Source organism: Pygocentrus nattereri, chromosome 13, assembly GCF_015220715.1.
Source record: "Pygocentrus nattereri isolate fPygNat1 chromosome 13, fPygNat1.pri, whole genome shotgun sequence".
Lineage (NCBI taxonomy): Eukaryota > Metazoa > Chordata > Actinopteri > Characiformes > Serrasalmidae > Pygocentrus > Pygocentrus nattereri.
The window spans coordinates 20,523,073-20,652,330 of record NC_051223.1 but is presented as its reverse complement, the minus strand read 5'-3'; the positions used below and the strand labels follow the sequence as shown (position 1 = coordinate 20,652,330).

At 38.7% G+C, this 129,258-nt stretch overlaps 3 protein-coding genes across 4 annotated transcripts; 1 reads left to right on the top strand and 2 right to left on the bottom strand.

Annotated features, from left to right (window-relative positions):
* Nucleotides 1–3,730: 3,730 nt before the first annotated feature.
* si:ch211-214e3.5 (zinc finger protein 518A) lies at nt 3,731–14,583 on the top strand. Its single transcript, XM_017695961.2, has 2 exons — nt 3,731–4,098; nt 7,595–14,583. The coding sequence occupies exon 2, from the start codon at nt 7,613–7,615 to the stop codon at nt 12,179–12,181; it is 4,569 nt and encodes a 1,522-aa protein (XP_017551450.1). The 5' UTR covers nt 3,731–4,098; nt 7,595–7,612; the 3' UTR covers nt 12,182–14,583.
* A 4,741-nt stretch (nt 14,584–19,324) lies between these two features.
* adgra1a (adhesion G protein-coupled receptor A1a) lies at nt 19,325–45,176 on the bottom strand. Its single transcript, XM_017695959.2, has 7 exons — nt 44,854–45,176; nt 44,149–44,306; nt 32,765–32,892; nt 29,605–29,728; nt 28,191–28,342; nt 25,816–25,911; nt 19,325–24,333 (listed from the first exon to the last, which is right to left on the bottom strand). Exons 2-7 carry the CDS (start codon nt 44,149–44,151, stop codon nt 22,860–22,862), a joined length of 1,977 nt encoding a protein of 658 aa, XP_017551448.1. The 5' UTR covers nt 44,152–44,306; nt 44,854–45,176; the 3' UTR covers nt 19,325–22,859.
* A 29,595-nt stretch (nt 45,177–74,771) lies between these two features.
* gabrz (gamma-aminobutyric acid type A receptor subunit zeta) lies at nt 74,772–114,034 on the bottom strand. Of its 2 annotated transcripts, none has more exons than XM_017695957.2 (10): nt 113,637–114,034; nt 105,020–105,093; nt 89,270–89,370; nt 88,928–88,995; nt 87,730–87,947; nt 86,785–86,867; nt 82,439–82,576; nt 80,838–80,990; nt 78,822–79,015; nt 74,772–77,839 (listed from the first exon to the last, which is right to left on the bottom strand). In XM_017695957.2, exons 2-10 carry the CDS (start codon nt 105,070–105,072, stop codon nt 77,498–77,500), a joined length of 1,350 nt encoding a protein of 449 aa, XP_017551446.1. In that variant the 5' UTR covers nt 105,073–105,093; nt 113,637–114,034; the 3' UTR covers nt 74,772–77,497. The 2 variants fall into 2 exon arrangements, with proteins under 2 accessions (XP_017551446.1, XP_017551445.1); XM_017695956.2 differs by having other exon boundaries at nt 105,020–105,097; nt 113,637–114,033.
* Between the last annotated feature and the right edge of the window lie 15,224 nt (nt 114,035–129,258).

The window sequence follows — 129,258 nt, the reverse complement described above, 5'->3', positions numbered from 1 at the left end:
TTTATCTTAATGACTTAAGGACTTATTAACTAAACCAGGTACTGGATAATAACAAAAATAATACCGGGCTGCCTCAAGGAGAGGTTTGGAAATGGTTAAGCAATCACATTGATACACATGTGCAATAAGTACACTAAAGTAATTTGCATTTATTTTATTTATTTATTTTGAGCAAATAAACACATACTTTTCAAATATCTTTCTTATACAATTTTCTCAGTTTAAAACTTTTGCACAGTACTGTGTTTGGGAAAAAGTTGACTTTAAGACAGAAAAAAATAGTGTTAATGCAAACATTTTGAAATTGTGCTGTATATTAAGTCCATATTATGTATATGACCTGACTTACTATTATTCAAACAGACCACTATTTATAAATGGCAAATAAGTCAAATCATTAAACGTAGAAATAAACATTATTTCACCACAATAAATGAAATAACTTGTAATGTAATAATACAATTCAAATATATTTGCTTTGATATTCAGACATTCAGTTAAAGCAGCCATTTATGCCCAGCAACTATATTTATATGAAACAGAATGAATTCTGCTTGGTTTAAATTGAAAAATTTGTTTAGTTCTATCTTGAATTAACATCTAGCACCCATTTTTCTTTCTTACTTTTATTCACAATTACATTTATATTTTCTTTTTTTTTGGTAAAAAATTGTCAAGTTTCATCCAAAAGTAGATTTAATATGATTGCTAATACAAACACACTTTATAGTCATATGGTCTGATCAGTTCCAGCATTCTTTTCAGATTTTGCTTAGGCCAGCTAAGAGAACAGGTGGCATTTCAGATATCAACAGTAATGGGCTAATATATGTTTATTTGTATGAATGCATACTCAAACATGCTTTCTTATTTTACATTACAACATTATTTAAGTGTGTCTATTCTGTGGAATATTGTTGTTTTTGTGTTTATGGGCAAAGTATTGATTAATTTATCCACAGACTGTTGTTGGAATGATTAGCATAACAACAGCCATGATTAACCTAGTCTCTGTAGAAGGATGATTGATAGGCTGTCTTAAATCAATGCAAGGGCTGTTAATGGTCATACTTAATCAAAACATTGAACATGATAGGCCTAATAATCCTAGATCAATATCAAACACTAGTCTTATGACTCGTGTGGTCACATCTTGTTGGGCTGACCTACTGTTGTAAATTTTAGGCTTGTATTTTCATGCATTTCTGAGACATAGAGGCTTTAAAAAGTGTCAACAAGTTTTCATTTCAAGGGGAAAAAACAATGTAGAGACATTTAAACACAATTACTTTTGAATTATTGATGTTAGACATATAAACATTTCACTGATTATTCTTGAAAGTATTTATGGTCAAGATACAAATATCGTACAAATTTGGCTTGCATATATATATATATATATATATATATATATATATAAATGATACATGATAGGCACATGATATATATACACATACTGTAAAATTACTACCCTACATTACATATCTTGTTTATCTGCAACATCAGCAGAGGAAATGCAACGTCAGAGGAGGAATAAGACAGGCAAGTACTATTTATGCACTCTTGTGGTGCTCCTAAGACATACAGCTGGCCTTGGAGAGATCTCTAGGAAAGAACATCTGTTTGGTTCCCCTGATCATATCATGATCATGGATGCTCCACTTACATCAGCTGGCAGACAGTATATACTTATACTGAAAAAAGAACTCGCAAAAGGAAACTACGCAATATTGCTGGTGTTGTAATTTCTTAAACAGCTTAGCTGCTGATTACAAAACGCTAGAACAAAGAATGTGTTATTCACATAAAACACTCATTATGTAATACAGCATGCAATAATATAGCATATTTGCATTTTACATATGTGTATATTGTTGTGAGGTCTTATGGGCCCTTTATCAAATATAGAATTGGCTTGGGATATTTGATATTAGGTACATTTAGCAATTAAAATGTGTTCTTATTATTTTGTGGTAGCCCTTTATCAGTCAAAAGAAATACGTTTTGGAGATGTAGCTCCAATATTCACAAATTTGTCATAAGTGTAATGTGGTATGACTAATAAACAGCACAGTTTGAAGGACATGGCGTGAAAACAAAGTTGTCTAAAGTTGTTCCAATACACAAAAAATATTTTTTCGTCTGCACTGACAGCATAAACTGGCCAACATGTGAACATCGATGTTCTGGTAGTTTGACGCGTTATCAAAGAATGGCATCACAGTGAAATCATATTTTATTTCTTTATTCCTATTTCATGTTTAACTTAGTTCATTTAGGCACTATTTGGTCTCCACAACGCAGTGATCATGCAAGTCCAGACCTGTGTTTCCCTAAAAGAAAACAAAACTACTGTCCTGATGACAAGACAATAGCAACCCAGAAAAAGATCAGTGACTGATTAGTGGGGTGTCTCTCAGCACTTCCTATGCTAACTGTGCTGTGATTCCACAGTGCTTTAACTTGGGAAGGGATTTAACGAAACAATTCATCCTATATGGTCCCCAGCCTGGCTTATTCTTTAATAAGCATAAACACACAGCCAAAATTGTGGATTGCTGAAAAAAAAAACAGTAAAATTAAACTTAAGTACCTATACATCACCTGGCTACTATAGGTTAGGATGCCTATATACAATGACAAAGCCAGAAGAGAAAGCGCTTCCCGTAGCATGTTCCCTACTCTTACATTTATGAAAACCTGGGCAACTGAGCTTAAAATATATAAAAATACTGATGCTGATTTAAGCACCAGGACAACAACATTAGGCTGTCAGTGTATTTAAAGGACAGTTCCAACGATCTTTCTAAATTTTACCATATGTCAACTCTAAACTCGCTCAGAGTGATATGATGTGAAATACTCTGTTCTAGAGAAAGTTACCAAGTCAGAATCGGTCACAGTGGTGATAGGAACCAGATGGCAGAAAAGCTTAATGCCTCTAAATGCTAGGTCTACATCCCAAGACGTTATTAAACGAAATGTATATGATGCCTGAAGCCCAATAGTTTTCATTTTGAGATAATTCTGCAACGTTACTGTTTAAAATCCATTAATAGTGGAGAGACTAGGCAAAGCAGTCCTAAATAAAAGTTATTTGTTTCTAGATTTCCCACTATTTATCAAGGTTGCTTATAAACACCGAGGAGACACAAGTAGGTTCACTCCTGTTTTTTTTGTTTGTTAGTTTTGGTTTTTTGGATAGCAAATAAATGGCTATAGTGTTCTAGACAATCATAACCATGTTTCCCATCACCACCACTCTAAAGACATCAGTCTCCACAATTAACCACCTCCAACCATTCAGAATCTTTGGTTTTTTACCAATGCGCACATTTTGAGAAACGGAATAGCTGGAATTCTCCTTTAACCATCTGCGACCGTATCAGCTGCACTCCATGTGAAAAACATGCGCTGGTCACAAATCACTTCGTCTGTGGAAGCACGTCGATGCATGAATAAACCAAGCACTTTCTAGCCTCCTCATACAACAAGCAGCGCCTGAAAACATGCAGGGTGGTTTAAATCAACCACCGCCTCCATGATGGGTTAATGTATACAGCACAGGTCATGTACCTGGGTGCTTCTGGGGAGCCACATCTCAACTGAGGTTCATATATAACACGTGTTGCAGGCTGTGAAGGACAAATGTTGTTACATAAATGTTGTCTGGCTACAACAAAACACCGTTACACGGTCGACAGCCGTGTAAAATGGCGCGCTGTGCTCTGCGAGCAGACATGGCGTCTGTGAAGTCTAAGCGGAGCGGTTCTTCCACGTTTCCAGCTGTGGGCTGCGGCTTACAGCGGGGCTACAGACGCTGAACAAAACACACGGGCGCCTTTTAAACCAGAGTGCTCCTTACAGCGCCACTTACACCCACCAGCAGACTAAGCGGGATTCTAAGCTTGTCTCTGGGCCACGGAGGGCGAGTGAAGAGCTGTGAGGGAGACGCTGAGGAGCCTTTCAGGTGGCGCTCCATATTCATCCGCCCTGAGTTCCTGCTTCACTACTCCCGCTCAGCGAGAGTCCTGGGTTACCCGGATGGAACTGTCATGGCCGCCGTCACTGATCTGCCAGTCTAAAGAGAAAAGAAAGGTAAATGAATCCAAAAACAAGCCTTTATGGAGCATTTACGAGTAGTTACTGGGTTCACTGTTTCCCATAGTTGTATAGAACACTTGTTTAAAGTACCAACTCTTTTAACGACCTCTGTGTGGCTCTAATCGGTTGATGTCTGCGTGGGTGGGGGCGACTCGCTTTATTTTCTATAGATGAGGCTCAGTGACGGGGTTATCGGAGAATCACTTTAAGTGACCTCCGAAAATGTCCCAACTCTGTCCTGCTCCCGATACCGGCCGTGCGTGCGTGAATGCGAGGCTAAGCCGTTCGCTTTGCCCCACCGTCACGACACTTCCTCGGTCTTTCTGTGCATTGTGCAGCTCCGCGCTGCTCAAACTTACTTATAGTTATGCCAAATGAAATAGCCTAGCTAGTAGTTTATGGCTAAACCGTGAGCACTTCCAGACCGAAGGCATTCCCTCGAACACGCTGAACACGTTGCGGGTGCTGCTTTCACTTAAAGCGAGTGATGGTAACGCACATCACGCCAACTATAGACGAAGAGTCGCCCAAACTTGATATGCAGAGAAATGCATGAGCTAACATTGGGTGGTGTGTCTCACATTGGCCTACATGGGCTTGTATAAGCTATAAACACAGCCGGACCTGACACGTTTCAAGCTGGAAGCCTACAGAAAACACGCGTGTTTAAAGTTTCTCCATTAATATGCAAGGATGTGCCTCTGGAGTATTCATACTCTTTTTGGATTCGTGTCAAGTTCCATCGACTGAACTTGCATCAGCACCAAGTCCACTCTGTTTCTCTGTCTGTGTGCAGTGCCTCATAGGGAGATTTGTCGCTTAGGACCTGCTATTTATTTTGATGGCCGTTAAAATGCGTTTAGGCTCATGTTTGGCGATGTCAGATCTCAGAAACACCACTTTTGCAGGTTGTGGGACTTGTCAGTTGTTGTACTGTGGCAAATATACAGGAGCCTAATAATTAATTTCTGCTCATTCCTGTCAAGGGAGGCAGTTTGCCCCAGCCTTAGCACTATGCATGTGTGCGTCACTCAAAGGCAGCTTGTTACTTTGTTTCTGGTCACATTAAGTACAATGCATTATACCATAGTGTTTAATAAGACAGAATTCATGTTTTCTTGTAATCTTTAATCTACATTTAATTAATTTAGCCTACAAAATGTCTAATGATTTTATGATTATTATTATTATATCAGGGTACATTACAAAAATGTGTTGTTTTCAGATTCACATTGAAAATAATCATAAAACATAATCATGATTATTTTAGTATTGAAATCACGATTACCCATTGACTTTGCAAACATCATGCATTTATTAAACTGAAATGAACAGATTGAATTTCAGATCCTTAAACAATTAGTCATACTACCTTATTGCTGTATTACAGAAACCACCTGTCTAACAAATTTTGCACAGTATTTGTTGTTCTTCCTCGTCAATCTCCTTGAATCCAAAGTGTTTCCAAACAGCTAAATTAGCTTTACCTTTCTTGCTGACCAAAGGCTCTCTTTCCTAAATCTTGGCTCTCGCTGAATTAAACATGCCACAGCCTGGCTGAGAGTGAGTTTGGGCTTTTAGGGAGGGGCGAAAGTGCACCTCTGTGAAGGAAAGGGGTGCCCTGCATTTATAACGCAACAGAAAAAGAGCGCGTCATGAGAGCTCTAAAGTTATCACGAGTGTTTGTTTAAATGTGCAGTATGACCTGATGACACTGTTGATGTTATTTAGGTCTACTTCTATGTTCTGTACATGTTTTTGTTCCACATGTTTTGATGATACTGACTTAAAACCAATTGATTCTACGAAGCTTAATTACTCATGACATTCTACTGAGAATAAGTCCTAGAAAGTTGAACAAGCTTGAGCAAACTTGATTACATGTAAAATGTATATCATGGAAGTACATGCTGGATTAAGGAACATATAGTTAATATTATTGTATCAAGAAACATAAGGGCTGCAAGTAATTCTGATTAGGGCAAACTTTATCTGATATGACCCAAAGAACATGTTTCAAGCTGTTTGGAAACGTTTGTTTTGAACACGAGGGTTTCAGAATAATCTAAACATTTGAGATTGTCTCACTTGTTTCTACCATCACAAGGTATTATTATTAATATTATTATCCTGTTTGCAATTAAATTTCTCAAAGGTTTGTTTACAGTTACTTTGTTACATAAGTTTTGTTTGAACTTCATGTTAAATGAGTATGCTATATCTGGAGCTATTCAAACAGTCAGATGTCAGCTACCAACCATCTCCATGTCCCCCTTCACTACATCCATAAACCTTCTCTGAGGTCTACCTCTTCTCCTTCTGCCCGGCAGCTCCATCTCCAACATTCTTTGCCCAGTATATCCACTATTCCTCCTCAACACATGTCCAAACCATCTCAACCTGGCCTCCAAACTGCTCCACCTTCACTGTCCCTCTGATCTGCTCATTTCTAATCTTGTCCATCCTTGTCACTCCCAACGAAAATCTCAGCATCTTCATCTCCGCCACCTCCAGCTCAGCCTCCTGTCTTTTAGACAGAGCCACAGTTTCCAAACCATACATCATAGCAGGACACACTACTGTCTTGTAAACCTTCCCTTTCACTCTTGCTGCTATCCTTCTGTCACACATCAGCCCTGACACCCATGTCCACCCACTCCATCGTGCCTGCACCCTCTTCTTCACCTCTTTTTAGGAATATTTTCCTCTGTTTGATTAAAGAAACAAGCCCAGCATAGTCACTAACATTTGGAGTCACAAAAGCAAAGGTGCTCAGTTAGGCTTAAATGGCATTACGAGACATTTAGATGTTTATATGTTCTGCCTATGTTGCTCATAATCTACAAGAGTGTCTACAAATTCATCCATTGTGTTAACCCATGCTGTGCTATTCTGTATTTGTATTTGCTGTTTCATAAGCTCTGCTTTCTTGACTGAAATTTGAAAAGGATCACTTTTGAGCTAAACAGCGTTTTTAATAGCCTCAGAGCAGTTTAGCTGGTGAGAGCTTAAAATAAACACAGGGTTAAATATATTTGTATGTATTTTAAAACCCGTTCTTGGTAGAGAGGTACATGCTGGGTGTTGTTTAGATTCACTGTTTATTTGGATAGTAAATAAAATCAAACCCATCTGAATGACCTTATTTACATCACAACAATTGGATGATGCAGAAATTTTGAGATATTGATGGAATTCCCGTTTAAGACCTAATTATTACTCTTTGGTCTAAATTGGTAAATTCAGGTGTATTTGTAGTATAGTATTGTTTTGGCCTCAAAGTGTTTTAACTGTATTTGACTTTATGACCACTGTTGGTGAGTTGACAGTGATGCTATTTATAATTGAGCTTAAAATTAGCCTGAATAAGTTTTAAGAGGAGGAGACTCAGAATATCCATTAACTACAGTTTAGTTCAAATATATTTTCCTAATCCTATAAGAAGAAATAAAGAGTTCACGATCTGATTCTTTTTTTTTATCTTTTGCAGGAAGTTTTATCGTGAAACATGGAGGCCACTCCAGATGACCCACCAGAAAGCAATGACCAGAGTAGGAATGTTGATAACGATGCCTCCATCGTCCATACATGGCCTCCTTCAACAGAGCTTGCAAATCAGTCATCAGATGCAGCATATAATGACCATGGTGACCAAGAAGAAACCCAATCTGGGGAATCTGATAATTCTCAAACAGAAAGCAAGGCCGCAGAGAAATCACCATGTAAAATGCAGCAAGGTGCTATTTTCTCTGGGAAAATACTGAGTTTCTGCTGCTCTGAATGCAAAGGTGATACCACTTACAGCCCCAATGACTTGCTGAAACATTTTCAAGGAGCTCACAAGGGAACACTTCCAACATATCCTTGTGACCTTTGCACCTTTGTCACCAATGAGTTCTCTTCTCTCCAGCGGCATCGCATTGGACATCGCGACACTTTGGTTACTTGTGAGATCTGCAATGATGGAGTACAGTACTCTCTACTTTTACTCACTAGGCATTTCATTATGTGCCACAGCTGTAATGGACTGTTTCGATGTAAAAAATGTGACTTTTCCACCAGGGATGCAGGCACTTTTGTTCAGCACATTCATCACCACAACGAGGGCAGCCACAAATGTGTAAGGTGTCCACCCATGAGTCCCACACAAGGGAAAGTCCTCTCTGGGACTTTTCCTTTCACCTGTCAGTTTTGTGGCTATGGTGCTGCACGGAGGGAGTATCTAAATAAGCATCTGACTGTGGCTCATGGAGATGAAATGGATAGAACAAACAGATGGAAGGCAACAGAGGACTCTGGAGTTAATAATTCTGGACTGAAGCTGCTGCTTAAAAAGAGTCCTGCTGGAGGATCTAGGGAATCGCAGTGGATGTCAAAGCTGAATTCTCTTCCTGGCGTAGGGCTGCTTGACCACAATGGCAGGTTATTTAATCCAGAGAAGACACTGGAGGAAACACAGCAATTTCTTGAAAGAGCTGTTGGTGTGAAAAAAGAGAGTAGCAAGTGGAGTAAAAGTCCACTCAAGAGTGAACCGCAGTGTTCTTACCCAGTCACACCAACTACTCCACAGCCAAAGATACAAGAAACTGAACTCAGTTCTGGATCTGGAATTTTGAATTCAGGCAACAGTAATGGACTGACTGTTCTCATGGTCAAAAACAAAATTTCCATCCCTCCTAATTGCACCACAAAAGTAATGGGCTTTAAAATGGTAGATGGAAAAAAGCATCTGGTTTTAAAAGTCATACCAACAAAACAGGAACCCTCTATGAAAAATGAGATGTCACCTGCTGATCTTCCTGAGGATGATAAAAAGACCGTTAGCTCTCCTTGCTCCTCATTATCCCCAAGATCCAAGTCTCTTTTCAGACTAGACTCTGAGAAAAAGAAAGATTTCACTGCTTCGTTAAGAGCAGAGGCACAAGACATTGAAAAAGACACTGGGGGTCAGTCACCTTTATTAGATGAGCATGAAGCAAATGTGGATAGAACTAGTATAGCTCCAAACCAGGTTGGCTGTGAAACTTTACAAACATCTAGCCAGTTGCTAACCCCTCCATCAGACTCAACTTGTATAGACTTAGTGTCCACTGTGACCAAAGAGGCTTTATTTGGCATGAACCAAGTTAGTCATTCAGATAGGATGAAGTCATCACAACAGGATCATGAGCTTTCTGTCACTGATCTATCTGTAGAGAAATCCCAGTCAAAAACATTGACAGTTGTCTGCTCCCTTGCAGCAGAAATCACTCCCACAGATATGGTTATGGTGAAAGCCCAGTCGAACACTTCAGTAGATTCAGGTATGGATGAAATGTCACAATCAGAATCAATTGCAGATGAGCCAGCACCTCTTGAGGTAATATCTGATGCAAAAACAGACTTAATTCTGATATCGCCAAGTGGTTCCCCACCATCTGCACTGCCTTCTAATTGCGTTGCAGATGATGCCACACCCAGTGCTGACTTGGGTAAGTCCCCTGGCCAGATGGGTCATTCAGTGGATAATAAAAGTTGTGATATATCAACTGAACAGTCTTGTGCATCTGAAAGAATTATAGGCCAGAGACCACCCAGAGCTCCTGTGAAAAGGAGCCCACGTTTCATTTCAGAAGATGAAGAGAAACGATCTCCAGTTGCTGGTGAAACTGAGTCTTCATTATCAGAGAGCACTGCAACTGTCTGCTTCTCAAATTTAGCAAATGGAAAGATCTCTCGGATGGATTCGCTATCTGATTTTAGCCTAGCTACTAACTCCTCTCCAAGCAAGGAGCTAGCCTCAGATAGTACAGCTGTTGATAATCAATCCTCAAGTGTAACTCCAAACGGAACAACTGTCTCACATGGAAGCCCACAGAATAAAACAAAGGCAGGCGAGTCCCCTGATGCCAAAGACTGTAACAAAGGGGCTGAAACTCTATTGCAAAATTCCCCAAGTCAGGAGGTCTTTAGTTTTCACAATTACTCTAAAGATTCTTTTAGCAGTTCACCTGATTCACTTGAAGCTGATGAAAATTCTCCAGAGGACTTGGAAGATGGTGAGTGTGAAGAAGATTTTGATGAACTCAAGCTAGCTTCAGACTGGAGCTTAACACTACCTGCATCCCCGCCCCTTGGGACTGAATTGCCAGAAGAAGAAAATGTAGGAAGTGGAGGAGAAGGTAGTGCAGCTAATGAGCCAGTTCCTGCAAGTGAGAAGAAAGCACTAGAAAGAGTGGCTGATAGTGATATTGAGGTTGATGAGTGCATAGCTACTGTTGATGATACTGATGATGATTTACCCATTCCAGTGCTCCCAGAGGCTGAGCATGGGACAGCATCTCTATCTGAGTCAGGAAAAAAGGAAGAGGAGGGTGTTTCTCCTGCAGTTGAGAAGGGAACCACAACTTTGAGCAATGCAGCTGTTTTGGGAAAGATACTTGAAAAGCACTCGGATGCTATCATCAGTCAGCAGCTTGAGAAAGAAAGGATGGTATCTTCAGCTGCAGTGCCAGATCCTATAAGACCTACCAAAACAACGCTTAGGATCCTGCAGACGCCTGAGGGAAAACAACAGATGTTCCTTCAGACCACGGAGACTCCATATGCTGTCCAACTTAAAAGTAGTCCTGGGTTCAAGCTTATTACAAAGTCCTGTGCTTCCAAACTTAATGTGTCATATGTGAAGCCAGGAATTGAAAGGCCTAGCAAAGGTACAGGGTTGTCTCTTACACTAAATGGAGGCAGGATCGGAATGTCAGCTCAAGGTTCAAGTAGAGAGGGCGAAGGCCATGCATCTCTCTTACAAGCAGTAAGCAGCAGTGGAGGCCGCTACTTTGTCAATGCCTCTGCTCTGAAAGGGCCTCTTCTCTTATCTGGTGCTGTGAAGCCACCATCAGGAGAGCAAACAACAAACACACAACCAACGTGTTATTTAGTTCAAAGACCACTCCCTGTTGTACCAGTAAGTAATGAGTCAATTGGTTCAACTTCTAAGACTGTGCTGACTACCCGCCCACTGTTGGCCATGCCTGTGAACTCGGCTGATAAAGCGGCTCCCTTGCAAACTGGTCGGCAAGCATACTTGGTCAGATACATCTCTCCAGCTAAGTCAGGGATACTGCTAAATAGCTCAGATGGCAAAGGGGCAAGCCAGGGCAGCCATGCAAATGAAGGAGGTAAAAGCAGGGTTTTCCTGAAAATTGTCAGAAGTCCTAATGGCACTAGGTTCCTCTCTACTGCTCCGTGCACTTCAGCCAAAAAACCTATTTACGTGGCCGCAAGTTCTCTACAGTCACCTTACTTTCTTATGTCTTCACATAACTCTTTCACAAGTTTGTCAGCAGGGCTGAAAACCTCCAACACTCATGAACTCATCCCAGGAAAACTTACAAGCATTTTACCCCAGTCAAGCATTGACATTAAAAACAGGGCTGAGGATAGCATAGCAATTCAGAAGTCACCGCTAAGCCCATTGTACACCCGTTCACAAAGTCAGCGAAAGAGGAGGAGAAGGGGTCTGTTTGAGGAACCCTTTGAGTCATCTCCGAAAACAAGGAGAATCTCAAGCAAGTCATCTGAGGTTTCATCTCTCTGGGAGCCTGCAGCAAAAGATGTCGAGAGAACACTCAGGCTCTCTCCTTTCAGCCCACTTCAGGAAATCAAATGCCCCCGTCGAAACCAGCCAGTGGTGGTGCTTAACCACCCTGATGCTGACATTCCTGAAGTGGCAAACATTATGAAGTCGGTTAACAGGTACAAAAGTGAAGTCGTCAAGGTGGCATTGTCCCAGAGCACAGTCAAAGCCCTCTCTGAGTGGAGCTTCCGTGGTGCAGAGGGTGCGCTATCAAAGCCAGGTACACGAGTCCAGCCATTAGGGAGCAATGTCCGAGAGCGTTTCATCTTAAAACTGAAGCTGAAAAAGAAGAGCAGAAGCAAATATGAGGTAGTAAGACTGTCCTCCACCACAGGGTCAGAGCAAATGCCTAAGTTTAATTGTTGGTTTTGTGGTCGAGTGTTCAACAATCAGGAAGAGTGGATTGGTCACGGACAGCGGCATCTCATGGAAGCTACAAGAGACTGGAATAAGCTGTTCTAAAGAAACCACAAAACCCTTGGATTGGGTCAGAAGCCGTCCTCTGATGTAGAAATGAGACTGATACACAATTCTGATTTCTATTTCTTTTTTAAAAATCTAGAACAGTTAGATACACTTAAGCTGTCAATATTATTTTCTATAGATATCCCTCCAGACATTTTTAATGGGTATAGTGTAATAGAAAGAGTTTGGTACCTGAAACCAATTTATATGTAAATAGTTTTAACCCATGTATATTTAAATCTAAAACCTTTGCGTATGTACATAATGGAACTGTGAAAACTGGACACACTGTATGTCTATGGTGCAAGCAAAAAGATCACTGGTATAAAAAGAAGGTGCTGTCTGTGATAGACCTCTTTCAATGCAGTCAGATAACAAATTACTCAGGTAATTTCATAATCTTGAAATGAACAGTCCAGTTTATAAAGAGATCCTTTATATTAGCTCAGCTACTATGTTCAAAGATGCGTCATTTAAAGTTTAATTTGTTTAGGTTGGCTGCATACATTACCCTTATTAGAGGTCACTGAGGTTATTTTACCTTGCATTTGTTTTGATCACACCTTAAAACATGTCCCTTTTTAGTATTGAATCATGTCAATGTTCAGAATGTGTGGCAAACATTCAAACTTTGTGCAGGCATACTTTTAAGTCTTGGATATATTTCAAATCGATCTAGAAACTTTAGGTTTATGTGGAAGCTGTTGAAGCTTCAAAATGTTATCATCTGTACACTGTATTTTTTTATTTTTCTTTTCTGATCTTGAGTCCTGATTGTTGGTGCCATTGCATCTCTTTTTAACACATCAAAATTGACCCAGTGTCATTTTAGTAGCAATAATCAATGTCACCACAGTTTTAAACAGCACAGAAATTGTGCAGGCCAATTGTGCAGGCTCAATATTTTGTCTGGTTTCAGCATTTTTGTTTTTCTTCCACTGTTTTCCTCTGTCTGGATGAAGTTGGAAGCCAGTAGAGCGTGGTTACACTTCAATAAAGAAGAGGAAAATGGAACATCTTCAGATGCAAGCCACCAAACCTCAAATGGCCAACCAAACACTACCTGCATTTTGTTCTCGTTCTCTCTGATACTCGAGTGCCTCGATCTGCCTCAAAGTTTTTATGAAGTGGTTGTTCTTGTTCTCTGCTAAGCATATTGGGTTGTGGCATGTCTGTGTGCTTAGAAGGTTTAGAGGTTAAGTGGCGGTTACTTCATCCCCAAAATTTTTAATGTAGTTTTTAAGTCTTCAAAACTGAATTGTTTTATTGGCATATGAGTAGACTGTCAACAGTGCAGTGTATTGTAATAACATATTACAAGACACTATTTGGCCCAACTTGCAATTTGGTTGAACAAGGGTCTGATTTCCCAGACAGGGATTAAGCCTAGTCCTGGACTATGTTTCACTCTCAATGGAGAATCTCTCTTCAGAATGCTATGTATTAGGCTGTCCCTGTCCGCAAACCTGACTCTAAACCTAGTAGCGCCACTAGAGTGTATCTGCACCCTGCCCTGCTGATCTGTCTTTGTGGTTTAATAACTTATGCAAATCTTCCTGCCAGCCATTCACAGTAAGATGGTCAATTTCTGAAAGATAGCTTCTACGTTACCTCACTGTTGCTGCCAGCATTCACAATATCATGTGCATTAAAAGCCAGCAGTTTGAGCACTTCCACATCCACATTTGTTACTTACAACATGCTTGATAATGAGGGTAATATTTGAAGTTTATAAAAAATGTCGTATTTCATATTTTTTTTAAAAGGTCTCATAACCATTGCTATGTTTTTTATGCATAGTTTGTGCATCACTTTAACTAGGAAACATGTTAAGGCAGAGCCTGTGATTATTCAATTTAGGTGTATTTTTATTGTGACTCCTCTAACATTTTGAAATGTTCCTACTCTTCGTTTTTGAGATGACAATCACTATTATAACTGAAAACAGTTGAATGAAGTCCGTTTACCACTGCGTTAGCATCCAAATTTCTCCAATTTTAATTTAATTCTAGGTGTTTATACATAATTAAAACCTCTGCATAATGTTCTCCAATCACTGACCTCTGACCTTTACTCTGCTCAAGTTACCCTGCCTAACACTACCACTACACTATGCCATCAGCAAGCAAAAAGCATGACCCTCACTTTGTCAAATACCAACAGGACAGCAACCAAATAATTTTTATGAATTACTGAGGCAAAAAAAAACAAACAAAAAACAGCCGTTTAGTGTTTAATGCTCATGTCATACAGGTTGTTGGGGTTTATTATGATGTGAGAAACAAATTTATTTTTTTATGATAAGTGCCTAAAATGTGATGCACCAGGTTGACACTATATTGTACTGTATTTGCCTCCTTGCAGTTCCTCCTTGAATAAATGTAAATACTTTAAAAGAAGTCTGTGTTTGTGCATATTTCATGTGTTGGAGATTATGTTTGAATTGCTTTTGCTGAAATCAGTTTAAGATTTATGAAGAGGGGTTTACTGTAAAGTAGGGGGCGGGAAAGTCTCCAAACTGTGGCCCTCCAGGGACCAGAGTTCTGTACTCCTGCTTTAAAGTGTGACACATTTAAGGTTGTATGCAAAGATTTGAACACCCCAATCAAATACCATGTTTTGATTTGCTAAGCGTGAATATGTTAACACATTCTCTACAGGGAACAACCTAAAGATGCAACTTCTAGTGCACAATTTCTGAATTTGCTGAGTGAAACATACACTGTGCAATGTGCCATCACTTTTCATGTTTTATTTCTCACCATTATGCTCAGTTCAGCAAATGAACAGTAATTGTGCAGAAGTGTGTTCTGTGTAGAGGATGTCTAAAGTTATTTTCACGTATCATTTCACATATCACATAGCAAAACCATTTCAGCAGAGGTGCCCAAACTTTTGCATACAACTGTACTTAGCATTGCAGTTGTGCTGTTTGCACTGTAGGGGGCAATACACTATAAAGAACTGGTATAGCCCAAAACTCCCACTCTTTTTTTCCTTTCTGCTCCAACTGTTTTGCTCACAGGGGGCTTCATAATGAACAATAACTGCTAAAGAGAGGACATGCTGAATGTAGAGGTGAATGGGACCTCAGAGACTGTGAGTTCATTTAGACACAGAACAGCTCAGGCCTATAGTGTTAACTGTCCATTCTAGAATAAACTGAAAAACATCATCTGTCATGTATGCTCAGCTTTTGCATTGAGGACAATGTAGGATTATCCTGTGCATGTTCATATGCAGCCTCTTTGAATGATCATGTAGTTCATCATATTGTCAGTTTCCATTACAAAACAGTTTAGATGGAGAATAAAGTTTTGAAATACATGTTTATACATATTATTGCTGCCCCAAAAAAATCAACAGCGACGAACATGCATCTCCAATATGGCAACTCTACTGATCGTAACTTGTAAGTTAAGTAATTTGGACCTTTTCTGCTGATCCATTCATAATAACATTTCACATAATGTAAAGAACAGTCTGTGTTCAATACACGCAAGAAAATAAAACTTGAAAAAATGAATAAAATAGAGAGTTCTATGCAAAAGTTTGGGCCGCCATTGTCAAATGATTTTGATGGTTGATTTTCTCACCTTATGGTCTTTTGCACATTCCTACCTTGCAGAGGGAAGTTTTTTCATCCATATTAAATCTTAGATGGAGGGATAGTCGCAATCTCATAATTTTGTCATAGTAAAAAACTCCACTGTATTATTTAAAAAGACAGTTAAATTGTGTCGGTCACAAGCGATGTTACATGTACTGACTGCTTATTTGCATTAATTATTGAGACTTACGTTGCCACCATGTACCATAGACACATTTGTGTATAGTTATACCATTTAATACGTATGTTTTCTATACTTCTGGTTTCCAAAATATCAGTAATTAATATGATTAATAAGTGACAGTTGATGGATGAATTGTTTGATATGGGATATGATTGATTTTATGCACTGTCATTCAGTGATGACCCACTGAGAGCCAATGCATGCCTACCAGATAGAGGGGAAGACAGTTCTGCAGGCTTTTGCAGGATTTAAATAGGTCAGGCTTGTAGCAGAGCTGTCTGTGGACTGCTTCTGACTACATGCCACAGAAGTGGTTCAGGCCATAGAGTGGCCTGGAGGGAGGGGGGTGGTGGTGGTGGGTTATTCCATAAGAAATGAAGCGTTAACACACCGAGATGAGAAAAGGGAAGAAGAACAAGGCAGCAGAAAGACACAGAGAAAATTTCTGATTAGACCGTTCTCATAGTCACTATTGCACAGTTAATTGTAGTGATAAAAGAAATTGCTGATGGTATTCAGTGCGTTTGAAGCGTCAGAAGCCAGGCCATGATAAAGAGGTGACTTTTGGATTTGTTGATTGTGTAAAACTGTTCTTCTTTTCTTTTTTTTTCCATCCACTGTGATTGCGTGTGAAGTTCATGCCTTTTCATGCCTCACATCGTGAATGGGTGCAAAAGAAAGTAGAATTAACTGCACTGAGTTCTGCTCCCTACCCCCACATACATTATCAATATTAAAGTAAAGAGATGTTTAACTTATTAGTTGATTGTACTAATCTTTTATAATTGATTATTAATACTTATTTTAAACGATTAAACGATAATTTATGTTTAGCATTTATATTAATGCTAATTGCTATATTTATAAAATATCGTTTTATCTGAGCCTGCACTGTGTGAGTTTAGAATGAATGAATTTATAGACCAGGCCTCATCTTCCCAAAAGCGTCACAGTATTAAGATCATCGTTGCTTTTGTCATGTTAAGATCTTCTCTACTGTTAGTGTTCAGAGTCATGCTTTCTCTAGTTTGGTTTCTTTGAAGCATCAAAAATAAAAAAGCTAAAAAAAAAAATATCTTGAAATTAATCTCTACATGCCTTCCGCCCGATGACTGCTGGGATAGGCTCTGGCTCCCCCATGACCCAGAAGGACAAGTGGCTTGAAGATGCTTTTGAGAAACAGGAGAGAACGCAGCCTGTGGCTCTCTAAGCTGTTCAATTATTACTTGTGCAGGTCTTGTAGAGGTGTAGTGTCTTTTAAAGACTAGTAACTGCCACTGCGGGTGACAGAAAACTGTTTTGTTAGCTTAGCCGTTGCTCACCATCTACACCTTATTTGTTGCTTCCCTGGTGAAAAAAAACAGCACAGAATAACATCCATTCCAAGCTGGTCTATACAGGTTTATGTTGATCTGGTTTAGCTGGTAACCCATGGTCTTACCAACATCCAAAGCACAAGATATGCTGTTTTTTTCTAGCAGGGTTGTGGGGCTGGTCTTCTATTGAGATTGGCCTTGTAGGTAGAGAGCTTATGCAGATGGCTTTTAAAGGCTAGCAACTGCACAATAGGCTTATTCACTACTTCCTTGTACATGTGGTTTTACATTGAGACAGACCTTGTATGTTGAAGTTTAAGCTTTTAAGACTGAAGGCTGTACTAAACTATGCTAGCTAACTGTGCCACAATATGCCCACTTATTCCTAGTTACAGGGCTCGTAGTTAGAGGTATAGTGGATCTTAAATGCAACCACTACAATGGGCTAAACTGACCCACATTCATCTTTAATCTAGCTCACTGTGGCTTAAACTGATCATTTATTCTTGCTGCAGGTGGGTTTTTATCAATATGCCTCGTAGTGCTGATAGAGGAAGAGCAACACTTCTTTTTTCCATCTAATGGTAAAGCCACAATCTCTGAAATATAAAGTCAGTCCAAAAAAGACACACAAACACTATTCTCAGCAACCAAGCAAGCACTGCACCCTATGACATCCTCTCCCAAAATAAGCTGTTGACCTGCGGCCTGTCAGTGGCGCTCGGTCAGAGAGAGCACCAGCAGATGGCAGTGGGGAGCGGAAGCAACAGCCCTTGCAATTTTGATGCGATGCGAAGTGAAAACCCTCATCTCCATGGAACATTTTAACGACAGCACCCAACGCTAGCTCAGTGAACCCTCATTTTTTCCCTGTAAAGGCATGTGAATTAGTCGTGTAGCTTGAGTGGATTTCTGTTTCTGGTATCAGAGCCACACTTTCAAAGGAGCTGTCTGTGTATCTCTGCTTTCCCCCTTTTTCCCTTGATTTGCACCAAATATGCCCATTATGTGCTGTTCTGTCTTCAATTAAACAAAAGGGGAGTTCTTCAAAAAATTAAACAGGTTGCCTACAGTGTCAAAACACGAATATGGTTTGATTTGAGAATCTTTACTAATCTTACAATACAAAGCTGAAAAAGTACCAAGAACAGGATCTATGACTGAATATCGGAACCCTTTTTGGCATTTTTGAGTGGCTCCATGTACAAGTTCTTCATAAAAGAAACAATAATGATAACAATAAATGAAAATAACCAAATAACTGGTCAACATAACCTTGTGGAGACAAGTGTACCATAATTAGAATGACATGTAAAAAGCACTATTTTCAGAACTACAAAGAACCATTTAAGATTCAAACGGTTCTTTGAGTTGTCATGCTTCTATAAAACCAGTGCCTTTACTGAAGAACTCTTTAAGAACCTTGTCTTTTAAGACTGTAGGAACTTCTCCGTTGGCTAAAAATTCTCTCAGAGGCCAGTTCAGCAAAGAGGCAGGCCATTCTTCATCCTCTGATTCCTAGTGTGCCAGGGCTGATGGCAGAGTCCTTGACAACAGAATGCATGAGAGGGGATCAGCTGCAGCGTGGAGGGGACTGATGAATAAACAATCGTCGGAGCCCTGCAGCCCTGTAAGCTGTCAGCACGAGCCGAGACACAAACAGCCATGATGATGAGCACACGCCCAACGCCAGGCCAAGGCTGAGTCTCAGCTTCGTGTTGAACACCAGGCTGAAGTAGGCTGAACAAACTGACCTTCACATCCTGCTGTGGAAAAGCTTCAGTGAACAATTGATCTGGTTAGGAAAGGGGCTTTAAAAAAACAGAAAGGCCTTGAACTCTGGGGTCAAATTCCCTTGCTAAAAATAAACCCTAGGCAATGGTGGCTCCAGTCCATTAGTGCAGCTGTACACTTGCCAATAATTGCATTGACATAATGTATATTATTCATGTGGAAATTAGGTGCACATCTCAATCAGGTAAATTCATCACGTTTTGCATTGTAAGAGTAAAAATGACAGCAAGCCGAGAACGTGGTGATAAAATACATTTATTGGAAACAGTGGCAAATGTATAAAAGAAACAAAATGGCTGGCTTTGGGTTAGGTCACAGCACAAATCACATGTACTGTACAAAGATCAATGCAGCGCTTTCATGTCCTATCAAAAAGAGGTGGGTGTACGAATGGCACGATACATGGAACAAAATGCAGGTAGACACATTTCACTTTCTTCCCATAAATGAAAGTAAAGGGGGCACGTGAAGTTCGTCTGCAGACTTAAAGGGGCAGAGACAGAGTCAATGTGGGCAGTGTATAAAATGACTCGCTGCAGTTCTTCTTGGCTTTCCTTTTTTGTAACATAGGGGTCGACAGTTAATCGCATGCACTTACAGTATTTGCGTGGCTTTACTGGTGAAAAAATGCAACTTGATCCCTGAGCTCACAGAGAAACACAACAGAACAAAAAACGAGGAATAGACTATTTGAAATGTTTAGCATGTCTCCAACACTGACATGTTGTTTTCATGGCCATCCCCATCAGTTATATGGCGCATTCTATTTAAAACAAATGTCAAGACAGATATCTAGCTCACAGGATTAACATGTCTCTTGTGTGACAGACTGCAATTCTACACCACATACGAGCTCTGAAATGTGTAGCTACTGGCGTATTCCCTATGATCATGTGACTAATATGTGTACATTTTTTGCTGCACATTTCACAGTAAGATAAGCTTTCAGTTCAGGCAACATTTTCATTCCTGACAGCTTCGGCATTTTTCAGTCAGTTCATACAAAGAGGAGCTGACACTGGTCAGACAAATGCTACAGAAGAAAACGTGAGAAAGGACGAATTTAAGGGAAGTGGGTAGCTGGGGACTGGCATCATATTAAGAGTGGTGACTAAAAACTGAGATTAATTTAGGAGAGTATCATTTTACTATAGGGCAATGTTCGTAAGGCACACGACATCTTGACTTGACAACTGACATAAACCTACATAAACATTTATAGAGGCTTTTTGCAATAGGCATCATATGTCATCAAGGTCTGCTTTGTCAAGTTGATCCCAAGTTGATTTTTTCTGACATTGGGTTCTGTCATGATGGTTTTGGGTCAAAACAACTGACTTTGTAGCTCTGGGTGCATCAGCTTAGCATGATGCTGATGATGTGACCTAGTTTAAATCTTGTAATTGGTAAAATGAAGCTTATTTTAACAGAAATTCTTTCTTTTGTTCAAGCAGCCGGACTTGGCAAGCTCGGTCATTATTATCATTATATTGCTTAAACGTCTACGTCATCTCACCCTTGAAAGTGTCATGACACAACCTAAATGTCACCTTGCAGATATTATGACAAAAGACACCTACTGGATTATGTGTTTATACATGATTCTGTAGCAGGGATGTGCACAGGTACCTGAGTACTCTGTTAACTGTTTAAGTTACAAGTATTCAAATACTGCAATCTCTTTTTTGGGTATTCATTGCATTTCATCATGGATGGATGGAGAGATAGATTTGACAATTAGATAAACTAAGACTGCATTCACACAGAATTTGCATACATTTAAATAAGCCATAATCATTGTGGTCCTAATAAAAGTCATCAGGATACAGATTGTAACAGGTAAGAACAGTGAGTGAAAATTGCTATAAAGTAATGCCAATTTACAATATCACATGTTTAACAGCCATTCCTTCCAAATGTATTTAAAGCTCCTCTCACCTTTTTGCTGTTTAAGATTAACCGGAAGATTCTTACATCTAAAAGGTATACGATTTGTTGCACTTCCTCTAGTTCCATAATTATGTAGATCTTAAAAGGTTAAAATAGTAAAATAGGTAGTTTGGGACTAATTTATTAGGAATTTTATGAGTAAGTCCCAGCTTAATTTCAAATGAATTTTTTTAATCATGGGAAGGTGGAGAAAATACACAGAGCAACAAAGTTACACACAGATTTTCTGTTTTTACACAACTGTGTAACGTCAAAATTCACTCATATTTGTGAATAAGTACGTAATGTTCCTACTCCCAAATACGAGCACTTTGCCAAAGACAATAAACACGCTAGGCAGGTGTAAGCTTGGTCCAAAAAAAGTTGAAGTATATTTCTTTAACAAACTAACTTGTTAGCACATTGTCCAATGACCACCTGACCACCTGTAGAAGACGTGTCTCCAGTGTTGTACTGGTTAGCTGTAGTTTTAGCTAATTAGCTTGTCTGGAGTAGTCTCTGTTATGTTACACAACTGACACAGAAATCTACCAATCTTCCTTGGCTATTTTTCAATAGAAATCTGTTTGGAACATAGTCCACTTCATGATGCTAACTTTTTGTGCAACAGCAGTGCTGTCACCTAAAAAGGTACAAGTGTAGCAATGCACACCCCAATTATGTAAGTTGTTATAAAAGTGTGATGTAGCCTTATGAAAATTGCCCTACAAAAAAGAGTACCTTTAAAATGTGAGGCTTCAACTGCTGATGCTCAATGACTTTGTTTACGATGTTTAAGAACTACCCCGTCCCTCATGTATGCTGTTATGCTAAATCTGCTTGAATGATTCAGTGCAACATAAAACTCTAGATCAATGCATAACTGAGACTTAATAAGGCCATTGATTTAGATGTGCATCTTGCAAGAAAACACTATGTGCATATTATGTGCGGTCCAGAATGCTAGTTGGGTACCTCTCTTCATGATTTGTCACCATGGTAACTGACAAAAGACTGTTTGTTTAGCTGTTTTCATGGCTAAACATGAAAAAAGCAACCCTCAACACGGCTTAATGGTGAAGGACAATACTTTCAATATCTCCATAGTCAAGAATAGTCAAGGATCAGACTTCAACTGGTGCTGGGGTTCTTTACAGAAACTTTTGGCAAATATAAATCAATGAAATTCCTAGTGACTTAATTTCATTTGCATCAAATCCACATTTTCTCAGTGACGATTCATAGCTTGTTTCTTTTCGTGAAAATACATCATTTTACAGTGCTGGTGTGATCACAGTTGGCGAAAAATCTAGAACTATTATAAATCCCTCCTTGCACTAAACCCTCAACAGGTATGTAAATACATGAGCAGGAAAGCATGTTACCACATGTACATATGTAGCATATGCACACAAACACATGCACTCAGACACACATTCACTCACACTGAAGTAATTGCACATTATGTACGTTATCCAAGAACAGTTAAATGTACAAAAAAATCAACTGTCAGAATCACAAACAAAAATGTATCTGTGGACAAAACATTTTCAACAGGCTAAACTGAGGAATGGACACGAGTGAGTAGAGTATGAGAAGCAAAATATGGTGAAATCTAGGATTCGAGAGGAGGTTTTTAAAGCCACAAAGTTCTATTTAGTGGTAAAAGTGATGGTTGTGAGGTTGTGGGGAGAGTGCAGATGAGAGCCACAGCAGAAGGACTACACAGTAGTTTAGTTCAGAGGTCAGAGGGCCTTTTTTGTTGGGAACAGCCCTGGGCCGGGACTACACAGTAGTTTAACTTGGGAGAAAGAAACAGGCTGTTAACCATCAGTTACAGGGCTACACAGTGGTCTCGTTTTTCCACGGCCCTGTCCTAATGTTACCTGTGGCATCTGAACTGAAGGCGTAGTCCTCATGCAGGCTGCCATTGCGGCTCAGCGTCCCTCTACGGCCAAGGGTGCCCTTTCTGCTGAGAGTGGCCTGAGAGCAGGACAGGGCGGCCCGCGGAGGGGGGATATCCAAGTGCAGAATGACGTCCTCCTCTTTATCGGCTGTTTTAGCATTGCTGTATATCAGGGAACTCGGGTCGGTGTCCTCTGGCTGGCAAGTGCTGGCAAAGGGATCCGTTTTGGGGCAGCAGAAGTTGGAGAAAGGGTCAGCCTTTGCACAACAGGTGTGTCTGTGGCAGGTGTGGCCATCGTGTCCGTCCAGGTCCAGGTGCACGCTATGGCAGGATATGCTGTCATGCAGGCTGTGCGAGGCCAGGCCCTCCAAGTGTGGGCTAGGGCTGGGACAGCGCAACTGGTTCTCCGGATGAGGGCTGTGGCAGGACAGCTGGCTGTCCAGGTGTGAAGTATGGCAAGTGAGTGGGTTGTCTAGGCGGACACTGTGAGGACTGTCCAGGTGCGAGCTGTGCACGCTGCCGTCCATGCTGGTGGAAGCCATATGGTAGCCGTAGTCCCTAAGGCAGGGGCGTGGCCTGTTGAAGGAGCGTGACTTAGTTCTATCCTTCAGGCAACTCTGAAGGGGGAGAGTAGGCCGGGGCAGTTCATCAGGAAGCGACTGAGGGCGGGAGGAGCCGCCTAGCATGGGGGATGAGGTGTGCAGAGCAGCACAGCAGGTATTAGCATGGTTCTGAGCGGAGGGCAAGGTGCCAAGCTTGCAATGGGGTGAAGAAGTGTGGAGGTGAGGGGAGAGTAAAGGTTTAGCAGGGCAAGGCGGATCTGCTGGACAGTGGATTTGAGTCTGGCTGTGGGAAGGAGGGGTGTGGCTTTGAATCTGAGTGACAGCATTGCCTGCTGCCTCTCCATTCACCTCCACTTTCGGTTTAGAGGGACAACAGGCCCACCAGCGGTGCCACACATCATCCCGTTTGGCACAGTGCTGGATCAGCAGGAAGAGCCCCAACGTGACAGAAAATGCTCCATACAAGCAGCTGAAAATCATGTCTAGGAAGTGGCCCTGTGATACAGCCAGTGCCCCGAAGGCCCACGTGGCCAGGAAGAGAAAGAGCGTGAAGGCAGTGGCCCGCAACTGGGCCTTAAAGGAGTGCTCATTGGCCAGCATGGAAGCCGTGATGGCTGTGCAGCCTGAGTGGTCCCCATGTTCTCCGTGCTCTCCGGCGTGGCAGTGGCCCATCTCGGCAGTGGCCAGCCGCTGCTGCTCTTCGGTCATAGCCTTCAGCTCGTACTTGCGCTCAGGGTGTCGCTTCAGCTGCACAAATGTGCACAGGAAGTAGATACACATCACCAGGACCAAGAAGACAGTGGGGCCATAAAAGCCTCCTAGACTTGGTTCCCACGCCATCCAACAACTGAAACCACAAAGAGAGATTTATTTACAAATACATTGTACATAAGCTAGTTATAATGGCCAGTAATAATGAAAAATCTGATCATGCAGTCAGCAAGATTTATGGCATATCTACAGTTTACAGCAAAAAAAGGCTTAATGTAAAAACATACTTTTTTGTTGTATTATTAATTGTATTATTTCTATTGTCCTTTTTTATTTGTTTAGTGTTGATTTCTTTGGCAAAAATATTAACTCAACAGTTGAAGGGGTAGAGATTTAGAAAGCATTTCTTAAGCTTAGATATATATTTCATTGGCTTTTGTGTCTCTATGAGAAGTGGCATGTTTGTATGGTACTTCTTTGTGGACATAATAGTGTGAAATGAATACTTGCTTAAGCCAAACTCTCCAAAACTATGCTACCAGATATGTCCTATGGAAGTAGAACTGGGTGAAAGGTGGCATTGTGGAGATTTTTCGGGGATCTTCAAGGTCATTAATCCTAATGATGGACATTATCTTCGTGGACTGAACTGCAAAGACTTATAATGTTTTGGCTATGTACTGACAAATCAGCAATTTTATGCATAGTTTGTCTAACTTTACATTAATTCACTTGCATTAAGCTATAACTGCTTTGTCCAAGGTGTGTTATGTGGGAGGAGACACTTGAAGGTGCTCTCACTTCTCAACTATGTTCACCTGTCTCTCACATTTGGCTCCTGGAGTTTTAAGATCAACACAATTATTTTTGGTCCTACTTTGTTCATTTTACTTTAGCTAACTCTTTGTGTGTGAGGTTATGTGCTTGTATGATGACCTGTGTGCGTATGTGACAATTATTCTCTATTTTTATCTAAATTCTTTTTATGTTCCTGTAATTCTATTCTAAACATATTTTTATATTAAAAATCTCATTTCAATTTCAGTTTGTGGTGTTCTCTTACTTCTTGAGATACATCACAACACAAACTATGAATGCATGTTTATCATGCATCTATCTTAAGTCTAGTTGTGGTAGATCACCCAGTACTTTCATGCCAAGAGAGCACTGTTGAGCTTGAGAATAGAGAGAGAGAGAGAGAGAGAGAGAGAGAGAGAGAGATCAACAACGCAGTCAACAATGTCATTAAAGCACTCCTTCATTAAATCACATGCCACATGGAAATCTGTCTTACTAATTAAGCTATGTCTCTCAGAATTTGTGATGCTTGCGAGGATTTCTTTACTGCCTCACTATGAACTCACTGTGTAAACACATTACAACAGATAAACATGGTCCAAAGGAACAAGGGTGCTGACTTAAAATCCAACTAAGGTTTTTAGCTGTTATCTACACGCACCAGTGACCACCATTTCAGAGCCCCAGTTATAATCATCATTTTGAACAAAGTGCTTAACAACAAATGCTTTGAACAAATGTTAAATGGAGAGCAAGGGAGGCAGAAAATCAATGTGATCTCTTGTGATCTCCTGCTTGTGCTGGTGAACCATGTACTTACTAAGGGGCATCGTCTCTGCTCCCATAATTGTCCAGGCTAACAGCAGCTGTGACCCCCACAATAATTAGGGGGACCCCACCACTGACCAGATAAAATCTGAAAAGCAGACAAAAAGAAGAGAATATGAGAAGATGGGGAGAAATGAGATAACACTACAGATATTCTGGATATGGGTGGACGAATGCAAGGAGACAGCAGGAAAATGGGCTTTCTCTTATCCTCACTAAAATTGATTTGTCTCTGAAAACCGGCCTGCTATAATGAGTGACAACACACAGAACTCTGCATCACTCTGACACCTGCTGCTGTTGCCCCGGTAACTGCCTGTCACCCCTGCTTTGTCTTTCTCTGCTGCTGTCTTGTTTCTTGAATTTTTCCTCAATATTCTGTTTAAAGCTACCTTTCCCTATTATTATTCACTTATAAGGGTGTGCACTTTTAGCACAGGCTAAGCTATAATCAGTCTTGAAATTATACAGCGCAGATGAAACCTGGAAATATTTCACAGCCTTTATTAGAAATGTGGGATGACAGCCTTTCATTTAACTTGGGTGATAACATTATTACCACTGTAGAAACACTTTGTACATCCCAGTTCAAGTGCGTGAAGAAATATACACTGCTCTTGAAATCTGAAATCATCTTAACTTTAGACAATATATCTGTCTTCTTATGAAACTGCATTACAAATAGTATATTATTACCCAGCCTATTTCTAAAAAGTTGTACTTTATTAAACATGTTAAATATATAGAACTAGACTGAATAACCTTATAATAACCCTACAGTGATCTATAAGTAAACATATTAATTCGATTTCACTTGCCAAGATATCATGTTCTGTAGTGCATCAGGCTCTGTACAAAGTCTTAGTATCAGAGGATAAGGATTCAAAAGGCTTCCAAACAATATTCTTTCATTTTCAGCCTGAACACTGTGCTGGTCCTTAGCCTGCCCTTCTTGCAAGTTCAGCTGAATGAATCAGTAATAACTGTAAGTGTTCCACTTACAAATAAATGAGGTATGGAAGCTCATTCCCTTCAGGCAGAGGAGAAAACATCCGTCGATTTTTTCCCTTCTCTGCTTCTGGCAGCAGTATGTCAAAGTTCACTTAGTAATGACTTATTTTCTCAAAATAGTGACTTAGTATCTTGAAATAATTGCTTATTTTCTCACAATATTCACATAGTAACTCAAAATAAATTGTTATTTTATCAAAATATTGATGTTCTATGTTGAAATACACTGTTAGAAATAAAGGTTCTGTTTTTTGTTCATCAAGGTACAGACAATGTAACAATGGTTTTAAAGTCAATTTATGAACCTTGAATAAGTTTTTCCAGGTAAAAAGTACATATTTGTACATTTTCATGATCTAATGTTTTAAAGCAGAACAATAACATAAAAGCCTGGAGACGAGACGGGGAGTGTGGAGTCAATACAAATTAGAAAGCATAATTTCAATGGATTATGGTACAAATATATTTCCTGACTAAAGATTATTATTTTTTTTTTTTCTTAACTACCTGGTGGGAACAGGCTTCCAACTAAACTAAATAAAATAATAATAAAATAAAAGACTAAACCCTTTTCTATATCAAATAGCTGAAGTAAATCCCAGTGCTACTAATAAATAAAGTAAAAAAATAGTGCTTGATTTCTGGGCTGTGTCACTGATAGTATAAATAAACTGGACCAAGTCATGCTGTTTTTAATGGGGACCAGGTCAGCTGTGTCACTTCCTAATAGTTCTTGTGCAGTGGCTAGTAGAAAGACATGAGACACACACACCTCAATGACGCAAATCTAAAGAATGTGATGCAAATACCCATACTGTATGTTTTGTGAACATGTTAAATGGAATATAAATCATCACACTCATTCAGAACAACAGTACACTTTCACCATATAATGAAATTAAAGAGAATTTAGTTACGACTTCCTCCATCATGTTTGTGTACAATATACCCTGGAACAAAGTGTGAAAACAGTCTTAGCTAAACATGTATTATAATAATTATATTAACAAATAAATAAATGAATTAATAACAATACTAATTTTAAATAATGTAAATTATTGTAATGTATTGCAACATTACTGTAGAATTAGTAATATGTAAATCTAAGCTTTGTATTATTGAGCAGCTTCAACTTCAAATATTACTGCACAGTCTTTTGAGTTGCGGATTTATCATATTACTTTCTGTACATAAATGTTTACTTTAAAGCCATAAAGTGATTGACAGGTCTGTGGATCAAAGTACAGAAAAGGACAGGGCCAAGTATTGATCAAAATGGCTCTTGTTTGGCTTCATCTTTGGACTGAAATCACAAATGAATGCAAGATGACCTGGACCACTTCTCTGTTGGTTTACCTGAACAAGGTGGCTTTGGGGCGAGCCTGTGTGGGCGGATCCCTGCCCTGAGGTGGGGGCGGAGCCTTACAGACCTCTCTACAAATATTCCTGGCAGTGAACACCAGCCAAAGCATTGTGGAGAGAGAGGAGTAGTGCAAGATGATGCCAACCTGGGAGAAGAACACACAAAGACAGTGAACACAAGCGCAGCCAATCCGGGCACTGGGGTGAGTGTGTAATAGCAGTGCAGCTCAGTGGTGAGCGGATGGCCTCTTCTGAATGCAGGAGAGCGTGCAGAGTGCTGCTTGCTGAAGGGGAAGAGAGCACCCAGGTGCACTGTGTGGAGTGGTTGAAGTAATCCTCCTCAGACAGCTGGGCCATGCAGGTGTCCTCCTTGCCTCTGCGAACACAGCACTACAGCCGGCAAGTTCACCAATCTTACACACATACAAGAACACTGGTGGCTGCCAGTACACAATAAACACAACCATGCTAAAAAAAATGTGCTGGCTGCCAATACACAATAAACACAACCACACTCAAAAAAATGTGCACACCCAGGCACAGGCTACTGTTTGGGAATTTGGAATCACTTGTCAGGTTGTTAGTTTGTTGTTATTTTATTTACTAAAAGCGTATATAATGCAAATTGAAATACATAACCTATATACAAGAAGGTATGGTTATACTAAGAAGTAAATGCAAAATAGGATAAGAATTTCTTGTCAAGTTATCTGCCTAGAGATTTGTGCACCACTTATAAAATATGATGCATTCTGCATGTATTATAACTTCAGTCTCAATGTTATACAGCTTTCTCAATTATTTTACATTCTTCTATAGCCATTTATCTGGATACTTGCAAATTTCTCTACTAATTGTTTTAAACATATGTTAAAGAGCACTGGCATTTTTAAAGTCATTTCAAATATTTATCTGCAAAACTGGATTTACAGTAATGAAAACACTAATTCTAAACTTTTGAACAGTGTTTTTAAACACATACACACAGAACAGAACAATGTACAAAGTCACTAAGGCCTGTTTTTTTTTTTTTTTAATAAAAAGCTAAAAATAACAGGACTCAGCTGTCATTAGCTGCACAAACATGTACAATTACTGCACGACTGACACAAACATGCTATCAAATTAGTCTGATTCGGTAATGTGCACTGCCAACAGTGCGTACTGAAGAACACAGCTTGCATTATGGAAACAATCCCCCAAACCTAATACATTATCCTCTCACTGCCCAGCAGCTCAGGCAGTGGGGGGACAGAGTGGCTTGGTAAATGGTAGCAAAGCCAACCGAAAAGCCAGAGAGGCCATATGTTAGTGACTCTACACTAGAAGCTGGGGACACAGGGCACAGATAATGCAGTGGGATGACTGAGTCATGGAATTGGGGTGATTAGAGCAGGAGGAGCCTCACCACTTGGCAGACGACAGGGTACTTGATCTGGTTGATGCCTCCTGCAAACACCCCGAACGTCATGGCTGTGTGGAAGAGGAAGTTCAGGAGCATGTGCCATCCTTTCCTGCTGATTCGGATGACGCTTCACCCACAAATGGACAAGAAAGAAGTTAATCCCTTAGGGCCCCTTAAGTTGTCCTACACTTCATCTGACCTAGTTGTGCTCTGCCCACAAATGCATTCTTTCATAACAGCAAGGTTATTCAAGTTAAGTCAAGCTGTAAAGAAGACACAGGCGAAAATCCCATTCAACTAGTCATGAACTGAAATTCCAGCCACTGAAGATATTGTGTCATTTTAGGTTTTCAAAAAAAAAGCAAAAGATAAATAGGCCTACAATAAAGTGTCAAAACTACTTCATACAAACATGCTATATACAAATAATTTGAGGGGAAATGAAAATGAGAAATAGTGATTAAAAGCACTGTTTGTGTCTTTTACTCCTCTGAGCTGGTCAGCACAGACAGACATTTTTGGGCAGCAGCAGATTAATAATGCATTCTGTATGGCTTACATGCTTTATTTTAGCATTGTTTGATTTAATTAAATAATTCATTTATTATTTACTCAAATAATATTGAGTAACTCATTATCTTTTGTTAAAAACTTTTTTACCCCTCCTTTTTTAAAAAAGTTGCTACCGCAAACACATTACCTCTGGGGTCCATGGCTTTTTCCTATTAAGATGACAATCACTAAAACAATGTGTGTGTTAATCACATCCCCCTGTTTGTGAAACTTCAGTCTGTGAGACGGTTGTTTTAAGTGTTAAAAACAAGATGTTTTCCATCATTTTAGCGGTTGAGCTCTGGAATTCAGCTATCCAGCTTTTAGAGTTTCATCATTAAGCTGGAAACACAACATTATGTAGTGAGTCGAAACTCTAAACTCAATTCATTGGGATTTGAACAGATTATTCCAAACACTACACAGTGATGTAGTTATGGAAAAATTCAATCTGTACTGTCAATCCTTCTTATCACAGCCATGTGTTGAAAGAGGAACACAATACAGTTCCTGAATCACAAAGTTACATTTATAACAGACAATATGTCCTCAGATTAATAACTCCATAAGTCTAGGGTTTGTGGGCTGCTGACAAACTGTAGGCTTCTCAGCACAATGTCATGACTAAAGACTGTTTGTTGTCCTGGAGTAAAAGTGCCTTTCAGACAGGGCTGTTGGGCTCTAGCAAACCAAACTTGGCATTGCCCCTTTCAGGGTGGCAGTAGGCCCTCTCTCCTTGCAGCAAATGTTACTCACAGGGCTCAGCTGTGACAGTCAGGGCCATGAAACTATAAACATTAGTAATGTGACTCAGGGAGAATATTGCACCATGACAATCTGACCCAAAAAATCGCCCCACCGAGGCTGTCCTCTGCGAACAACTGTGTTTGAAATGCTGCAGCCATGTAGCGGCAAAGACAATCTCCAGCAATTTGGCAACAAAAATACATAATACAGCAAAGATCATTTGCAATGAAAATAACTGGGAAAACTATCGTTAACCTCTTAAAGTGAAATTCCACCAATTTTTAAAATGCATTATGAAACGGTTAAGACCTACACAATGTGAAATGCTCCATTCCAGAGAAAATTACAGATCCATAACTGTTCATATTGGTGGTGATAGGAACCAGAACATTTTTTTGAACCCATTCATGAAAGAGGGGTACTTCTATGGTGCTGCAAGGCAAAAAAAATCTCCTAAGGAATAGGTTTTTCCATGTAGACCCCTTTTTTTTACCTTTATCAACATTATATTTAAAGTACACAGAAGTAGGCTCACTGAAGGTTTGGAACAGTAAATATCACAGCTATATTTGCTTTTTGAGGCTTTTTGTTCTTCTCACAACCACTAAAATGAAATCTGTAAGTTTCTCTACAATAAACCATTTCCCATCAGGCCTATTTGAATGACTTTGTTTACATCTCAGCACCTGAATTTGCAGAAATTTGGAAAAACTGGTTGAATTTTCTTTTGGACAGCATGGGCCTTTACATTCACCAGCCACTTTATTAGGTACACCTTGCTAGTAAAAAAGTTGCACCCCCTTTTGCCTTCATAACTGCCTTAATTCTTCATGGCATACTTTGAACAAGGTGTTGGAAACATTCCTCAGAGATTTTGGTTGGTTATTTGAGTCACTGTTGCCTTTCTATCATCTCAAACCAGTCTGCCCATTCTCCTCTGACCTCTCACATCAACAAGGCATTTTCATCCACACAACTGCCGCTCACTGGATATTTTCTTTTTTTTGAGACCATTCTCTGTAAACCCTAGAGATGGTTGTGTGTGAAAATCCCAGTAGATCAGCAGTTTCTGAAATACTCAGACCAGCCCGTCTGGCACCAACAGCCATGCCACATTCAAAGTCACTTAAATCACCTTTCTTCTCCGTTCTGATGCTCGGTCTGCACTTCAGCAAGTTGTCTTGACCACCTCTACATGCCTAAATGCATTGAGTTGCTGCCATGTGATTGGCTGATTCACTATTTGTGTTAATCAGCAATTGAACAATTTATTAGGTGTACCTAATAAAGTGGCCAGTGAGTGTACATCGGCCTTCAGATCTTCAATCTTAACACTACATCTAATAATCTTTTACAAATTATTTCACAGAATAATCTATCACTTTGTTGCAGTTTATGGCACTATTAGTTGCAGTCTAACCCTTAAAAGAGAAATACCTTTCATTTTGTTATACATTTTAAATACATATTTAAATGCATAGTCAGTTACAGAATGACTTATGTTTACAATTAAAAATTTCCACAATATAAGATAACAATACTGCATGTACAGCAATAATGTTTATCCAATTCAAATCATAATGAAATATACTCTCTTCCTTTTGTGACCACAAATATGGTGTTGACAAACATGATTTAGAGAGTTTAGCATATGCAATATGACAGACTTTCTCAGCTCAATTCAGTGAGCCACAATAAATAATTAGTACCTAATTATACCACATTTTGCTAATGCTGGCAATAACTATGACTATGTCAAGACTTTAATCTTGATGAGAAAATTATGGTTTTCTAAGGGTGCTAACCTTGCAATTAGCACAGAGAGTTATGGGCTACATGTCACAAAGTATTATTAAACACATACCTGTGGTGTATAATGTACGTCATAATTGATATCAGCAGGCAGAGCAGCATAACTGCCGTGCATGCATACACAACTGGGTGCAGGTAGTCCCCTGGATACGGAGGGAAGGAGAGCACCCTCTTCAAATCCTGCAAAACAACAAAAGGAATCATAAAAAGTCATTTAAAAATAAAAAAGTACATGCATACAAAAAGGAGAAAGAGGCTGGGAGAACAACAGAACATACAGAAAGAGTGGAAGAAATTGATAGTGAGAGGAAGCTTTGTCTCTATGAGGCAAAAGACTACACCCACACACGTACATATCATTCTCCTTCAGTGTATCTATTTTATCACCCAGCCTGAAGATTCCCCTTTGTTGTCTAACTGAGAGTCTCAATCCCCTCTGGTACTCGGTCTTTCTCTCTTTCCTTTTTTTCCCCCTCTCTCCCTCCTCCTCTATCTAAATACGCCAAAGATACACTCTAAGTATTACAAAAAACAGCACTGTGAAATCCTGACAGTCTCTTCTGCAATATCTGAGTGATATATCTCCAGCCTGCTGACCACACCTCTTCCCTTTGCACTGTACATTCTGTGCGCATGGTGAGTCATCCAGGTGACCGACAGCTACAGGAAAGCAGGACTACTGGACAGGCATGGCTTATTTCAGTAAGTGCAAAAGAAATATACTTCCATTGCTGGATACCTATTATCCAGTAATTAGCAGTAGTAGTACTTGGCATAGGCAGCATAGGCAAATCACTAGGGGTGGAAACTTTCCAGGGGTAGCATCAGGAAACATGAAGTCATGCTGTATTTAAGTGCTCACCACCCCCTGCCCCATCAAACCACGCTGCTTACTGGTTGCCTGCTGTCACCTCCATTTGCAACTACTGAGATGAAAGTCACGTATTGACCATTTGCAAAATAACGACTGCCATAACTCTCAAGCAATCACTGCTCAGCAACAATCTCTAAGCTCTACTCCCTCCGTCAATCAGAGTAAAAAACGCTGCAGTAAAAATGACGTTGGTAGTAAATTAGCCAGAAGCAGTGCTGCTGAGGAATTCTGACACTTGAACATCTAGTGGATCTAGTGCTTTCGATTCATTCCTGAACATGTTTGGAAGCATAGGGCAATCAAACTCACAACTTCTATATAAGGTAAACTTAGTTTACAGTATGTACTAAGGCTTATTTTAACAATGATGTCTAACAATACATTACATTAACTCCTTGACGTTCCAGGTTTATTTCATACAAAGGCTTAGTATTCAGTAACTACAGGGACTTCAATGCAAACTAACAGAGTTATTCTTAGGTTACAGAAGTGTATAATAACACTTTGGCTTGTTAAGGAGTTAAAGAACAACACAAAGATTGTTAGCTAGCTAAATTTGCCTTTCTTAACATTATGTCAAGCCAGTTAGTCTGATAAATAAGTCAGATTAAACAGGACTGTACACTTCACACTTGTGAATACCATTTACGTTGCTATAATTGAGTTTTCCTAAAGGACGACAAGCCCTCCTTACTATGTAATACCGCACTATTCCGCTCCAGTGTTAGCTCACATCAACTTTAGTATTATCTCATCTGAAGGGGCAGCATCTGTCAAATTAAGCACAAATCATTTGTCATCATTCAAATAACACATCCTAGATCTGAATGAATGAAATATTCTCATTGAATACTTTGTTCTGTACAAAGTTGAATGCGCTGACAACAAAATCACACAAAAATCATCAATGGAAATCAAATTTATTAACCAATGGAGGCCTGGATTTGGAGTCACACATAAAATTAAAGTGGAAAAGCACACTACAGGCTGATCCAACTTTGATGTAATGTCCTTAAAACAAGTCAAAATGACGCTCAGTATTGTGTGTGGCCTCCACGTGCCTGTATGACCTCCCTATACGCCTGGGCATGCTCCTGATGAGGTGGCGGACGGTGTCCTGAGGGATCTCCTCCCAGACCTGGACTAAGCATCCGCCAACTCCTGGACAGTCTGTGCTGCAATGTGACGTTGGTGGATGGCATGATGTCCCAGATGTGCTCAATCAGATTCAGGTCTGGGGAACGGGCGGGCCAGTCCATAGCTTCAATGCCTTCATCTTGCAGGAACTGCTGACACACTCCAGCCACATTAGGTCTAGCATTGTCCTGCATTAGGAGGAACCCAGGGCCAACCGCACCAGCATATGGTCTCACAAGGGGTCTGGAGATCTCATCTCGGTACCTAATGGCAGTCAGGCTACCTCTGGTGAGCACATGGAGGGCTGTGTAGCCCTCCAAAGAAATGCCACCCCACACCATTACTGACCCACTGCCAAACCGGTCATGCTGAAGGATGTTGCAGGCAGCAGATCGCTCTCCACAGCGTCTCCAGACTCTGTCACATCTGTCACATGTGCTCAGTGTGAACCTGCTTTCATCTGTGTAGAGCACAGGGCGCCAGTGGCGAATTTGCCAATCCTGGTGTTCTCTGGCAAATGCCAAGCGTCCTGCACGGATGTAAGCAGAACCCCCATCTGTGGACGTCGGGCCCTCATACCATCCTCATGGAGTTGGTTTCTAACCATTTGTGCAGACACATGCACATTTGTGGCCTGCTGAAGGTCATTTTGCAGGGCTCTGGCAGTGCTCCTCCTGTTCCTCCTTGCACAAAGGCGGAGGTAGCGGTCCTGCTGCTGGGTTGTTGCCCTCCTACGGCCACCTCCACGTCTCTTGGTGTACTGGCCTGTCTCCTGGTAGCGCCTCCAGCCTCTGGACACTACGCTGACAGACACAGCAAACCTTCTTGCCACAGCTCGTATTGATGTGTCATCCTGGATGAGCTGCACTACCTGAGCCACTTGTGTGGGTTGTAGAGTCCGTCTCATGCTACCACGAGTGTGAAAGCACCACCAACATTCAAAAGTGACCAAAACATCAGCCAGAAAGCATAAATACTGAGAAGTGGTCTGTGGTCCCCACCTGCAGAACCACTCCTTTATTGAGTGTGTCTTGCTAATTGCCAATAATTTCCACCTGTTGTTTCACAGCATGTGAAATTGATTGTCAATCAGTGTTGCTTCCTAAGTGGATAGTTTGATTTCACAGAAGTTTGATTTACTTGGAGTTATATTGTGTTGTTTACGTGTTCCCTTTATTTTTTTGAGCAGTGTATATTGTTCATGGTAATCAACCATACAACACAGACACAGCATATAGAGCTTAGGTGGAAAAATATTGAAATATTACTGCAAGAGGTCACTTACATCAAACACTCTCTCAAAGTTATGAAAATACTGCAGTGGGGTGGGAGGGCAGTTTTTATTTAAAGTACTTGTTATGGATACTCAGTTCACCTCAGAAATGTGTAATGGTGGGCATATAAATCTTTTCAAGTATTAGAATGGATTGTGACATTCTAGTATGAACAATGTGCAAGAACTGTCAAGATAGACAAGCTAAGAACAAGAATCAAGTTAACTTCCCCCAACGCCAGGGCTGGAGCTCACAGCAGAAGCCAACACATGTTTCATACCTCAGATGAGACCTCTCACAACTACTCATTATCTCATGACATCCACCTCCCACTAAAGCTTGAATACTTGCTAACAGCCTCTCCACAATATCTGCTATTTTATCATGCTTATTTACACATTGTGAATGCTGTTTTAATCCTGATTTGTAAAACAGTGGGGAAAGTGACTATACACATAAGGCAAAGGGACAGTAAAAGAATGAAACTACTAGCCTTAGGTTACTTATTTATGCTTAATTTGTCAAGCTGAAGTTGCTGCTCTACATTAATGCAGAGACTAACAAGTACTGTACACCATGAATGATCTATGAGCTTCTTTGCCATCATAACCAAGTGAATGTGTTTGATGTGGGGCAATTTTCTGCAGAGCAGAGAGAAGGAGGCTGGGAAATGAATGCTCTGATGAATTGTAGAAAAATAAAAACCTATTTTAACTACTAATTCAATCACTGATTTGGTTTCCTAGAAGGAAGATATATTGCCATCTAAGGATTCCTAAGGATGGCCTCAGAATCCTGGATAAATCGGACAGGATTTGATAGGATTCTAGTGACACTGACGTCTAGGTTTGTTCTGTCCTTTTTCAGAGGCATCACAAATTCTATATACATCAGTGCTATAGCTCCTGACATGGCTGAGCACAAAACCCAGCCACACTAAATTCTTGCTAAATGGCTCTGGGCTCGGATATACATTTCTAGGAAAAACCTTTTATTGATGTAGAACCTTTACATTATGTGGAGGTCCTTTAAACTTTACAGGTTCTTCACATTTGATCAACATGTTTACAAAAATGAACCGTTCATTGAAAGGCTCAAAAGTGGTTCCTTTGTGGCACCTTTATTTTTAATTATTGTATGATGCCAAAAAAGTCAACCTGGACACTCACTTAGCAACAACCTAACTACACAAATCACACAACTACTGCTCTAATGATACATATAGTATTGTGCAAAAGTCAGAGACCCTTCATTTATTTAATTTAAAGAAGGAAGGGGAACGTCAAAAGTAAACAGGTGAAAAAACAGGAGTTTGAACTGGAGTTCAAAAATTATTCAGCGATATAGAGAAACTGGGACTGCTAACAACCATGCAAGACCTGGTAGACCATAGAACTGTCCTTATCAGATAACAGCACTTAAAGCTTTCATCTCAGAGAAAATCAAGCTCCATTCTTGCTTTAGATCTAAAAAATTCACAGGTGTCTGTGTCCATCCTGCCACTGTAAAAAGACAACTCAACACTATGGGTTTGAAGCTGTCAAGGAGCTGTTACTGAAAAGGAAAAGTATTATTGTGATGGTCTGCACCAAACAAGGGAATTCAACGTCAGAGCATGCTTTTCTGCTTCTGCTAACAGTCAGTGCTGTATCTGCCTGTTTTAATAGCTGACGTTTGACAAACGATCACACTGTTTTTGTAGCATGTGCTGCTGTTAATAATGACAGACAAGCAATAACACAAAAGAGAAGCAATTACTTTTAATTATGGCACATGGACCGAGAATGTATTGCATCAGCCACCTGATTAGTTACATTCTAACTGACAGACAAATCATGAAGAAGCAGATAAGTAGTAAGATTTACTATTGTTGCCTTGACTGTGATACACACAGACTTTAAGCATTTCTAGTTTCATATATAGTTGGAATTTTTCATCTCAAATTGTGGCAGCTGTGACAGTAACCCTGCAAAATTCCTGACCAATAAAAAAGCACTCATGGGTATAATCTGGTGCACTTCAGGCGTTATAGTGAAAATCCAATAAAACCTGTCACAAAAACCCAAACTCTAGTACAGACTTCAGCAAAGGAACTAGGTGTGAAAACTGCCTATCACTGAACTTAAACTGCCTAAGGCTGATATTTGAGGTGTTAAAAAGTATTCCTTCAAATTTCTTTCAAAAACTAAAAGGAAAGTAAAAAATGGAAGGTATGAAAAAATTGTTATATTTAGTTGTTGAAACTTCTGTGTAATGACAAATATATGTTTTGTGCTAAATATATGTGTTTTGCTTTTTCTCCTGACACTGAAAAACCAATAATTTATACTTAATGGCCATTTTGACTGGAAATAAATGAATGGTAGTCTCAGACTTTTGCCCAGCGCTGTATGTAAATTGGTACTGGACAGCTTTCAGTATCAGGCTTAATATAAATCACCTCTTTTGCAAATACACTGATATAATATTATAATAATATATAATCTTATGTGCTCTTGTGCCGGACAAATATTAAAGAAATGAAGTAGACCAGCATAGAAAATGCCTTCTGAAAAATCAGGTCAAAGTACTGCCTTCCTCTAGTATGAGAAGAGCCCTTGTAAGACATTCAGCACTAGGGGAGAGATGACAGGACTGGCTGTGTGGTAGGAAAGGACCTTCTCAGCATCCTCCACTAGCTGCTTAGCCTGCTCCAGCCAATCAGCATGCGGGCAGAAAAAAGGTCAGCGCACAAAGGGTGAAGGTTTAGCCGAAGCTGCGCAGAGCTCCGCCAATGGACACACACGGGGAAAGAAGGTCATCACTTACTCAGTAAGGACAGTTAGCATTCTGTTCACTGACCCTGTTTTTGCTTGAGGAGCCTACTGCTCTAGGTAATGCAGCCACCAGCCAAGGGTGCACCTTCATAAGAGGAAGGAAATAATATTAAATAAAATGTTTCAGGGTTTAGGTCAATTATAGAGGTCTAAGCTAATGTAAAAATAGAAAAATGTAGAAGATCTCCAGTGTAAATTCTGAAAATTGAAACCAATAAAATATAAAGATTACATCAAAAGGAAGATTATGCTAAATAAAAGAAGGCAGTTAAGAGCTCTATATGTCACTTTATGTACTTTATTGATCCTGCAAGGTAAATCTGTCATTTTGCTGACTGACTATGTCGAACCACAGAACAGAAAACCACTTATACTTTATACTTAAAATAGGAGCACAATGTCAAGAAAATATCAAACAGTAAAGCTCTTCAAGTCAGAAAAACAATCATCTGATGATCTGGTGATTAAACCGTCAGTCTTTAAACCAAGAGATGGGTGATATCATATGATATCATTCATTTTGTGCAGACCATCACAAAAATACATTTATTTCTCATTCATATAACTTAAGACTAACTCAAAGCCAGTTTGCTTTGTTTTCTACACAGTTACTAAATAATAAGCATGTAATAAGCATTTAAGTTTGCAACAAATAGTGTATTGAAATCTACTGAGATAGTGATGATTTTCCTTGTGTAATAAAACAGAGTTAACTCACACATTCTTGTGTGAACGTTCTTGCCCTCTCCTTCAGTGTGCCTCAGTGAGCATACTCAACTCGGAGACAAAACTTGGTCGATCATTGTGCTCCAGTGAGCAAGCCCCTCTCTCTGACAGAAGATGACTGCATGTATTTGTTTCAGGCAACACAGATGCACACTGGCACATGCATACATACAGTTTCACACTCTCCTTTTCTCTCTTACACTCTGACCTTGCAAACGGATGTACACTTTTAAACACCAATAAGGTTAACATCATTCAAGCACCAGACTCAGATTCTTACCACAAATACTGCAGCATTCTCATCTTGCAGCAAAAAATGCTAATGACTCACTGAATCCAGCCCATATGGCATACAACTGTAGATTACAGTGCGCAATCACATTTGCCAAATTACAAGCACAGAAAGGGATTTGTGATAATCTTTAATATGCTTTGTAACATGTGCATATTCTCTCAGAGCTGAAAGAGGCTGACCTGATGTCCTTTGTGATCAGAAGCTAGAGGTGGGCGATATGGCAAACATATTGTAATACTTCAAGACATTTTCATGATACACAATATGTCATGATATATCGATCAGACAAAAAAGAACCACTAATGCTATGTTTTTAAAAATACTATCAAAAACTGTGAACATTTTTGTTTTAATGTCTCACATACTGTGTTGCACCAAATCCAGTTTAAAGGGATTTAATTTTGCTCTCGTTATAATGAAACATGCAGTTGGTCAGTGTACTGTGAGTAGTACTGATATCCACTATATGTTCAGAAAAGCATATTGTATTGAATTGTGACATCTTTTATCACAATAACGATATATATGACACACTTGTATTGGTAACCTCAGAGGTGGGGCAATGTGATTAAATTTTATCGTTATCATGATCAACTTTGTTACTTATATATCATGGATATTGCCAGTATGCAAAAAACACTGACCTGACAGCAGAATTAGGCCCAATCCCATATCACCCCTTGCCCCGACCACTTAGCCCTTAGCCCTCTGTTGTGCATGTTGACACCTAGGGGTAGAGTATCCCAATTTATGTTAAGATAGTGGAGTAGGGTGAAGTGTTACGGCTACATGGCCCTTCAAACAGAGGATTTTCAGATGCATACTCCACACAGAGTTATGAAAAAAAGAAAATCCGGCAAGAAGGCTGTGCAACCCGACCAATGAAACCACAAAAGAAAATGATGATAAACATTGTATTGTCTTAGTTTAATGTAGTTTGTGTATTACGCTCCTTTTCTTCATAATAAGCATGAAAGATTGCCAGTAGTATGCTGATGTCTCAGTAGCTAACAAGCTACATTTCTTGTGCCACTTTAAACAGCAATAAATAAATGAATTAAACATTTAAGTTGGAACGGGAAAATTAAAATAAGAATAAGCTAGTGAATAGCTGATTTCTGCATCATATCACTGAAGAATTAGGTGTGGGAGATAATAAATAACTGTCTCATCCCCCCATTAAAGGCATGATGCCCTTAGACCAACTCTGCTATCACTGCAGACTGACCACAGAGCACTACTAGTAGCCAGTTAATTAAATAATACTTTCTTTATTTGAGGGTTGTTCCATGTCATGGGGAAAATTTCTACCCTACGCAACACTCAAAAACATGCTAATTTTACACCTATTAGACTTCTTAATGTTGGTGATCTAAAACATTTTTCAAACCAGGCACATCACTTTTATGATGATCACAGTTTATGATGTGTCTAATCAAAAACATGGCATGTACTTAAATTATTACATGTGCCTGTGTATTATTACTTTTTGGACTTATTCTAGTCAGTGAATAAAAAAAATAAATTAGCCACTCAGCAACCAAAATCGTAATACAAAAGATCTTTACTTAAGGATTTTTAGAGGACAGTTATTTCTTGAATAAAAGTCATTACTTGCCTTTGTTTTATTATCATTATTTATTTATTTTTTTTTAATCACAGTCCCTCCCTTCTCAACTCTGTCCTTGGTGCTTAAGTATGCATTGCCTTGCTGGCCTTCTCCGTGGTGCTGACAGGCCTCTCTTGCAATTGCTGTAATCTCAAGTCTTTTCTAATCATGAGCTGAACCTGATTGACAAACATGTGCGAGCGGCTGGACAGAATATCGACCGACCTGGGATCTGCACAAGCTGGAACTACGTCCAAGAGCAAGCAAATAGACATGATTAAGCGCTTGTGATTAATGACGCTGCTAATGTCAAGACAGGGGAGTCCTGCAAATAAAGACTTTTGAGACTGTGGAGGAGAACCTTCCTGAAAACACTAGGGGGGTGTGGTAGGGCTTCATCTGCATACTACCTCCCACCACCTACATCATGCTATTGAAATGATTCATGTTTTGTCTAGTAGACTAGACAATCAGAATAACAAGGTTAGTGAGGGTCTATGCCTTTTTTGGCTTCCTTTTAAATTCCCATGCACCTCTGCCCCCCAGCGTTAGACCCACGAGCTCGAGAAAGGAGGAGCCTGCCCGGCCACACGCGCCACAGCCCCTCTGCGACCGGGAGCTGCCAGCCACTATTGATATTCAACACACGCCTCCTCTAGCTTCCACACTCACCGGCATGGTTTGCCCTCCAAGCAAAACGCTTCTGTGTCAGGTCTACCCGCCTTCGTCAGAGTGTCCATGAAAAGCGCAAAAACACCTGCTTATTGTGGGGTGAATTACTTCAACAGTAACAGGCAAGCACCCTGCACCGCAGCATGCTAGAGCCAAAGATTCAATTAAACTATTACAGGCCAAACTACACAACAAAAGCCCCAGCACTGAATAAACACATGCATACATGTAAGACCACCTACACTAAACAACCAAACAAACGCCACCAAGTAAAAAGAAAGCAAAGTACAGGCAGATTTAAGGCTCCCAAAAGCACAAACTATATTAATGTACACTTTAAGGAACAACATGGTCTATAAGGTCCAATTTAAGGTCCAAACTATATTCTTCTTCGTAGGGGAAAGAAACATATGTACTTTTTATGATAATTATTTAAATATTTAATTATTGTTATATAAGGAAAGTAAAATACAGACCTTGGAACATGGTGTATGGGGTCAATTGGGGGTGGGCAATATGATGATATTTTATTGTTATCATGATAAATTATGTCACAATGCACTTTCTTGAGTGTATTGTGAATATAGTCTCTGCTTAAAGAACACAGACTGAATACATTTCATTACAAAGTGAACATGATTAAGCCTGTTTAGTTAGATTTAGTGCAGTTTGTAAAACATTGAAATCACTGTAGTTGTATATTTATTATTATGACTATTACAGTATTTTTCATATGTGGCATCACAGGTTCTATTGGTCTGTTCCGACTTAATTTCAGAAAAAAAAATTTGATGCATATTATGTATCGCGTTAACTCCACATTGTGTTCATTCTACTCTATTAGTTGTTAATTCTACACTTCTACTGAGTAGGTGTTAATTCTACTCTATAGGTGTTAACTCTACACTGTGTTAAGTCTGCTCTATTGGTTGTTAATTGTACACTGTTACTTCTACTCAGTAGGTGTTAATTTTACTCTATAGGCATTAACTCTACATTGTGTTAATTCTACTCTAAGTGTTAAGTCTACGATGTGCTAATGTTACACCGTGTTAATTCTACTCTAAGTGTTAAGTCTACGCTGCACTAATGTTACACCGTGTTAATTCTACTCTAAGTGTTAAGTCTACGCTGTGCTAATGTTACACCGTGTTAATTCTACTCTAAGTGTTAAGTCTACGCTGTGCTAATGTTACACCGTGTTAATTCTACTCTAAGTGTTAAGTCTACGCTGTGCTAATGTTATACCGTGTTAAGTCTACACTGAGCTGTTACACTGTGCTAATTCTACTCTAAGTGTTAAGCAGACACTGCACTAATGTTACACCGTGTTAATTCTACTCTAAGTGTTAAGTCTACGCTGCACTAATGTTACACCGTGTTAATTCTACTCTAAGTGTTAAGTCTACGCTGCACTAATGTTACACCGTGTTAATTCTACTCTAAGTGTTAAGTCTACGCTGCACTAATGTTACACCGTGTTAATTCTACTCTAAGTGTTAAGTCTACGCTGCACTAATGTTACACCGTGTTAATTCTACTCTAAGTGTTAAGTCTACGCCATGTTCGTTCTGCTCTGTAAGTGATAATTCCACAGTGTTTTTGTTAATTCTGCTCCGCAATTGTTGATTCTACACCGTATTAAACTTTGCAGGTGCTAACTCTACACTGTTACTTTGGCAGGTGTTAAATCGGCAGGTGTTAATTCTAATCGTTTGTATTGATTCTACTCTGTAGGTGTTAAGCATACACTCCTAATTCAACACTGTCGACGCACATTCATCACTGCAGGCCTTCAATCTGCACCGCGGAATCATCACTGCAGGTGTTAAATCTACACTCTGGCTGTTTATTCAACAGTTAGAGTTCATTCCACACTGTTGGTTGTTAATTCTTTACCGCAGGTGTTAAATCTGCTCCGCTGTTAACTCTGCACTCTATACACCTGTATGCGTAAACTGATCAGCCCCGAGGATTTGGCTCTGACCGCTTTCCTTCCAGCCCAGCTGACCAACAGATGTCCGTTCACTCACCATCAGCTCTGCGAAGTCGCGCTCCAGCTTCAGTGCAGTGGTGTGTGCGCTCTCTCGCAGTCCGTCAGCAGGAGGCCGCGGGGCACGTGGTCGGAGAGCGGTCCGGCTCGCGAGCGGCGACAGGAGGCAGCGCGCGCTGCACCCGCCGCCGCGTCCATCTGCGCGCGCGCGCGCGACCAAAAGGAGAGAGCAGAGAGAGTCCGTTCAGGTGAAGCGCTCGAGCCAATGGGTCATCAATGAAGGAGCACGGAGCGCGCCAACAGTATGCTCACAGGCTGCGGAGTCACGCGCTGGGCGTGACGTGCGTCTGAGATTTTGGGGAACGCCGGTGCGAATCTAAAGCGAGATCAGGTACGCGTGGAAGGAAAGATAGAAAAAAAGACAGAGGTGACGTCCTGATGACGACAAGAAGCTGAAAAAATTCAATTCGTTGGATTGAAAAATAAAGAACCGGCGTTGAAAAAAAAAAAAAAGACTAGAAACCGATTTGCAGCCTCTTCCACTGTCAGGGGTTAGTCACAGTGGCGTGTGTGAGTAATCCAAGCCAACACCCCAAAGCTCGGTCTACACAGAGCTAGGCTGCTGCTGCAAAGTGCTTCTTAATTAGCTCTCTAACGCAGAGCCTCTTCACATGGAGAATATTAACAGCGAAATGCCAGGAGAGGCTCGAAACGGAGCCTGGTTGTTCCGTCTAAACACTCTTACCTAACTGAACCAGAGCAACTGGTGAGGAAAGGCGCCTCTACGTTCCATCATCTGAGAGACTGGACGGGAATGAGGCGGAGAAAAACGCTCCATCCGTGTGGAAGACGAACACCAAGGCGCGCGTGGAAGGCTCAGTGCTGAGTGTGAGAGCCAGGCCTTTTAGTAGACAAACTAAACGAGTACCAGGTTTTTTTCAAAATCTTCCTAAAATTGAGCGCTAAATTCCTGCTGGGCTGTGCTGTCCCCCCTCAACAAGGCGATTGATAAGTTTCCACTTGAGCGTGGGCGATACCAAAAGGTGGAGGAGAAGTGGGGGTGGAGCTGAGGGGTCCCTGCTGCAGAGGTGGGAATGGTTCCTACCGCGAGCGCTGGAGGGCATATCATCGCTGCAGCACTGATTTAAAGAGACAAGCTACCAGGTTTTATCCTTCACATACGCCTCAGTCGAGGGAATCTCATCAGAACAGAGGGGCTTCTCCCCATTACTGCTGCTGTGGAAAAGCTACGGCGGAAATGTACGCCTTCATAGCCTTATACCGAGATTCACTGCTCAGTGGGCGTGTGTGGGAGAGAGAGAGAGAGAGAGAGAGAGAGAGAGAGAGAGAGAGAGAGAGAGAGGGAGAGAGAGAGAGGGAGAGAGAGGGAGAGAGAGAGAGATTCTTAAAATACTAGGTTAAATGTGCATTAACATATAAAACATCCCACATGTTTCTGTAAATCATGTGTAGGCTACCATACTAGTCACAGAGACACAATTCATGACCCACATGGTTTTACTTAAAGCCATGCTCACACTGTAGGTGATATCCTTTAATTATCCAATGTAGAGATGAAATATTTAGCTAAAAACCATTAGGCTACTCCACTTCTTCAATAAGCCATGCTGCTCTCCATAGAATGAAGGAGACTGAATCATCAGGCCTGGAAAATAGCATGCATTATTGCCCACCTCCTAATCTATTAACTAACATTATATGTCTAAAGGAGTCCAGATAATTCATGAGCAGCTACTTTAAGGTGCACCAAATGCTAACACAGTCATTCAGTTCTGTGTGTAAGCATGTATAATCTCCATAGAAAATCATTGCTAATGGAATTGGGTGATGTGATCCAGCCACACATGAGCCTAAGATCACCGGGCACAATGCCAAGCATCACCTACAGCATTATAAAGCCCCACAGATTTGGGCTGTGAAGCAGTGAGTTTCATTCTCTGAAGTGATGGAACCCCATTCAATATCTTTGAAACGAGTTGGAGTGGCTTTTTGAACCTAATCATCCAACAACAGTATCTGACCTTATTAATGCTCTTTGGCTGAGTGCAGTCAAATCCTTACAGCAATGTTCCAACATCTATCGTCAACCCTTAACTAGAAGTGTTGAAGCTGGTGCTGCAGCAAAGAAAATGACTTTCTTCATAATTAAATCATTACGATGTAGACATAATCATGTGAAATACTTTGCTTAAGAGACACAGAGTCAGAATTGTTCCCAGCTGAGGTGGTACCCTCTTAAAAAAGATGGTTCGTCAAGGGTTCATTAATAAAGGCAATGACTCCATACAGAACCATGAGCATGTGTAAAGGGTGCATGATGAAATTGTTCTTCAGGTTGATGGAGAATGCCTGAAAATGATTTTGTACAGCACCAGAAAGCATTCTTCTGTTGTTACAAGCTTGACATTGTAACAGTAGCAGAACCCTTTTTGGTGCTACCCAGAACCCATTTCAAAAAGGGTCTATATAAAACCATAAACAACACATTCTCTATCAATCTAAAGAACACTTTCATCATGGAACCAACTTTTCACCAGGAACCATTAGAACATTTAATGCCTCTAAAAGCTACCTCACAAAAGTTTTTCAATGCCTGTCATTCAGTTACGATAGTTTTGAGATCGGGTTTGCAAACTGTATGATTTTATTTAAAACTCAGCGAATGAATTATGCAGAAATTTTGGAAAATCAGTGGAATTCCCCTTTAACACCCTTGACTTTAGAAGAAACTTTATGTAAACAGGTGTCACGAAACGTTTGGACATGTAGTGTATCTAAATTATTCACGTTTAGGGATATGTAGGAGGGATTCTTTTTCAAATAGTCTCCCACCTCTTTCATGTATGCCCTTCTGCATATAAAAGTATCTACTGGGTCCTAGCCCCTCTCTCCACTGTGGGAGGTTTGAGTCCTGGAAAGTTTTGCGCTGTAGATTTTGTTGCATTATTAAAGCCCTGGCTCCTAATGACTTACCTGTCTTATCAGCTGTAGAACAGCTGCAGATTTAATTCAACACATTTGCTTTTTTTCAGAGGCCCTTCTATTGTGTTTTTTCCTTTCCTTCAGACTCATTATATTCAGTTACAGTACAGTGCCGTTCAATATGGTTATATTAGCATGCTAATTGAAATTTTAAAATGCGATTGCCCTGGAGAATGCTGAAAGGTCCCTGATCCGGCCGTCGTTGTGTTAAAAGCATAACTAGTCAAGCGTAATTAAACCCTGCAACTTGGTTTCCATGCCAACTGGCCTGCCTCCCCCCTTGACTGTTTCAGTTTGAGCTTAGATGAGAAGATTCCTCCCAGGAAAATTAAATGAACGTGGATTTCATTACATTAGATAAAGATGAAATAAACTGACCACCATGTTTCTAGGGGTACATCAGGGCAAAATGCTTACTTGTGGTAAAAAGGCATACTCTTTGAATGCATGCCAGGCAATAGTGATACAATTCAGGTGAATGTTTGAGTGAAAGTTCACGGCAAGAACACAGAGTGAAGAGTTAAGCAGTCAATACACCCTCCTAAGAAAATGAACAAAGGCATGTAATGAGATTGGTTGACAAATTTGGTTGTGCAGGTGGCTAATCGTTGGGCAGAAGTATCCAGGCAGTGCTTCTAATTAGTGAATTCAGCATTTTTAAGATGCACCCATTGCCATCAGAAGTGTTTTAAAGCACACACACAGTTTGTGTCATCTCCATGGGACAGCAAATAGAAATTGACAAATAGAAAGTAGCGTTCTGGAGTACCCACACATGCCCGATGCCAAGTGTCAGCAAGAGGGTTATAAAGCTCTCCAGCATCAGAGTGTTGAGCAGTGGAACTCTATTCTGTGGAGTGATGGAGCAGCATCACTACTTGGAATGTGTTGGAGTCGTGTTTGTAATCGCAATGCTCTATCATCAGCAGCTGACTTCACTAATGCTCCACTGTCTGAATGCAATCAATTCATCACAGCAGTGTTGTAGCATCTAATGTAAAGTCTTCCTAGAAGAGTAGAGGCTATTGCTGCAGTAAAGCTATTGCTGTAACAAGGGGGATAAACACCCCATTACCACCACTGATTTCAGAAGAAACTTTTAATGAGCAGATGTCAACAAATTGTAGTCAATGAGGGAATCTTAAGGTTATATAACACAGTAGATCAATTCACCTAGATGTTAATACCCTTGAATTGGAGTTGAAGTTCTTAAACTTCAACTCCAAATGCAGAATTTTCCTTGCAGACCAACAACAAAGGCTTATACAGTATATACCATACGCAGCAAATTCCTGGCTGGCTGTGGTGCTGTTTCAGCTTTTTCCAGATAGGGCTTTAAATAGTTACCTATCTGGGGACAATGCAGACACAAATAAAAAGCAAATAAGAAGTTAATTTATCAAATTGTCACAATAACGACTTGAACAGAGTAGCTCTGGATAAACGTCAAAATGTGTCTCTGAGACAGAATTATGATTGAAAATAGCAAACATTTAGGGCTAAAAAAGATTCCAGTTCACATTTTCTTATACTGTGCATAACAACTTATTGTACAGTGGAATTGCCTCTCAGTCTGTGGGCTACATTATTCACTTTCAGATCGCTTTCTTGAACAATAATACATTTCTTTCTGGAACTGAAAGAGGTTGGGGCTTGCAAATACCCTTCTAGTGGCACATGAAACAGAGTGAGGGTCCATCATTATTCAGAAATGACAAAGCAAAGCAGCTCTATGGCTCAATTTGATAATGTCACATAATGTGGTATGTGAGCTCTAAAAAGGCTGATGGCAGTAAATAGCTTTAAAGAGGCCTGTGAATGAGATCAAAATAATTGGATGAGGCTAAAGTTGTGCACGTCCCTCGCTGCTATATAGGAACTATTCTCTAATGGATGTGTCGTGTTGGAGCCACAAAAAAGGTCACATTTGACCCCCTCCCCCCACTCAGCATGCTCAAGGGCTACATGCTCTCCACAGAGCATTAGCATTTACGTGCCATGAGGCAAAAAGTTGAAAGTGCACTGCTTAAAAAGTAGAAACTGGTGCACTTTATTGTTCAGAACTCACCAGCTTCTTCATCTTGCTCTGACTGAGTGACAGCATTGTCTCAGACAGGAAGTGCCTGTCAGCTGTCACATGGGATTTATAGGCTGGTTAAATATTTGTCAGCACTCCATCGAAGTGAATATGTGAGCCAATCACTGTTGTCAGGGAGAACGCATTGTGCTCCAGTTACAATATGCGGCTGAAGTGGCGTTGGCTCAGATCATCATCAGTCTCCCAGCATCACCCTGAAGAGTCTGATCCAAGGCTCATTCTGCACATAAAGGAAATAAATCACACTTCAACTGGCTGGTTCATGGATAGGCTACAAATGAAGCCTCCTTTATAACAGCAGTGAAAACTCCTTTGGAAATGAAGATTGCTTCTTATGCCAAACAACAAATGCGTACATACATATATATGTATATATATGTGTGTATATATATATATATATATATATATATATATATATATATATATATTTATATATATATATATATATATATATAGAGAGAGAGAGAGAGAGAGAGACAGAGAGAGACAGAGAAACAGAGAGAGAAAAAGATTAGTACTCTCTAAAACAATAAATGTAAAATAAAGAAGAGTTATACCATTTTTTTATTTCTTCAAAACTGCATTGTTAGGATGTAAACAAAGTCATTCCGAGTGGTTTGATGTGAAATGCTTCATTATAGAGACTTTGTTCTCAGTGGTGGTGATAGGAACCAGACGTCTGATGAGTTTAATGCCCCTGATAGCTCACTCACAGAAGGTTGTTAGATGAAATGGTTAAGAAATGGGCTGCCTGATGTGTAGCTATAAATGTATTTTTTTGGTAGAGAGATACATGCAGGGCGTTGTCAGGAAAGATAGTCCCCAAAGAAAGGTTTTGAGATTTATCACTATTTTCATTATCAACATTACACTTAAAAACCTCATAAGATGTGTGTAGGTGGTGTTTTTTAAATAGTCAATAAAATAGCTGCACTTGGTTCCCATCACCACCACTATAAAGACATCTGACTGAAGTTCCTATACAGTGCACCATATCATATCAACCCATTTCATAACAAGCCATTTCTATGGCTCCATTCATCATGAAATATTTATATATATATATATAACCCCTCCTCGAGGAAGCCCAGTATTATATGTAGTTAAGAAGCAGCTCCTGGTTTGACCAATCAGTGCTTCATTAAATTGTGCTCATGATTTAATTGATGATATTAACAAGTCTCTGTGGTGGCTGTGAAGGTGTCAAGGAAAAATATGGACCCAAGAAATTCATATTACTTTATGTGTGTATATATATATATATATATAGTGTTATTTCATAACTTTCAATCTTCTTAACTTTTATGCATGGTGTTGCTGTTATGAGGCATAAAAATGGAGATATGAGGTTTTGATGACAGCATCAATAAGCATACTCTTGTAAGGACATTTAGTGTGTTTTATAAATAATAACCATAATTTTTGTTGTTTTGGGTCTGTACTCCAGCATATTGGACTCATAGTATGAGGTTAAAGTCCACAAACTTAACTTTAATTTCTGGATATTTGCATCTGTAGTAAGTGAACTAAAGTGAGTCATAGTCCTTTTAAAATGCATATTCATTTTAGCAGGACATAAGTAAATACACAGTTGGCTGCTTGATTGTTTCTTGACCAGCAGTGTGTCAAAATGAATTGTTTGGTATTTTGTATCAAGCAGCCTGGTAGGCCATGGTGTAGTAGCAACCAAAGAACAGATCAAAAGCACTGTCTAGGATGTAGTTTTACATAGCAAAGAATACCATAATAAAAATAAAATAAACCAGCACCGCCTCAAAGTTTTTTGTCACAAGATACAACCGTCTGGTAAAAAGAATGAAAAGGTCAGGTTACAACTTATGAACAACGACAAACTGCTCATGTTCAAACAGATACCGCCACATCTGTGAAACATGGTGGAATTGGCCTGGATAAATGTCAGTGGAACTGACTCACTTTTTTTGACTGATGAATTCTGACGTATACAGAAATGTCTTACCTGCTCAGATCTAACTTTGTATCCCAAAGATTTAGTGGATGGTGCTTCACTTTGCAGCAGGACAGTGACCCGAAACATACTGTTAAAGCAAGTATGGGGTTTTTCAAGGCCAAAAAGTGGAACATTCTTGATTGGCTAAGTCAATCACCCAATTTGAACCCCACTGAGCATTTCACTTACTGAACACAACACTGAAGGCAAAAAGCCCCTGAAACAAGCAGGAACTAAAAATGGATGCATTAGAGATCTGCCTGAGCATCAGCAAAAAAGGTACTCAGAGTGTGGTGATGTCTGTCTGTCATAGAGAGATTCAGGCAGTCATCTCCTGCAAGTGATTTGCAAAGAAGAACCAATCATGCTAACTATATTTATGATTATGGTAATTTATCCAATTACTTATGGTCCCCATGGAAACCAACTGCCTCACTAAATTGAGAAAGAACTCTGTTTAAAAAGATTGTGACTCCTGTATTAGTTAATTCTGGGGATTTCTGTTCACTCAGTAAACATGAATTACCCTTGAATTAAAGTTGATATTTTTGCATTTAATCTTATCATTGCATTGCTGTGTGAGTCAAACTGGTATTATACACAATGTTGGCTTATTATACCAAAAAAATAAATCTATTTACCAAAGAATAAACAAATTTAACCCTTTAAAATCTCAGGCTTACTACACACTAAGGTTTATTATTCAGTAACTACAGGGACTTCAATGCAAACCGGTTGAGCTATGCTGAGATTATAGAAGTGTCATAAAACTGGGCACGTTGTCAAGCCCATGGCCGTGTAAAAGGTTAATTTAGTAGGCTTGATATATGGAAGCACACCTTGAATGGTTGCATCTAGTGTGTGCATTTGGAGCATATGCATGTTTTGGCTGGCCAGAGTACTGCTAACACAGTCAATAGCCAGTGACAGCAGGACTGACTCATGTGGCCATTGGACAATGGAAGAATAATTGGCAGAAAGTTCCCTGAAGCAGCATAATAGGTTGCCTCGTTAATGCCACTGACTGCTCACCCAAATACTGTAGGATTGCATGTACTGCAGGATTGGCCAAGTAAGTGAGAATTTAGTTCAGTGGTGCTTAGGCATGCTCTCAGGTTCAACAGGCCCAAATTGTGGTTTTATGTATCAGCTGTAGGGTTAATAGGTTGACATGTGTAAATGTGTTACTTTTTGTGACATCACAAAAACTATAAACCCAGATGGCTGTTTTGCAGCCTAATTGCCATATTTGGGTGGGGAGTGAATGGTACATATTGACTTTAGTAATGTTCACATAAGCCGCAAAATCTTTTACAAAAAGCAAGTTTTCCATTAAATGTGCCCTTTAAGGATGATGTGATGCAGGTTAAAGCTTGTAGGGATCAAAAGATGTTTTCAAACATAAGAACAAATAGAAAAACACACACACACAGCAGATTCATATCCCTGTCGGCCAGGGAGTGTGTCCTGTATCCCAGTGGCAAAGAAAAGCAATGGTGTGAATCGGTGGTGTCACATGCAGGAGCAGGATGAGTGACAGGTGATGTCACTCAGGGGAGTGAGTCACAGCTCTGAATACGCTTTCTCTACTGAGTTGTCGTATTACTCGAGCCCTGTAGACCAGCTCTACACCTCTGTCACCATGGAAACCTCCCACCTCGCCCACACAAAAAAGCACTAGTTCAAATAAGGTTACAGGTCAGTCCAAGTTTCAGCAGGTACTGCGGTTAGAAGCAGACATGTCGTGATATAAAAATTTAATGTCATGATAATTACCTAATTTTAAATGACAGTTTATGATATTATCACCATATTGTATTAAGAAAACAAACTGCACGTATTAAAAGGCAGTAAAGCAGTTATGTGCTGGTGGTTACACATTCAGGGGATTACTGTCATTAAAGAGACTTCTCTTATGGCTCTTGGTGTAACAGTATAATGGGTCTCATTATTTTCTCATTCATCTCATTCATCATGTATTTGGTTTGCACTAGATCTATTTTTTTCTCTAAGGCTAGGTGGTAGACCCTTGGTTGAGATAATATATCAAGTATGAAATGATGGCACTGTAGTCTTTACCAGGAGCAATGAAATTGCCACTAAAACAATACAATGGCTGTATTAACATCGACTAAAACATGGTGTCACAATGTAACAGAGTAGTGGAACCTTGTGAAACCAGAGCTACGCTTTCTTTCCACAAACATCTGGTGAAACTGCAACTTGTTTGACTAAAATGCAGTGACAGTATTTCAAAGTGTCCTTGATAGCATCATGAATGTTGAATATCATGGTATATCATGGTGGAGGCTAACACAGGCTTTCTCCAAGACCTGTGAAGCCAGCAACTGCATCTTTTCGAACTGCTGCTCACACAGCGCCACTGGACAGCCGAAAGCGGAGGAAAGCCCCAATTGCCAGATCTGTTACGTCAACAGACGCCTGCACTGACTAACATTGCAATGGGTGATAGGGGGGAGAAGGAGGGCGCCATTCTACCCACCCAGAGAGAGAGAGGCCAATTGGGCTCCCAGCCATAGATGGCTGTGGCATCACCAGGGATCAAACTCATGATATCCTGATGAAAGGGCAAACGTTTAGGTGGTTAGGCCACTATGGAGCCACCGGCATTGTGTGATTTGATCATGTGTGTAGCTGCTCGGCCATGAAAACCTATTTAAAGTGCCTAATGTGCAGTTCTTTTGCTGATGTTGCTTCAAGAGGCAATTTTGAATTTGTTAGTAAGTGATTCAATAGAGGATAGGCACTGGGCACTTCAACACTAGTCAGCCCACTCTGTAAATTTGTGTAGTCTTCCTCTTTGTGGCCAAGCTGCTGTTGCTTCTCAGTGCTTCCATTTCACAGTAATAGCACTTATGGGTGACGGGCAGATCTAGCAGGACAGAAATTTCACAAACTGACTTGTGGCAGAGGTGGTATCATATGATCCTATGTGCCATATTTTTAAAAATTGTCTACTGTGATTGTAAGGCCATGTGCTTAATTTTACACACACATATAAATATATACAGTACATACACTGATCAGGCATAACATTATGACCACATCCTTCTTTCTATCCTCATTGTCCATGTAACGGCAGGGAGTGATGAGGAGGCGGACACATATGCAGAGAAAAAAAAGATTTATTGGGGGCAAATCCAGGGTGAAGGTCACAACAGTCCAAGGTCAACCAGCCAAGACGAAGAGAATGGTGGACAGCCATAATGCCAAGAAAACACAGGGAAAACAAACAACGGAGAACAGAAAATACAACAGAGGCAAGCAGAGGTAACACCAAACACAATGCAAACAATACAAACAATACAAAGACCAACAAACCACTAGGGAAAACACAGGGCTTAAATACAACAGGGATAACAGGGATAACAAGGGACACAGGTGGAAAACACAGGTGGCAACAATCAGGGGTGGAGACTGAAAACAAGGGGGCCGGACTGGGAAGATTATCAAAAGCACGTTGACACATAAACAAAAGCACTTGGAAGACCAAAACACAAGCACATGGAGGAGTGGGAGGGGCCAATTGTGACAGTTCCCCTGACCAAGGCATCGGTGCTGAAGCGCGCCAAAAAAAAAAAACAAAAACAAACACAGACACTAAAGAACCAAAAACAGACAAAACCAAACAAGGACAGGACACGGGACACAAGGAACAGAAGACGGAACAGAAGCAGGAACATGAACAGGAACAGAAACAGGAATGGGAACAGAAGCAAGAACAGGAACAGAAGCAGGAACAGAAACAGACACCAGAGTAGAGACAGGAGAACGTGGAACAGAAGCCAAGGACACAGACACAGAAACAGGAGAGGAAGCACCAGACACAGGAACAGATGAGACACAAACAGACTGAGGACAAAACAAGGGCCGGGAGGAAGGACAAGGAGGCACAACACAAAACAATGTCAAATGAGGGACGATAGAAGAAGGCACAACAGGATGAGGAACACAAGAATGCAACACAGACCACACAAAAGACAAGGGAAATTAAACCAAAAAGGACACAGGCATAGAAACCAACACACGCACAGACACCGGGACAGAAACAGAAGGAGAGACAGGAATGGGAACCACAACAGGAATGGGCATAGGCACAGACACAACAGGAGGGAACACCACAACACCAGGAGCAGAGGAGGGAAAAAACAAAGGACAAGGCAAAATAGGGGACACAGAAGCAGACACAGGCGGAACAGGAGGCCCACGGGGAGCAACAGACACAGGCAGAACAGGAGGACCAAGGGGAGCAACAGACACAGGCAGAACAGGAGGACCAAGGGGAGCAACAGACACAGGTGAGGGTGGGATGGGCAGGAACAAAGGGGCTGCCACAGAGGCAGGCAGACCTATAGCGGCGACTGGCAGTGGGTCCAGAGGCACGGCAACTAGTGGTGGGTCCGGAGGCACAGCAATAGCCAGCAGGATTGGGAGGTGTGGGCGTGGCACGGTGTATGGCCACGGGAACTGGCATGCCGTGGGGTGCGCCCACGGGATCTGGAACTCGGGCAGTGGACTGCTGCACCAACCTGGAGGAACAAGCAGAAATGGAACCCACTTAGCCGCTCCCAAGGCTCACCTGGGCTATGGGAAGCTCGCAGTGGTGCTTATATGGATAGATAGATAAATAGCTATATAGATATAGATATGTACACATATATAAAAGTACATATATAGACCCCTCAGTTCCAGTAAAGGCTAATGTTAGTAAAAGAGCATGCAAAGACATTTTTTCAACTTTGTGATAACAGTTTGGGGAAGGCTCTGTCTTGTTCCAGCTTGACTGTTCTCCTGAGCACACAGTGACGTGGTTTGATGAGTTGGAGGTACTCCAGTGGTCTGCACACAGCCCTGACCTCAACCCAACGGAACATCTTTGGGATGTATTCTAATGTCAACTGTGGGACAGGCCTTCTCCCCCAGCACCAGCGTCTGACCTCACAAATGCTTTTTTGACTGAATGGGCACAAATCCCCACAGACACACTCCAAAATCTTGTGGAAAGCCTTCCCAGAAGAATGGAGGCTGTTATAGCCCATGGCTTCAGAATACATGAAGGTCAGTATGTGTGTGTGTGTGTGTGTGTGGGTGTCTTCTCTACACAGAAATGTAGCCACAAGTAGCCCTGGGTAGGTATATATTATATAATATTCATCTAGTTCAATGCACTGAGTCAACAAAAGTAAGATATATGGTCTATAAACACTTTTTTTGCTTACTGTGGCAGTGAGTTTTAGCCTAAAATGCTTAGGTTTAGGTTTCACGTTTGCTGCATTGCTCTCAATAGGCTATAGCTTGATGTTTCGACATTACAGGATGTAGTATCTACCTACTCACTTTTCACAGGTCTAGGCAGAATTAATATTTCTGCCTATGTCATTGCGTCTATATAGATGAGAAGTAATATATTTCTAATCCTAAGCCTAAACATAACCTTAACCTCAGTAACCAAAAAGAAATGGTTCCACTTTCATTAACTAAAACATGTAGCTTTTGAAAAAAGCCCTTTTTCAGGATATATTTGTCTTCCAAATGTACATAAATAAACATACCCCTTGCCACCAACACACAAAAGGAACCCCTCTAACCTTTTAAGATATAAACAAAACCAGCAGGGTTAGAAAAATGATCTAAGCTTAAAGGTCATTTCAAACCCTAAGAAAACACAAATAAACATAAGACTCATTTCTGACTAAGCTCACTCTATTGTATGATTTCATTCCCAGCCAGCTCACTAAAGTTCCCCTGCCTACAACAAGGACAACAATAACAACAAAAAACCTGTTCAAAGCCAGAGGCAGTCTTGTTGGAATAAAAACAGACCTAACCTACTTTATTTTTTCTCCTTTCTCCTTCTTTTAAACCAGATCTCATTTTGGCTTACTGTCTCGCTCAGAGCAATCTCTTCCTTGCGAATGTAGGTAATGGCCTCTGCTTTTGATATTAGTCATCAAGGTAAATCACAAGGCATGCCATTTCAGTGATTCTTTTTATAATGGAATGCATTTTTAACAGTTTTAACTTAAGGAATTCTGTTTTAATTCACTTGCATTAAAATCTTTGTTTTTTTCAGTCAACCTTTTTATTATAACTAAAAATAAAGTATTCTCAATACTTTCTTTACAAAATATAACTTGGACTAAATGCAGGTAGTTGATTTTTGTATTTTGAATATACATTCCCAATACCTGTACTCTTTCACCTTCCAACCCTGTTCATTTGAATTACAGTTCAATTACTCTTGTTGGTAATGTGGCTAGTTTGTATGAGCTAGTCCACACATGAGCCTGAAAAACCGATGCTATGCAGCTTGTTCGGCTAAGATTCACTGTACTAAGTTACTGTTTTAACCATGTTATCGATAGTTAACTTTATGAAATGGATGAAGTCTCTCAAGACTAGTAGAGAAAGCTGATGCTGTTATAACTACAATAAAAAATGAATGTGAGGCTATTAAAAATATTCAGTTTCTTGGTAGTGGTTGTGTCCTCCTGAAATGAACACAGTACAGTATATCACCAGGGAAGGTCTGGCTGCATTCTGAAATATTTCACAAGAATAGTACTTTCTCTGGGTACGTTTGGCACACTGGGAAAATTTTTGTTGGTCCTATGCTGCATACTACTGCTGTAGATATACAGCTAAAGAAGAGAGCCAGTTGAATGAATTGTACTTTACTAAAGGCTGTAGTTTGTCCACAACCATGCCTTTCACATAGTTTTGGCTAACAGTTCACTCTAGGTCTTAGTATGGCTTGCTGATGTAGTACTTTCTAATCTAAAGGAAGCCACAGGCTGGCCCCACCTTAACAACAAGAGTCCTTATTTGAATAACTCACTCAATAATGCTAGAGAATTAACACACTAAAATCAACATGCTTAACTTTATGAACACGCTACACTACTTTGGGCAAAATCAATATACAAGCAGTGTGTAGTAGGCTATTTCAAACACAAAGTGTTTTAGTTCATAGCTGGAGCCTTATTTTAGTCACATCTCTGAATTTTTGAGCAGGAAGTGAGACTGCATCTATGCCCCTCATGGCCACATGGTGAACAGTTAGATCTTGTTTTTTAAAGTAAATGTGTCTCAAAATCTGAAGATCAGCCTGTGACATTCGGCACATATACCGAAGCACATATTGACATTAAGTGAACGTTTTTGTGCTCAATGGAATAAAATGTGTGTACAACCGTTCAGCAATAGTTAGCATTTTTGAATTATAAAATTGCAAGTGACAAAACGGAATGTTTATTTATTTTTAAAAATTAACATATATAAGGTTTAGAGTCAATCAAAGCACAGGATTTAGGTCAAAAGTCCAAGTCTGTAAGTATAAGTATAAGTCTGAACCAAGTCAGCACAATGATGTGTAATGTCAATACTATATAGTCTGTAATATGCAACGTTGACAAAAGTATAACTTGCAGGTAACAGAAGCAGATTTTATATCCTCCATTTTCTCCATTTATATATATATATATATATATATATATATATATATATATATATATATATAGAGAGAGAGAGAGACAGAGAGAGAGAGAGATGGAGAGCGAGAGAGAGAGAGAGATAAAGGGAGAGTAAAGGCAAATGAAAGATAGAAAGAAAGGGTGTGCAAGAGAAAGAAAGTCTTTAAATGGGAGAGGGACAGAGAGAGAGAGAGAGAGAGAGAGAGAGAGAGAGAGAGAGGAGGTGGAGCACAAGACATACATCTCCATGTATGTGCTGATGCTGATGGCAGCTAAAAGCACAGATAGCCATAAACACTTTAATTTAATGATGTAATGAGCATGGAGAGAGAGCTAAAAGGTGACATGGAGGAGCATCATAAAAAGCCTGTAGATTAAGTTGGGCATTTAGAGGCACAGTGTGATTTGTCTAATCTCAAATGTTCTCTATAGAGATCTTGTTCCAACCTGACAGCGGTGATCACTGACTTCCATTCATTGATGTTAACCAATGATCAAATCAAGCTGAAGGTGTTTGAGTCATTGTTACGGTTGAGTGGAGAGCCAAAGGCTAAACAGAATGGGACTACAGATGGGAGAAGGTTAGAAAATCCTCTATTTGGTGAGGATAAAGTGAATCCGAGATGAACATTACATGTCCCATTAGCCTCTTTTTAAACACCCTCTGCACTTCACCAGCCAAGAGCAGAATCAAATTCAGTCTATTGATTTGCTTGTTAACCAATTAATCCCAGTTTCTATGGGGATTCTTCTGCCCCAGTGCTGTCTTTACCACTCAGCCTAAAATATTACTAAATAAAAGCAAGAAATTCATGGATATGAACCAATAAAATGCATGAGTTTACATATTGAAGTCATTATTACCTAGATACCAGGGACATTCCCAGTATTTACATGAGTGCTGCCTCAACATGTATTTTTAAGAGTGAAGAGTCTACTTATGTGTGTGATTGAGAGCTCTAAAGTATGTTTTTCTTAATTTCCCTATATTATTTGTATTCTCTTTGAATAAAAAGCTACAGCTGGATTGGCAATGCCTGAGTAATTAAAGAGCGGCATCTGTTGTTACTAGCTCATTATCCACTAATGCAAACTCATAAAAATGCAGAGGGATATAATCTTTAGGTGACTATTTGGTAACCAAAGGTAGTAAATGTGCCTTTTAAAAACATTTTTAATCTATGTTTACTTACAAACAGATATTAAGGAGCACATTATTGATTAATTCACTAAACCAGCATTAATATTGCAGTTTTATCTGTTCAAGAGATATATGAAAATGTTTAACACTGATCTGTCTGCCTATTCATTAAAATAATGAGCATAAACATTATGTTTGATTGCTTTGCTTTTTCTGGATTGCAGTGAAGAACTCACAGGACTTCTAGGCCTTCACAGAAGATTAGAGATTTCTGGGAACTAAAACAATATATGTCTGTAATTTTCATTATTAATTATTTTTTATTCTTTCAAAATAGGATCATGTTACTTGTTATATTTAGATTCTGCAAGTATTATAGTTATTTTATTATTAAGATTTGGATTAACATCAGTATCAACAGAGAAATGTCCAGTTTTTTTTTCCTCACATGATATCTACATATGTAGCCAAGTGATTTCTCCCAATGTTTAGGACTTCAGGAGTTGGAAAGAAGGCTTTTACAAATTAGATTAACTACCAGCATAATTAGGACATGGAATCAATTAATCACATTTTGCTTTTCAATGGGAACAATTTTGTGAGAAAAACACCAACCTAGACGTTCTGGTCCTAAATATATAACTGACTGTGACAATAACCAGGTTCCAGTCAGTTGTTAGAACTGGAAAACTTCAGCAGCAGCTCTATGCTGTTAAACCTACTGTTCAATCTAGAACTGCCAAAAAATGTTGATGTGCACCATTGTGAGCTTAGCATTAAGATTCTATGAAAAAGTCCATAGAGGATTGTGCAAAAATTCGCATTGTTGTAGAAGTGTTTGTGTTTTTTTTAGCAATTTTTCTTATTTGACTAAGTTCTGGCATTAATGACCTAAAAAAAAGCTCTGTTAGTCTCAGTTCACCACTGCTTTATGGTGTACACTTTCATAGATACGTTAAATAGCACAGTGTTTAGGCTGACCTGGAAATGACATTTTGAACATTTACACTTGTACACAACTGTACCAGTACAAACCCCAGATAAAACCCCATATAGATTTTCTGTCTGTCTTGTGATGGGATCTTGCCGGTCAAAAGAGATCATTATAACCCAAATGGCAGTGCCTGCAGTTCAGAGGCAGTGCCGGTAGCCTGCGGCTCAGCACTGTTAATTAAATTAGTCTCAACCTCAGAGCATGGAGAGAGGCAAAGAGGGAACATTAGTTATTATATCTTGATGCTTTCCTCCCCCTCCCTTCAGCGCTTTTAATTGGAAAAGGGGGAAAGTGAAGCAGGACTGTTATGATTTGTAATGCAGCTCCCTGGCAGGCACTAGGAGGAACTAGCTCCACCATGAGGGGCAAAATACTCCTCAATGGCCTTTTCAGCTGGGGAGTAGCCCAGCATCACCAATGCCAGAGATGAGGCCCACGTGCATGGTTTTAGGAAAGCCAGTCATTAGGTACAAGAGAGAAACAGGGAAGGATTTGCTGAACTTAAGCAAATTCAGTTTTGCTTAGGTTCCTCTTATTCATACCCCACTCACAAATGTGTTCTCTCATAACAATTACTAGGTTGGACAAGCTAAAACTCATATTCATGTCATTATGAGAAACTAGCTTGTAGTCTATATTTGAATGAATAATTAGTTTCAGGTGACATTTATCTTCTGTTTTTCAAAAATTAGATGTAGTTTTCTGGCTTGTAATGGAGCCAGCAACAACATAGCTCAATTGTATAACATTTTAAACTGAAAACTCAAAGTTATGTTCCAGCTGTAAAGAAAAATCACAACAATTTATCATTAGGTTAAATTGGATTTTGTTGTCAATTGGATTCTGTTAATCTTGTCCAGTTGCTATGAAAGAACACATTCATGGTTGGAGCATGTATAGACCAATAAGTGACATTACACACAGCCATAGAATCAGAATTAGAAGCACTTTATTAGCAACGTGTTCTTGTAGTAGTAGCTTTTGTCTTCATATATTGGTGCATACACAAAGCAGAATGCAGAAAGTAATCAAATAATACAAATATAGCCTGAAACATAGCCACGGATGGTAGCACAAAATACATATTATACACTGGGAAAAAGGTTCTGTATAGATGGTCCCCAAAGGTACAAACTGTTTAAATATACCCACAAGGGTACATCAGTGGAACTTCAACTGTATGCCTATAATTAGTTTCACAGGTACACTATATGTACTTTCCCAGTGGGAAAGTGCATATTCATGTCTCTTCATGAAGTCAGTGCAGACTTAAATAAATACCTGTAGTAAAATAGGGTACAATAATGTTTCTGAACTATAGATGATGACAATCGATTTTTGAGAGTGTCATCACAATCACAGCTGTTTGTAACCTGAAAAGTACCCTTCTCTGAGAGTACATAAATGTACAATGAGTGCTGGGCACAACTTAATGGAATGTAAAATGTAAAATGTAAGATGAAAAACATTTACATTTATACAAACAATATTATACAAAATTTGCCATGTCATTTTACAATTCAAGTTACACATAAATATTTTTGAAAGCCATTGAATACACACTATATTGCGAAAAGTTTGTAGAAGCATGCAGACTGCTTCTACAAACATTTGTGAAAGAATGGATTGCTCTCAGGGGCTCAGTGAATTCCAGAGTGGTACCGTGATAGGATGCCACCTGTGTAACAAGTCCAGTCGTGAAATTTCCTCACTACTAAATATTCCACAGTCAACTGTCAGTGGTATTATAACAAAGTGGAAGCGAGTGGGAGATTAGCTCAAGAACAGTGCATAGAGAGCTTCATGGAATGGGTTTCCAAGACCGAGCAGCTGCATCCAGGCCTTACATCACCAAGCACAGTGAAAAGCGTCGAATGCAGTGGTGTAAAGCACTGCCACTGGACTCTAGAGCAGTGTAGACTTGCTCTCTGGAGTGACAAATCATGCATCTCTGTCTGGCAATCTGATGGACAAATCTGGGTTTGGTGGTTACCAGGAGAATGGAACTTGTCTGACTGCATTGTGCCAAGTGTAAAGTTTGGTGGAGGGGGATTATATGATGATTACTCTTAATGCTTCAGCAGACCAAGAGATTTTGGACAATTTCATGCTCCCACCTTTGTGGGGACAGTCTGGGGACGGCCTCTTAGTGTTCTAACATGATTGCGCACCAGTGCACAAAGCAAGGTCTGTAAAGACATTTTGGTGTGGAAGAACTTGACTGACCTACACAGAGTCCTGATCTCAACCCCATCCGATACCTTTGGGATGAATTAGAGTGGAGACTGCGAGCCAGGCCTTCTCATCCAACATCAGTTTCTGACCTCACAAATGTGCTTCTGAAAGAATGGTCAGAAATTCCCATAAACACACTCCTAACCCTTGTGGAAACCTTCCCAGAAGAGTTGAAGCTGTGGGTGGGCTGACATCATATTAAACCCTATGGATTTAGAATCGGATGTCACTCAAGCGTAGCCAGACAAGCGAATACTTTTGGAAATATGGTGTATAATAAAAACACACTAGGATATGCTAAAGCAGTGTAGGATTATTCCTTCTATTTTCATGTTGTTGCTTTTGTCCTAACATTGTTTGACAGTTTGTTCAGCAGAAACCCTTTTGGATAGACATGTCAGTACTCTGGCTTACCTGGCTTCATAACCTTGATATAACCATGCCATTAACATAGTTGTCAGGACAGATTAGGCACAGAATTAGAGTAGTGTCACGTTACCATTCCAGGCCATTTTCATGACATTTAGTGCCATGACTGCTTATTACAGTACACAGAAAAATAGGCACATGTCATAAGCTATGGCAGTAAACATTATGAATTCTGTCAACAGAATTACAGTAATGCTGACATTTCACTCTTAAATTACTAAACAAAACTCTTGACAGCATCCGCAATGAAATGTTTACATTTCCTGATATTTCTGTTATTTGTGTGTGTGTATCAGACAATTAACACTCAAATGATTTTAATTACACTCTTGGTGACTGTAATATGGCACCATAAAGCACTTAAACAAGTCACATTATGAACTAGTCAAACTGAAGTACAGCCTCCACACAGCAGGATTAACTAGGCCTCCCAAAGTAAACAATGAGAGAAATCCATGCCCTTCATATACATTTAAAATAGTACTTTTTTGGCAAGTCAGCTTCATCAACAGCATACTATGGATGTCATGTAAATCAAATATATTTTAGTGTTATCAGGCTAATATTTTCTGTTCTACTTTGTGGTAAAAATATGTTTGACACCCTCTTTTCCTGTCAACTGTATTTGGTCTTTTCTGCATATTTATTTTGATGTATATATTTCTGCCCTACTTTCCTAAACTAAAACAGTGTAGATCAGGTGAAATATGATTATATCAGGTGCAAATGTGCAAAAAGTATCACTCAATTTACATACAGTGTGACTCATGAGGGGTTCATGTACCAGCTGCAGTGCTGAACCACTGCACACAAGCGCACTCCAATGGTCAGCCGCAAGCAGCCGACCAAACATGAAAGCCCAGCTCAGTTTATGCTATGCAAGAAAACCTGTCTAAGTGAGTTACCTCTGTGAGATCAGCGTGCAGTTAAAGGGAGCCCACTGTCAACATCTATCATTATGCATGCCGTAAGAGATCAGCTGCATAGGTCCCGCCATCTCACTCTATTTGCATCCACTCACCCTATCTGCACCAATATGCTGCTGAAAAACAATTCCGCCCTATTTGTGCACTGCAAGCATGCAGAAATTAACATGCACATTAACAAGATCCCAGCTGTGCTTCTACAAAAACAATAACAATAGCTGTTTTATTGATTGTATAAGCATATAAGCATGAGTATGTTAGTGACCATGTATGTATTTTTTTACTATGCATGAGAGAACATCTGACTCCTCTGAGCACATTGGAGATCAAGTGAGAGAGAGAGAGAGAGAGAGAGAGAGAGAGAGAGAGAATGGGTAGAACAGAAAAACATAATGGGACATGTAGAGAGATAATAGAGATAAAGGGAGAAGAGAGAGAAATAAAGGATAGAACGGGAGAGCAGAGCGAGAGAAAGACAGAGGCTCAGAGAAATAATGCGACAGATAGAAGAAAGAGAGAGATGGAGAGATGATACAAAAAGAGAGAATATAAAAACAGAAAAATAAATGGAGAGAAAAGAGAGACAGAAGGAGAAGAGAGAGAGAAATAGAAGAACAGAGGATGAGTGAGAGTGAAGGAAAGAGGGAGAGGAGAGAGAAAAAGGAGAAAGTGATAGATGAAGGAGAGAAGGAGAGAAAGAAATAGAAGGATGTTGGGCTGCATTCACTAATCCACAAAAAGCCTCATCGTCCTTCTCCTCGGAGGTCAGAGTTGACCGTTGGTGCAGCTCTGAGGCACAGTAAGCGCTGTTCACAGCTCACTTTAACTCAGCTCGCTTTAAAGGCATTCCTGCTGACACTTCCCATACATATGAAAACATTTTTAGGCACCACAAATCTAAACCCTGAGGATATGTGTAACCCAGCACACTAAAGGTGTCTGGACTCTTAAATAACTCAAATTCTTAGAGGGCAGAAACAGTAGCAAGAGGTCAAAACATCAATGTGATTAACACATCACCTCAACAGAAATGTTCAGCATGCTAATGAGGTAATCACCTTTGCCATCTTTACAGTTTTTCTGGTGCCCACTGCACTGCCCTTTAACTAGTGTCATCATACATATATGCTCTAATAACACTAACTCACTAGTTTATTTTCAGTGTCTTACCTTCAAACTCCCAAATATTTTGAGACCAAATGTACTAATTTCAGGATTTGAGAGTTGAATGTCAGTGGGAATTTGTGCCCATTCATACAGAACAGCATGTGTGAGGTTAGATACAGATGTTGGATGAGAGGCCCTGGCTCTGGACCTTTCACAGTCATGCTGGAACACAAAAGGGCCTTCCCCAAACTGTTACCACAAAATTAGAAGTGTACAATTGCCCTTAATTGTCATTAAGATTTCTCTTCACTGGAACCAAGGGGCATAGGCCAATCCCTAAAAACACCCCCATAGCATTACGCCCCCTCCACCAAACTTTACAGTTGGCACAATGCAGTTACCGGTCTACTGGGATTTGCCAAACCCAGACTTGCCCATCAGTCTGTCAGATAGAGAAGTGTGATTCATCACTCCACAGAATGCATTTCCACTGCTCCAGAGCCCAGCACAAAGTCCAGTACAACACTTTTGTATCTATAGTGTATGAGGTATTTTTGTGCCTTGGCTATAGCCTCATTTGGTAATCAAAATCTGTAAGTAAACAATAGTTCAAAATGTCCTGATATACTGTATAATTCTGTTTATATTGTATGTCATAGTGTAAGAAACCATTTAGCCAGCTAGTTTGTCTTTGCAAATAATGTATTTGCTGGTTCCAGTGACAACGTGTGATGTTACGTTTGAACTTATCTTTGATCATAACCACCTCCAGTAAATTATTATGGACGATTTCATAGCTATATGTGTGTGGGGATGTGTTCACATGGCTATGTGCATGGGGATATGTCTTTATTGATACACTGCAATACAGACAAAGCAATACAATACACTACTTTACAAACTGCTGGATGTAATAGCTTTCCAAAACTACTGTTTTTTTTAGATTAGTCTTAAAGCATATATTAAAGGACTGGGTGGCAATAACACTGTAAAATGTTTTTCAATTCTGTAAAATCTGCATCAATCTATTATATTTGTAATTTTGAAATATTTGAAACCAAAGCACCATTTGCAACTGTTTGCACTAGTGAAATGTTGCATTTAAATAACTTACACAACAGAAAGATGGTATACACATATATGCACAAGTACATATACATAAAACTTAACAGTGGCTTACAGTCATTTTGTTCTACGTCTCTTATGTCTTTACTTATATGTATTTCTTTTTTGCACCTTTTGTCTTGTCCTCCAGTTTATTGGTTATGTCATTATTTAATGGTTATTGCTGCCTTACACACAGAGAGCTGTATTTCAAAAGGCAATACAAACATCTAAGTATTTTTCTTTTGTCTGAGTCTACAGTATGTTCTCCTCTACTTCCCCTCGGCTGCTACCCCTGAAATAAGCTATTTTGGTTAGTCTGACTTCATCCTTTGCCTCATGTGGAGTGTCTCACTGTGTTAGATTTCCTGCTGATGAGCATCCTGGCCCATCCAGGCTCTGTCCCCCCTCTGCTTGTGTTTGGGATATTCCTGCGCACTCTGGGTGGAGTTGCTCAGGTTGGGCGAAATGGGTTTGTGAAGGAAAGACGCTCAATGTTTGAGGCTGTGAGCTCTTCACATATACACTTCCTGCATGACCTCCTGCCTGAGTTGTGGGGGGTGGTGAGTGTGTGTGTGTGTGTGTGTGTGTGTGTGTATGCTTGTTTTCTTGTATTTTAAGGACATAAATGTTTTGACTAGGCCAGGAAACCAAAGGAAAAGGGCATTAATGATATCAAGACTAATAAATGTTTTAAAGTGCTTTTTACAAAAGACCCGCTTTTGTTTTGTTGGGCCAGACAAGGCAAAACCATTTCATTCAGTTACTATAGTTAAGATTAGTTCACATTAAAGTTGTATACATATATAAAACAAGTAATTCCAATGACAAATTCAGAGTCAACAGTCCGTAAAACTTTGCTCCACATCTCAGATGTCCAGTTTAGGTGTTCTACTGGAAGTTTTAAACATTTTTTTGTCTATATTCTTTTCTCTGTGTTTTCTCAATACTTACATATAATGTATGAATAATACATATATGGCCTGACATTGTATAAAAACACAAGTGTGTATCTCTCTGTGTGTTAATTGTGTATATGTGCTTGGACAGCTGGGCATAGAGATGAGCTGCCCTAGATTTATAGCATGCCAAACAACGCCACTCCCTGTGTGTGTGTGAGCAGTGTGCTCTGAACCATACACTCCCTCAGAACTTCTACACATCCTTCATCTCACTCACATCTCTCTCTCTCTCTCTCTCTCTCTCTTTCTCTCTCTCTCCACCCCCCTCGCTCTTCACTGCCTTTATCACCACCATCTCTCTCTGTTTTAGTCATGTGAATGCATTGTATTTGAGGCAGCTATGGCAAGGTTATATGATTTGCTTTATGTTTGAAAGCGCTGAAGTAAGACATTTACCGTTGCCATTTTCTGCACTCAGAAAAAAGGCTTTCATGATGTATGGCTCGCAGAGAGAATGTGAAGAATAGCTATTCTTTTTTTTGGTCTCATGAAAGGCAGGAGATGAATATTCATGAGGACCCTTAGGGGTGGATCGCTGCCTCACTGCTGCGTGTCTGAAAACTAAAAATAAAAGCTGAAAAAAAAAAGGCAAAAATGTGGTGGGACTCAGTTCTACACCCCACATGAACTCTCTGCCAGCCACAGCAGAGTCTGAACACACACTGACATGTGGAATCATGTCCCACATGCCCACTCTTCCACATCTGCACCTGAGCATCAGAGAAGCAATACAAATCATCCAGCCAGCTGATCTGAATACACCAGCTCCATTAGACTGCCTTTTTAATGTCACCTGCATTGCATGAAATTATGATACCCTGTGTAATATTGAGCAGTATCAGGTGATAGTGAGTATTATTGGTAGATATTATTTGATAACAATGTCAGGCTTAATTATGCATCAATTTAGTGAAATTGGAAGAGAACTTGTCCAAATTAGCAATTCAGCTGTTCTAGTGTTAAAACACCCATATTGTGGGAAACTAAAGTTTCCTTGCTTTTTGTTATTTTCTACTATCTAAACACTGTCAAGGTTTCAAAACTTTCTGTTTTTTCCATATTTCATACAAACTATACATGGCCTGCTTTTTGAATATGATACAATACAGGACAGCCAATCAGAACAGCGATGATTTACATATATCAGTCTTAAAGGCACAGTAAAGCAGGCAGTATCCTTCAAATGATGAAAAAAGTAAATGCAATCAAATCATTGTTGCAAGTGTACTAGAACTAGCATATGTCTTTATGACAGTCAACTTCTCGCAGTGATGCAGTGCGTCAAAAGCATTACCTCTTGCAAAGAAAAAAACAGTAGCGTTTTAGTTTATTTTGCTTACTTTATCAATTGCACTCTAGATGTTAAAAAAGCCTGGTTAAAGGAATGTGCGGTTTTAGAGCACCAAAAGTTTAACAAGTTGTCCTCCAATGTTTATTTTCATGAGAACCGTCTAGCCCAATGAGACTACTATGTGGTGAATAGACCAGTCGCACTTAGGGGGAGTTCTCTGAACAAATGACACCATAATTAGGACCGATTGGAGAAGGTCTCAGTATAATCTCAGAGTGGTTGCTGTGGTATCCCGGCTATGGGGTTACTAGGTGATTGCTATGGTGTCCCAGGTAGGAGCTAGGGGGGTACTAGGTGGTTTCTGGTGGTTGTTATGCTACCCCACAAAGTTGATAGGGTGTTACTAATGATTTACATAATTTTAATGTAGGCTGAAGCTTGGTGTCCCCATTCATTCCCATGGGAAAAATATGATTTAGCAATTAATGTATGAAAAAACAGTCAAATTGCTGCATACAAGCACTCCATTACTGATCATACCAAACTTAATATAATATAAATATAAATCATAACCATAACCATAGTGTTGCAACATGCTCATGTGTGAAATTGCTACTCACCGCTGCCTTTGAGGTAGAATGAATGCAATTGTTTACCAGCCATGAGAGAGAGAGATATACTCTAAGGTCTGTCAAAAATACTGTAGAGGTCCACGTATACTTTGATGTGTTCATAATTCATGTCATGCTGAAAGCATATTATTACTATTAGTTTTAGTACTTATTTGTCATGAAAACATTGGATATAAGCTGGTGCCATGAAATGTTCATGTACTTCCATAATATGCTTATAATTTAAGCTGTTGTGATGTGGGTGTGGATAGCTTGACCACAGCAAGGTTTGATGGCTGCACTGCACCATCATTGCTAGAGGTACGTCTTCAGTTCCAACCTGGAAATGCAGTGTTAGCGAAGAAACTGCTGTCACTCGTGTTTAATAGCTATCATTCTTACTAGTCTACTGAGATTACTTTGCTAGCTAACAAGCAAGCAGTCAAAGAAGATGCTGCTTTAGAAGCTCGCTAGTTTTCCAGGCAGCTTTCTGAGAAACCAACAACATGTAAAAACAATTTCCTGAAAAACAAACAATACCCGAGACTCAATTCCATATCTTTTAATGCACTGCACCCACATTAGCAGCACTGAGCAACAGTGAGTTTCTAAAGATAAGTCCCACCTATTGGTGATTTTAATTGGTTGCTCTCTGAACCAGTTATGTTTGTTCTGCCTCAAGGGTAGCGCTGCCGTCAGAACTGGTTAGAGTAGTGATTTTGCACATGAGCTTGTAAAACGCAATCACAGACAGTGGGAGGACTCTGAACAAATGACACCATGATTAGAAGTTCTGTCTAGCAGTCAGCACAGAACTCAAATCACTGCGTTTTACTGGCCAAAAATATGCTTAGCTTCTAAGTGTCCTTTTTGTTTGAGGTATACTCAAAAAATAAATGGTTATAAGAACATATGTATTTCATTTATGCCACACATTTCCATTCAATTCAATTAAGAAAGATCAGAATACAAAGATTTTGTTGATGCAACAAACATCTCAGTGCCATTTATTTGCCTTTCATTGGCAAGGAATTTTCTCTCAATCAAAGTACAGTTTTCAATCACTGAAATGTGGTTTCATAAATGTTTGTCCATTTTACATAAATTAGTTGCTTAGATACGACACAATACATTTATTTATTGCCCACATATTTTCAGGTTGTAAGTCAAACAACCCTGTTGGGTTTTTGTGTATAATGATTGCTTAACAACCTAGATCAAGAGAGGTTAGAAAATGAATGATGATTGTCCTTGGAACCACAAAACTGCCAAAAAGGGAAGCCCTTTAATTTGTGACCTGCATTGTGTGGGCAAAAAAATCAGGATAAAGTTGTTTATAACTGTGTCAATAAGCTGTGCAGGCTAGCAAAATTGATGAAGTTCATTGCGACTGTTTGCCCTCTTTGCAGTTGAACGATTTCATCCCATGACGAAGATCATACATGCGTACAGCTACTAAATGTGAAAAGAGCAACAGACTGTTTCCCCATCAATCCACTCCCAGACATCGACTATTAAAGCGAAAGTTCATTGAGGCAAAATCAATAATATATCACTCTATATGTATAACCACAGCAACAAGAATGACCCCATCAATATTTCAGCTCTCTGATGTACTGTCCAAATATCAGACTCTCACATGCATGCATATGTGCACACAAGCAAACATCCCTGCATACACAACCACTTAACTTTCTCATACTAGTGCAGAAAAAGTGCTCTGTGCATCTGTAAGTAGACGGATGAAAAGAGAATGCAAAACGAGTTGTGCTTGAGGCGCTTTTGTTTAAATTCTGCAGCCCTTGTATGAGTGTGTGTGTGTGTGTGTGTGTGTGTGTGTGTGTGTGTGTGTGTGTGTGTGGTGTCTGAACATAGAAAAATGAAGTGCAGCTTTAACTCTCCTTGCAAAAGAAACATTGAGCGATCTGTGCGTCATGGCTCTTGAAACAACACTGTATGAATCATACGACCCCTCTGTCTCTCTGCTCATACAGTGCTGATACACACCTCTTTCCCACCATACCCTACCATTCAAAAGTTTGGAAACAGTATTTTCATGAATACAAAACCAACAGGTTGAAGATACAGTACTATGCAAGATCAGAGACCATCCTTTCATTTTCAGTCAAAACACACCTCCAAAGTTCAGTCTTAGAAGTTGGTTGCATTTTCCAGTTGTCACAATTCTGTGAGACTTTATTTTGATTGGTCCTTTTAGATAAATCAAACACTTAATGGACTCTCAGCAACATGTCACAACCATATGAGAGTTAGGACAAAGTTTTGTTGAGTTGAGGTTGAGATTAAGGTTAGGGTTAGGATTAGGGCCAGGTGAGAGGTTTGGGTTTTGGGTAAGGTTGGGTACGGTTAGGTTATGTGAAACGTTTTAACATATTAATGATACATCTACTTAATGTAAGTCATGTATCAACAGTAAATCCTCATGATTTTTACTTCAGTGTATTCAGATGAATCACTACTGCTAATTCACTGACACTGTTGACGTGTTACTGATGATCTAGTGAGATTGATTTATTTATTAATCATCTACAAAAGACCACTCCAAATAAAGTGCTACCCACAGAGGTGGAAAATTCAGGTGCAGTAAGCAAAAATCCATCCCAGGATTTTGTTCCAGCTGCCTGGTCAGCTCTGCTGGTGGTTTGATCTAACTAGGGAAGTGGTTCTTAATGTCAACACGTCTTTTCTGGCTAGTGTTGAGTTGTCTTCATAGTGAAATCATGGACAGTATCTGATGGTTTATCTGATGCTTGTTCAGAGTCAAGCTACAAGCTAATGCATGTGGACTATCTTCATGGCCATTTTAACTGAAACTTACAAATGAATGGTGGTCTCTGACTTTTGCACAGAACTGTAATTTATGTCATAAATAAACTGGATTTGTGAGTGTACAATTGAGTCAGTATATGCATAAGAGGCCTACTAAAGATTATAGGGGGTTCAGCTCCCACACTGAGAACAGGGTTTTATTAGAGCAGAGAAGGTGTTGTTTTGTGTCTCAGTGCGTTAATTTGCTGTTGCTGCTCCTCTCTAAGTTCCACTGCAGCAAGTAAACAAAGAAACACTACCTTGGCAACCTCTCCTACTGCTTCCTCAATGTACTTCTGATGAAGCAGCAGCCTGGGTGAATACAAACCTTACAATATTAACAGCCAAATTTACTACAATACATCCACACCAAACACAGAGAATGTCTTCAAAATACGGCTGGAGTTCTGTACTGAGGACAACAGGTTAGAAACCAGTTACAGTTCAGTCCTGAATGGAGAAATGAGCACTACTTTGAATAAAATGACCAAAAGGATATTTGTGGCTGGAGATGCATTCTGTTTTTATTTATTTATCGTCATTATATTTTTATGAACCATGGTTACTGTAGATGTAAGTCTGATCCAAGAGCACCACCATGTGGATGTAATTTAGTCAACCTAAAGAGGTCATCCGTTAAAGGAGAATTCCACTGATTTTTCAAATTTTCTACACAATTCAGTTAGTGAGATATAAGCATGTAAGTCATCCTGTTTTTGTTTTTTTTTTTTGTTTGTTTTGTTTTGTTTTTATGTGAAATGATGCAATATAAAGAAACTTATAAACTCCTATTTCTTTACAGTGGTGCTGATAGGAGCCAGGGGTTCTGATGTCTGGTTCCCATCACCACCACTGTGAAAAAATTCTGATTTGGTAAGTGTCTCTCAAATGAAGCATTTCACATTAATCAATCTGAATGACTGTGCTTATATATTAGCATTTAATGATGCAGAGATCATTTGAAAGATTTCCCCTTTAAGTGAGGGTGATTTGTCTCACCAGGTTACAGTGTGTATTGCACTTACTGTGCTTTAAAAATGGAAACAATGAAAAGTGGAAAAGAGAAGCAAGCAATGTTTGAATTTTCAGAAAAAAAAAGATTTTATTTCCCTGCAACATCAACTTTACATGCATAGTGGCACATGTGATATATTACAATGACTGTAAATTGGGGGAAAAACACAAGGGCTCAGGGTATATGGCTGTATTTTATTGTATTTCTTTATTTTACTTCATAAATTAATTAAGCTAAAAGTCACTGGTGACCATTTAGTGACAATCTTCTTTTTTGTTTCTATGAGAACTAGACTTTTATCTGGTTGCAAAAGGTGATGCATTAAGTGTGCTTGATCCAAATGTGTGCATTGTTTCCATTTGAAGAAAGGAATTACATGAATACAGCTATAGCTTAAAGTAAGTAACCTGAAAGACAACTTTTAATACATTTTATTCATGTGGAAATTAATGAATATGTTTTTCAATGCATCACTGTTTTTTTTCAGTAACCCAATGTGTATAATGTGTAAATCATTTGGAAAGCTTGCACTTTCAATGTTCAAGATTCAAGATTCAAGTTTTAATGTTGCAGAACACTGTAACTGTAGGAAATGCTGTATGGAACACCAGGTGAGTCAGGACTGGTTTGTCTGCACAACAGGATTTTAAATAAAAGAGCTGACAGTCATAGTAACTAATACGTATAGAAGTCACAAAATAGTGGCAAGTTCAAATGTTGTTAATTCTTCAAAACATCACCTTTTTTAAGATGGGGAAATGTTTATGTTTGATGAAATGGGGGAGTTTAGTAATGAGAACCAGCCATATTTAAAGCTCTAATTAACTAAATGAATATTTCTATAAAGATCATAGGAAACTCTTATTGTCCTACATATATTCAGCTTTGACATTTTTATAGCTGTGTGTGTCAGAACAAACACTAGACGTCAATAGTCACCCAAATTTTTTCCACAAATTTATCCCCAAGCTTCTCTCAAACGGCTCACACCGCATCCAGGTCTTCTTTAAAGTTGTGCAGACTTGTCGATGTGGTATAGAGCACAGTTTGACTCACTGTAAACTATAAAAATGAAAAACCCTTCACCATGTATCTAAACACAGCAGGCAGCCACTTTAGACAACAGGTAATCAAACATGTTTTGGCTGATGGACCACATTTAGTCTAAGAGGAAAACCATAAATTCAAGACTTTACTTGCTTTGTTTAGTATTGACAAATCAGAATAATATCTTTTGAGTTAATCTGTGGAGTCTAGATAATTTCCCATCCTCTCCCATTCGGGGGCAGCAGGAGATGGTAGCAGCTATAGACATAGAAAATTAAAAAATAAAAGTAAAAAATGAGCACATAAAAACGCATTTCAAGCAGTATAACATAGCTCTCACTGTAGCCTTCTATTTTATTGGTGCAATTGGTGCATCAGAATCGTCCATGCATGAAAAACATACTGTAGCTACATGTTTATTTCTTTATTTTTGCACTACACAACCTTCATGCATGACTACTGAAATATTTAACCTAAAAGTGACTGTAAAGTCCTTAATGAGAATCAGTATTTACTGAAAAAAAAACTGTTGAAACTGTTGCTAATAAATTCAATGCAGTAGGAAGACATAGGCTAGTATCTGTACAGTTAAAATTAAACACTAATATCCACCTGCAAGAAGTGTCACATTCACAGTTAAAGAAGGGCTTCCCTAGAGAGGTCCATGTACATTAAGAAAACATAAAGTCATCAAACTAGCATAACCCTGTAACCCTCTACAGAATGTACACAGTGCTGGAGAGGTGGTTAAAAAATAAATACTGTTAGTTATGTACACAAAATAAACACCATCATAGCAATATGTATGCAAATTATGCTAATATCAACAACAATTTTCCTCCTTCAACTGTACATATATTTGAAAGCTGCCAGCCAGAATATGTTAGTCTTTAAAATATTTTAATTCAATATTTAAGACGGCCTCATTAACTGTCATGCATAATTAAACAGCAGAGTTCAAGAAAAACACAGCAAGAGGACATTCTCCTCTCCTTAAATGAACACTCAGAGCTAGTGTAAAATCATCTGCTTTGTTTTCTTAAAGGCAGCAAACCACAAAACATGACATCAGGCTGCTCAACTGCTTAAATTACAACAGAAATCATCTGTATGATGCAACATGTTTAACTTGTGCTAGCATGCGCTGAGATATTTGTATTTATGAATACTGGAGACACATTAAATCTTTGGTCCTGCTTTTCATTATTACTACATCTGAGATCTGCTATACATGGTGAAAAACACTTTAGATGTTCATATTTGAATGGAAAAGCTGTTTTTCTATGACCTCTCCATTCTTCTACTTGCATTGTGTAACCTGTAATACATTAATTATACGCTTAGTGCTGGCAGGCAATTCAATTCAGACAAACAATCAAGCTATTTTTTTTTTCTGACCAAAATTTGTTGACATTTAACATGAAAAGAAATAAACTGACAAATTTCTCATGTTATATGTAGAAAATTTTAGACAAACAATATATCTTATTGCAATTTAGAGCTCAAGACTTTGATTAAAGTATATGTAAAGCTCTACTGGAAAACAAAGGCCACATATTTCCAGGATAAAAGTGTACCTCCAAGGCACACGCACACTCATCCGAATGTCCTCGCAGCCCTGAACAGTCCAAATTCACACACATCCGTCACAACAGAACGAGTAGAATACACACTACATGCATGAGTCACATGTAGCATCCACAGAAACACATGCTGAGATAAAATTGTACAAATAAACCCAAAAAGGCCAGGTTCTATTGAAGAATTAGCACATAGCTGCTGTCAGAAAAAAATGTAGTAACTACATTTTCTATCCTTTATTAAAACCCCAGCTACCCTTGACATTGTGTGAAGTTTTCTGGATGAATGGAACAAAATTACTAAGAGAAAAGTCTTGTCACATTAACTTGCATCGAAAGTTCCACCTTTTCACTATACAGGATTTATTTTGGCAACAAGATACCATGAATAAGTGTTGAATTTGTGCTACAAATGGACATAATGAAAACTTTTATTAGCTGTGGGGAAGGACCCATTGGCTTCTATACCTTCAAAAGAGGCCTAATGATTTCTTTCAAATTTCTATTTGTATTATTCTGTGATCAGTTCATTTACGAGAATCATTATGTTTGTTGTGTTTAAACTCTGTATGTATTGCAGTAAGACTTACAATAAAGACTTCAGAGTTCAACTTTTAAAATCCCCAATGGGTATTTTTCCCCCACGGTATCTAGATAGATAGAGTAAAGTGAGCTCTCCCATTGGTTAGGACTTCAGGAGCTGAACTGAAATCCTAACATGTTAGATTAACCATCAACATAATTAGAATGTGACAAAGAAATGACGCAATCATAACTTACAATGATTTACAATGAGTCGGACCAATTTAGTGAGAAACATCATTTTCAGTTTTCTGGAAGTCCTGGATATGTCACTGACTATGAGCAGCCTGACCAATGTATTTCGTTCAACTCTATACCAGAGCTCTTCACTAAAGGAGTGGCAGTAAAACAGCTACAAGGAAAAATTCATTTTAATGTCTTTTACAAGCCTGTTTAATCTAGAATGGTCAAAAAATGCTCAATTGCCGTTAGCTTAGCGCTAACATACTACTGCAATCCTAAATAGCAGAAATTAGCATTATCATAGGTTTTTTCCCTCGTTTTTGGCATTTATGGCCCAAACCGAAGCTCTAGCTTTAGCCACTGCTAATTCATAATGACTGAAACTTTAGAACACAGAACACATCATGAAGTTTAAGTGACTCATTACATTTTTTTGAACTTCAGAAATATTAACTACAGAAGTCACTTGAAACTATCTAGAGTTTACAGTAATCAAAAAGCTGCCAATTATGCACAAATTTAGATGAAAATTCATGCACAACAATTTGCATGAAGTCCTAATAAAGTGTTCCATAATTGTACAATAATTGTGCTTTATTACACTATTAATGCCATTATTGGTTATTTTCACATAACAGACAAATCAGGTCCTTTACTAAACAAAGAAGAATACCTGGATAAATCCTTGTAACAAAGTGTTACTAAACTGTCTTGTTCTGACAGCAACAATATGCATTCATCCCACTGGCCACAATCACACTCAAGCTACCTATACACACCCTTACACACATTAGAAATACAGGTAGTAGGTCCAGTAGAGCAGGTTAATGAAGATGAAGGACAGGGGGAACGTCAGACGTGAGTAGTTGTCGATGTAGTGCGGGTTTTCCACATGGCAGCAGTTCAGGAAGCACACAACACGCCGTGCCACTGACAAGGACTTGGCACAGCCACTCTGGGGTTGGGAGGAGGACGGCTTCTCCTCTTTATTGTCACTGGGCGAGGGGCTGCTGGTGCTGCCGGCGCGGGACAACATCTCCTCCCTCTTGCGTGCCCGCAGAGCCGCAGAGCTTCCAATGGAAGTCACGATCCCATTCATCTCATCTTCACGCTCCTGCATCTCCTGCCCATACTGATAACCACAAAGAGATATGAAAGAAGAGCTCAGTGGATACAGTAATATAGTGTGTTACAAACTCTTGTACACGGCCAATATTCTGCATTTCTCCTGTATTTGATTTCCCCTTGACATCCAGTTATAACATTTGTGTGGTTTCACATCATTGATGTTTACATGATGTATCTTTATGCTTTAGAATTATACACGCTGTTTTCATTACTGTGACTTCACAAAGACAGATATATGTAAACAACCTCTATTCTGATTGGTCTGACTCTGCATTGTGCCTCATTCAGAAGGTGCGAATGGTGGGCTTAACGAGTGGTCTTATGTCAATGTGTTCATGGTCAAATTTCCACGACCATGATGAATTCAAAATGAGTAGTTTTTGCATATATGGATTGCATGGACTATGAAATGACTTGTGTGTTTCTAAATGTTCATATTCACACACAGTCATCTGCAAAAGTTTAAGTACCCCTGGTTAAATGACTTGTTTTGTTAATTTTCTAAATTAAAATTGAACACATCCAACACTTCTTGTATGTGCACAATTAATACACATGCACAATTTCTATTTATTTGCTTACTAAAATTTGTTTAACATATTAGAAAAAAACATAGAATATGACACATGCCATAACTTTTGTTCAGGCAATTTTTCTTTGTAGAGTATGTGTACTTATTTTCACACAGAAAGTCAACAAAACAATCTTATTCCTGTTCATACATTTAGTTTTCAATGATGTCCCCATTAAAAAAAAATTTCATATCTAAGGTGGCTACAGTAGCACTTACATAGACAACTACTGTACACAATCCTCAGTAATGATGATGATGATGTTGATGATGATGATGGTAATAATGGCAATGAAACTGTGATCTAAAAAAGACATATTTTGTAATAATAACCATGAAGATGTTGTAATTTTCATGCCAAAAATAAATGCCAGAAATATAATAGTAATTGTCACTGATGAAGATAAAGCCTTACCATATATGCATTGGCAGCATTTGGCTGGTGCAAAGTACAGAAATGGGCAACAGCATACTCAATGAGGGCACCAAAGATGAAGCTGAAGCAGATGCCCAGGTACACATCAATCGCTTTGATAAAGCAGTTGGCGTTGGGAAGAGAAGTGCGTGCCCCCATCATTAAAGTAGTCATTGTTAGGACTGTCGTCACCCCTTCAGGAGAACAAACATGTTCAGAGTTAACTGTGAAAAAATGTATTGAGAGGGATGTAAGCATGATAGAATGAGAAAGTAATTCACGCAGCGATAAAGAAATGGAAATTGATGAAAGTTGTCTAAGTGTATTGCTCTGTACTGTGCCTCATTCAAAAGGCAGGGCTGAAATATACAGACAAAAAGTTAGGTTCAGACTGGAATCCTCAAATAAGTCAGAATAAATAAACAGGAGGAGCTTTCAGGCCTGCTTTGGATGGTGCGAACCTGTCAAACTTTTTCTTTAGTTTGGTTTTGACATGCGACTCCCCCCGAATTCAGGCAGCACCAAACAACTGAACTACAATAATTTAAAAGAGAATTCAGTGCCAGAGTGCATTTTTTCTACTGCACATTTTCTCTGTACAGCCTGCACAGCCTGCTGCTTTAACATTTCACTCTTCACAAACACTCATATCATTCCTGCATTGTGAGCTGCTTTAAATCGTGGGAGAGAGGCTTTAAAACAAAAATAATATGCGTTTGATAACCTTCCCTACTTCTGTTTTACGGTGGTCATGGTGGTGAATGTGAGAATAAGAGCACTTGCATCTGTGCAAAACCTCTGATCATTACACAAACCCCCACAAGGGTAATTTAGTCCACTTTGGCCCTTGCAGTCCACCATCTGAACCAAAGGAAAGAGATACAATGTCTTCCATAATACAACCTTATGTCTATACATGGACTCATATACATCTATACATTTTATTTTATTTTTTGTTTTATAACTTCTTTTGATAACCCTTCCATAAACTGCTTTTCTGTAAAGCTGCTTTGAGACAACATTAGTTGTAAAAAGTGTTATACAAATAAATGTTGTTGCTGTTGTTGTTGTCTTTGTTGTTGACACTGTTCATGACCAGGTTCAGAGGTGGGTAGAGTAGCATAAATCATCCAGCAGCATCATCTTTGTACATCCAGCATTTATCAGTACAGGAGTGCAGCTCTGTTCTTTCTCTTTTTGGGGATTTTTTCTTTTTTTTTTTCTTAAAAAGTCCAAACTCAGAGATGTAACCAATCACAAAGCAGTACAAATATTGCAATTATCAAAACAAACTGAACATACACAAAAAATGGAAGTAGTTTCTAAATATTGAGCGACTGAAAAGGAGAAGAAAAAGTCAATATTTTACTGAAGTACTTGAGTAAACTAGTTACTATGAATGAAAAGCCTTTATTGTCACATAGTCACCAGAGTAACCAGTGAAATTGCGATCAACCCATCCGAGCACATACAATATGACAAGGGGGGGAGACAGGACAGGAAGACGGGAATAATGGAAACTACAGAGAAACAGAATACATTGGGTGAGGGAGGAGACAAACCCTAAGGAAACTCAGTCTGGGAACAGAGAGAAAAAAACCACCTCAGCATTAGCACACAGTTATCCATCTCTCCATCTATCCACCTCTGAATAAGTTTATACAGACATCGTTAGCATGACATGAAAGGCAATTTTAGTCAGTGGACAGCTTTTTTTTTATTTTAGAAACAGTATGTTTTGCCCCACCACTTTTGGAGGTCTGGTGTCACCTCTGCTCCTTACCACTTAAACTTGAATTGGTAAGCTGCAATAGGCTATGCTGGTGGTAGTTTCTATCTATGGACCTGATGAATTGGGAAGTGAACAGTTTGTTCTGAAACATCAACAATGTTTACATCAAATTTACAAGACAGAGCATATATAATCATTATATAGATGAATTGTTATAATAATTATATATTTTGCAATATTTAGTAGAATGAGGTAAAGTGCAGAGAGGACCTTTCTGTCCATACCTATACAGATGCGAGCAGGAACAGAGGACTGACTGATCCAAAAGGAGACCCAGGACAGAACAACCAGGGCGCTAGATGGCACATATGTCTCTAGAATGAAGTAAAGGATACTTCGCCTCAACTGGAAGTGGAAGATCAGCTTCGGGTAGTTACCTGTGAAGATGTGCCAGAATTAATATGGGGGACAATTTTGAAAACTTCTATATACAACCACCATTGTGATGCCTTGATCTGAAGGTGGTGATTCATCTGCATTCAAGTTTCTTGTGATGCTACTGTTATGGCTTCTCAGATCACTTCTATGCTGATCGCACTTAACTAATTCTTTCCTTTCCACCTTTTGACACTCAGGTTTTCATTTCGGCATGTCTGGCTAATAGCTCATCATGGATGGCAGCCCACCACCTGAAGCTGAATACCAGTAAGTCCAAGCTACATCCCTGGAACTACAGGCCCTCGCTATGATCTTGTGACATCCTTTGAGAATACCTTTGACATTCGGTCTGAAGATGCACAAAGCCTTGATGTAATTTTGGATGACCTGTTAAAGTTTGAACTTTAAAGTTTGTAAATTGGTCATACAGTTTTCTCCTCAACACCACCCAAAAGATTTGACCCATTTTCTCTAAGAAGACCAGAAAGATGCTTTTTTTAGTATCTTGTCATCTCAAAGTTTGACTACTGCTCTTTGCTGGTCTTCCTATGCAGGCCATCAAACCCTTGTAACCAAAATGCAGCAGCATGGCTTGTCATTAGTCAGATCAAATTTAAACCATGCTGACTTGCCTACAAAGCTGAAAGTGGTCATCAATGGTCAAAACTCAATCCATATCTAGAGCCCTTGAACTTTAAGTACACCTTGACTTGACCTGCTGTCCTTCAAGACCAGGCTAGGCACCAGAACAAAATCATTAGTGGGGTTTCTAAGAAAAATATTCTGTAGATCTTTCCACAGGAACCACACATTCAAGAGAGAATCAACAAGAAAGTGAGATTTACAGCAAATCAACAAAGGTCTGTTCATTTAGGAAATCTGCTAATTTATCTTCTCAAAACATACAGCACATACTTACAGTGCAGCTAATACAGAGTAATACATGCTATTATAATTGTTGTAGCCTTTTATATTGGGTGCGCACAAAACGCAACAGCAGCATACTAAACGTTTAGTTTTACCCTTTTCTGCCACCTGCAACTATAGACACATATTCAAAATGTAGCAGGTTTAGTGGGTCTTGATGATTGGTTGTTGGGGTACTGCCCCACATAATGACTTCCTGACACCAGGCCTGTTGAAGACATGGAAGAAAGACTGCTGATTCTGACTCCTGTCCTGATTCTCTATCCTTCTATATCTTCCACTTACTATCCAAACAGTAGAATCCCTTACTGTCTTCAAATACCAAAGGAAGACTCCTTTCTTTGTGAAGCATTTAAATGAGCCCAAATCTTGCTCTCACCGAAATGTGTCATGTTTTTAATATCTTATTTGTTCATTGTGAATATTACTTTTATATGTGAATATTACTATTGTCTGTAAACTGTCTGTATGTGAATATATGTGCTGAACTGGGCTAATATGTATGTGTATGTGGACATACCAGTCTCATAGACAGCTTCAGACTCTGAAGTATAATAGTCCTCCAGGGTGTACTGGGCCAGCTGTAGAGTATCAAGTCCGCTAACTGACTGGTTCCCCCGAGTCCAATAAAACACCACATCTTTTACATTATAACCCCCTGCAGAGATGAAACCACAGCGTCAATTAAAAACTAATTATCATCTCATAACTCCAGGGCTGCGAGATCATCATATACCCCTTGCACTGACTTATGCTTCATGGTATTGCCGATCTACCACAAGATTAAAATACTCAATCAATACTAATGTGCAATTTATAGGTTAGGCTCAGGCATAACTCCGTATTGTTTTATTAACTCAATAACAGCAGTCCACTGCCTGCTTTGCAGGTCTTCAGGCCTGCCACAAGAAGGCACTGTTTAGTCATCTAATACCTCACAGGCATGCCTCTAATTGCATTAACCTTTTCGCACACAAGGTTTTTGCTTTAAAGAAACACTTTTTTCCTGCATGCACTCTATAAAACACATCCTATATGAAAGCTGCAGGCCCAAGTTTCCCCCAGGCCAAAGCATATTTTACTAAAGAAAAGAGGCATCCATAATTGATCTGTGAAGGGTGAAGCAACTTTAACACGCTTGCTTTTTCAGAGCACTGCTCCCTATTTATCTCTTCTGCATATGGCATGTTGCACTGGCTCCCATCAAACCACAGAATCCTCCCGAATGTTTGGGTAAAAAATACTGAAAATGCTTGAGCTCTGAGTTACATAAGCAGAAAGAAAACGACTGCCCAGAGCCAAAAAATAGAGGGTGAGGGTTATTTAAAAATTTTTTGGAGGTGAGCTGGTGGCAGTGTGGAACTGGGTGTTCAGTGCGTGGGCAACGCTGATGCATTTCAACCCATTCTGCACATATCTTTCAGGTGTTAACCATGTGCCTCAGAATCATATAAGCAGACGATATAGAATAAGCCCCTTCTGAAAAATTCATGTATGCCAGGGTTAGTTAATGTGATTACAAGGGCCTGTGTATGTGTGTGGAAAATCCTGCATCATGATGAAATCTGCACAGTGTATGTGTTTTGGGACTTGTGCTTGTAGTGACTATGAATTTTTCACTGAAATTTGACCATTTTGATCTGGAATGTTAGCATTTAAACAAACCTGTATAGATAAAAAAGCCCTTATCTTACATTTTCAATATATTGTTTGATATGACTGAAGTTTGTGTGGTTTTGTGTATAAAAAATATTTCATAATTAATTGATACTTGACTGCTCTGCAGCCTCGTTTTGTCCATATAGAATTAAACAGGCTACAACTGTTACTGTGTCTTTAAGACTGATGTAAATAATCTATGTTCTGAGTGGCTGCCCTGTACTATGTGGGATGAAATGTACAAACACATTTTAAAGATCAAAAAACTTCATAAAATGAACTTTGGCCTGCCCTGTCAGCAGTAACAACACTCCCTACCGCTTGTGTGAATGGAAGGGCTAAACTGTAGCAGGCTGAATGGGTGGTCATCTGCATATAAATTTAAAATTTTAAATGTTTCTACATATGGACCTGATGGATTGAGGAGTATATAGTATGTTTTTCAATCTTCAACAATATTGCAGAAAAATGAATAAAAAGAAAAGAAATTTTGCTTTTCCATGTTGTGGGCTTTTTAAAAGCATTGACAAGAGATGACACTACCATTCAAAAGTTTGGAACCATGTGTTATATTAATAATTTCTGCTACTTCTACAATATCTTACACACTATAGACTGAAATACTTACAAGCTAGACATTAGCAGAAACTTTAAGTTGTTAGTTGTTTTATTCAGTACTTTTTCGTTTTTTGCAAGTTCATGAAAAATGATATACTGTAATTTGTAATTGTAATCTTGTAATTGTAATCTTTTTACAGCAATTTCTTCATAGGTTATGTGCTTTGACATTTGATCACTGCTTTTTAAATATGAGGAAGTCATGATATCATTTTGTATAATATATATAACTTATACAACTTATATAAGGCTTTCTCGATCAGTGGAATCATTCACAGTTCAGTATGGGCATATCAAAGCTTATTTAATTTTTACAGCTTCAAATAAATTACTTGAACTCTATGACAATGTCAAGTAGGATAATAGAATCATTTCATGCACATACATGCAACTAATTTGGCTATCTAATAAAAGGCCCATAAAAAGACAAAATCTAAATGTTCTCACTTATTTGAAGTAAAAATATATGATATAGCATTTGCACAATTTTAAAGTTAACATTGTTTAATCCACTGACCATATGTGGAAACAATGCTTTACTGACAACTCATATCGAAATCATTGTTTTTGTGAGGTCACGAATACCAAAGTATTAAGATACTTTATCCACCTATTCAGCCTACACTGTTATAAGTAAAGGTACTGTGCAGGTAAATGTATTGTTTATCAAGGTGCAAACAATGTAAATGTACCCTCAAAGGTACAAAAGTGGTCCAATTGTGTACCTTAAATACATTTTTCCAGTATGTTTTTTTTATCTTTTCATGACCTAATTTTTTAAAACTATAAAGATAGAACAATACAATTTATAGAACAATAAAATAAAAAGACTAGAGATAAGACAGAATGTGTGGAGTAAATACAACTCAGAAGATACAACCCCATTTCCAAAAAAGTTGGGACGCTGTGCAAAATGTAAATAAAAACTGAATGCAATGGTAAGCAAATCATGTAAACCACATTTTTAAAGGAAAATACTACAAAGACAAAATATTAAATGTAGAAACTGTTATTATTGTTTTTTGAAAAATAGATGCCCATTTGTGGATGCAGCGACAAGCTGTTTTCATAGACAGTGATTTTCAGAAGTGTTCCTGAGTCCATACAGTGATTTCTGCTACAGAATCCTGTCTGTTTTTAATGCAGAGCGGTCTGAGGGCCCAAAGATCATGGCCAGTCAATGCTGGTTTTTGGCCTTGTCCATTGCATCCAGATTCTTTTAATGATATTACGCACCGTAGATGATGAAAAGCAAAAGTTTGTTGCCATTTTACATTGAAAAATGTTATTCTTGAACAGTTTTTTTTGTTGCTCATGCAGTCCCTCACAGAGTGTTGAACTCCTTCTCATCTTTACTACTGAATCTCTTTCTATATACACATTCCTCTTTTTATATAGATTCCTATTACAGACCTGTTGCCAATCAACGACTAGGAGTTTTTTTAGCATTACACAACTTTACAAGCCTTTTGTCCCAACTTTTTTGGAATGTGTTGTTGGCATCAAATTGAAAATGGGCAAATATTTTTCAATAAACAATAAAATTTGTCAGTTTCAACATTTGATGTGTTGTCTTTGTACTATTTTCAATGACAAACAGGATTTAAATGATCTGCACATTGCTGCATTTTTTATTTATATTTTGCAAAGCGTCCCAACTTTTTTGGAAATAGGGTTTCAATGGATTATGGTGCAGTTATGTACTGAGATGTACCCTTGAGGGTACCACCCAGGTGACAAGAGGGGTAGTGACATGCCCCAGTGACAGTTTCGTACCTTTATTTCTGAGAGTGTACAGCAGATTAGCTCTGGTCACTCATGTTAAAGTTTTAAGTTGACATTTTAGCCAAAATTGCTTATTGAATGAGACACAATACAGAGCAGCCAATCAGAACAAGGCAATTTACATATATCAGCCTCAAAGGCTAAGTAACATAAACAGCCTGTTAAATTTTGTGGGATAAAGAGAGGTTGGAAAATTACTATGTGGATATGAATTATAACTATTTCAGGTGCATAAAGTGCTTTCCAGTGAACCTTCTAAACTTTTGAACTGTTTTATGCATCCTACAGTGGAGCACATGCTGCACTTTTTTCTGCTAGTTCCAGTGCAAAAATCTGTATGTGATGAATGTGTATATCATTCTTTACCAAACTAGTAGTGAATCAATATGTATTCGCTGCAGGAGATAGAGGAGATAGTACTGGCATGAAAGTACAGTGAAAAACCCCAGAGCCTTGTCTAAAAAAAGGAGTGAAAAAACCCAACATTTTCAAAGACCAAACATCTACTGCAAGCAGAGCAGTATAAATTAACAGGATAAATATATTTTTGTTCTAGATTACACACTCCCACAGTTCTCTGCCAGAAAAAAAACATTTATAATTAGTGTCTGGAGAATCTTCTCCCTTTAGATTATTGTAATGGTTAATTCATTATGTTCTACAAGGGGGATTCATATTAATATCTAATGTAAAGGAATACATTGCTTTCAATGTAAAAATTCATTCTTTCCTCCATAAAGCAGTGCAAGTTACAGAAACGCTGCCTGGCGGTGTGCGGATAAATATTTCATATGTGAGGCTTACAGCTCTCCAGCTGTAGTGTGCAGGTTTGTTTGTCCATGGGGTACTTAGTGAGGTCCATACTGCAGGCCACTGTGGTTGTGATTCTGTAGAGAGAGAGAGAGAGAGAGAGAGAGAGAGAGAGAGAGAGAGAGAGAGAGAGAGAGAGAGAGAGAAACAGAACAGAGACACACAGACAGAAAATGAAAGAGTAGGAGAAGGAGAAAGGGGTACAAAGAGGAAGAGACAAACAGATTTTTAAAATTACATAGGAAGAAAGTGAGAAAGAGAGAGAAAGAAGGGAGAGACAGAGAGAGATAGAAAGAGGAGACAAGGGAGAGAAAGAAGAGAGAGAGAAAAGGTAGAGAGGGAGAGATGATGGTGAGGAAGATGCGGAAATAAAAAGACAGGCAGAAACAGAAAGAAAGAAAAAAAGAATGAGTGAGATAGAGATCAAGAGAGTGAGAGAGAGGGGACAAAGAGAGAAAAAGTGAGACAGACAGTGAGAGAGAGAAAGATGAAAAGTGAGAGAGTAAGACAGAGCAAGAAAATGTAGATACAGGGAAAGAGAGAGAGAGAGAGAGAGAGAGAGAGAGAGAGAGAGAGAAAATAGAATGAGGTAGAAGGAGAGAGACAGAATGTCACTGTGAGTGCTATGTTGGCAATCAGCTCTATGACAGTCAATCCGCTGTAACGGCACTTTCCAGCTTAATCTTGCATGCCAGCTGCTCAGTGAGCACATGCTCTGCCCTGCCCTCTTCTCTCCTCTTCTCATCCTACCTCACTGCCTTTCTAAACAGTACTCATCCTCACTCTCTCCCTGTCCAACTTGCCCTCCCTCCATGCCCTCCTCACAATACATCTTCTCTTTCTCTTTTATCCCCCTCCTCTTCCTTACTCATGTTTAATACAACAACAATAGCAGGGTGTGAGTGACAGACTGAGAGACAGTGAGAGACATGTGAGGACCTGAGGGCGTAGAGCACCGTTCCGTTGGGGAATATCCTGATCAGTCTGTTCTCTACAGTGATGTCATGCAGGAAGGATTTCTTGGAGTCCACAATGAATGTGTCAGGCACCCAGAGGAGCTCCACAAGCCTGCCATCCAAACTTAGACTCTTATTGCCTTCGAAGCACAGGCGCTCATCTGTCCACCGCTGCCGCAAGAAGATAGTGGCTGTGTAGTCCTGAAAGGGACCCAGAACATACACATATATATCTTTACATTAGTGTTGTATATATATATATATATATATATATATATATATATATATATATATATATATATTATATATATAATATATATGCATATATACACATATGTGTATATAGTTAAGTATACATACATAAAGGGCCCATACACTACATCATTCTTGTATTTTATTTTGTCCTTTTTATCTCCATTTTTAAATTTATGTGGTTTTTGTACTAAAGATATCCATTATTCATTATTACATGATCATTTTTCCACCTCTATTCATCTGTTATAATTAAATAGCCTATTTTTATTACTCTGCCTTTAAGACTGATATAAGTTTTCTATGACACTAGCCCTTTAGATTTAAGCATTATCTTGATCCTTGGAAGTTGGAGTTAAGCCCAATATGAATTACTTTGAACTTGTAGCTCATTTAAGGAGGTGAAGAAATTCTGTCCTAAATGTGGGTTCTGCACTTAAATAGTGCCATGTTTGTGTTCATAAGAGGAAGAGGGGATTTTTTTTTACGTTTTAAATATAATGAAAACAGAAAGAAAAACCACCCATTGCATGTTTTGTTACATTTTGCAAAATTTCAATATAAATGTAAACATTACACATACAATTATATATAAATAAACATACAAAAAATATGAATCCTATATTATGAATTATATTATTCAGTTAGAGAAATAAAAATAAGTCACTTTTCTTCTCAAAAACTTGTTATACCCCAAATTGTTACAAATAGATATACAGTATTTTGGAATGAAACCCTTCAATGTATCACAGCCAAACATTAAAACATATGTACTTGCACAAAACTGAAACATACTTTTAGGTACTTATAGCTAGATACAGTATACATTTGTGTATACTGAATATAGCTACTGTATATACGTACTGTACTATATACAGTCCTTCTATAGGACTTTGTTCTACAGGATATTTTGCAACTTAGTATCTCACCATGTTGATCTCAGATATAGTGTCTATGCTGGCAATGTCCAAACTCATTCCAACAGTCACAGGGCCATCTGCAGTAGAGCCATACAAATGCATAGCATAACAAAGAGCAGCAGAATTAAAGGCAGGCTGAAGTGAATTCATGGAAAGAAAACTCATGCACATGCATTACTATAGTGGACTACATTAGCTCATGCCCGAGGCACTTCCACTAAGCAAAACCAATTCTGTATTCTGTCTGCTTGTGCACTTAATACTAACACAGCCTTTAGAGAAAATAAAACTTTAAAGATCCACTTATGTTGCTTAATTGTGTGGGTAAACGTAAGAGCTTGGCTTCCATACTGCCGAAGAAAGGCCTCAGGTACTTGTTGTATCCCTTCATCAGTTTCTGAATGGTGGGAGGCAGCACCTCTTCAGCGCTGGAGCTTGAGCCTTCGATGATCCTGCAGACACAACATGGAAACACTCATCACTGCCCTTTCTCACATGCTGCACTAAAGCATTAGAAGAGGAAGTGATTCATGTTGTAAACCTCACAGCTGTCATTTGGTTGTAAATCATCGTAGCTGTGTGATATAACCTTGAGTGTTCTATTGATTTTATTTTGCAATTTTGCAAAGTAAAAAGAGAAAAACAAAAAAACCCTTAACATTGTTTCTCATATGTGTTTTTAATTTTGGCATTTTTTTCCATCACAATAGTGGTCCTGGACCCTTACAGTAAAGCCACAATTGTTTCTTAGCAACCAGACAGCAGAATGATAGAGAAAAAAACAGGTAGCGTGCCTTTCTAGGCTCCGCCCACAAACAGAGATGGCAGAAGTACACAAGTTCCTTATTTAGGGAAAAGTACTGGCAATCTAGTGAAAAATACTCAAGTAAAAGCTGAAGTATCACTTACATTTTCAGTCAAGTAAAAGTATAAATGTAAATGCTCCTAAGTGTACTCAAAGTAAAAGAGTACAAAAATCATCGCTAAGTCAAATTTCTAAAAGAATATATTGTTATTGAGGGTCAGAGGCACACATTCCTGAAACCGCGCATACACATGATGGTTTATACTAGAACTGCAGGCGTCATCCACAAAAATCCACTTGTTGAGAGCACCAAACAGGTTACCTTTGAGATTTGAGATGGACATTTGTTGGAATCTCAACAAAGAAAAACAGTCAATGCTGAACACCAGATCAGATCATTCATTTAAGTAAGTCCAGGGCCAGAGTGGGATTTGTTTTCAAACAGGAGCTACAATGAAGATCAGCCCACCCCAAACTATATGCACGTATGTTATCAGTGCGGTTATCACTACATATTCTATACACTACATATACACTACATACATATAACACTGCTACCCTGCTACTGAAAAAAGAGCAACCAATCGGAAATCTGAATTCATACAAATACAACCAACACTGAAAACAATGATGTTTTTACATTTGTTTTTGGCTTTGGATGGGAAGAAAAAGGAAGAACTTAATCTTTTAATGCAACTGGAGCTTAAAAATTCAGATAGTGGTGAGCTGATAACAAACTGAAGGATTGAAGCAAAAACTCAGCAGAGTTGTCTGTTGTATCAGCCAGCAGCAGAGTGGATAATACTGTGGTCAGATTCACACAGTGACGCTAATCTCTTGAGGTTGAAGTCAGCTTATTCAAATGTTCTGCTCCACCTTAAAAAATCCTCGCTATCGTTCGTTCAGGCATCTGAACATAAACTGCTACATCATTTAAGGTGGAATGGAAACATTTTTATTAGTCTCAGTTACAATCAGCAACTTGGAGCTGTATTACTTGAGGCAGGGGCTGCTGGTTTAACCCTTAAATTACTACAGACATACACTTGAATGTAATATAGTTTAAACGTTGTTGTGCTTATATGCTTGAGTTTATTAGCTAACAGCAAGTGGCCCACCTGGAATTCTCCAGACTCTCCCAATCACCCATTCCGGCACTAATTAAGGCCTTTTTTCAGATGCATCATCCACAAATGTCATTTATTTCTATCTTTATAGACCACTGCAGTAACAAAGGTTTCCTACTGCTTATAAAATGTAATGTGGGCTGAGCACAGATAGCTCATATCTGTATTCATATCTGTATTCTGAATATTTGCATTCCATGACATCCCAAGCCTGTAAATGACACACAATAGACCATGAAATAATAACTGTTCCAATATACCTCATGTTTTTAATTACCTGAACTCACTCTAAGGTTGTGTCCAGTTTAAAAAGCTTTGTTTTAGTTAAACAAAATTACATACTACAGTTAATATATCATCCATAATAATAATAATACATAATTAACTTGGTTACATAACAACAGAAATATGTCTATTGAACATAAATGCCGTCTTGTATTGCCTACAAAACAAGCATTTTGAATTGCGGTTTTTGCTCTTTGGACTGTGGGTGTTCAAAATTTCTTGTCTCTCTATTTCTCTTTTGTGCAGTAAATGAGCGTCCATGTCTGCAGTGCAGTGGATCTATGAGCTTCATATGAGTCCCTGCTTTAGAACAAGTGTCCCCCAGAGCATAGCGCCATATGTAAAAAACATTTAGAGATACACTTATAAAAAAAAAGGCTGTATGATTGACCCCAGCACAACACCCTCATAAATATTCCAGAATGAAAAGAAAAGGCTTGGTGTCTCTGGGCAGAGTGTGAGAGAGAGAGAGAGAGAGAGAGAGAGAGAGAGAGAGAGAGAGTGCTGCTGGCTGCCTCTCACTAGCACATGTGGGAAACATCACAGCAGCTTACTGACTGCAGAACTCGCTTAACCAGATCTCTCTCACTCTCACTCTCTCTTTCTCTCTCTCTGAATCTGCCTTCTTCCCAACACACACAGCCTCAATCTCCCCCACCAACCCACACATGCTGACTCCACCTCGTTATCTAGTAGAACATACAAGCGTGCACACATACACACACGTGCGCACACACAGACACACACACACACACACACACACTGACTCGCTGTCTCTTTATTAATAGTAACAATGCTGGAGGGCCACCTAATTAATTCAAGAATGGTCATTGTGATTAGTTGAGTAAAGAAACTTGAAATTATTAATGAATCATGCAGCCCAGCAGATATTCAGTTGTGCTGTAAGAAGAAACACTATGAAAATTAAACATATTGTATATGTTGTCATCAACAAGAATATAATATAGCAATCAACAGCAATGGCAAAAGACATTCAAAAGTAACAGTCATTACACTGTTGTTATGTAATGATATATTCTTATTCTTCTTCATTTCTCAAACTTTTATCTGCTAACTCATCCCACAGATACGGACACTGTTCTGACTCCAGAATGTCCAGTCTGATTGGGAATCGCTTGTACACTCTCAGAAAAAGAAGGTACAACACGGTCACTGGGGCAGTACCCTTCTTGTCACTGGGGTGGTACCCCCAGGGGTACATCGCTGTACCTTTATTCAGGGAAAATAACTGAACCAGAATCCACTGAAATTATATTTTCTATGTTGTATTGACTCTGCACGCCCTGTCTCGCCTCCAGGCTTTTTATTACATGGTTCTGTTTTAAAAAATTAGTTTATAAAAAGATACAAATATCAACTTTTCCACTAGCAAAAACTTATCTAAGGCATACAATTGGAACTTAAAACCACTGTTGTACCTTTGAGGGAACGTTTACACTGTTTGTACCTTGATGAATGATTCACATACCTGCATGGTACCTTTATTTCTAACAGTGTATACAGCTTTTTTATCGCATGTATGACTTTCACAAAATTATTGGTAAATAACATTTTTTTTCCATAGGAATGAGAGGGGCTTGTGCATCTTGGTTATATGACAATGGAGTCCACTAGCAACTTCCTATTAACCATCCCAACAACCTAGCAACCCACTAGCAATCACCTGGAATACTATAGCATCTGCCTAAAAATCCCTTACCAAATACACAGCAATACCCTAACAACCACAGAGGATACCATAGCAACCTCTTAGCAAACACCCTAGCAACTGCTTGGGGTACTATAGCAACCATCTAGTGAACCTGAGTCGCACAATCACTCTTCGTTTTCTTCCAGAAAAACACATTACTAGTTACAAGTATGGAGTCAAAAAGAACTACCACAAAACTTGACAGCAAGTGACAAAATGAGAAAACTAAAATCACTGTAATCAAGAGAGCTGTTTACACCAGATGCCATGGCAGAGCTCAGTGTTTGTCAGATGTCCTGTTTCTACTTTTGACACGTCGCATCATGCTGATGTTCTACCTTAAATTCTACAGTTAAGCCTTCTGCCTATCATCAGAACTCAGTTAAACTGGACAAACACAGATGAGGATCCATTACTCCATCAGTTGAGCTGTATGACCCATTATCCAATTTTTATAAAGATGTTGCTAGGCAAAAGGAAGTATACATGTGTTAGACACCTGAAATGTGTACATAGATCTCCAAAACCATTTGCTGATAGATTTGTAGTTTGTTTACAATTTGTCTTGATCAGCCACGTAACATACCCAGTGTAAACATTTTAAGACTTTGTAATACGATACTTCATTAAGTAGTGATTTTTAAGCAGCAGGTCTAGATTGGAGTTATTTTTCTTATTAACTTTTTGGTTCTACAATTTTTCTGTCATAAATGTTTCAAAATCTAAAAATCTAAAAATAAGTTTGTAATAGACCTGAGATCAAGATACCATGAGATATGTGCTTTATCAAAGTCCTTTCATAAATCTAAGGTCATTTTGAAATTGCATTAGAAAAAATATTCCTGTGCCCGTCCCATTCACCCAAACTCACCACCATACTTTCTCTGCTCCTTTACAGTCAAGTCTATGTCTCGAGACTTGACTCAGATGTGTGAAATTTCAGGTTGAGAATACAACTGAACAAAAATGATGAAATCAGAACCACTAACATCAAAGCAGTAAATCAAGGTAACCTTAACTCTGTGACTTTGCATACAGTCATGTGCAGTCATAATTGATGCTGTTCTCCAGCAGCTCAGAGTGACATCAGGTTTGATATGGTTTCAAATAACAAGTCTTATAATTATAACCTGCAGTCGGATGGACAAAGCACTACATGCTGTCTTTGAAGAAAAGAAGTAAAACTTGAAATGGTTTGTTAGCATGTAGTTTGAGTAAATGTGCTAGCTAAAACAATAGCTAATTTAGCTGAAGTTGTTGGCTAATACAACTGAAGTTTAAGTAAACTAGAGATCACATTCCTTTAAAACTTACTACACTTTCAACTGGGTTAGCTCTTTAGCTTGCATACTTGCTATAAAAACTACAGAGTAACTAATCCCTTCAAGTTGTTTTGGCTCTTTTCTTTAAGCACCACATTTCAAGTGTCAAGTGTTTCATAATATAGACTAAGGGTTTTTCATTCTGTAATGAAAGACTCATTTTCTGTAGCTGTCAAACAAAAATACTTCAGCAGCACTGATGTCTAATCTACTTGTACAAGCACAACACACACTAACACACCATCAGTGTTACTGCAGTGATAAATATGATCCACCACCCAAATAGTACCTGCTCTGTGAGGGTCCATGGGGATCCTGACCATTGTAGAACAGCTTGAGAAGGGAATAAGAAAGTATGCAGAGAAACAGATGGACTACACTCTGTAATTGTGGTACGTGGAGCTGATAAGAAGGACAGTGAATGTAAAAGTACCCAGTTGTTGTATTAAGCAAAATTCATCACATTATCACATTATGTCATTTAAAAGTCAAAAACTTTGCCCACATCTTTCGATTTTTGGCTAGTCCGGGCAGGGATGGGGGGTGGGGGGACATGAAACAAAACAGATAATGCAATATTTAGCATTAATGTGTTCATACATCCCACTGCCCCTACCCATCATCAACTAAACTGAGCTAAAATTCCCAGCTAGCTCAGAGACCCTCTGTGATACTGTGTTTTATGCAGAAATACATCACAGTACGGATTTCAGAAACACACTGATTCTATATACAGATGATTTCCACAGTATACTCACAACAGCATACTGTGACATCATTTATTGACAAAAACATGAATAATCACATTGCCCACCCCTAGTGCGATTCATACCAATACTGTTTGTTTATGCTTCAGCACATTAGTATCCCAATTATACTGCTGTTAAAAAAAAGTCCATACAAGCCACAGGCTATGGTTTATATATAAACTCCACAGTGTGCACATGCTTATTTTCTCCATCACTTTCAAGACATCTGAAGGCACACACTTTTATATATAACACGACTGCATGCTGGGTGGAAATGGGCTTTCTAAATTATGCATTAATTTGTTTTCAGCAGTAACTCTACAGCTAGAATCTAAAAATATCCAGAAAACTAATTACAGTATGTTTGTGTGGGTGACTCTAGACACATGGAAGATTTCTGAGTGATTAACTCAGCCACCAAACTCGGTTGTACAGTCAGAGTCGGCTCCCTAGTGGGTTTACATTACATGCTAGGGGAGCTGAATTAACCATCTCACAGTACACTACCACACCTACCCAAGCAAAGATGCAGCTTCACCTTGAAATCTCTGTACTGCTAAGGTTTAAAAGTGTGTTTTTCTGCTATATTCTTTATTCTTTTTCTTGCCATGTAGGCAAAAATAATAGCGAATTATATAGATATTATTTATATATATATATATAAATATATATATATATATATATATATATATATATATATATATATATATATATATATATATATATGTATATGTATACACAGTTGTACACAACAGTTTGAATATTCTTGGTCAAATGTTTTGTGGATTTTCCAACTGAAAATAGGTTAACACATTCTCTACAACAGTGGTCACCAAGCTTGGTCCTGTAGATCTACTTTTACTTTCTGGTTCTAAACTGTAGTTATGGTTATAAACTGACTGGACACTATAGTGACCACTTTTAAACTCTAGGAACATAAATTAGACTGACATAAGTTAAATAAATAGTAAATCTACTTCAATGACCTTTAATTGAGTTGAAAATGTAATAGCAGATTTAGTTTAGCCAATTTCATACATTGTGTTGGATCAATAAATTAAAAAATAAATAAATAAACAATATGCAGTGACATCTCTATGTCCAGGAATTCAAAACTCTAGCTAATTCAATATAAAACCCTTCACAGAACATATATTACAGCCTCTAACCTACACTGTATGGGATTCGGTCACAGTGATAAATGCCAACATTGTCCAGCTTCAACACTATTATCATGCTTTCTGGAATTGTCCAGCAGTTATCCAGCAGTTTTGGTCAGAGGTCATGGACAGGCTATCAGAGATTTTGGGCCTTGTCATCCCTTTATGTCCCATTGTAGCGTTACTTAATGACCGTCCCTCACTTTCAGTACCCAATCACCTCAAATCCTTTATATTCATATCACTTACTATTGCCAAAAAACATTCTATATATATAACTGGAAGGGCAGAACCAAAATTTCAATAAAGCATTGGCTTAACTTCCTCACGTGTCACTGCAACTTGGAAAGACTCACAGCAAATTTTAAAAATAACAGAAAATCATTCAAGGAAACCTGGTCACAATTTTTGTAATAAATTGAGATCTGATTGGTCTCTCCAGGGAGGGTTAAAATCCCTACATAGGATTTAATAACTACTCACATTATGGTGACATATTAAAAAAGAAAGGGAAAGGGGCATTACTGCTTTGTTTATTGTTTTGTTAAGTGTTTGTGTTTGTTCTGTATGGCCAGTTTGTCCATTGTTAAGTGCTATTGCTGTCATTCTTATTATTATCATTATTATTATTGTTATTTCATCCTTTCTCTTTACTTCTTCTGTTTTTTCTATTTTTTGTTTCACTCAAAGCACTCAAAGGTGAGAAGGTGGGGGTAGTGTTTGGAAGGGTGTTGGGTGGTTATTGTGTCACATCACCTTATATCTATATGATCATTAATAAATGATGAGTTGTGACAGTAACAGCGAGGTGAAAAAGAAATAGAAAAAAAAATATTATGGGGGAGTTGGGGTGGTGGTGGTGTGGCCAAGGAATGTTGGCCCGGGAATGTAGAAGTTTTTTTTTTGCTTTTTAATTGTTTGGAAATATGCGCATAATTCAATTAATTTCAGGTAAAGTGTGATTTTTTAAAACATGTGTACATAATTTTCTCATTAAATCAATGACAGAAGTAGGTACACTGAAAAGCAAAATATTTATTAATGTGGAAATGATGTACACATTTGATTCAAGTAAATTTAATGCACCACTTTTTTCAGCACATAGGCTGTGAGGCCTCTCTGATGAGTGTGCAGCTGACTCCCTTCTACCTACTCTCTGTGGACACAGCTCTTCAAAGGATCATTAGGGTTTCATCGTCCATCAAAAGGGAGGCTTTCTGCTTGCTGCCCGTTGCATGAACAAGGGAATCCTGGGTAATTGGTCACTGAGTTGAACAGACAAGAATGCTGGGTAGAAACAGATTGTGTCTGCAAGCTCTGATCATTGACAATCATCCATCTCATCTGCATGGGCATCTGACAAAACAGCTTCACACATTCATATACATGAACGCGCTGTGATTCAGCTCACTCCTCGCTCCTGTCAGCATTAATACATATGACTGCATTTGGAGGGAATGACGCACATTTAAATGAGTTGTTTTCTCATTCATTGGATTCATCTTCTTCTGATGCATCAACAGCAGAATGGTTTTGTTGGCTGAAAAAAATGGTACATTATCATCAGGGATTTCCAGTACATGAATTTCATCTGAGACTCATTAGGCAAAACAGGGAAATGCCAAAAAGCACTGAAAGCACTGGGACGTTTTCTGCTAACAATCTCCCGAGTCAAACTGAACAGTAAGAATCATTCAGACGAGGCTTTGAAAACTCACACTTATCTCTTCCCTTTCCCCTTTCATTCGGTTGACTTTGAGCCAACAGTAGCTCTAAATCGAGCCTGTGTCTCTGGTGTTTAGATTGATAGACATGCGTGTGTGTGTGTGTGTGTGTGTGGAGCTCTCTTTGCGAGCTAGTTTGCCTCCTACCTCAGAGGCAGCTCAGTTCCAAACCAGACTGGCTGTGCCTCCAGTTCACATTATTCAAACCCCCTCTTGCCCCTATACTATGGTCAGGAGAGACAGCCTCTCCTCAGCTATACCCCCACTGAGACAAAAGAAACATGTCTTATAACACTCTGCTAACTCTGAGCCTCACAATGGGAGCCAACTGTTCCTGTACAGATACTGTATGTAACTATTCCTGAGTAGATACTATATTTAACTGTTCCTGCATAGATATGTAACTGTTCCTGTGTACATACTGTATGTAAATGTTTCTGCATAGATATGTAACTGTTCCTGTGTAGATACTGTATGTAAATGTTTCAAAATAAATATGGATCTGTTTCTGTATAGATACTGCAGTTAACTACCCCTGCATAGATACAGTATGTAACTGTTCCTGTATGAATACTGGATTTAACTGTTCCTGCATAGATACACTATATTTCCAAAGTTTCCAAAAGTATTCGCTCATCTGCCTTCACATGCATATGAAATTGAGTAAGATCTCATTCTTAATCCGTAGGGTTTAATATGATGTCGTTCCACCCTTTGCAGCTATAACTCTTCTGGGAAGGCTTTCCACATGGCATAGGAGTGTGTTTATGGACCATTCTTACAGAAGCGCATTTGTGAGGATGTTGGATTACAAGCCCTGGCTCTCAGCCTCTGCTCTAATTCATCCCAAAGGTGTTCTATTGGGTTGAGGTCAAGACTTGCTCATCCATGTCTTGCTTTCTGCACTGGTACGCAGTCTTGTTGGAACAGGAAGGGGCCATACCCAAACTGTTCCCACAAAGTTGGGAGCATGAAATTGTCCAAAATCTCTTGGTCTGCTGAAACATTAAGAGTTCCTGAGCCCAACTCCTAAGAAAAACCCACACGATAATCCCCCCTCCATCAAACTTTACACTTGGCACAATGTAGTCAGAAAAGTACCGTTCTCCTGGCAACAGATGGCCAGATGGAGAAGTGTGATTCATCACTCCAATTAGTGACATATCTATCCCATGCTGGTTACTCCTCTCTGACTCCAGGCTGAAAATATGAACAGTTCCTTTTTGATTAGAAGATGAGGTTATTCCATAAAGAAATGTGCGCTAAAGAAAAGAAATGGTGATTGAGGATTTCACTGGATTTCCACCAGGCAGTTGGGCTGGTCCTTACTGTGTCATATTTTTAACAATTGTTTAGAGTTTGGCTTATTAAGGGATTATCGTTAATGACTGCTTCTTTAATTAAACTGTATCTGATGTCTAAGCACAGTTGAGTTGTCTAACTTGTCCAATGTTCAATGTGAAGTAGCTGATATGATCAGAAAGAGTAATAAAAGGACCCAAATGTTTAGGCTTTTGGAGGGTGGATAAATTGATTGGGGCCTTTTGGTGTTTCAGGACATTATAATTACACTGTTAAAAGAGGAGAACAAGTGTGTGGGTGGGATGAAAACAGTTGACTGATTTTAAGGAGGATCCTCATTTTAATTGTGGATATTGCACTAATTAAGGATAAGGGCAGTTTATTCCATCTTTCTAAACTGTATTTGATTTCTTGTAGTAGAGACACATTGAATTTGTATAAATCACTTAGCATGGGGAAGGTGTGAAGAGATACTTCAACAAGATATTAAGATGATTAATAGGCAGAGCTGCATGTTTAGCTGGTATGTCCAGGACCAAGGCATCCCAGTTAAATTTGCTTAGAGGCAGAAACTTGGCTTTTGACCAGTTGATGGAGTAATCAGGCATCTTTCTATAGTGGCTGATCAGAATATGGACTGACGGAAAAGACTGTGAATGATTGGTGATATATAATAAAATGTCATCTGCATGTAAGCTAATTTTATGGTGGTGTGATTTTGTACCTGAGACTTTATTGCAAAATAAACACATTTTTTCGTTATTCAGAGATGCCACTGTAAATGTTTGTGTTGATTCATTTGGAGAGATTTTGCTGTTATACATGTGGATTAAGTTAGATAGGCTTCGTGTATTTTCTGAGGATTGCCTCCCTTTAATGAAACCAGTCTGATCTGTACTTAAGCGTAAGAAGATTACAGAATCCATTCTAATTGATAGAGCTTTGCTTATGATTTTTATGTCCAAGATCATTAATGATATGGGGTGGCAATGGAACGGTTTTAGAATAAGTGTGATATGTGGAGTATCCATGTGTTGAGGTGTGATTGCATTTTGTAAAATATCTGAAATTACTTCTACAAACAAAGCTAAGAGCCAAAACTGTGGAAAGAATACTGCTGGGTAGCCATCTGATTTCTGGTTAGGCATAAAAAAAGGGGCTTGGTAATTTAAAATGATATGAATTAGAATTTTTGTAACAGTTTCTGCACAGATGCTGTATAACTGCTCCTCCACAAATGTGTAACTGCTCCTCCACAGACATGTACATGTTAACGCACAGATACTGATATAAATATTCCTCCACAGGAATGTAGCTATTCCTACATAGGTATGCACATACAATTGCCATTGCTTTTTGACCAAATGTTTCATCCTGTATGTATATGTGCCAGCAATAGATTTTCAGAAATGTATGCAATGACTTATTATTATTTCATTGTTGATGTACTGTATTTTTAATTACTCAGTCTTAGAATAAATTTGTATGTCATGAAAATACATTTTTTATGCTTATGTCACACAATTTTATTATTATAAATTTAATCGCATTAGATAGTATCAGATGCTCTTTTGTAATTTTGATAAACTGAGCCATGATCATGAGAAAATGTTTAGTTATTATATTAATACTACATAAGCTTTAGTTAACATTTTATTTATTAAAGTAAAACAATTTCTTGTTTATTGCAATGATAAATTTTTCTGTAAAAAGTTTTACTGACATTCTCCACACTGTCCTCTCAAAAATTCTAGTGTCTGACCACAAATTCATATTTTGGGAGTTTAGCACCCAGATTTTGAAGGGGATTATATAGAAACATTTATTCAGATGTGATCTCATTCACTAGTCCCTCTCATTTTATCAAAGCAGCATAAACATTGTACATAGTACGTCTGTAATCAGTTGTGTGACTTACTGACTTAGCTAACAACCTCCAGCTGCTTTTGAAAATCTCTCAGACAATCTCATACCCATACCCAAGCCCTTTTTCAAAGAAATGTGTCTTTCTTTGTACTGCTGTTCAAAAATAAATATTTTTTCATAAAGTAAGGCACCATGTATGTCTTGTGCATGCATGTCTTGAAGAAAAATTACATCAAGTTATTTATTGGGTTTGTATAATGTAAGCTGTTTTTTTCAACCATAAGAAACTAAACAAAACAGATCAGAGAGAAGCAGAAGTGAATCTAAAATACTGAAATGCTAATAGGAGCAAAATTTATCAACTGCAGTTTCATTGCTTTGATATCAGTCCAATTAAAAAAAATAATTGATGTTACTCCAAACCAAGATGCTATTGTAGGCCTCTCAAACCAGGTCATCTGAACTCGCGCAAACAGAGAATCCCAGGCCAAGCAATTCCTTCAGAGAGTAATCTCTTCAGATCTGAGAGACTTAGTACTAAACTGTGAGCACTAGTGATCCCTTTACTGAGTTTTCACCTTTCAGTCTCTATTTAATATTTTAAATGTGCTGAAAGAGAAGCTGCTTACAACTTCTTGCAAAACTTTTCAAGAAAAAAATAATATATGTCATTTCTATAAGTACACAGATGTGTGCACAAATATTTGGCAGGGCCTCTGCTTGGGGTGTTAACAGCTTTAAGTTACTTAAATAGCAAAAATGTATACATATACATATATACTTATACATCAGGCATATTGTTTCCAATTCCCAAATTATGTCATTACATCCTAGTTGGGTAAATGTCATGATTTCTGGCAAATTTTACTTTCATGCCACCTCCTTGCCCAAGTCAAAGGTGTGCTGGTGTACCTTCACTCTACTTTCAGCCACTATGCTGCCTGTTTCTTTTAACTCAGACTCTTTAATATCTATTTTACATCTGAGGAAGTAGTAAGCTTACAATGCATATGTTTTAGCTAAAGCTTAACTTAGACACTTGTTTGAGGGACATACCCTCTGGGTAGTCGTGCAGACTGGACTGTCTGCTCAAAGACAAGTGATTGGAACCTCTGTACCCCGTCATGTAACACTTTATCCAATTCCAAAGTTATTGGGGTGGATTTACTAACATTTTGCACTGTTGCAAAAAATTTTTGCATTAAAAAGGGGCTGTTGAGATTTACTAAATAGGTGCAATGGTGCATCAGTGCCCATGAAAAGATCAGTCGGCTCCTTTTTATGCTTTTGCTACAATGCATTTCAGACTACAAAATATGGTGAGGGGCAAGGTATAATTAAAAAGAAGCACCTACTCCCATTTACCAAGACTTACTGTAAATATTGACTTTGCATTTATTTATTGTATTGTGTTATTGTATTTATTGTAAATCTACCAAGAATTCCTATAAAGTTTCCCCGAAGCACACAAGGTGTCTGGCATTGAGTCAGGTCTGGATGATGTGATGCAGATTTCACTAATTCACTAATATTTGCCTGTTGGAATACTCAATACTCATCTGAGCATGTTCAGTGGAGCCTTCCTGTCTGCTTGGTTTGCAGGTCTGTCTACAAGCAAGAGGAGGTGAATGGGAGGTGTATGCAGGGTGACAGATGGTGAAGCAGACTGGCACTGCTGTTTGCCCTTCCACCTCCTTTGATCTGCTCCAGAGGACATTGGCCATTCACAGAAAGCAAAAACTGTAGAGCGTTCTTAGCTGGCTCAGACTCACTCACCACCAGCATAAAAACACAGTCCTGAAGAGCAAGAACTCTGATGAGACCCACATCTCATTAACCCAAATCTGCCTGGACATGCAAGGTTAAGCCCAACCAAGAGCAGTAAATCAATGCATCCGAGCTAAACTGGGCTATCTGTAATCATGTTAGTGCTTTAGTTACTGTACCTCTGCAAGCAGGGATAACATTGAGCAAGCAGAGAAGAGAATGGACAGCATATGAGGGCTGTTATTTTCATCTGTACCCACACACACTCACACTGCAGTACAGCCATTCAAGCACGACCAAAAAGTCCTCATGGATTAACTGTAATTCCATCCTACCATCGCTACACCTTTTACCAGGCCCACATAATCCTATGTGAATGGATACTTAAGGCAGCTAGTCTTTCATTTACTGCCAAAGTAGCAAAAGCTAAATTATACTGTGCTTGTCTCCTCAGCGGGTACGTCATCGTGTACGCTTATCACCCGGGAGAAGTTGCTGACAAAAATGGGTTTCCGCCTCAGGTTTCCTGCTAGCGTGGTGCACTGCAGTGTTTAAGTCTGGCATCCTATTACCAAAATAAATACACATCCCACACACTACTTTAGGTTTGTCAGCAGACCTCCTAAGAACATAAGGTAGGTTTGGAAAATGACTTTTAAAGTCTGAAGGTTATCACCGGGTCATCAAAGCAAATGAACATGCAGAAATAGAGATGACCCAGTCTATAGAAACACAGCCCTCCAGAATTAATGGTACATTTGGTAAAAATTTGGCCAGAAAGGCAATAAAAAATATTTTATGTTAAATAACAAAGGTTGTTTAACAAATTGATCACTGAAGATATGACCTTTGAGTGGGGTAGAAAATTTTACAATTCTTATAAGCAGCTAATAGGCTTTCCCCCTGAAATATTACCCGTTTAAATATATATCATTAGATATATTAGACAACAATTAAAGGCTCTTAAAAGCCATGCATCACTTTAGGTTTTGATTGGATATAAATGCAGGATGAGGCAATCTTAGACATCTATCAATATAAGAAATGTCACAGAATACACAAATGAAATCAGACAAAGTGTTGCTGACCTTCATAAATTTAGCAGCCTAGTCCATCTCTAATATTAGGGCTATTAAGAAGTTTCAAACAACTATTCTAAGCCTGTCTGGAAGAGGACGTAATTGTATTTTGTCTCCAAAGTGCACAGGAAAGAGAATGGTTCAAGAGGTAAAACTCTTTCCAGGAGCTGGTTGCATGCTGCGGTCTCCAAGTCTCCAAAATTACAATTAGACATCACTTGCATGTGGCACAATCTGTAAAGCTAACAAGAACAAAGGTCTCTGCTTTTATCAAACCACAGTTTGATAAACTGTGGAGCTTTTGAAGCAGGTTGCACAGTTAGATGAAACAAAAATAGAGCTATTTTTGCAGCAAAAACCGAGTTGAGTATGGCAGGAAAAAAGCATAATGCCCAGTGTGAAGTAAGATAGTGGATTTATATGGTTTAATATGGTCTACTCTTTTATAATTATAATGCTAATGCAAAATGTTTATAATGGTACAATTACCCTAAAATAGTGGGTGACCAGCTGACCTGATCTCAGTGAGCAAGACTAGTCTAACTAACGCATAGCAATGCAATTAAAGCATTTAGCCAGCAATATTAATATAAAAAGGTAATGTTATGTTCATGGTTTAAATTAATTTCAGATATAATCTAAGACTTTTTCACTGAGTATGACTTTACTGACTTTAACATAAGGTGTTTAGCTTGCTGTTCTATTAATATTCATTATTGGCTTAAGCCTGGTAACAGAAAAAAACTATGTGAGGTAGAAATATTCTCCATGCCTAGCAATAATATATTATAATATTTATGCATCATGCATTTGCAAATTACCATAACCCCTAAAAATCTTAGGCTTACAGAAGTATCTAATAAAACTGTGTGCGCTTTTGTAAGTGATTACATATCCTAATAATTTTCTAGTGATTATGCAGAACATGCTCTATTAAATATCCGATCAAAAGACTAAAGACTAAAGATGTGGAAGGATCTAACAGTATGACAATGACTCTAAACATACCTCCAAACCCATACACACAAAAAATGATATACTGGCAAAAGAATCAAGTTTTTGTGATAGTCAGTCCCATGATTTAAGTCCACAAATCCAAGATCTCAGAAGGATAGCAACAATTTTGTAGGACACAATACATACTAACCATGATGAGTGCATGTTTAAGCAGAAAAGGTCAGAACAGCTTTTCATAGTTCCTTACCTGCTAATGATGAGAATGAAGACTACAGAGCCTGGAGGGCTGCATGAACGCATGGCTGCAGGAGTCTCAGGCGTCTGTCTAAGAATGAAAAGAGTGAAAAGAGTGAAAGAAGGAACTTGTATCATGCAATGAATAAAGATATGCAGTGATCAAAGAATACAGCATATTTTGGAACTTCAAAAGCTCTAGTATTGACTGTGATAGGCCAGTTGTTCTTGGCACTAGGCTTTTTTTAAAGAAGCTCTTGTAATACAGTTTAATGAATGGTTCCTGGAGTTAGAACTAAGACTGTATTTTCTTCTGTGTAATTTTCTGAGGCTTATTTAGTAAATCAGATCTGAAAAACTATTAATGTTAATACTGCAATAGGCCATTTAATTAGTCTGTAAAATCAAAGTTCTGCAATTTTAGAGATTTGGAGTTTTCCCCATATCTGCATCACTAACATCGGTGCAACATTTTCTCCTGACTGAAAAGGTGTATTCATTTTACATGCACACAATACCACAATCTGTATGCACACGATACCACAATCTGTCAAGTAAACAGATAAATGAATGTCATAATTAATTTCACTCTCTAAACTGATTAAGTTATAGGACTGAGAAATGGAATCCTGAATCTGCTTAACTAGCACTGGCATGAACCATAATGCATGCATGTCCATGCCTATGGAAGTATGTAAAAAATGTGTTATGTGTCTTCTGGTCTGTTGAACCAGTGCTGTTGCTATATGACCTTCTTTACCCTGCCATTCCTGAATCCCATCCCTTTAGCTTCCCTTTCCAAGAGGACTGTAAAGTTGTTATCACCAGATTCACAAATATAAGACCAGATTAAATGGTTATATCACTTTTTGAATATTACATGCCCATGCCCTGGCCTCTGACAAGCACCTCTTCTTGGTACCCAGCCAAGCGATTCCTTCTTGTCTCAACAGAATCAAGATGAGCCTGTCATTTTTCAGTGCACTGCTTTGACCCAAACCCCCCCAAATAGAAAAAAACCTTACAGCTGGACACCAGCACAGATGAAAATGACATGGCAGTACATAATACAGTCCTTATTGAACCTTGACTTTCCTCGCTGCATGTCCACGATTGCTATTTTGAGCCGGGATGGCAGATTTACTCTCAGAATCTCTGCTCAGTCTTCCAGCATCAGGATAATCCATGTGCAGCTGTGGAGATGTGTGCCAGACAACAGACCTCTGCCCTGCAGCGCAGTATCTCACATACACACACACAGAGCCACTCCTAACATTGACCTCTACCCCTTTAATGCACATTTTAGTGGTCAATTATCATTTATTTGCTGACAAACCAGCCAGCAAGCATTTTTTTTCTCCCTACTTTTCCCTGCAGACCACTTCAGAAATAAAAACAGAAATAAAAAGTTTTTGTATGCACACCATGTTTCAGATTTATCCACAGATTTTCACTTTTGAAATGTATGTTTTGGGACATTGTCTTGTTGTAATATATAACCTTTTTCCATCTTCAGTTTATTCACTGGCTGTGCAACATTTAGTAGAAGCCTTCTTCCCTGTATCCCTGTGCCCCTGCCTGACACACAGCCTCAAAGCATAATAGATCCACCCCCATGCTTAATAGCTGGCAAGGTGTAATTTTCTTCAAATGCTGCTCCTTTCGCTTCTAAACATATCTTTCGTAATTGTAGGATTAGCGTTACATTTTTGTTTAATCAGTCCACAGAATGTCATTCCAAAATGCCTTTGCTTTATCTACATGTTGCTTTGTATGCTTCAGACATTAACTTTTGTAACAGTCACGGTTACTTTCTAATGACCCTTCCATGTGGCAGGTGTTGGGCAGTGATGTGGGGGTTTGCTTTGCATACATGGCCAGTCTATGAGCATTTTTTCAGAGGTTTTTCGTGGTCTTCCAAATCTTGTCTTGACTTCAGGAGTTCTCCTGAACTTTCATTTCTTAAAGACATTTCAGACAGTGAATACAATGGGCAAGAAGTGTTTAGATATCTTTTATAGTCTTTCTTTATAAGGATCAGTTCATATATATGTAATTCCCAGTCAAAACAACCATTAAAAACAAGTTATTTTATTTTTCCAAGATATTTCTGAGGAGATTAAACACAAGACAATCCACTTACATATTGAATGGTAAAATCAAAAGAAAATTATGATGAAAAGCGATTGTTCCAACTAAGGTTAAAAATATATATATTTAAATGATCTCTAAGGAGAAAATCAAGCTCCACTCTTGCTTCAAATTTCAAAAAATTTCACATGTGGGCCTGTCCTTCCACTCTAAGAAAAATTACTGTCTTAAAGAATGTGTAGCTGTCAATGAGCAGAAAAACATTTGCAAATCAAGCAAAAAAGCTGCTGATGTTCTCGAAACAATGGACTGACCACCCCAGAGTTCAGGCCTCAAAATAATTGAATGTGTTTGAGGTTACTTGAATCATCAGAAGCAAAAAAATGCAACATCTAAGACTGAACTGAGGCATGAAAAAACATCCACATGAATTTCTTTTGAAAAATTGAAGTATCCAGTAAAGAATGCAAGTAGTGATAAAAACAAAGAGTAGACAGACTAAATGCTGAACAATTAGATATTATATTTAATTGTTGAGGCGTCTGTGTAATTTTCTCTCAAATATATGGTTTATGCTTTTTTCCTAACAGTGAAAAATTGATACTTTGTACTTTTTACAAGGTATTTAGTCATTTTTACTGGAGAATTGAATAAATGCAATGGGGTCTCTAATTTTTGCACAGTACAGTATATGCATATATATGTAAATATCTACAGGTTTATGTAATATAAAGATTTTACACCTAGCCTTAAACCTAGCCCTAACCCTCTGCTGGTCATGACACCACAGGTTAATCGAGTTTTTCTCTCATTTTTCTATAAAGTCAGGACATTTTGGCCTGAAATAGCCTGAAATAACACACATAAGCGCGCACAAAGACACACACACACACACACACACACACACACACACACACACACACACACACACACACACACACACACCCACATACACACACACATACACACACACACATACATTCCCAAATACAGCTATACATCTTTGAGAACACTCAAGGCCATTCTGGATTGGAGCAGCATTTCACATGCCATAAGGCATGAAAATCACGTTAATGCCATCTTCTCATCTGCTGATGTGACCTTTGTTCTAGCCACTGGATCTTGAATCTATGACAAAGTGATGAGCCCTTCACCATGAATCATTCTGACTCAGATAGACTATAACTGTACATGCTGCGGACGAGACCATCTACTGCCAGCTGAAGCTCATGTACTCACATAACAAATTATTGTCCCCATTGTACTCCCATCCCAGCAGGCTCCACTCGTCCCCATGCTCACACACACACATAAACACACACTCTGAAAGGCTCTATGGAGCTGCGATGCTTTTCCCAGATGCCTCAGAGCACTGTCAAAGCTGCCTGCTCACCAAGCCGTCCCACACACAACTGTCTCATCTCCAAGTTCAGAGCTTTTGATTTTATTATTTCATTATTTATTATTTTTAGGCTGCAGGCTCTTTCTGCCCGCCAGCTCTGCTCATCCTGGAATGTGCAGGAGACAACAGGAGGCTGATCAAGAAAAGCAGAGCCATTAATAAATGGGTAGAGCAAAACTCCCTGACAACGCATATCAGATTTGTACACAGCAAGTGAGGCTCAGGAGTGCAAGTGCAGATGTGACTCCAGAGGACAATGACATTATTCCTCTTAAAGATCAAGCACTATGTCACATGAGTAAATTACGTTTAAAGAGGCCAGCAAATCAACTGTGAATACTAAAACTCATCTCAATAGGCTTCATTCAGAAGCCGTTCTTAAGAAGAAATTTCTTCTCAAAACCTTATTCACATTTTTACGATGATTCTGACATTCACCAATGTTTCATTATCTGAGATTCGTTCTTAGGTAAAAACAGAATCTGTGCACACTCAAGAGCATAAAGATAAAGATAAACATTTCTGTGGTTTAAGAACACTTCATGAATCTGACAGACTTTTTCTTAGGACCTTTCTCAAGAGCAGTTTTAAGAAAAAAACTCTGAATATTGGTGAATGAGGCCCAGTGATCTAAAAACATGCAAAAATATTTAATCATGTTTCAAATTGAATAAAAAAGCTAGAAAACTGTTCAGACTGCACAGTGGTTCATAGCGGTATAACTAATACAAACAAGTCAATGGTAGCAGGCTGTTTTTCTTTTCTTAAGCTTTTATTTTCTAGCAGATATTGGACTACAGAGGTGAAGTTAGGTTTACCTAGGTGCCCTAGTAAGTTTGATATTTGGTGTTGGTGGTGAGTTGAATTTGGCCAATCAACGTTAGCTTTTGCCAAAGTTTATGACTGTGGCTTAGTGGCAATAAATCATTGAAGTGATGTGAGCATTTGTAGACTAGGCAACAAAAAAAAACTTAAAAGTCAATTTTCTTTGTTTATTGTGCCTGGCATTTTTAGCTCACTACTAAATGGGCTATGAATTGTGTGGGGTGTGGCTGTGGAACGGAGCCATGAAAAATGAAAGATTTGCTTTAATTCTGATTGGTACAAGGGAATAAGTAAATGACCCAACTCAAATCCATCTGAAGAAACCTAAAAGGCAGGTTTTTAGTCAAAATGCCCAACGGTGTTCTCTATTAGGCAGATGATTAGTGCCTTAATGTTAAGGTTAGGGTAACTTTCTATTTTGTGGCCCCAATACACTTGCTGGTCATATTTTGGGCAGTTCTACTTTATAAAATGATAAAATGGTAACATTTAAAGGAAAAAAACTAAAGTGAATGAATAATTGCTATTTCATTGTATTCCTGTCATTATGTTATCTTAACCATTTCTAAAAGTGTCCTCAAGTATAAGTTTAAAAAACCTTCAGATAATGTAAATGCGCTACACAAATGAAAAGATCCAAGCCAAGTAACATATAATAACCTTTGTTTTTAAGAGCATAGTTTTAAACATGTTATTGCCTGCCCTGCCACATTTTTACAATACTGTATTTCGGGGCACCACATTCCACTAGAAATCCATCTCATTTTGCAGTGCAAGCAGTGCAAATATTTATCTCCAAAGATAAATATTTAAAGCACGCAAATACAATATTTATAGATTGTGAATCTTCCAAGGCTGACACATCTTTCCCTAGAGAGTGCTATGATACTTATCTAAAGGCAGCAACAATTGTGTAAATGTCAGCAAGGATCTGAGCTTCATGTTGGCCCTGGAACATCTGTCCAGGTACTTAACTCTCTCTTCTACATCCTCCCTTGTTTAGCCACACTGAGGCAGTGGTTGTGTAACTCAATGCGCATTATATGGTTTTTGGACTGGGGACAGAGGTGTTTCTCATTTAGTGTGGCAGTTGACATCTTCAAGGGAGCAGGGACCTTTAGCCAGAGGAACTGACCCAAGCCGGACAAAGTTGGACACTTACCACTTTGAAGCACCACTGGGCCACATTGTCCTTGTTAGAGGCCAAATAATTCTGGCCACCTGAGACTGACCACACACAGCCAGATCCACTGTGCAGCTTTCATATTTAACCCCTGAAACCTGGGCCTATTTATCATTTGTTAATCTTAGAGGCATTCACTGTTCTATCTACACTATCGACAAAATTCAGAATGGCAACACTACTACAGTTCTTAGCTATGCAAAGCACTTTTGACCAATTTATAGAGACATTATATCATATAGTGCAGTAAGGAACCTTGATTTCTTCAAACAGGTCTGGAATCTTCCATTCATTTGTATCTAATAGGATCATAATACATGTATGTAAACACTCTATAACACTTTTATTGCATATTTTTGCTATTTCTTCTTGAAAATCTAAGAGTAAGATCTTAAAACAAAAAAATGTTCAATTCGATTTATCCCACAGCACGTAGGTAGCTATACCCAAGCAAAGTAGATGTAGCCAAGTAAGGCCTTACACATAGGTTAATTACCAGTATACTTGAGATGTGACAGTGGAATCAACCAATCATGTTCTGATTGAACGTGGGTGAGTTCAATTTCTGGAAGTCTGGCTAGAATGTATAAGCGGTAGACAAAGTAGGTTTCATTCAGCTGTTAAAAATCTACGAAAGTGATGGCAGCTCTACGTCAGGGCTCTTTACTGAAAGAGTCACCATAAAATGTCAACACACAGAGTAAAATATATGTTAATGTAAGCTTAGTACTAACATACTATTGTACACACCATTGAGTCACCATCAGAAAGCTGCATTATTATAGTTTTGACATTTATAGCCCCAACTATAGATCTAGCTTGAAGAACCATGGTGTGCTACTGATATAGTGACAGAAAACATAGGATAAGTCAGTGTGGCAAGTGTGTAATGATTTATGCTTGCAGCTTGCACAATGCTAATGCTAATAGGTATGAGTGTGAGGAAGGGACAGGTTCTTCGAGGTTAAGAAGTTAATGAGCAAACCACACAGTCAATACAGAGAGAGACAAATGTCGACAAACAGTGTTTTGAGTTGCTTTTTTATTTGCTTGCTTGTTTGTCTATTTTGTTGAGTTTACTTCTCTGCAACCTGTTCCTGCTTTACCGACTTCACAAGCTTGACAATAAAGATATGGAAGGCAGACACTGGGAATCTAGGTCAGAATATATGTCTGAAATCTATAAACATCTCCCTACGACTGACTCCAATTACTTTCACTTTACATCTTTGACAAGCCTCAAAACATTTTCACTTACACCCTCAAGAATCTACTAAATTAATCATGCCAGGCATGCATATCAGATTTGAAACTCTTTAATTAAAAGGCCTCTCGCTGCCTTAACCAGTTCAATGATGAGCAGACCAGCGAGTTTTGAACAAGAACATGCTCAAACTGCACTTGAGCAAGAACTACAAGAGCTTCTTTAGTCTATACTGCATTTATATTTCTTTGATGCAGCATTGCAGAAATATGTACCTGCTACTGTCCAATAGCCTGTATTATAAACACCCACATCTAAGAGAAAAACCTGCAGAAAAGTCATGTAAAGCATTTGTACAGGTCAGGTCAGGTAATTTATTCTCCTTCAACTAAGATAAACTTTCAATTCTACAAGCCCCAAAGATGAAGGAAACTTTTAACTCAATTCGTCCAGCAAAGTTAAAATGCACTCTTTAAAAAGTGAATAAAAAAAGAATGAGATGAAAGAAGCTAATATCCAAAAAGGTTTGGAGGCTTGGAAGCACCTCTCCATTTGCACATGTAATCCAAAAGAAAGAAAAGCCAAGGCCAGCTTCTGACTTGTATTATAATGTAACACTGGCATTATTTAAATGAGGCTTGGAAGAACCTCTCCAGCAGCACGTATAATTCAATAAGAAAAACAGTAAAGGCCGTATTCTGACTCGTATTATAACACCACCAAGCCTTGGCCAGTGTCAGAACGTCTTGTTAAGGATAAAGAGCAAAGCACTAGGTTTTCAGTTAATGTTTTAAGGTTAGGTTTCAAAAGGTGTCTTCCTGCCTCACAGTTTACTTTAGAAAGTGCATATCAAGGCTTACAGAACATAATGATAATAATTACAAAAAGCTCTGGAGTCCAAAGCAAAATCAAGTGTAAGATGGAAGAAGATGGAGATCCTGATGTCCGTTTAGTTCACTGAGGGTCTTTCATCACACTACAAACAGAGTGATGACAGGGACCGTGTTTAAACACTTGGAGCAAACATAAAATATGGAGAACATTCTTACTTTCCACTAAACTGAGGCCATCAGTTCTGCATCACCCAAATCACGAGTAAATAAGAGTAAAGCTGCAAAGGACTCTGGTTTCAGGAGAGGGATTAAGCCTAGTCTTTATACTAAACTACAGGGCTAATGAAAATAATAAATAAAACTAAATTTCCATTTTAGTTGATGTTTGAGCTTCTGAATCTGAGAAATCAGCCTCTTATAAGTTGACTCCTCCTTTTTCATCCTGGATGATACCCAGTCACCTAACGGTCAGGTGACGTGTGCAGCACCCTGCATGTTTTACAGACGCTCTGCACCTGTTGGTCTTTTCTTCAGCTATCATCACAGCCAGAAGCCTCACAAGTCACATGAGGACATCAAAAATCCTCTCAGTTCAAAGAAATTCAGAGCCACATTTATGTATAAAGGGTAAGCCTCTGGGCAGAAAGGAGACTGTACATGCAGTGCAATCTTGCAGAATGTAAGTGCAATCCTGTGGCTGTAGTTTAAAATGTTATGTAAAGTGTGTGGAAGACAGGCAACAGGGCGCTCAAGGAGGATCCCAAATATGCATTCATCAAGTCTATAAATATCAGTGAGCACAATATGTCAATAATCTTAAAATACCATTATATATATATATATAGAGGGAGAGAGAGAGACTGATAGATAGATAGATAGATAGATAGATAGATAGATAGATAGATAGATAGATAGATAAACAATAGCAACAACAATAATAACGATAGTAACAATAACAATCATAACATAATGTATGGTATGTTTGCAAAACATGGAAGGTGGAGTCTGTTCATTCCTGACCAGAATATTCCTGTAGGGAGAAGCTTCATGCAGGAGGGCTTCATGCAGAGTTCTGCAACATTTTCTACTCACATTTAAAGTCGTTCACCCGTTTGCATGTCTAGACTGATGCCAGCTGCGAAGGATAACGAGGCGCACATCTGTGTATGCTGAAGTCGCAGTTATTTTCAGCCATCTATTTTATTCTTTCACGTAGAATTCCCGCGGTTTCCTTGACCAAAATACAAAGGGAAAAAAAGAAAACGCTGAATTCTGCAGCCCAGATGCGCCACCACTCAGCAGCAACTACTGGTTGCGTCTGTAGCAAACTCGGCAAGATGCACAATGCGTGAGCGTAGAGTTGTTTTTCACACCCGTTTTCCGACAAGACCCGCCTTTTGTGCTGGTATTGGCTAGTTAGATCTCGGATTGGTTAAAATGAGCGCAGCTGAAGCTGAGACTGTATCTCGAGTTCACGTGCTCTTCCTCCGTGCGCTCCTGTTGCCGAACAGCGTGTTGACTGGACATCTGAACAATTAGCTAACACGCGCGCTAAGGGTGGAGTCTGTCGGAATACGGGTGGGAAAACAATTAACGCATGTGGGACATAAAAGATTTGACTGACGTAGTGGGAGAAGGACCTTATATTCCACTAGACTGACATTACAAACACTCTGCGAGTTGTATTTTATTGTCTTTTTGCCACTAGAAAGAAGATCCTGACCGAGGGGATGGAGATGAAATGTGCGGAACCCAACAGCAGCGCTCTCGCAGTGTTTTTGAAGACGTTGGAAAATGCTAAGCTGGCACTTCTGGCGTGAGCACCTCTGCAGAACGATGTAGGCCATGAAAATGTGCTTTTCGTACGAAATGTTAAGTTGAGATTTTTTAGTTTTGTGATTTCTTCAAGAAAATGTAAACAATTCGTAGTATTTTGTTTTTACTGATCTCCATACAGGTGAATAATTATTGAAATGATTGAATTATTCATCTTAAATTGAATTACTCTCAGAAACAGAAAAAAGTTCTCACTAATAAATAAGCTTTCATCAATAATAAAACCATTAAATTCGACGTCAGTCCATATCCACCCTCAAGGTGAAGTCACTGATCTTGAAGAAAGAACAGTTTGCAGGGCTAACACAGTGGTCAGGGAAAGTGGTCACTGGCGATGGGTTGCTTGTGACTGGCTCAGTTCCAGTGGATGATTTTTGTCAACGTGCCCCTGAGCAGTGAAGTCCGGATTCGTCCGGGGGATGACTCGTGCTGTCGGTTAATGGAAGTTACTTTGCTCACAGGCATAAGCTGAATAGAAATGTATCTGCTTTCAGATCTGACAGTAATGAAACAAGCCTACATGCAAGTAAGCAATTAAGACTCATCTGTTCACGTTTGCAATCTGTTAGGTAGCATAACAGCATGCAGTCAGTCACCCCAAGTATTCTTCAACCTGAATTCAGAAAGGAGTTTCCCAAATAAGTTCAAAAAAGGATAGAAGTGTGCATGGTAAGTGGTATTTTTTCTTTTTTCATCTAGCCAAATTCTCTGCCTGCTCATGCAAATAGAAAGCAGTGAAGCCTTGCTGCAGCTCTCCCACTCAAACGGTTTAAATTTGTCCCAGATATGTTAATGCACCACCTCAGCCTCCACTCTGAGGTTGCTCACACCAAGGAACTCATCACAGGTTCAATTCTTTATTAGCTGTGAGACACACAAGGTATGTGGCTGAAATGACAGGAGATTTGATACACTGAATATTGGTTGGACATAGATTTTGTATATAGATTTGGATCACAATTTTAGGCAGACAGGGAGGAAATGTCAGTCCAGAACAGCATGTTTTTTCTAAGGACCAACTTGCTTTAAGCTGCAGCTTACCTTTACCAATTTTCTGCTTCAGCATCAAATTCTGAACCTATCACTGCTCAAAATTTAACTTTTGGGTCAGCACCAACTAAACAAGCTGGTATTGTATATAATTCAGCAAACAAGATGGGCTGTGAAATGATTTACAGACTGTCTGGAAAAAAAACAACTGAAAAAATCTGAGCTTAACTTGATATTGCAGTTTCATGACTCTACCTTTATGATTCTATCCATGACTACTTTTTGTGAAAAGAATTTCCAGTATTATAGCATGTTCAATACATGCTTCTTTGCTTTACTGTTTTCTTTATTTTACACAACTGTTGCACAAAACCAATAGGACATTTGAGGTTGTGTGTTACCATGAATATCATCACAGCTGTGATGATCTACGCCAATCGCTTTCAGCTTGAGACACTTTAGTGTTATTATCTCATACTCTATTGCTGGTATAAGTCACAGGAGGTTGCACATACGTTGATTTTACCAAAGGTTAAGAGATGTTGTTAAGCACAACACAAAGCAATGATCTAGTGCAAAATTTCTCAACACAACTTAATTTATAATTAATAACAATTCAAATATGCGATTCTGCCACTAAATAATGTAGTTTGGTGTAGTTTGTAAACAGTGAACTGTGTTTGTCAAACAACCAACACCACCCATAAGGGAGGAAAAAGAGAAAAGATTTCAGGCGCCCTGCCACTTGGGGGGGCCGTGCTGAGCACAGTGTTAAGAAAGCACAGCAGTGGAATGTATATGCCTGTATTCAAGCTTTGAGTCTTTGACTAGACGTTGGTGCCCAGCCATGTCTTTGTGAGGGCCTGTAAGCAGCATAAGAAAATCATTGATTTCTTTCTATAAACAGCTCAATGGTTTTTAATAACTTGTCACCTTAATACAGAATATAATAAATGAACTTTCAGTATTTACAGCTTCAAACATGGCTCAACCAATTTTAGAATAGAGCTTTCTATTTTATAGTTCATAAGAATTGATTCGAGTACAGTTCAATATTTTATGGTACAGCTCTTATTGAGTAATGCTGAGATCCTCATTGCTGTGTGAACACACAACATTAATCAAATGAAACATTGGTTCACATTCTTTGCTTGTTTTTTTTTTTTTACTAATATCTTCATACTGTCACTTAAGAGCAAGGAACACCATGCAGCCTTTTGAACCTATGTGTGCATGACACCAAACAGATTTTAGAATCTCATTAATGGAGAGATATTTTATATTAAAGCAAAAATGAGGCCAAGTGCTGAATATGGAACATTTCTTGCTCTTTGTGCTCACTTAAAAGAAGCAGGCTTTTGTTGTTCAATTTCTTTTCTTGCCATCCTCTTAGGAAACACTGGAAAGAGTTGAGTGTGGTCGCTTCCTAGCTCCTCTACATGTGTCCTTGTGGTTTGTTACGTAGTGTGGTTTATGTATGTGTTTCTAGTGCATTGATATATAAGAGCAAAAAACAGCAGCTCTGTAAATACAAAGGCAAACACGTCATCATGACAAAAATCACGTCTTCACAGATCTTTGATCAGTTGTGCTTAATGTTGCATTGAATTAGTACAGAAGCACACATATTCTTCTGAAGGAAAAAGGCTTAACTCTGCACATTGGCACCTAGCGGCTAGCATCGCAGCCCCAGCAGGTTCTAAATGAGGAAAGGCCAGGAGGAAGAAAACACAGCACAATTAAAATAGTGTGCTGTGATTTTAAATGTTTTATTTAAATGCCTATTTCCCATGAAGTCAGCTTTCAAACCGTGGCCTATTTTGAGAGGGAATTATCTGGTGTAGCCACTAGGATAATTGCCCATTTTTACTTAATAAAACTTTCATTTGAAGAATAGGCATCATGATCCCATGATAGCAAATTTGTCAGAATTTGCACAGGCTAGATTGTGTGCAATGCTGTGGATGGTTCATCTAAGAGAAAATGGAGTGTGTTCAGCTTTTCTTCATTTGCATGAAGTCCAAAAAATTATTAACAATCATACCTGTTTTGAATCTGATTGGAGTAGATGCATCCTGGTGAAATATACTGTATGAGAGTGAATGAGTTTAATTATAGCAAATAATTCATTATACCTTTCGAAAGTTTTGTATGAGTAAGTAATGCAGTTCATTTGCTGCTGAGTTCGTGATTGCACATGGATTGCAGAATCTCTTTGAATAATTTAAGCTGGTTCAGAAGCCCAATTTTCTTAAAAATGAAGCTGTTACTGGTTAAACTTGCGCACAGTGAGAACAGTTATTGTACTATGTGTTTCCTGTGAAAAATTCTGTTTTGAATTGTGCCATGCAAAGAATACACCTAAGACAAGTGTTTGGCTGGCTTCAGGACAACCCAGGGGGCCATCACTTTGATGTCAGAAGGAGATGAGCCATGGAAAACAGGTAAAAAAACATCTCTCCAACAAGAGCATTATCATACTGTAACAAAAGAAAAACGAAGCAACAACTGTATGAATTATTAACTGGACCAAGCTGAGGCCTGTCAGAGAGAGCGAGAGAGAAGGAGAGAGATACAAAGACAGATAGAGGGAGAGAGAGAGAATTCAAAACTCAGCCCAGGTAAGCTAGTAGTTCTCAATCAACACCTACAGCACTCTCCTACACAGCCATGATTTCAGCCTAGCAAGGCCAATTTCTCACAGTGTAGGCACACACAATGGTTTCAAAGTGATCTGTCATAAGCTCGGCACTCCAGTAACACCCACTTGCGGTATCCACCGCTGGGGAAATGTGGAACCACTGCTATAGGGCCCGCACTGGAGAAAGTATCAGCACTGTCCCTGTAGCTGTAGCTGTTCTGCCACCATACTGGGCAGCTGCTTTTATTGAGAAGGACAGCAGCAGCAGAGCAGAAGCTCTAGGTTTGAGGCTGAAAGCTGCTGCTATGCAGAGAGCACCATATGGTCCTGCCTCCAGCCTCATGCACATGTTTAGAGAGAAACAGCTCCAGACTTATATAAGAAAGTGACAGAGCAAGAGCCCCTTAGGTGGTCTCTGAGGGCTGAGAGGGGAGTTAGGGTACCCAATGGAGCCTCTGGTGCCAGCATTACTAAATAATAGTCTTAGCTTAGCTCCCAGTGTTCTGTGACCATTCACATCTTCTACAGTGCCTTATTATGATGATGATAATAGCGGCCTGCAGCAGCCTGCATCATACTTCAGCATGTGCACACTAGGACACATATAGAGAAATATACAGAATAATACAACTGCTATTTTGTGAAATATTTTGAGCACATTAATGGTTATTATTATGTGCTACAAAGGAATAGGCCCACAGATGTGGTCACGTCATCAGAGACATTTGAAAAAGTTATTGTAGTCTGGGATAGTGATACATAGGCTCTTAAAAACGGTTCTTAAATGGTTCTTGGTTTGCATAGGTTGAAACAAAAATCTAAAATTTTGCACTCATCCAGATGGGGTCTATCGACCAAGACATGTTTGGTGTCCTAATTCAGCTTTTTTAGTTTAGCACTAGACCTATAAGGCTAACATTGCTAAGAAACATTAGTAGTCTATAGACACCCAATTCTTTTTTGTCAATAAATGTCTTTTTTCTGTAAATTGGGTCAGAATTTGGCATAACACCTATTGTTTAAAATGATCTAATGGCTGTCAGCTGTCCTGTAATCATTTGAGTAAAATTTTGACAATAACAAACATGCATTGGCTCATTGACTACCTCTAGGGTAAATAAAAGGTTAGATTTTTCACTGAACCATTCTTTTAATTGTAGAAGCTTCTCAATATTTGGAGGTTCTTTACAATTTTTATAGGGAACCCAAACTTGTTCTTCTATGGCATGTTTTGGAACCTTTATTGGCTCCTTCATTTTGAACAGTGTATACAGAATCATACACGATAATACAGCAGTTCAAGTACTATTCTGGGAAATACTTTCAGTACACTTACATTTATAATCTGCTACAAAGGAAAACAATGTGATGTCATGTCAATGCAGACATTTGAAAAGGTTTCTCCTCATTCTGTCATTCTAGGATGAAAGTAACGTGGGAATGTGTATACAGCTCTAAAAGAAAGCAGACTTCTGTGAAAGACAGCCAAAACTGAATACAGGACAGCTGACAGCCATTACTACTAAACACACCATCGAGACACCACCCCCCACCCCCACACTCACTATCAACTGGTGAATTGGTTTAGACTGTCCCTACTCATTAGCGAAGGACAATTTCTGCACATATATGTCAGATATCTGAAGGGTGTGCAGAACTGTCTCTCGGTAATAATCAGATTTTCTCCAGGTATCCATGCTGTAGTTTGAAATAAAGCATTTGGACAGTTCATCTCCAAACTGTCGACACAGAAAAAGAGTTTGTCACTACTCACTGACACTTTTCCTCTTAAAATCTGCTGGAATGTTAGCAATGAGAGCCATCATCTGTGAACTGATTTTGCCATCCATTTGCATCAATTTTAATGATTTAAGAAGCCTGAGGGATATAAAAAAGGTTATGCACATTGAAGTGTTACAAAGTCAGATGTATGGCCTCAGTGAGTTTGAATTTGCCAGGCCAAAAATAAAAGTCAGCCCCAATTTCAAAGAACTGTGTTGGCTCCTGCCCAGACAAACCTATACGAGAAATGCATTAACAGTTGGACACGCTTATAGGCGCTGAATCACATGGTTGGTTTACTTGGCAAACAAGCGCTGTCCAGTTTTCTTCATGTCTATGTTTCATTTTCTCTCTCTTTGTTGATTCCCTCGGATAAGGTCATAAAGCTGATTGTTCTAAATGAGGCTGACTGCCATGCAGCCGATGAAATATAACACCTACATTTCATGGTGTCACTCTGGAGACAAATTATATTAAGACAGAAAGAGCTCACCAGTGTTAAATATAGTTAGGGAATGAAGCCTCTCAGCATGTGCCTAAAACAGCGATGCTAATTCTACACATAATGTACTAGAGCTTAGGACAACAGAACCTATGGGTGAATCGGAAAGATTACATCTTGCTGCGCTCATGTTGGCTTAGTTCTTTGACAACAGCTGCTTTGTGAGCAGATGTGGGTTTAAGGCAAACTTGTTAAATACCACAAGGCTCATAAGGGATATTCAGTCATTCATTTTGTGTCCTTATTACAAGCATAGACGTATCAAAGCTGCAAGGGTATTAAAGACTTAAAAACCTTAGATTTATGAACTAATCTCTAAATGCACTGCGCTCCCTTAAGAGAATGCAAGCTCAGTGTTGGACCAGCGCTTATATAAGACTGCTGCTGCCCAACAAAGTGGCCTACTGACTCCCTCAGTAATATATGTGACATTTACATGGTTATAAAATAGTTCACGAGCAGTTATATATTGTGTCCTTTGTTTTTAACACAGAGTGCATGCATGAGAGAGTGACGTATGATACAGTGGGAAAAACACTTGCATAACATTAAAGGGCATAACATTAAAGAGCTTGCTGTAGTATTTCCACAATATTAGTATAATTTATAATTAATATGTAATTCATATTTATATAATGTAATATTTTACTGTATTTGTGATGAAATGAAAACAGATGTATTTACATATATATCTGTCATTCCAGCTAAAAGCAGTTTAGCTCCTCCCATTCATGTTGAAAATACAAGAAGTATTTCAGCCCAGACTGCTTTTTGAATGAGGCATAATGCAGAGCAACCAATCAGAACAGAAGGCATATCAGTATGAAATCACAGTAACAAAAACAGCATCTTCTTCTTCTTTCGGCTGCTCCCTTTAGGGGTCGCCACAGCGGATCATCTGCCTCCATCTTGCCCTATCCACTGCCTCCTCTACTTTTACACCAACCATCTCCATGTCCACCTTTACTACATCCATAAACCTTCTCTGAGGTCTACCTCTTCTCCTTCTACCCGGCAGCTCCATCTCCAACATTCTTTGCCCAATATATCCACTATTCCTCCTCAACACATGTCCAAACCATCTCAACCTGGCCTCTCTGGCTTTATCTCCAAACTGCTCCACCTTCATTGTCCCTGTGATCTGCTCATTTCTAATCTTGTCCATCCTTGTCACTCCGAACAAAAATCTCAGCATCTTCATCTCCGCCACCTCAGCTCAGCTTCCTGTCTTTTAGACAGAGCCACAGTCTCCAAACCATACATCATAGCAGGATGCACTACTGTCTTGTAAACCTAGTAAAAAAAAGAGCATGTTTAATATATAAAATTATATATATATAAATTTATATATAAATAAATAATGCTTTATTTCCATTTTGTTTCCAGTTTCCATTTTGTCATTATCAAAACAATCATAACGCTACCTATGCTTTGCCAAAAACTTTAGGTAGCAGACTAGCAAACACCACTTTGAACAGTTGTGTACACATAAAACCATAATATTTTACTTTAGAACACAAAAAAGTTTGCTTAATTGCAGAAAATAGTGTGTGACAATGGGGTGTGACAATTCTTACACACTGATTTTCAGACTTTAGGACATATTTTCTTCAATCACTCAATGGGATCTAACCGCTCACCATGAGGCCACAAGGGACAAAGATATAGTCTCACTTCCTGCTCTAAAATGTAGGGGTGTGGCTAAAATGCTTTGATTATGGACTAAAACTCATTGCGTTTCTGAAATGACATAAAAATATGAGACAGCATTTTTGGAAATAAACTGTTTATATAGACATATAGAAAATACCCTATAAATGATGTGTTTTGTATATATGTAACTTATTACTATCTCAGTTATTGCATTGGGTTGAAATAGATAACATAACCTTTGTAAATATCTGAATACTGAAAGGTCTGAATACTTTTGTTTTATCAATTTCTTTTTAATTTTATTTTATTGTGGGACCACGGTTGGAACTGATGTAGTAGAACGGTCCATATAGGATATGGGCTTTTTGATGCATGAATGACTAATAAGTTTAGTCATCCACTCAGGTGTTCATTGAACTCTTAATTTGTTGACTCACCTGAAACAAAGTCCTCCCTTATGTTCTTCATAGAACACCCACAGACCCTTGCTTTCCTATAAAAACATGGGCTGGTGTTCAGTCTTTCAGCAGAGCATAAATGTATAAAGTTTACTGTACATCTCCCCAAAGGTGAAGTTCATCAAGCCATTCGTCTTCTGTGTGTAAATGCCATCATTCTTTGCCTTTTATCGGTAGAGACAAGCTGATGCGCCTGAGAGTGAAGGCTTTTTAATGGAATTATCCTCCTCACAAAGAAACGTCTAATTAGGGCATCAATGCGATTACATGTTTTGGCACACATCCGATCTGCCCGATTTAATTTTCTAAACACAGGAGGAGGGACTCATTTGAAAAGCATATTTCATTATATCAGCTTGGCAAATTAAGAGCCAAGGTATTTATGAATGTTTATTAGTTTTGTCAGAGTAAATGAATGAAACAAAGATTACTAATGCTAATTATTAGATTTTGTAACTTGGCATTATTTGTGTAAAGAGTTGATTGTAGAAAAATGTATTAGATAAATAATAACAGCATTTTTCTCTTTAATTCTATCAATTATATTTGATGTGGCTAAACCGGTATGTTTCACACAAATATGTTGCATATAAATAGGAGCAGGCACAGCATCCTTAATTGAATTTAATGAAAAATGTTTTCAACATACTGTAAGCTTGAATTGTAAGCTTAGTCAAAAAAATGACTCAGATCCCTTGGTGTCATTAAGTCACTCTTTAAGATATTTTGTGTTCAAAACATATGCATCAATAACCGTGTATGTGTCACTAACTCTACTTTTTACAAGTACAAAAATTACAGATTTGTGATTTAATGAACACAAAAGTATGACAGCTGTTTACCTTAATTACTCTTCTAACCTTTACTGTTTAGGGCCAAGTTTCCCCAAAGCTTTGTAGCATTAACATCATCTTAAAGGGGAATTCCACCATTGTTTAAAAAAAAATCGGGACACATTTCAATGAGAGGCAGACAATGTCATTATGAATGGTTTGATATAAAAAGGCTCCTTGTTGAAAGACTTATTGTTTTGGATTTCTTTACAGTGCTAGTGAGAGGAACCAGGGGTAACTATGTCTACAAGGCAAATACATGGTCATTTATGACACGTAAACCAACAAATGACTTCAGAGTCATATTGATAATGTTTAAATAATGATATATCTGGGGGTGAAAAGTTCTTTGGGGACTATTTTGGCATACAACACCTTGCCTGTACCTCTCCACCACAATGGGAGGAGCCATATGTGTTTTAGGCCAAAACTTTATCTCTGAACTATAACTATGGTAAAACAATGTCTCAGACATCAGACTGCATATTGATAAAGATTTCATATAATGGCTTTTACGTGTTGGAGCTTTTTAGAGACTTTAGACATCTGGTTCCTATCACCACCACTGTGAACAAATCAGACTCTCTAAGTTTCTCTAGAACGAGGCATTTCATATTTTTGAAAAACTGGTGGAATTCCCCTTAGTAGTAGATTAGTAGAGACTGGTAGAGAGGGTGTTTAATATAATGTTCATTCTACCATTTAACAGTGATCTTTATGCCAAAATGGGTTTGGGAAACTCAGTCCTGAACAGCACCAAGAATACCAACTCAATTTAGAGGCTCTTCCTTTTTTCCAGCCTGGCAGATACAGAGGCATAGAGGCAAAGAGCCTGTAGAGAAGCATCACTTCCCTAGACTTCCCTAGCAATGTACCTCTGCAGCCCAGGCGCACATGTTAATGATTCCCTGATCGTGTTCATTAGATCTCACTGTGTGCCTGGTGCAATGTGGCAGACCCTCACAGCTGCAATGCTAACACCCCCAAAGTTTCTGGTCATCTTGTTTGTGACATTTTTGATTTTGATCTTTTGCAGAGATGCAGTGCATATTTGAATTGAAAGCTCATTCACCAGGTTAAGTTACACTGTAACCGCACCTGATGTAAATTCAGTATGGAATGAATTAAATGGCCTTTTCTGTATGCTGTAAAATAAAACCATTTCATCTAAAAATTCAGACTAAAAATACTGCTGCATGAACCTCTATTATTGAGGCAGTCCAGTAAGTTTGGCAGCTCCTGTAGTGAGGTTCATTAAAAGCCTGTGTGCAGATGAGGCTGGTGGAAGAGGGTTACTCTGAGGCCAGATGGGATTCTAGCCCAAACACCCAGTGATCCCATCTGTCTGAATTCAGAGATCTATGAACCTTCAACTTCAGCATGGAATACACTATTAGAAATGAGGCACTATGCCAGAGCATTTTTCATTAATCAAGGTACAAACAATGTAAATCTACCCTTAAAGGTACAACAGTGTTTTTAGGTCCAATTGTGTACCTTAAATATGTTTATGCCACTAGAAAAGTACATATTTGTACATTTTCATGACCTAATGTTTTAAGACAGAACAATAAAATAAAAAAACTGGAGATGAGACGGATGCTTAGAAAATATAATTTCAGTGGATGGTGGTACCCTTGAGGTGGTACCACCCCAGGGACATCTGGGGTACTGCTCCAGTGACAGTTCCTTACCTTTACTCTGAGAGTGTAGGTGAAAAAAATAGCTAATGTCTTCTTTTCTAAAACAAAGCAGAGAGCATTATAATTCCCCTCTGTCTAAAGTAACAGACAGATGAAAAAAGTATATACTTGGAATAAAATTTTGTTCCAAGTAACTTTGGACCATTTCTGTTTTCCCTTTTTCCATGAAATGTTCACACAATGTAAAAGGCAGTATGCATTTTCCAGCAGTGTACAAAAAAATATAAACAAAGTTACAAGTTACAAAGTTTTGATACAATACCTACTTTATCTTTCCTTCTTTCACCAATCTGATGCATTTCCTTTGTCCAACTGTGGGCAAAGGTAAAACAAGGTAAGACTACATTTATAATGCAGTCATGAATGTGTCAAAAGAATGGGCTCAGTAACATATTGTTACTGTCAGAACAAAATCTTTTATTTCCATTTTTGAAATCATGAATGCCCACTACACTTTTTACTGTGTGCATATTGCATGACAAAGAGACCAATAGAAATAGTTCTAAAACACTTAGACAATCTTGCTGCATTGCCGTGCACTGAAAGTTATGTTTTGCGAGGTACAAGGTTTTATGCCTTCATATGATCCTCATTCAGTGTGATTGACAGTGCATCTCTCACACTCATCAGGAAATAGGAGGACAAACTGTTCTGCAGTGGCAGATCTGTTCTCCTGTTCTGTTCTGTCCTCTTGCTAAAATGGAGTTAAAGAAAATCTCATTTGAAATTTGTTACATTGTTGTTTATGGCCTTGCTGATGTTTTGTTACATAATCTTTGGAAAATCTAATTTTGCTTTCACCTCCGTATAGTGATGGAGTCTCTTATGGAAGAAATTTGTGCAGAGAAAAACATGGCTGACATTTTCTGAAAACTTTAGCAAATTATTGTTGCTAAAAATGACATCCATAAGGCACGGTTAGAGATCTGCATTTAATAATTAGCATATCTTGCTGTGATGGGCTAATTTACTCAGTGAACAGGTCAGTGAATATGCACTGTGTCCCTTCAGCAGTGCTGCTCTGTGAGCTTCATCATGAAGTAGGCTATGCAGTGGTAAGATAAGCTCAAAACATAGTCAGTTACAGTCATTTTCTATGTTAAATAATTGATTTTTACAATTAAATAGATGCATGTGTTGCAGGTTACCTTATAGAGTGCATTTTTCTGAAAGTTAAAAGCTTGCACTGAAAAAAGTGATGCATTTAATTTACATGATTTGAACACATCATGTCCTCATGATGACTAAAATATGTTATGATCTAGTTACATACAGAGAACAGACAATGCAATCAGTTTATGTCATTTTAATATAGTAACACTGTTTTTTTTTCTTGGCAGTGTGCCACCCCAAGAAAATCTCTGTATCCACCCTATTTTAAAAGTTCTAGCTATGGCCTAGGGTGCTAGAAGCCCAGATCAGTGTTTTCTCTCATGGAACTGGGTCAGACTGAGCAAGTGAACAGAGTATTGTTGTCATGCTTTAATTCTTAATTCTGTATATCAAACTGTACTGTTATAGAATAATGGAAGTGATCTATTGTGCAATAACTTGTTTTATTACAAACCTTTCCCATGGTACTTCAGCATCCAGCTGACAAGTTTCCTAGTTTATGAGCTCTTGCCAGCCTATACTGCTAGACTGTGCAATGCTGTAGAACTGTCCTGCACGTGTGAACTTCCATTGTGTCACTGATTTGATGACCAATTGAATTAATGTACATTTTTACTGTACACTATTTAGGCACTCCTTGACACTTTTATTATCAGTCTGAATGTTCTATAAAATCATTTTAATGTGCTATGATGCTGTGTTTTACTGTTTGCATTGATGAACATGGGTGCTTATGCAGCTCTGAAGTTTTAGAAAGTCAAATTAAATCATATTCAGTTTATTTTCATATTAGTACACATCTTCATACACAATCAGTCACTGTCATAATTGCTTGCGTGTGAAGTTTACCTGAAGTATTTTACAAGATATTACAGTACACAATGACTTGTCGTTTGGTCACAACAGACAAGTCACATACAGTGCACCTTTAATGAACATTGAATCACTATACATACATCTTAAACCCTATTCGAGTTAGATTAGTTTTACAGGAGAATGTAATGTAATTTGTAAGAGATTAAACTAGCCAATTCATATGGGATAAAATATCTGTGTAATTTCCCCAAGTTAAGCCAAACAACCTGGATGAAAACATTATACATTCACTTCAGAGTTAGGAACTTATTGAACTTACAGTTAATACCAGATAGAACAGCGTTAGGCTAGAAAATGGGCTAATAAGAAATGCCACCTAACAGGGCAAAAGTCACACTGTCCTGTCAAAAATACATTCAGAGAATTTATTTTATAATCAATCTAATTAGCTCATCATTAAAATGGCTTTAAATTACAGTATTCTTGATTTATATTTGAATATAAAGGAACTGGGACAAGTGTTCAAATTTAACTATTAGCTTTCTCATCACCGAAAAAACAGAGGGGCCGATGTCTTTTACTGGGGTTTGTTGTTAGACTGCACAGTAACTGATCAACATAGTACTATACATAATGTAATATACAGGAAAAAAGGAAAAAGTAACCAGTGTAAGAATCAGAAGTGATAATGGCATTACAATGCTAATGAATGCTTTTGGAAAGTCAATCAGGATATGAATAAATAACCAATTAATTCTAGTTTTAATATAAGCCATAAATAATCAACTAAAGTATCTTTTGAGGGTCTATGGAGGCTTTTCTGTCCTTAAGGCTTTATAATTTTGAACTCTAGAACAATTTCTGACACTTCTGCCTCCCACTCATGGTCTGTCTCACACACACACACACACACACACACACACACACACACACACACACACATCTATTATTACAGCTGAATTTTTCATGTAATGAATGCTAGTGTTTTCAGGGCGTTGACACCATCATTGACTCCACATAAGAGTCTTCTAATCGGTAAATTATTAATCACTCTGCAGCTGGATAATTCTCCACTTTTGCCAGAGATAAAAATACTAAGCAATGTTCTCATTATGTGCGCTGCATTTTCAGCAGAAAAAAAGTGCAGAAATCCTGGGTGTTGCTGACTCTTCAGATAGAGATGGGGAAGTATTGGGGAAGCTTATTCTCTGTGGGTAGGCAGTGCTTTGATTTCATGTCTCATTACACCGGAGGAGTTGTGTGGAAAGAGGATTCAGAACGATCTGCTGCACGTAATGGATGAGCATAAGAAGCATAATAGAGGTTGTCTCACTATTTCATATTCTGAGGGTAGAGCTGGGGAATACAGTGGCATGTAGTCATCATTGCTGATTTGACACGTGTTGATTAAGGGAGTAAAGGGAAGAGATTCTTTAGTTTTATTGCAGGGGAAATGCACTGAGAGTGGAGTGAGAGAGGTTTTTCCTCTAGCAACATGTAGTATGTGTCTTTGTCAAAGGTACAATGGGACAAAACTCATCGAGGAGAGACCCTGAGTCTGCTGCCTAAAAAACGTTTATTTCCCATTGCATTCCATGAGTTTCAAGCACATATACTCTGGCTGATGAGTAGCTCTAACTACTGTGCTACACTCCCACATTTGGTTCCTTAAAGAACCTTTCACACTGCTGAAAAAAGACCACTAGAACCATTAGAATTAAACCCTAAAGGTTTTGCTTTCCAATAGAATTCACTAGTTTGCTGTGGGCCACCTTACAATCCCATTAGAAAAACATTAAATCCATCTAGTCAGTCTTAGAATACTTGTTAAACCATTATAATCCTTTACATTGTGAGATCAACTCATCATAAAAACACAAACTACCATTACTGACTATTGGACACCACCAGGAATTAGCAGAAATTTCAGATATTATTATTTTTTTCAGCAGGGTAGTTCCATGGATCTTTTGAATGATCTCTTTAATGAATTAAAAGTGGTTCCTCTGTGGTTTCGTTCTAAAGAAACCTTTTGCTACTTTTATTTTTAAAAGAGTACCCATACTTCTGGAAATATTGGAAGTACTAATGTGATGAAACACTGCCATCTGATGGTATAACCAAAGAAGAGCTATCTAACTCTGGATACAAATTTGATTTGGTACTAGTAGTTCAGCATTTTGGTGCAGAGCCTCATCTCTTCAATCTTTTACTACTGATCCCCTGAAAGCAGAGCAGGAAGTGTCGGAGAGAGAAGCAGAACAAGAACATCCTCACACTTCTCTATGAAAACCAGCCTCAGAGAGCAGCTGTGCTCAGACCAAAGCCCAGTACAGCAGAGGGCAGTGCACACACAGATACACGCACACAGTATGAGAATACACCAC

Excerpts from the sequence above, each read along its gene's own strand:
- adgra1a (XM_017695959.2), bottom strand. Across the intron at positions 29,729-32,764 it reads ACGTACATTATACACCACAG|CGTCATCCGAATCAGCAGGA; the intron begins GTATGTGTTTAA and ends TTGTGGGTGAAG. Across the intron at positions 28,343-29,604 it reads ACCCTGTCGTCTGCCAAGTG|GTTGGCATCATCTTGCACTA; the intron begins GTGAGGCTCCTC and ends TTCTTCTCCCAG.
- gabrz (XM_017695957.2), bottom strand. The coding sequence starts at position 105,072 with ATGCGTTCATGCAGCCCTCCAGGCTCTGTAGTCTTCATTCTCATCATT. Across the intron at positions 86,868-87,729 it reads ACGGTGCTCTACGCCCTCAG|AATCACAACCACAGTGGCCT; the intron begins GTCCTCACATGT and ends CTCTCTCTACAG. Across the intron at positions 82,577-86,784 it reads CACACTACAGCTGGAGAGCT|GGGGTTATAATGTAAAAGAT; the intron begins GTAAGCCTCACA and ends TCATCTCTGCAG.
- si:ch211-214e3.5 (XM_017695961.2), top strand. The coding sequence starts at position 7,613 with ATGGAGGCCACTCCAGATGACCCACCAGAAAGCAATGACCAGAGTAGG.